Source organism: Acomys minous (assembly GCF_964271855.1).
Source record: "Acomys minous genome assembly, chromosome: 7".
Taxonomy (NCBI): Eukaryota; Metazoa; Chordata; class Mammalia; order Rodentia; family Muridae; genus Acomys; species Acomys minous.
This window is the reverse complement of record NC_140488.1, coordinates 94,684,420-94,819,547: the sequence shown is the minus strand read 5'-3', so window position 1 is coordinate 94,819,547 and position 135,128 is coordinate 94,684,420. Positions and strand designations below refer to the sequence as shown.

At 42.9% G+C, this 135,128-nt stretch overlaps 2 protein-coding genes across 5 annotated transcripts; one reads left to right on the top strand and one right to left on the bottom strand.

Moving 5' to 3' along the window:
* The first annotated feature begins 15,733 nt into the window (after positions 1-15,733).
* On the top strand, positions 15,734-68,322 carry TXLNG (taxilin gamma). 4 transcript variants are annotated; one of them, XM_084790183.1, is made up of 10 exons: positions 15,734-15,897; positions 40,427-40,718; positions 43,340-43,431; positions 50,664-50,834; positions 54,230-54,424; positions 56,937-57,056; positions 58,170-58,244; positions 62,407-62,499; positions 64,367-64,462; positions 65,571-68,322. In XM_084790183.1, the coding sequence occupies exons 1-10, from the start codon at positions 15,796-15,798 to the stop codon at positions 65,907-65,909; spliced, it is 1,575 nt and encodes a 524-aa protein (XP_084646309.1). In that variant the 5' UTR covers positions 15,734-15,795; the 3' UTR covers positions 65,910-68,322. The 4 variants fall into 4 exon arrangements, with proteins under 4 accessions (XP_084646309.1, XP_084646311.1, XP_084646312.1 ...); XM_084790184.1 differs by lacking the exon at positions 15,734-15,897 and adding an exon at positions 36,306-36,952; XM_084790185.1 differs by lacking the exons at positions 62,407-62,499; positions 64,367-64,462; positions 65,571-68,322 and adding an exon at positions 59,651-60,426.
* A 151-nt stretch (positions 68,323-68,473) lies between these two features.
* On the bottom strand, positions 68,474-87,449 carry RBBP7 (RB binding protein 7, chromatin remodeling factor). Its single transcript, XM_084790187.1, has 12 exons — positions 87,140-87,449; positions 86,152-86,296; positions 78,895-79,040; positions 77,982-78,155; positions 76,434-76,549; positions 75,494-75,654; positions 74,197-74,323; positions 73,995-74,072; positions 73,031-73,107; positions 71,661-71,718; positions 69,540-69,650; positions 68,474-68,933 (listed from the first exon to the last, which is right to left on the bottom strand). Exons 1-12 carry the CDS (start codon positions 87,153-87,155, stop codon positions 68,865-68,867), a joined length of 1,278 nt encoding a protein of 425 aa, XP_084646313.1. The 5' UTR covers positions 87,156-87,449; the 3' UTR covers positions 68,474-68,864.
* Between the last annotated feature and the right edge of the window lie 47,679 nt (positions 87,450-135,128).

Sequence of the window (135,128 nt, the reverse complement as noted above, 5' to 3'; positions counted from 1 at the left end):
AGACCCAGGTTCTGTTCCCAGCACCCACATGGCAGCTCACAACTGTCTGTAAGTCCAGCTCCAGGAGATCCAATGTCTTATCTGACCTCTATGGGTTCCTGCATGTTCATGGTGTACCTGCATACTACACTCAAGAACATACACAGAAAATTATTATTAAAACCATGTGTATAGCTGGGCATGGTGGTGCACACCTGTAATCCCAGTACTCGGGAGGCAGAGGCAGACGGATGGCTGTGAGTTCGAGGCCAGCCTGGTCTACAAAGCGAGTCAAAGACAGCCAAGGCTACACAGAGAAACCCTGTCTCAAAAAACCAAAAAATAAACTGAAATAAAATAAAACCACTTGTACGCATGGAGTGAACAAGTATCTCTGCGTGTACGGCGGTCAGAGGATATCTTGTATACACATAAAATAAAATAAACACTCACTTCCCCAGCATGATACAAACAAAACCTCAAAATCAAAAAACCAAGCCTTGGACAGCTTGACCAAGGTGTTAACAGCTTTATGCCTTTTACAGAAAAAAAAAAAACTTCATTTGTATCTGTATTTTCAGAAATGTCTGCACTTGCTAGGGATGTAGCTCAGTGGTAGAGTCCTTGCCTCCCCAGAATAAGCAAGGCCCTGTATTTAATTCCTAGCACAAGGAAAAAGGAAGAAAAATGTTCCATTTTAGCTGAGTGTTAATGACTCAGGCCTGTAATCCCAGCACCCTAAAACAGACACAGAAGGATTGCTACAAATTCAAGGGTAGCCTTGTCCACATAGGGAGTGCCAGGGCTTCAGGATGAGACCGCATCAAAATACAAATGAGCTGGGCAGTGGTGGCACACACCTTTAATCCCAGCACTCCGGAGGGAGAGGCAGGTGGATTGCTGTGAGTTCGAGGCCAGCCTGGTCTACAAAGTGAGTCCAGAACAGTCAAGGCTACACAGAGAGACCCTGTCTCGAAAAACAAAACAAACAAAAAACAAAAGGACATCCATGGCTAATAAAGAGAGACCCTGTCTCGAAAAAACAAAAAAAAAAAAAAATCCCAACAAATGAGAGAGATGAAGAAGAGCCAAAAGCCTGATATGGTACACACACCTTTGTGTTGTTTGGTTTGGTTTTTTGAGAGGGTTTCTCTGTGTGTAGCTCTGGCTGTACTGAACTTGCTTTTTAGACCAGGCTGGCCTCGAACTCACAATGATCCATCTGCCTCTGCCTCCCAAGTGCTGGGATTAAAGGTGTGCGCTACCATGCCTGGCTTGGTACATACACCTTTAATCCTAGCATTCAGGAGGCAGAGGCAGGCAGATCCCTAAGAATTTGAGACAAGTCTGGTCTACATAGCAAGCTCCAGGTATAAGGAGACCTTGCCTCAAAAAAAAAAAAAAACAGATGGGGAGTGACAAGATGGTTTAATGGGTAAAGATGTTTGTTGGCAAGCCTGAAGAATTGAATTCAATCCCTGGGACCTATGTGGTGGAAGAAAAGAATTGACTGTCATAAGCTGTCCTCTGACTTCTACATGTGTGTTCTGGTACACACATGTCCTCATATATACACATGCACAAGTAAGTGTAATAAGATATGTTTATGCTGATCTTTGTGCATGTCCATAATCCCTCAAGCAGGAGTTGAGACAGGATCAGTGCAACTTCCAGACCACACCCCCCCCCACACACACACACATTTGGGGCTGGAGATAGAGCTTGATGCTCTTGCAGAGTTCAGTCCCCAGAACCCACCCACTTGTAACTCTAGCTTTGTGTGATCAGACATCCTCTTCTAGCTCCACAAACACTGTGTTCACATGCTCACACATGGAGGTCAGTCCTTGGGACCCATTGGTGGAAGAAGAGAACCAACTCCAGCAAATTGGCCTCTGACCTTCACATGTACACCAGAGCACAAATATATCTACACCTATGTATGTACACATACACTCCAATGCAATAAGAATGTAAATAAGGGGGCTGGAGAGTTGGCTCAGAGGTTAAGAGCATTGTCAGTTCTTTCAAAGGTCCTGAGTTTAACTCTCAGCAACCACATGGTGGCTTACAACCATCTACAATGACATCTGGTGCCCTTGTCTGGTGTGTAGGCACGCATTCAGGCAGAATACTGAATTTAAAAAAAGAATGTAAATAAATATTGATCCTTTGTTTTGGAGGCTTAAAAGCCAAGGTATGGGAATAAGATGATGCAATTAGACCAGGGAAGCGCAAGATGCCACGTTTCCCAGCTGGCCACTGCCTCTTGAGTAGCCTTCAAGAGAGAAACAATGCCACGTACTACTTCCTGAGAGGGAGAGAAGGCAGAATTTCTTAGCCTAGCTCTCGAACTCCCACTGCCATTGATCAACGTTTACCCCATGAGTATAGCTCCCCCACAAGGCTTGGTTGCTGTGGCTACATGGAATGCAGGTCTTTCGCCCTGTGGTGGGGCATTCTATGCAAGTCTGGTGGGAAGAGACAGAAACTCTGGACATATAGTCACTGCCAGGGACATTCTGATGGCTATATGGCATTGTCCTTAACAGGCCAGCATTGTTTTTCTTATTTATCCAGAAGAAGAAATAAAGTAGTCAACATCCTTTTCCAAGATCATATTGGTAGTAAGTTATACTTTTCTGATCTTGCCCATAACCTAGCTCCATAAAATGTGGAAGGCCAGGTCAAGAATATGAATTTATGGGCTGGAGAGATGGCTTAGAGGTTAAGGGCACTGATTGCTCCTCCAAAGGTCCTGAGTTCATTTCCCAGCAACCACATGGTGGCTCACAACCATCTACAATCCACTATGATGCCCTCTTCTCTCCTGCAGGTGTACATGCAGGCAGAGCACTGTATACACAAAAAATAAATACATCTTTTTAAAAAAAAAAAGTCAGATGGGGAAAAGACTCCCTACAGGCTTGCCAAAAGCATCTGTTGCACTTCTCACCTGTAGATTAGATTGGAGGTGGTGTCTCAGAAGGTTGGAATGCTTAGTATCAACATCTCTACAGTTGTTATACCGGCACAAGTGTTCCTTTGTCACTGTGGGTGCCCCTCCTTGGACCCTGGAGTTCTCTTTATTCTGTGGAGCAGTTATGGGCTGCTTAGGCAAGAAGATGACTTTCTGGTATTCTGATTGGTTGACAAGTGAATCTTGAGATTTGAATGTCTGACATACTCAAGGGGCTGTATGTAAAAGTCACAAAGATTGCTGAGGTCCAACATTTGGTCCACATAGGGGGACGTAACCTGAGCCTCAGAGGAAGGCATGCCTAGTACAGGTAGCATTCCATGTGTACTGCAACTAGGCACTGTTGTTGCAATTGTGGAAGACATCAGTGAGACTCCACTATAAGCCGGGACTGGCAGGATTCTGCCCCTGAAAGATGATGGGGTATCAAAGCTTGGCATTGACCTCTCATTATCCAGGGGGTGCTGGTGTGCAGCCTGCTGCTGGCTCAGGTCCTCAGCCTCCTCCTGCTTCATGTTGATTGTGGGTCAGCTGAGGATGGGGACTGTGAAGTTCCACAGCCCCTTCAGACCAGACAAGAGGCTGTCAATGCTGGTACAGACATGTGTTGCAATACCACTACCAAAGAAAAGTTTGTTTTTTTGTTTGTTTGGTTGTTTGGTTTGTTGGCTTTTCTAGACATGGTTTCTCTGTTTAGTCCTGGCTGTCCTGGAACTCTCTATAAACCAGGCTGGCCTCAAACTCACAGAGATCCACCTGCCTCTGTCTCTGCCTCCCAAGTGCCAAATAACATTTTTTTGTTTTGTTTTGTTTTTTCAAGACAGTTTCTCTGTGTAGCCTTGGCTGTCCTGGACTCACTTTGTAGACCAGGCTGACCTTGAACTCACAGCGATCCGCCTGTCTCTGCCTCCCAAGGGCTGGGATTAAAGACATGCGCCACCACCACCCGGCTCCAAATAACATTTTTTTCTTTTTCTTTTTTTAAATGTATTTATTAAGCCGGGCATGGTGGCGCACACATTTAATCCCAGCACTCGGGAGGCAGAGGTGGGCAGATCGCTGTCAGTTTGAGGCCAGCCTGGTCTACAAAGTGAGTCCAGGACAGCTAAGGCTAACACAGAGAGACCCTGTCTCGAAAAACAAAAAAAAAAATGTATTTATTATTATGTATATAGTGCTCTGCCTGCATGTACACCTGCAGGCCAGAAAAAGGCATCAGATCACATTATAGATGGTTGTGAGCCACCATGTGGTTGTTGGGAACTGAACTCAGGACCTGTGGAGGAGCAGTCAGTGCCCTTAACTGCTGAGCCATCTCTCTAGCCCCAAATAACATTTTTAAAAGGATCATTGGTGCTCTCTTGCTCTCCCTCCACTCTTCCTCTCTTCCTCTGTCCCTGTCTCTCTCTGGGGACCCCCTTTTCCTTCTCTCCCCATGCTCATTTAATAAACCTCTCCATATAAAAAAAATAAAAAATAAAAAAATAAAAGGATCATTGGTATAGTAGCACTCAGAATCCTGAAGCAAGAAGATATGGATTCTAAGCATAGTCCGGGCTACATACCAAGACCCTGTCAAAACAAACAAAAGCTGTGTATATAGTTTAGTTTTGTGGTAGAGTGCTTATCTAGAATGCACAAAGCCCAGAGTTCAGTTCACAGAGCAAAATAGGAAGGGTGCAAGAGAGGAAAGAAACAATGTAGATCAGGATGTTTTGCTAGGCATGGCGGTAAAACACTTGTAATCCCAGCACTGGAGGCAGAGGCAGGAAAAGTAAATGTTTATGGTCATCCTTCACCACGTAGTTGAGTTTGAGGCATAGACTATATAAAATCCTATCTTTAAAAAAATCCATAAGGGCCAGGCGTGGTGGCACATGCCTTTAATCCCAGCACTCGGGAGGCAGAGGCAGGTGGATCACTATGAGTTTGAGGCCAGCCTGGTCTACAAAGCAAGTCCAAGACAGCCAGTTCATCAAAAGCAATAAGGGCAAGAACTCACAAAGGGCAGGAGCAGACACAGAGGCCACAGAGGGGTGCTGCTTACTGGTTTGCTCCCCATGATCTGCTTTCCTATAGAGCCCAAGGCTACCATCCTGGGGGGGGGGTGTACCTATAATGGTCTGGGCCCTCCCACATCAATCACTAATTAAGAAAATGCCCTATAGCCAGATCTTATGGAGGCATTTTCTCAACTGAGGCTCCCTCTTCTCTGATGATCCTAGATTGTGCCAACTTGACATAATCCTAGACAGTATACAGCTGGCCCCTTGTCAACAGCCCTGGCTGTTGTGGAATTCTGTAGACCAGGCTGGCCTTGAACTTTTTTTTGGTTTTTTGAGACAGGGTTTCTCTGTGTAGCCTTGGCTGTCCTGCACTCACTTTGTAGACCAGACTGGCCTCGAACTCACAGCGATCTGCCTGCCTCTGCCTCCTGAGTGCTGGGATTAAAGGCGTGTGCCACCATACCTGGCTATAATTTCAATTTTTTAAAGTTATGTTTTACAAAAAGAAAATGAAAACAAGCTAGCTAAGGTGGCTCAGCGAGTAAAGGTGCTTGTTGCCAAGCCTGGTGACCTGAGTCTAGTCCCTAGCACCCACATGGTGAGGGAGAGAACCAACTCCTGAGGCTGTTTATCTGACCTCCACACATGTGCTCCCCACCCACAAATGAATAAATAAAAGTAATTTTAAAAACCTATAAACAGTATATTTGCATTCAAGTATGTTATGCATTTTTACCATATTTGTCCTTCTTTGTCATTATTTCTCTAACTTTTCCCAGATAGCCCTGATTTTACCTTTATGTTACAAATATAAAAAGGATTATACCCACGCACAATACATACAAGCATATATGTGTGTGATATGCTGAGCATGGTGGCTCATACCTGTAATCTCACACTCAGGAGGCTAAGTGGACCTCTGCAAGTGTGTGGCCAGCCTGGGCTACAAAGTGAGGTAAATATACAAAATATAGCACCCACGTATAGGAGAAAACATGAGAGATATCTGTTTGGGTCTGGTTTATTTCCAGTTCTATACATTTTCCTGCGAGTAGCATATTTTCCTTCTTTTTTAAATGGCTGAGTGATTCTCCAATGTGTGCACATGATTGCTGGAACCCAAACACAGGTGGTGGCTGTTCCTCATCAGGAGACAGAAACTGCTTGCAGCTTTCCCACCCACAGGAACCAGGGGTCTTTTGATGCTCAAATTTGTTCATTTATTGGAGGGAGGGGTCCATTGTGATTTCCTGTTTCTAAATGGCAAAATCTGCAATAAAAAATATACATGTTCATGCGTGTGTGCTATTTGCTGGTATGTCTAAAGGACAAAATGGAAGGACACAAAGTGTTAGTAATGGCTGTCTTTTGATAACCTTAGAGGTGATTACTGCTTACTGTATCTGCAATTCTTTTACTTATTATAGTTTCACAATAGGTAACAGCAATACATCAGCTTCATGACAGAGCAAAAAGGAGAAAAGAGAAAATAGAAATGATGGCAAAATGCATTAATGAATCTAAGCCAAAATTAGGCTCAATGAATGAGGGATGGAAAGCCTTATCAGGAAAGCAAAGAGAGATGGAGAGGGCTGGCTTTAATAATATTAGAGATTATAAAATGTCACAGTTGCTGCTGGCTGCCTTTCCAGTATCAACAGTGTTATATCTGTATATCTGAAAAACATTATGCTAAGTGAAAGAAACCAGACACAAAAGGTCACATATTGCATGATTCCATTTCTATGAAATATTCAGACTCTGTAAATCCATAGAGACAGAATGCAGATTGGTGGTTGCCAGGGACTGCGGGGGAGGGGGAGGGGGAGGGGGGGCAGCGGGGAGCTGGAGAAACTGGTTAATGGATTTTTATTTTAAAATGATGGAAATGTTTTGAGACTAGACAGAGGTGGTAGTGACATAAATTCTGAATATACTAAAGGCACTGAATTGTTCCCTAAAATAGTTAATTTTATATTATGTAAATTTTACCTCAATAAATTAAAAATGGTTATGAGTCTTGATTTGGAAGTACATAAAGTACACACACACACACACACACACACACACACACACACAAAACATTCTAGATATTCTAGAGACAATACGTTTGAAAATGGACTGGTTAGTCAGGATTACCGAGGAGTTATTGTAACAGCATCGATGATGACACTGTAAGTATGCCCCTCTCTCATTTGGGCCACTCAGACCCCTTCTCTGAGATGCATGCCCAGCTTACCACATGATCCAGCCACTAAACCTTGAGCTGAAGGCTTCTAGGACACCCTAGAAAGTAACCCTGAATGGTGGTCCTGGTCCCTAAGGGTTTTGTTGTTGTTTTTGTTTGGTCGTTTTGTTTTAAAATCCTAGATAGGGTTTTACTTTGCAGCTGAATCTGGCCTGGCCAGGAACTCACTCCACAGCCCAAGCTGGCCTGGAACTTTCAATCCTCTTGCCTTAGCCTCTCAGGAACTGGGGTTATGGGTATATGTCACCATATCAGGATCCCAACAGCCTCAAAAGCCAGCAGCTTCCATGTGCTACTCTGGAAGGGCAGGGTTGAGATGAAGATCTAACTCTGTCTTCTTTGGTGACTTTTCCTAAGGAAGCAGTGACATCCAGTGATCAAACTCAGGTCATCAGTCTTGGTGACAAGCTCCTTTATTCTGAGCTATAGTTTTAAAATGTTCTTTGTGATAAAGCTGGTACTCTTATTTTTGTGTTTTGATTTTGGCTTTGGTTTTTCTTTTCTTTCTTTCTTTTTTTTTGGGGGGGGGGGAGGGGAAGGAAATTTTTATTTTATTTTTTTTGTCTTTTTTAAATTTAATTAATTTATTCCTGTTACAACTCAATTGTTATTCTATCCCTTGTATCCTCCCGTTCCTCCCTCCCTCCCACTTTCACCCTGTTCCCCTCTTGGTTTTGGTTTTTAGAGACAGGATTTCTCTGTGTAGCCTTGGCTGTCCTGGACTCCCTTTGTATAATAGGCTGGCTTTGAACTCACAATGATCTGCCTGCCTCTGCTTCCCAAGTGCTGGGACTTAGAAGTTCAGTCCTTCCATCATAGGTTCCAGGGACAGAATTTAGGTCACCAAGCTGGCATGGCAAGCCCTTTTACCTACTGGGCTATCTCATTGTCCTTTTTGTTTTCTGTTTTGTTTTTTGGAGACAGGATTTCTCTGAGTAGCCCTTGCTGTCCTGCACTCACTCTGTAGACCAGGCTGGCCTCGAGCAAACTCACAGTGCCCAGCCTGCCTCTGCCTCCCTGAGTGCTGGGATTAAAGGCGTACGCCACAACTCACATAGGTCAGGCTGGTTTTGAACTTGAGATAGAGAAGTGGATAAACTTGAACTCCTGATTCTCCTGTCTCCACCTTCCCCGCAACTCCTAGTGCTGGGATTATAGGTAGGCACCACCATGCTTGGTTTGGGAACTCTTTCGTGCCCAGTATTCACTAAATCACTCAGAGGTGCCCGGTGATTGTTCAATTGATGAATGCAGATGCAGTGCTGCTACCAACATTATCCTGTGGTGATTTTGGTCCTATTGCTGCCAGAGGTCCTCACAGTGATACAGACTCACATCACTACCAGAAAGAATCCAAGAAGTCACAGTTCTGATGTTCTGGCACTCATCTGAACAAATTTAGAAAATATATTACCACCGGGCATGGTAGCACATGCCTTTGGTCCCGGCACTCCGGAGGCAGAGGCAGGCAGATCGCTGTGAGTTCGAGGCCAGCCTGGTCTACAAAGCGAGTGCAGGATAGCCAAGGCTAATGCAGAGAGATCCTGTCTCAAAAAACCAAAAACAAACAAAAAAGAAAATGTATTACCAATATATTTTACTGACTTGGGGGATCGCTCTCTCCCTCTCTTATATGTGTGAGGAGTGTGTACAAGTGCACATACATCTATGTGTTTGTAGAGCAAAGGGCAACCTTGGGGTGCCATTCTTTCTCAGGCACCATCATCTTGTTGTTTGAGTGAGGCTCTCTCACTCGAACTTGGGAGTCACTGATGAGACTAGGCCAGGCTGCTTGGCCAGCAAGCTCTAGGGATTCACCAGTCCCTTCCTCCTATCACTGGGTTTACAGACATGTGCTGTAAAGCCTGCCTTGCTTTCTTTAGCTTTAGTCTCTACATATAAGTGTTTTGCCTGTGTGTGTGTATGTGGGCCACATGAGTGCCTGATGCCCTTGAAGGTTAGCAGAGGGCATCAGATCCCCTGGAACTGGAGTTATGGGTGATTGTGAGCTACAAACCCAAGCCAAGTCCTCTGCAACAGCAGCAACTGTTTAAAAGATAGGACAGCTCTCCAGTCCAAGCCTGGCTATTCATGTGGATGCTGGGGCTCAAACTCAGGTCCTTGTGTTTGTGTGTCTGCACAGCAAGCACCTTACCAACTGAGCTATCCTCAGTTCCTCCTTCCTTCCCTCCCTCCCTCTCTTCTTTTTTTTTTTCTTTCTTTCTGCCTCCCAGGTGCTGGGATTAAAGGCATGTGCCACCATGCCCAACCCCCCCCCACCGTCTCTTCTTTGTTTGTTGAAATTAAGGGTTTCTCCTAACCCCATTCTAGCTTCCAAATATGACACAGAGACCTGTTACATTTATAATAAGCTTTAAGCAGCATTATCTAGGCAGACGTCGATCTATTCTAACCAGACTATATAATGCTGGCCGACTTCTCAGCATTACCTGTCCTCTAGTTTCTGGGCTGCCTCTGCCTGCTCCATCCTTGTCCCCAGGGTGACTCCTTCCTCCCTTTCCCCCTTCTCCCCATGAGACAACCCTGTCACCCCACACCCTACCTATTGTCTCCTCTCCCCAGTCATAAACTCTTCAGTGATAATTGGGGAGTTATTTTTACACAACACTGAGGCAGGAAATTCCTCAATAGCAATGACAATAGCAGAATCCGTTAGCATTTAGCTCATTGCAATACAGAGACACACCTTAATACCACGTGAATGAAAGTCACCTCTATCTCCTGTCTTCCTCCTCCCCCTCCTCCAAGACAGGGTCTTACTTTGTGTGTTTTGGTTTGGTTTATTCTTTCCTTCTTTCTTTTTTATTTTATTTTATTATTTGTTTTGTTTTGTTTTGTTTTTTTTGTTTTCAAGACAGAGTTTCTCTGTGTAGCCTTGGCTGTCCTGGACTCTCATTGTAGACCAGGCTGGCTTTGAACTCACAGCAATCCACCTGTCTCTGCCTCGAGTGCTGGGATTAAAGGTGTACGCCACCACCGCCCGGCCAGGATCTTACTCTGAAGACCAGATTGCCCTCAAACTTTGGGCAATGTTTGCTTCTGCCTTCGGAGCACTACTATTAAAGGCATAAATCACCATGTCTGAGTACAGGGGCTCTTTTCCCTCCCTTTTTCCTCAGTATGGATGTGTCTCAGAGAGCTGTCTCTGTACTAGCATTTGGTAGGCCTTCAGGAGACATGCATCACATGACCCATCCTTGCCGTTACTACCACAAGAAGTTCAGAATTCATGGCAGTGTCATAACTTACAACATTCTTCCTGGGGCGGAAGTTTCCTATAAGGAAAGCCAAGCTACCCTTTTTTTTTTTTTTTCTGGGCAGATATCAATTACCCAAGCTCTCAGGCCAGACATATAAACAAAAACAAAACAAATGTGCTTCCTTCCTTATTAGCAATGCGCCTCACAGACTAGAAATATTATCTCTTTCTGTAGTCAAACCCTCACAGCTAGCCTGATGCCATTTGACGAGAAGTTTCTAGCTGGGTATGAAGGTACATAACCTTAAAACCAATGCTTGGGAGGCAGAGGCAAGTTGATCTCTGAATTTGAGGCCAGCATGGTCTACATATGAATTCCAGGCTAGCCAGTAAGTGAGGTGTGTCTCTGTATAGTCCATTGTTAATTGCTGAACCAGCAGTGAGCTAAATGCTAACCTGGTGTTGTCACTGCTATTGAGAAATCTCGAGCCGGGCGTGGTGGCGCATGCCTGTAATCCCAGCACTCGGGAGGCAGAGGCAGGCGGATCGCTGTGAGTTCGAGGCCAGCCTGGTCTACAAAGTGAGTCCAGGACAGCCAAGGCTAACACAGAGAGACCTAGTCTCGAAAAACCAAAAAAAAAGAGAAATCTCCAGTCTCAATGTTGTGCAGAGTAAGATCCTGTTTGTTTCATTGTTTTTGTTTTGTTTTGTTTTTTGAGACAGGGTTTCTCTGTGTTAGCCTTGACTATCCTGGACTGGCTTTGTAGACCAGGCTGGCCTCGAACTCACAGCAATCCACCTGCCTCTGCCTCTCGAGTGCTGCGATTAAAGGTGTGTGCCACCACATCCGGTTAAAGAAAAAAAAAAGAAAATTTAAAACTTATGATGAAAACGTTTTTATGTGTGCTTAAGTGTGTTTGTATGTGCCTGTATGTCAGTATGTGCACATGCATGCAGAAGCCCTTGGAGGCCAAAAGAAGGCCTGCATGATATGGGTGCTGGGAACCTAACTCTAGTCCTCTACAAGAGCAGCAAGCACCCTCTACTGCTGAGCCACCTCTCCCGCCCTTTCCCAGAAGAAAAACAATACAAATAATAAGCAAGGCCCACTTACAGAGGTCAGAGTTGCAGTCCTCAGTGAGCCTATTGTCAAGCAAATTTACAGGCACAAGGCTTAAGAGATGGTACTTCCTGGAGTGAAAATGAAAACAATCGGGTAGACAACATGGAGTGCCCCTTAAAGATTTAGAAACAAAGACCCAAGCCGGGCGGTGGTGGCGCATGCCTTTAATCCCAGCACTCGGGAGGCAGAGGCAGGCGGATCGCTGTGAGTTCGAGGCCAGCCTGGTCTACAAAGTGAGTCCAGGACAGTCAAGGCTACACAGAGAAACCCTGTCTCAAAAAAAAAACCAAAAAAAAAAAAAAAAAAAAGAAAGAAACAAAGACCCAAAGCAATATTTGAGGCCTGTAATCTGAGCTCTCAGTAGACTAGATTAGCAGTCCAAGGCCAGCCTCAGCTACATAAGTAAAAAGAGAGGCCATGAATTTGAAGGAGAGTAGCTAGGGTGTATGGGAGGGTTTGGATGGAAGAAAGAGAAGGGAGAAGTTCTGTAATCAAATTATAAGCTAAAAACATAAAAAAGGAGCAGAGCGACACACACCTTTGGTCCCAGCACTTATGAGGCGGAGGAAGGCAGATCTTTGTGAGTTCGAGGCCAGGGCTACACACAGAAACCCTGTCTCAAACAAACAAACAAACAAAAACCCAAACAAGTTGGTTTGATTCAGGAAGCCTGTGCATGTGTGAGAACTTGGCAGAAGCTATCTTTATAACTTTAGAAATTACACTACTGGGGGCTGGAGAGATGGCTCAGAGGTTAAGGGCACTGTCTGCTCTTCCAGAGGTCCTGAGTTCAATTCCCAGCAACCACATGGTGCCTCACAACCATCTATGATGTGATCTGGTACCCTCTTCTGGTGTGCAGGCACACATGTGGGCAGAATATTGTATAAATAATAAATAAAATAAAATAAATTTAAATTAAATTAAAAAAGAAATTATGTTATTTCTACTACAGTGTATTCTTTTTTGGTGTGTGTGTGTGTGTGTGTGTGTGTGTGTGTGTGTGTGTGTGTGTGTGTGTTGAGAAAGGTTCACTATTATAGCTCTGGTTGGCCTGGAACTTGCTATGTAGATGTTAGACCAGCCTAGTCTTCAATGCACCATCAGATCTGGCCTGGGAGCACCTACGTAGTCAAGGATGAACCTCAGTCTATGATCTCCTTGGTAGTTGTTTTCACCTCCCAAAGGCTGCAATTACAGCTATTTGTCACCGTGCCCAGTTGGCATACTCAACATTTAAAATCAGAAGTGAATTCTCGAATATCACCACTCAGGAAAAAAATTAACATATCGAGGAGTAAGTTTATTTTATTTCTTGTTTGTTCTATTTTATTTATTTTAATTTCATATGCATTGGTGTTTTGCCTCCATCCATGTCTGTGTGCCAGGGTGTCAGATCTGGGAGTTACAGACAGTTGTAAGTTGCTGTGTGGGTACTGGTACTGGGAATTGAACCCAAGTCCTCTGGAAGAGCAGACAGTGCTCCTAACTGCTGAACCATCTCTCCAAGTCCCTATTATTGCTTTTTTTTTTTTGAGACAGGGTCTCTCTACGTACTTCTGGCTGTTCTGTAGCTGCTTGTTATGCAGATCTGGTTGGCCTCAAACTCATGGAGATCTGCCTGCCTCTGCTTCTCTGATGCTGGGATTAAAAGCATGCACCTTGAGCCAGGCATGGTGGCGCATGCCTTTAATCCTGGCACTTGGGAAGCAGAGGCAGGTGGATTGCTGTGAGTTCGAGGCCAACCTGGTCTACAAAGCAAGTCCAGGATGGCCAAGACTAGCACAGAGAGGCCCTGTCTCAAAAAACCAAAACAAACAAACAAAAAAAGCCAGACTTCTTATTTTCTTTCTTTCCTTTTTTCCTTTGTTTTTGTTTTTGTTTTTTGAGACAGGGTTTCTCTGTGTAGCCTTGGCTGTCCTGGACTCACTTTTTAGACCAGGCTGGCCTGGAACTCACAGCAATCTGCCTGCCTCTCCCTCCCACGTGCTGGGATTAAAGGCATGGGCCACTATACCTGGCTTTTGTTTTTTTTTTTTTTTGTTTTTCTTTTTTTTTTTTTAGAGACTGTCTTTCTATGCAATGCTGGCTGGCCTGGCACTCACTGTATAGGCCAGACTAGCCTCAAACTCACAGAGATGCCCCTGCCTCAGTCTCCTGAGTGCTGCTAAAGTTTCTTAATGGTTTGCACCACCACACTGGGCTGAAGAGTAATTTTCTGACATGTTATAAACATATTATCATATTGTTCTGTATAAATGAGATCTTTTTCCTAAGTAAAAAAATGTTTGAAATGTTTATAGATAACTGTTATTCTATTATACTATAATTTGACTATGATGCACTTTGTCACTCAAAGCCATGGAAAATTGCATTGCTAATATATTTATTCTAAGTCTTGCTGGGGCAGTTTTACTTTTAGAAGATGAGAGATGGAACGATGATGGTGTATAGAGTTTGGCTGTAGGTTCGTTGTCATCTACTATCTGTGTCTTGAACTCAATATTTTTGTTTTGAAATCTCAAACCTGAGTTGAGGTGTTTGAATAATGGTACGTTCCCCAACTTTTCTAAAAAAATTAAAATTAAGAATTTCAACAGTTGAATTGAGCTGGAGTGCAGTTCAGTGGTTGAGTGCTGGTGTTGTATACATTAGATTCTTGGTTTAATCACAAGCACCACACCAAAAAAAAAAAAAAAAAAAAAAAAGAAAGAAAAAGAAAAAGAAAAAAGAAAAGAAAAATAATAAAACTCCCAAACAAACAACATCAATAACAAAAGCAACCCTGTTTTGTCTTAAGAATTTGCTCAATTGAAAATTTCTGGCTGGGGCTGGTGGTACACGCCTTTAATCCCAGCACTTAGGAGGCAGAGGCAGGCGTATCACTTTGAGTTTGAGGCCAGCCTGGTCTACAAAGAGAATCTAGGACAGCCAAGGCTACACAGAGAAACCCTGTCTCCAACACACACATACCCCGCCTCCCTCTCAAAATAAATTTTCTATCAGTCACATTATTTAAGTTTTGGTTCCTGCTATCATTGTTTTGTGTTCAAGTGTAGAAAAAGTATATTTGAAAAAAAAGTATATTTGCATAGACTTTAATAATGAATTATTTCAAGCCAGGCATGGTGGCGCAGGCCTTTAATCCTAGCATTCGGAAGCAGAGGCAGGCGGATCGCTGTGAGTTCGAGGTCAGCCTGGTCTACAAAGTGAGTCCAGGACAGCCAAGGCTCCACAAAAAACAAAACAAAACAAAACCAAAAAAAAAAAAAAAAAAAAAGATTTCAAATCATGTCTGGATTTTGTGATGGTCTGTGACTTCTAGACACTGCACCACTGAAGATCTGGTTCCATTAGATAGAAACGGGGTATTTCTGTGGGGGCCCTTCTCCAACATATCAAGAAAAATAACTGTTTCAGTAAACTGAAGCCATTGACATTTTTAACTAGAGAAACATATGGTGGAGGAAACAAGAAACATTTAACACGAATTAAACTCGGTCTAAGCATGAAGAAGTGTGCTGGAAGCCGGAGCAGTTCGGCCACGGTGGTGAACAGACCTCCAGCCCAAAGAAACTCTGGACAGTTAAATCTTGGTGAGAACTCTGGTAGAGAGGCTATACTCTGGGCAAGTGTCCAATGTTTCAAATTCTGAGGTTACACCTCCCACCTCGAAAACAGCGAAGTTAGAGTGCCTTATTCCCAAATCAATTCCCGCTCAATTCTGAAGAACAGCAACGAAAGCAGAAACACACAAAAAAAAGTGTCTCTGGTTCTGTTCCTTTTCAAACTCTGGAATATTTTAAAACTTTTCTTGCAGGTTAATAATGACTACCTTCCGGTAGCACGACATTGCCCCTCAGAGACTACAAGCCCCAGTAGGCTGCACACTAGGCACAGCGGGTACTCTAACCCCTAGGACGCGCGGGACGCTCCTATCCGGATCCCTGGCTGGACGCCTTGGCCGCACATTCTTCTGGGACTTGTAGTCTACTCCGTTTTCCTGTCCGCGCAGACTCCAGCGGCCTCTGTCTGCCCTTCGGTCCTTGCAAAAGCCCAGCCCAAAATTCGGCGCTCCCCACCCCCATCAAGTGGCCTTCCCTCCGGAGCCAACCTCCTCCGGTCACGTGGAAGACTCTCACGATACGATTGGCTGAAGTGTGAAGGGGGCGGGGCCCAATCCCCTGCGAGGTTCCGTGCCCCTGGTCCAGCCGCTTGTTTGGTTGCTGCCGTCACCTCATGGCGACTCGGCTTGAGGAGGCAACGCGGGGAAGAGGTGGCGGTTCCGAGGAGACTGTTGAGGGCGGACAGGGCGGACGGCGACGCAGCCCCCAGCAGAAGGTCAGTGGAGGGGACGCCTTCGTTGTACTTGGGTCGCGGGGATGATTGGGTTACCTTTTTCGGGGTTCACCTCTTCACTTACCCCCTTTACCTTTAGCCACGGGACGAACATCCGGCCCATTCCCCCTTTTCCTTCAGAGTGATGGTAGTTGGAGCAGGTGGGGGGTGTGGGACTGAAATGGATAAGGTGAGAAGGGACAATGTTTGGGACTTGGGGGCACTCGGCGGTAAGGGTTTCAGGGCGGGCAGGGTGGACCCCTGGCTGTGAGGGCAAAGGGGTGCTAGGCAGGGGCGCTCCAGGTGTGACAGCCACGTGCGGCCGGTGCTGCCCCGGAGTGTCGGTTGTTCTGTCTCAGCCGGTGTGGTCACTGTGCTCTGGGACTCCGCTGCCGGTGGAGGCGGCAGTGTGGGGGTGGGGGCTCACCGGGGTACAGGATCGCCCTCGCAGCATTGGGCAGGTGCGTAGGGCGCGCTGCGGGGTGCTCCCCGGCCTCGGAGCTGAGGCTGTTGCGCAGTAAGATAACAACGCGGGAGCCTGAGCTGCGTTTCGCCCCTTCCCCCGCTTCCCTTCGCCCCCCTCCCCGCGCCACTGCGCGGGCGGCTACGCGGGGGACGCCTTGGGGCTCCCGGGGCTTGGTCTCTGGGCATCACCAACCTGCCATGAGCGTGAGGCTGGGCATGAGGTGGTAATGCTGGAGAACCAGCATCTTCTGATAGCAGTTTCCCCATTCTTGCTACTAGCCTCTTTCTTTTCTTTCTTTTTAATTTGATAAGTGGAAACTTGAGTGCCTCCTGGGCTTGGGTTTTTGGTCTTTCTTAATCTAGCAGAGGAGCTTGACCGTTTGTTTCCCCTAGCCTTACTTGACTCATGTCAAGGAGTTTTCAGTGTCTCCCTGGATACAAGAAAATTGAGATCTCTTTCAGAATGGGAGAAATCCACTTGTTCTGGAGCTCAGTGGGTGGAGTTTTGACAATGATTGCACAACGAATAGGGTACAGGGTTTTCTGGCCCTGGAACCAAGAACTGGGGTGTATGGTATTGAAAAGGTGGAAATTCCATCCTTTTTCCTTGCAGGAGAACATATTGAAACCGCTCGACTCGTTGGACACCCTGCTTGACCACTGAGGGCTATTTAGTATTACTTAATTATGTATTTGACTAATCTTAAAAGCCACTCCTGTATGAAGTTACGAAATAATATTTTTCTAATGCCATTCATGAACTTCAAAAAGGAGAACAAAGGTCTGGTTTACATTTGAGCAGTGTCAAGAATTGGCTTTTTAGGGCCTGCTCCTTTTCTCCCTCACTTTTTTCCTTTTTTTGAAATGGGTTCTTACTCTTTAGCAGCCTGGCCTTATCTGACTATGTACCCGAGGCTTGCCTTGAATGTACCATGATCCTCTTGCCTTAGCTTCCCGAGTGCCGGGAGCCACCACTCTGGCCTTTTGGTGCTTTTTTTCCCCCTAAGGTCATGCATTTTCATGTTATTTTGTCTCATAAAAGAAGGATCTACCGCTTGTAGGACTTGAAGGGAAGCTGTGGCCCAACAGTTCTTTAGGGATTCAACACTGTCACTTTGGACATTTATTTATTCCCTGAAGGTGGGGAGCCAATCTCAGTGTTTGATTTCATAGGTTCCCCAAGGGAGAACTCTGATAAAAAGCCACTGCAATTGAGGACATAAGTTCCCTTTTATGCCACTGGAATAAGGACAAAAAGTCATTGAATTAGTAAGTAAGGTTTAATCAACTAGTATTTTAAACTAAGAGAAGAGGTAATGACTTGGAGTTCAGAGCTCTCGTTAATAGCTGGATATGAATGTCTATTGTCTTATTTTTATTTTTATTTGTTTGCCCATGCTTTCCTGGAAATCTTTCTTCTGGTTTCTACCTGACTATAAAATAGAATAGAAATTAACATTACTTCTTGAATCTTCAGTTCAAAATTGAGTGAATATCTTGTGTCTGTAAAACTTAATTTTTAGTTGCTCATTCGTGATCTTCAATTTATTCATTCTAGATTAGGAACCTGAGAAAATACTCCTTTTTCTAACTTAACCTCTGTATTTTTGTTTTTCAGGAAATGATGTTAAACTCAGTTGCTTTTTAAATATTGGAGGACTTGAGAAACACAATTTTATTATTTATTTATATTATAGGACTTAAAGTGAAGAAAACTGGAGATGGGCTCTGTTGGTTCCTGGTTCAAATCATCTGCGTAGTTACTTTTATTCTTTGAGGCAGTGTCTGGTCAGGCCTCCCAAGTGCTGTGCAAGTGGGATTACTATGCCCACTTGTTAAAAAAGAGACAGAATCTTGCTGTGTTCATTTGGCTAGCCTTGAACTCCTAGGTGGAGGTGCCTAGTCTCTCTTGACCTGCTCAGTTGATTAATTATAGCATGGTTTCATAACTATATTCATTTCAACAGGCTCTTGAGGTGACTTTTCTAAAAGTAATATTGCAGTATATTTCTAGGTGTCATTTGAGGAATTGTCTGTCTTTTTGATTTTTTTCGAGACAGGGTTCTCTGTGTAGTTGGCTGTCCTGGACTCACTTTGTAGACTAAGCTGGCCTCAAACCACCTGCCTCTCTCCTGGATGGTGGGGTTAAAGGCATGCGCCACCACCATGCCTGGCAAGGAATTGTCTTAAAACTGCTGGTGTTATAGGCACTGGCCACATTTAGTTAGCTAATTTTTTTTTTTTTTTTTTTTTTTTTTTACTACTAGGGACTGAGTAGTGGGGATTATAGTTCTGTACTTACTGGGCCCAGCTTCAATTTGTTAGGGTTAAATAAAGTTTTAAGCTTTTCTTTTTCAATTATACTAACCAAATTTCAAGTATTTCAGTAGCATTAATATAGCTGTGCATATTCCAGCAGATCTAGGACAGTTTCTGGGATTTTTGTTTGTTTTGTTTCTGTTTTTTGAAAGCCAGCGTCTCATTGTCATGCTGACGTGGAACTCAGTATGTAGCCCATACCAACTTCAAATCAGCAGTCATCCTTTTGCCTCAGCTCTCCAAGTGCTAGAATTACAGGTGTGACCTACTACACCTGGCTTGAAGGTATTGTCATCATTGAATAAAACTCTATCGGGCAGCACTGATCTAAGAAATGAGGTATATGCTGAGTGTGATGGTACACTACACACCTTTAATCCTAATACTTGGGAAGTAGTGGCAGGTGGGTCTCTGTGAGTTCCAGGACAGCCAGGGCTGTTACACAAGAGAAACCCTGCCTTGAAAAACAAAATAAACAAAAAAGAAACTTAAGTATACATTATTAAATATTGCAGGCATTTTCAAAATCAAAGAACTATTAAGTTCACTAATATTACTTCCTATTTCATAAAGTTGAACTTAAGAAAGGTAAGACACTTGAACAATTTGTCAATTTACAGAAATTTGAGTAGAAAGTACAGAGTTCTCATATTCCTGTTCACGCATACCTTTTCCCCTTGTTGACATGTTGTAGTAATGTCACAATTTGTTAACAATTGTTCAGGTACCACAGATACAGATTACTGGGTTCAGTGATGTTATACATTTATGGATTTTGACAAGTATATAATAACATGTGTCTAGAGTAGCCTGGGCTCCACCTAGTCATCCTTCCCAACTGCTGGCACCAACTGATACCACCACCACTGGTAGTTACCACCAACTGGTATTTACTTATGTATCCATGTCTGTGTGTGTGTGTGTGTTATACTACATGTGTGGTGGTCAGAAGACATTTACCACATGGGTCCCTACAGATCAAACTCAGGTTAGCAGCAAGTGCTTTTACCCACTGAGCTATTTTGGCAGTCTCAAGTCTGTTGTTTTTTTGAGATAGTATTTCACTGTGTAGCCCAAGCTGGCCTCACAATCCTTCTACCTTAGTCCTCTGTATGTTGTGATTTTAGGCATGTGCCACATATCATGTCAAGTTGCCACTGTATGTGTGTGTTTATTACCGGACAGGCCCTCAGTATGTAGTCTACAATGTCCTATCAAATTGGTCATTTAACTCTTTTTGTTTTTTCTAAAACATCCCAATGTTTTTGTTTTTAACTAACTTTTCGCTTGGGAATATTAAAAGATGATTTGACTAGGGGCAAGAGAGATGTCTCAGCCATTAAGAGCACAATAGAGGACCAGAGTTCAATTCCTAGTGGCCTGTAACTCCAGCTTCAGGGAACTGTAATGTCTCTGTCCTCCATGGGCACCTGTATATACTCACATGCATACACATAATTAGGAATGAAAACCTTGTAAAAATTTAACTATTACTAAACATGCTTTTAGGTCTACAAACCATTTTGAAAGCTAAAATATGATACTTGGATCCACCTTAAGAAAGCCTTGCATTTACATCGTGTCCTATCATTTTTATAACATATTTGCAAATGCATTAACTCTATTATCATCACTCAGATGCTGTAGAGAAGGTTGGGCAGCTGACATTGCCCTCATTTCCTGATGATACACTGCTAGGTAAGGTCAAGTGACTTGCCCAAGGGATGAAGCTAAGTCTGGAACCCAGTGCCCTTTCATCTCTACTATGGTAATGAGTAGTGTAGTAGTGGGTAAATAGTATAGTTTTTAGAGTCAAGACTCTTGGCTCTCTGCCACTTAATAATTCTGTAACCTTGGGCATATTTCTCAAGCTACAAGCCTTAATCGAGTTGTCTAGAAAGTAGGGTTGCTGCTATGTGCACCATATTAGGATTATTGTGAAGAACGAATTGATAGGACACTTGGCATAGTATGAGGTATATAAAATTTTGTGTAGTTTGTGTGAATGTTATTTGTTTAATTATTCTATGTGCATTAGTATGAAGGTGTCAGAATCCCTAGAACTAGAGTTACAGACAATTTTGAACCACCATGTTGTGCAGGGAATTGAACCTAGGTCCTTTGGAAGAGCAGGCAGTGTTCTTAACCACTGAGCCATCTCTCCAGCCCCAAAGAATTCATTTTTTGATTGTTTTTCGAGACAGGGTCTCTCTGTGTAGCCTTGGCTGTCCTGGACTCCCTTTGTAGACCAGCCTGGCTTTGAACACACAGTGATCTGCCTGCCTCTTCCTCCCAAGTGCTGAGATTAAAGGCGTGCGCCATCATCACGTCTAAATTTTATGTAGTTTGGAAGGGATAATATATGGTAGATGAGATTCTGTTGCTTTTACTTATGGTGCGATTAATTTTGTAATCCATCTTCCAGACTTTGTATTTTCTCCCCTTCTCAGAATCTCTGATAAGACAATCAGGGCTGGACAAGAGTTCAGGAAGGAACCATTTCTGTTATTTTTTTCTCTATTTGCCAACTTGATGAGCTTTCCCTTTTCTGGCATAGATATTAATAAATAAAGCAATCTAGCTACATTGTTTTAGCTATTGCCAAGGTTTTATTGAAAAAAATATTTTTAATTACATCTATGTGCTGGGGTATGTGCGTGTGAGTGTGGGTACTTGTGGGGGCCAAAAGAGGGCCTTGAATTCCCAGGAGCTGGAGTTACAGGCAGTTGTGAGTCTCCTGACATGCTTCTGGGATCTGAACACTAGAGCAGCAAGTGCTCATAACTGTTGAACCATCTCTCTGGCCCCCAAGCTTACAATTTAAAAAAAAAAAAAGAGTCATGCAGGGCCAGGAATGGTGGCTCACACCTTTAATCCCAGCACTAGGGAAGCAGAGGCAAATGGGTTGCTGTAGACTGGGCCAGCCTGGTCTATAAAGTGAGTCCAGGACAGCTAAGGCTACACAGAGAAACCCTGTCCGGGGGGCAGGGGAATCATGCAGAAGAAGCTGCAATGAGAACATCTATATACAGGCAGTACTTTCTTTTAGTAATCTTCACATTTTCACATTATAATGTAATATTCATTTGTCTTTCTTTTTCTTTTCTTTTCTGAGACAAGGTCCCGCTACGAATCCCAGCCCAGGCCTGTCTCAAACTTGTGATTCCCTGACCTCAGCTGCCAGGATGCTAGGATTACAGTTGTATGCTACCATACCCAACTGGAAGGTATATTTGGATGTCGTTTTCTGTGTCATTTGTTGGCCTTGATTGGAGAAGTTGTATGTAGGAAAGATTAAATTCACATAAAATAGAGTCTAGCTGGGCGTGGTGGCGCATGCCTTTAATCCCAGCACTCTGGAGACAGAGGTAGGCGGATCTCTGTGAGTTCAAGGCCAGCCTGGTCTACAAAGGGAGTCCAGGACAGCCAAGGCTACACAGAGAACCCTGTCTAGAAAAATCCAAAAAAAAAAAAATAGAGTCTATATTCAATCACCCTTTTCCACCATTTCTAGGGATAGAACACAGGGTTTTTGCATACTAGTTAAATGCTATACCATTGGACCTATATCTCTCAGCACTTTGGAGGGGTTTGTTCATTTTTTTTTGTAGTTTTTTTTTATTAATTTATTCATATTACATCTCAGTTGTTAGCCCATCCCATGTATCCTCCCATTCCTCCCTTCCTCCCACTTCCCCCCTACTCCCCTCCCCTCCCCTAAGTCTGTGTCTGAGGGGGACCTCCTCCCCCTGAATATGCTCATACGGTATCAAGTCTCTCCTTGGTGACCTATTATCTTTCCTCTGAGTGCCACCAGGCATCTCCATCCAAGGGACATGTTCAAATATGGGGCACCAGAGTTTGTGTGAAAGTTAGATCTCCTTCTCCACTCAACAGTGGAGAATGTCCATCGGCTAGTCCGGGTAGGGGTTCAAGGTTTACTGCCTATTTTTTCCTTGGCTGTTGCCACAGTTTGCGGAGGACCCCAGGGCCCAGACTCGCCTGTAGTTTTCCAGGACCCGCTGGATCCTTCTATTTCCTCTTTCTCCCAGGCTTTTCACACCTAAAGTCTCAACAGGATGTCCTCCCCTCTTACCCACTAACCTGGTAGGTACAGTTTTTCATGGGGACGTACACCTTGGACTAGTGTCTCGATATAAGTGAGTATATACCATTTAGCTCTTTTTGCTTCTGTGTGAACTCACTCATTATGACAATTTCTAGTTCAATCCATTTGTCCACAAATTTTGGAAATTCCTTGTTTTTAATAGCTGAGTAGTATTCCATAGTGTAAATGTACCACAGTTTCTTTACCTATGTGTCCCTCAATAGAAGAATGGGGGGGTTTGTTCTTTACAAGACTCATTATAATAGATTTCTTGCCAATAGGTTCCGTTTAGATTTTATATTTTTTAGGGAGTTAAATTTCAAAGGAAAGAAATGTGATGCTTTTTTTTCTTGTTTCATGTAGTGTTAGGTACTTTCAATGTTCATGTATTTTAATATCTGAGATCTACAAAGTAGTTGGTATTACTTTTTTAAAACATTCTCACCAGGTGGTGGTGGCACATGCCTTTAATGGATAATGTATTAAAAAATGGAATGCTACCGAGCTCTAATGAAAAATTAAGTTAAAAAAAATTACAGGAGGGCTGGAGAGATGGCTCAGAGGTTAAGAGCACTGACTGCTCTTCCAGAGGTCCTGAGTTCAATTCCCAGCAACCACATGGTGGCTCACAACCATCTATAATGAGATCTGATGCCCTCTTCTGCCCTTCAGGTGTACACGCATACAAAAGAAATAAATAATAAATAAATACTTTTAAAAAATTTACAGGAGGCCATGTGTGGTGGCACATGGATCTCTGTGAGTTCGATGTCAGCCTGAGGTCTGGTTCAAGTATACATAGTGAGTCCCAAGCCAGCCAGAACGACATTGTGAAGTCCTATTGTGAAAAACAAACAAACATGAAAATGGATGGACTTAAAAAGTACATTAAGTAAGGCCACACAATTACAGAAAGAACAAACCTTATATTTTTTCTCATGCAGAGTGTAGCCAATTATATGTTAACAAATGTACATGAAGTAAAAACAAGAAAGGCTAAATATAAGGGCATAAGGCATGACTGACTATAGATAACGAACGTGAGTTATGAAAGAGGACATAAAGCTAATTGTTGGGCTTTTTGGTTTGGTGGTGAATAAGTCCATAAAATATTTAGCCGGGTGTGTGGTGCACAACTTTAATCCCAGTAGAGGCAGGTGGATCGCTGTGAGTTTGAGGCCAGCCTGGTTTACAAAGCAACTCTAGGACAGCCAAGACTACACAGAGAAACCCTTTCTCAAAAAACAAAAAAAATCGATACTGTAAGTGCAAAATATAATATGAAGCTCTGTTCTGACTGTGTAGAGATTCAATTGGGTTTGGTTAATTTTGGTATATGTTTTTATTTATTTGCAAGAATTTTTTTTGCAAGAATTTTTATAATAAAATATATAAAAATGTAAAAAAGAAAAATATTTGAACAAAGTTCAGCTAAGACAAACTGTAAATGAGAAGGAATTAATGGATAATTTTCATTATCGGTTCATTTGCTGTCTGACAACTAACTTGATTCTAAGTCTTTGCTATAGTGAATAAAGCACCAATAAACACAGAGGGTGCAAATAATATTTAAAAATTTCCACAGTGGCTGTATTAATTTTTACCCCACAACATTTAAGATCCATTCACAATTGATCTGTGTGTAGTGGCACACACCTTTAATCACAGTACTTGGGAGGCAGAGGCAGGCATATTTTTGAGTTGGAGGCCAGCCTGGGTTACACAGTGAGTTTCAGGACAGCCAGAGCTGTATGAGACCCTGTCTCAAAACCACAAAACAAAACAAAAATCTACTCATACTTGGACCATGTTTTTTTTGTTTGTTTGTTTGCTTTTTTACAATTCAGTTTATTTCCTTTGTTGAAATTCTGTTTCCACTTGTGACTAATTAAATTTTATTACTTGTGAAAAGGGCACATAAAATAGTCAATGTGTCCTATGATGTCAAATTAATTTTTATTAGAATTTATTGTTTCGAGTGTTGATTTCTGTTTTGTTTTTCCAAAGTGTCTACATTACGACCTTTTTTTTTTTTTTTTTTTTTTTTTTTTTTTTTTTTTTTTTTTTTGGTTTTTCGAGACAGGGTTTCTCTGTGTAGCCTTGGCTGTCCTGGACTCACTTTGTAGACCAGGCTGGCCTCGAACTCACAGCGATCCGCCTGCCTCTGCCTCCCGAGTGCTGGGATTAAAGGCGTGCGCCACCACCGCCCGGCTTACATTACGACCTTTACTATGCCTTCTGAGAATAAGAACTGCTTGTAACTCTCACACATTTTCATTTTCTTCTTTCTTTTTTCTTTTCCTTTTTTTTTGTTGTTTGTTTGTTTTTGTTTGTTTGTTTGTTTTTTTGTTTCAAGACAGCCTTGGCTGTCCTGGCTGGATTCACTTTGTAGACCAGGCTGGCCTTGAACTCACAGAGGTCCATCTGCCTCTGCCTCCTGAGTGCTGGGATTATAGGCGTGTGGCACCACGCCTGACCATCTATCTTCTTTCTTTATAGAAAAGTCAAGGTAAGGGCTGGAGAGATGGCTCAGCAGTTAAGAGTACTAATTGCTCTTCCAAAGGACTCAGGTTCGGTTCCCAGCACCCACATGGCATCTCACAGTTGTCTGTAACTCCAAGATCTGGCACCTTCACACAGACATAAATGCAGGCAGGGCACCAGTGCACATAAAATAAAAACAAATTATTAAAAAAAAAAAAAAAGGAAAATCAACATAGAGTGGTGATAAGGATAGGCCAGTAGCCTAGAAACACCTTTTCTTTTTCTGGCCCATACCATGCCACCCTCTTCCTTTTTGTTGAGACAGGGGCCGTCCCACACTAGCCCAGGCTGTCTGTAAACTTGGTATGTATGTAACCTTGGTTGGCCTTTCTTTTGTGGCAGCCCTACTTCAGCTTCCCAAGTGCTGAGATCATAGGGATGACTGACGACACTCCATAACAAGCACATTTCTCTAAGGATTGTTTGCATTGAAGTGTAGGCCATGTACAAAATGAGAATATATGGTTAAAAAATACCCTTATTGTGTGTGTATTATGTACATGAATGTGTACAAGTAATTTTGCCATGACATGAGCATGGCTGTCATAGGACAGCTTGAGGTGTTGGTTCTCTGTTTTTTATAAGGTTCCAGGGAGCAAACTCAGATTGTTAGGCCTTGAGGGAAATGCCTATACCCACTGGGCCATCCCACAAGCCCCAGGTATGCTTTTTATAAAATAACTTTTATTCAAATATTCTATTATTTTGTTTGTCTGTTTGAGACAAGGTCTCTCTGTGTAGCCTTGGCTGTTCTGGACTCACTTTGTAGACCAGGCTGGCCTTGAGCTCACAGTCATCCACCTGCCTCTGCCTCCTGAGTGCTGGGATTTAATGTCAAGTGCCACCACACCCAGCTCAAATATTCTATTTTTTAAAGTTGTTTATTATTTTGGGGGGAGTGGGTTTGAGACAAGGTCTTAGTATGTAGGCTGGTCTCAAATTCACAGGGATCTACCTGTGAGTGGAGGCAGAGGCAAGTGGATCTCTAATTTTGAGGCCAACTTGATCTACAAAGACAATTCTAGTATAGCCTGTGCTACACAGAGAAACTCTGTCTTGAAAAAACAAAAGATGGATGGATGGATGGATAGATAGATAGATAGATAGATAGATAGATAAGATAGATAAAATTAAAAATGTTGCCTAGAGGCACAAGCAAATAAAGTATAATAAGATGACGAGAATGAAAGATTTTCTTAGTTTGGAAAAGCAGCTCCTTTTTATTTTAAAGGAGGATCATTTGAGCCCAGCAATTTGGCAATTTGAGACCAGCCTTTATAACATAGCAAGACTCTGTCAAGAGAAAGCAGAGTGGGAAACTGAAGGAGTACCATTTATATGACTACAAGACCACCTTCCTTCTCTCTCATGCTAAGGAAGCTGGCTATCATATTTTTAAAAGGCTGATGGAAAGACCTATATGGCAAACAACCAAGGAAGGTCTTGGGCCTACAGCTCATGAAGAATTGAGGCCTCAGGCCCATATGGAATTGAACCCTAGCAACAACCATAAGAGTAAGCTAGGAGGGCTGGAGAGATGGCTCGGAGGTTAAGACCACTGACTGCTCATCCAGAGGCCCTGAGTTCAATTCCCAGCAACCACATGCTGGCTCATGACCATCTACAATAAGATCTGGTGCCCTCTTCTGGAGTGCAGTTGTATATGCAGGCAGAACACTATACGTAATAAATAGTTAAAAAAAAAAAAAAGGGTAAGCTAGGAAATGGATCTTCCCAGTCAAGGCTTCAGATTATTTCAGCCTATGGGACCCTGTCAAGGACCCAGTCAGGCCACATCCAGATTGCTGAACCATGGAAATTGAGATCATAAATATTTCAAGCTACTAAAGTTTTTGGTGGTCTGTACACAATAGTAGGCAACTGGCACAACAATCAGTTTAATCTTTAAATAAATTAGCTTTAATTTTAATTTTTTGGCATAATTTATAATCTACAATATGGTAACAAAAGTTTCTTGGAATTATCAATCACCTACTGCTTCCTCCCCACTGTTGGGAATACAGATATGCTGCACAATGCCAGACTTGGGTTTTGTTTGCTTGTTTTTTCAAGATAAGGTTTCTTTGTTTAGCCTTGGCTGACCAGGAACCCACTATGTAGACCAAGCTAGCCTCGAAGTCCACAGAGATCCACCTGCCTCTGCTTTCTGAATCCTGGAACTAAAGACATGAGCCGCCGCCACCTGCCTGGCTCTTTGTTTTTAATTTACACTGATGTAGGATGTTTGCCTTATTTATTTTTTCCTATTTGATTAGCCTTGGAGAGCTGGCATGGGATCTACCTAATTCTTTTGGCAAGTGTGTTCAAATTATTTCAGAAACTTACTGTTTGTTTTTTGTTTTGTTTTTAAGATTCATTTCTACATGCATGTGTGCCTGCATGCTAGAAGAGGGCACCAGATCTCATTATAGATGGTTATGAGCCACCATGTGGTTGCTAGGAATTGAACACAAGACCTTTGGAAGAACAGGCAGTGTTCTTAACCTATGAGCCATCTCTACAGCCCTGTTTGTTTGTTTTTAAAAGAGAAGTGAAAGTTCTGTGTGTGTGTGTGTCTGTCTGTGTGTGTGTGTGTGTCTGTCTGTCTGTCTGTCTGTCTGTGCCACAATACACATATGGAAGTCAAAGGACTGCTTAGAAGAATTGGATCTCGTCCACCTTGTGTGTTCCAGGGATTATCAAACTCAATTTAATAGGCTTGGCAACAAGTGCCCTTACCTCCTGAACTATCTTGCTGGCCATCAAATCTTGTTTTGAATAGTGACATTCTTTTACCTTGTATGGATTGTCATTTTTTTTAAAGCCAGTTTTTAGCTTGTTTCCAGATTTTGCATGGTACAAAGTAGTGGTTTGGTGAATAACCTTTTTTATTCAAATGAGAATGTCTTCTATTCAGATGTTAATAGAGATTGTTTACCTCTGCAAACCTCAGAACTACTAAGTTAGATCTTTTGTTGTCTTTGTTTTGTTTTTCGAGACAGGGTTTCTCTGTGTAGCCTTAGCTGTCCTGGAACTCACTCTGTAGATGAGGCTGGCCTTGAACTCATTAATCTGCCTGCCTCTGCCTCCCTGTTTTATTTTTTTAATCTTTAAATTTTGGTAGGTAACAGCTGGATACAGCGAGGCAGGCCAACTTCTACGTTTGCTTAAGGCCAGCCTGGTCTACAGAATGAGTTCTGAGATAGCCAGGACTACATAGAGAAAAACTGTCTTGGGAAACAAATATTGGTAGGTAAAAGACAATGCCTTACTTTGATTAGAATTTAAATTAAATAAGTTTATTGTTGTTAGTGCATGTGTGAATATGGGTACATATGTGAGGATCAGAGAAGATTTGCAGGGAATTGGCTTTTTCTGTTTCTGTTTTTTGTTTTTTGTTTTTTTTGAGATAGGGTTTCTCTGTATAGTCTTGGCTGTCCTGGAACTTGCTTTGTAGACCAGGCTGGTCTTGAACTCAGAGATCCACCTGCCTCTGCCTCCCAAGTGCTGGGACTAAAGGTGTGTGCCACCACTACCCAGATGCAGCAGGTACTTTTATCCACTGATAGACCTTGCAAGCCCATTGATAAGCATTTAAAAAAATATTTATTATTCTTATGTGTATGTGTGAGTTTGGGTATGTGTGTCGGGGGTGTTGTGTGTCTTGTGCTTATAGTTCTTAGAGTCCAGTAGAAGACATTAGTTCTGCTGGAGTTACAGGCAGTTGGGAGCTGCCATGTGGGTGCTGGAAACCTCACCCAGTTCTTCTATAAGAACAGCAAGTGGTCCTAACCATTGAGCCATCTCTCCAGCCCAATTGACATTTTTATCATATTTCTTTTTGTTTTGTTTTGTTTTGGTTTTTTGAGACAGGGTTTCTCTGTGTAGCCTTGGCTGTCCTGGACTCACTTTGTAGACCAGGCTGGCCTCGAACTCACAGTCATCCACCTGCCTCTGCCTCCCGAGTGCTGGGACTAAAGGCGTGCACCACCACGCCCGGCTCATATTTCTTTTATTATGATCAAGGTTGAAATGTCTTTCTCTATTGGGCAGTTTTAGTTCTTTGTGATATACCTACTCACAAACCCTTGAAAACTAGGGCTTCCTGTGGCTTTTAGGTTAGTCTGAATTTTTCAGTTACCATCTAGTGACTTGATTCTACTCACCCCACCACACCCATACCAGGTCGTTTGTGGTTTTCACTTTTCATGTTTCAGTTTTGGTTTACCTACAGGTGTGAGAATATCACTTTGTCTCCCTTCCTCCCTCCCCCTCCTTCCCCTCCTTCCCAGTATGGTTTAGGATATATCCTTCACATGAGATACTGTCTGTGATTACTCTCTGAACTCTTTTCTATCAATCGATCTATCTATCAACAGGGACAGGTTTTCTCTATGTAGCCCTGCCTAAACTGGAACACACTTATGTAGACCAGTCTGGCCTACTCCCAAGTGCTGGGATTAAAGGTATGTTCTATTATGCCTGGCCCAGGCTTTTTGAGGGTCTCACATGGAATCTGGAGCTCATCAATCCAACTAAGCCATTTTTATATGGATGCTAGATACCTGAACAAAGGTCCTCATGCAGCAGGCATTTTGCTGACTGAACCACCTCCCTACTTCCTACCTTGTTGTCTTTTGAATATAGGCATAAACTGGGTGTGGTGGTGATGTGTGATCATAATCCCAACACTTTGAAACCTGAGGCAAGGGGGTTGCAACAAGTTTAAGGCCAGCCTGGGATATATAATGTAACCTTGTTTCAAAAGACAAAAACTAACGAACAAAAAATTCACATAAAAATTGTACAGCTAGCTGGATGTGGTGGCGCACACCTTTAATCCTAGCACTCAGGAGGCAGAGGCAGGTGGATCTCTGTGAGTTTGAGGCCAGCTTGGCCTACAAGGGAGTCCAGGACAGCCAAGGCTAACAGAGAGATCCTATCTCAAAAAAACAAACAAAAAAAATATTTTAGAGCTATACACCAAAATATAATATATACTAGTACATAACAATTATCATTTGATCTGTTAAAGAATAAAACCTTTTAATTTCATTTCATTCTTCTGTTCTAACAGGAAAACATACTACTGTTTAAGGAAGCATTGAGGCTGGGTGTGTTGGCGCACACCTGTAATCCCAGTACTCAGAAAGCCGAGGCAGGTTGATCTTTGTTAGTTCAAGGCCAGACAGGGCTATATAGTGAAACTCTGACTCACAAAAGGAGATAGTTGAGTTATACACTTATTTTATTTTGTTTTGTTTTTTCGAAACAGGGTTTCTCTTGTAGTCCTGGCTGTCTTGTCCTGGACTCCTTTGTAGACCAGGCTGGCCTCGAACTCACAGAGTTCTGCCTCTGCTTCCCAAGTGCTGGGATTAAAAGCGTACGCCACCACACCCAGCTTGAACAGCCAGTATTCTTAACTGCTAAGCCACCTTTGCAGCCCCCTAATTTTTTTTTGAGACAAGTATCTTGGTATACAGTTCTATGTAGCCTGGAATTAATTAACTGTGTATGTAGTTCAGTCTGGGCTACTCAGACTCAGAGTGATCTTGTTTCTTCAGCCTCTTGAGTGCTGGGATTTATAGGCATAGACTAGCATGCCTAGGTGGTTTGTTTGTTTTACACATTTATTTCTCATGTGTTGATGTATGTGGATGTGCATATGTTGTGGCATACAAGTGGAGGTCAGAGAATAACTTGGGAGAATTGGTTCTTTCTTCCACCTTGTGGATTCTGGAGATTGATCTGAGGTCGTCTTCCCCCCTGGCCCCCCCCCCCCCACAAGGTTTCTCTGTGTAGCCTTGGCTGTCCTGGACTCACTTTGTAGACCAGGCTGGCCTCGAACTCACAGTCATCCACCTGCCTCTGCCTCCCGAGTGCTGGGATTACAGGCGTGCGCCACCACGCCCGGTAATCTGAGGTTGTCACTTGGTGGCAAACAGCTTTACCTGATCTTACCCTAGTACTTTGAGATAGAGTCTTGCTATATAATGCATAGTCCTGATTGGTCTCAAACTTGTTATAATTGACCTGCCTAAGCTTCCCACGTTGGTTACAGATGTCCACTATAATGCTCTGCAAAAATTATAACCATTTAAGAATATTTTTCTTTCAACATTTTATTGTGCATATATATAATCATACATAAACATACACATATAGTGTGTATATAAAATGTAAGGCATGCATGAATGGTTTTTGTGGTTTTATTTTCTTTCTTTTGGTTTTCAGGGTTTCTCTGTGTAGCCTTGGCTGTCCTGGACTTGCTTTGTAGGCTAGGCTGGCCTTGAACTCAGAGCAGTCTGCCTGCCTCTGCCTCCCGGAGTGCTTTTTTGTTTTTTAAAATCTTGGTAGGATTTGAACCCAGAGCCTGACACATGCTAAGCATTGTACTTTACCACCAAGCTATACCATGCTTGTTTGTTTATTTTTTTGTTGTTATTGTTTCGAGACAGGATTTCTCTGTTTTAGCCCTGGCTGTCCTTGAACTCACTCTGTAGACCAGGCTGGCCTTGAACTCACAGAGATCCACCTGCCTCTGCCTCCTGAGTGCTGGGATTAAAAGTGAATATCACCACCGCCCAGCTTGTCGTTTGTTTTTTTTAAGTATTATTTTTCAGAGCATCTTTCTATTATTGTTGCTTTTTGTTCTTTATTTTGAGTCAGGGTCTCTTTGTATAGCTCATGCTAGACTAGATCTTTTAATTCTCCTGCCTTGGCCTTTCAAGTACTGAGATTACAGCCGTATGCACCATGTTCAGTTGCTCCTTATTACTAAGTAGACCATGGTAAGATAGCTAGGACACAGTACAATGACGTTTGTATAGAAGTAGATAAGGGATAATATAATTACAAAACAGCCAGTAGTTGAAGTTACCAGCCTGGACTGAGAAACTTATATTGCTAAGGTTCAAGTCTTTGCCCTGCAATATACAGTAACCTTTGACTGTACACTTTGCCATGTCACAATTTGTTTATCTGTTCAAGAAAGTGATAAAACTTCCATCATGACCTTGTGTGGATGAAGTTAGTTAATAATAATAGAAAGTGCTTACCGAGGTCCCTGGTTTTAGTATTTACTGTGTTAGCTGCTACAGCTATTGTTCGTGGAAAAGATCGTGTGAAAGAAAATACACCTCAGCTGGGTGTGTAGAGAACTCTGTCTCAAAAAACAAAAAATAAAAAAAGGAAAAAAGAAAGAAAGAAAAAGAAAATACCCCTCAAATGCTTATGAAACAGTAAAGAAGCAAGTTTTCTTGTTTTATTTTAAAGATGGATCTGATGTAGCCAAAGTTGACCTTCAACTTCTAATCGTCCTCCCTTCAACTTCCAAATGTTGAGTTGCAAGTATATACTGCACCATCACGCCAGGTTTAAAACAGTGCTGGGAACCAAACCCCGGCCATCTGCAAAGTTAGCTACACTCCCAGCTTCTACAGTAAGAAATTCATTGACTACATGATACAGAATACTCTTGACAAAACAAGGAGGACTGGGAAATAATTCACATGTTGGCCTAAATTTTTGCTTTGTATTTAACAGTCCACTATAGAACTTGAAAACCATAGGTTAAAAATGGATAGTAGGCTGGGTGTGGTGGCTCACACCTTTAATCCCAGCCCTTGGGAGGCAGAGGCCAACCTGGTGTACAAAGCAAGTTCAGGATAGCCAAGATAATACAGAGAAACCCTCTCTCAAAAAAACAAACAACAACAAAAGAGTAGAAAAATGGGCTTGCTTCAATAACATTTGCTGGCAACCTTAGCTAGAACTAGGCTTATTCAAAACTAGAAAGTCTTTCATTAGTAAATATGAAAAAAGCCACAATAGTAATGCATCAAAATTAGTTCCTGTAGCACTCCTGTAATCCCAGCACTCTGGAGGCAGAGGCAGGTGGATTGATATGAATTTGAGGCCAGTCTGGTCTACAAAGTGAGTTCCAAGACAGCCCCAGGCCCACACAAAGAAACCCTGTCTTGAGGGAAAAAAGATTGACAAGTTGCAAGTCTGAAGTACGTAGAGAATGAGAGCATGAAGTTAGAAGGGAAACATGAGGTGTGACGGTACGCTGTAGACCTTCAGCATGCCGAATGCCACTGGCCATTCTGAGTTAGTGGATTGTTGTTAGCATTTTTAAAAAGTATTTTTATTATTGTGTATGTGTAGAGACACATTTTATTTTTGTCTCCACACTGTTTTAAACCTGGCATGAATGGTGCAGTGCATACTTTTTGGGCAGTAAAGGCAAGATGATCAAAAGTTCAAGGTCAGCTTTAAAAGAAAACAAGAGACAATTTTGTGGTGGTGATCTTTGTGTTTTGTTTTGGTTTTTGGTTTTTTTCCGAGACAGGGTTTCTCTGGATAACTCTGACTATCCTGGAACTCCCTTTGTAGACCGGACTGACCTTGAACTCATAGAAATCCACCCGCCCCTGCCTCCTGAGCGTTGGGATTAAAGGCGTGGGCCACCACATCTGGGCGATCCTTGTATTTTTATGTGAGAGTAAACTGGGGTTGTGAGGCTTGTACAACAAGCATTCTAAAAAAAAATCTTCTGAGATATTTTTGCTGGATCTGTTTTTGGCCCTTCTTGAATCTTTTATTTATTTATTTTGACATATAGTCTTGACTGGCCTGGGTCTTGTTAGTGTAGGCTGTTTTGGCCTCAAATGAGATCTGTCTGCCTCTGCCTCCTGAGTGCTAGGATTACAGGTATATCACTCAGCACTTTTCTTAAGCTGCTTTTTTTGTTTTTTCTTGTTTTTTTCTTTTTCTTGTTTTTTTTTCCCAAGACAATGTTTCTCTGTGTAACATCCCTGGCTGTCCTGGACTCTCTTTATAGACCAGGCTGGCCTCGAACTCACAGAGATCCATCAGCCTTTGCCTACGAAGTACTGGGATTACAGGGTGCACAACCACATCTAGCCCTTCTCATGTCTTTAAATTGTGTTTCTATATATATGATAAGAGTAGCTATAAACTGTTAATCTGAAAACAATAATAGCTTTGTATGTGGTATATATGTGTACATGTTTATGATTTGAGTGATTGGAGTAGACATCCGACATCGTTGTTTTTAGTTTTTTTGAGATGGGGTATTTCTGTATAGCCTTAGCTGTCCTTGAATGGACTCTGTTGACTGACCTTGCTGGAACTCACAGAGATCCATCTGCCTCTGCCTCTGCCTCTGCCTCCCAAGTGCTGGGATTAAAAGCGTGTGCCACCATCACCTGGCTTAAATTTTTGAGACAGGGCCTTGCTCTGTATACCACACTTACCTGGACCTTGCTTTGTAGACCAAATTGGCCTAGCATTTATAGCAATCCTCCTCCTCTGCCTTCTGAGTACTGGGATTACAGATGTGTACTACTACATCTGATAAGAACAATTTAGATTTTTTTAAAAGTTAGATTTATTTATTTAGTGTTTTTATATGGGAACATAAAATGTGTGCAGGTCAGAGGATAGTTCTCAGGACTCTGTCCTTCCTTTCCATGTGAGAGCTGGAGATTGAACTTGTGTTGGCAGGCTTGTGATTAAGTCCCTTTACTTGCTGAGCCTTCTCCTTGGCCCACAAATAACTTCCTTTTTCCAAGATAAGATTTCTCTGTGTAGCCTTGGCTGTCATGGACTCACTTTCTAGAGCAGACTGGCCTCGAACTCACAGAGATCTGCTTGCCTCCAGAGTGCTGGGATTACAGGTATGAGCCTCCACTGCCTGACACCCACGAATAACTTTTGAATTCAGTCTTCTTTGGCATTTTGAAATAGCCAAAATTGTGTCTTTTGTCCAAATTGGGACAATGAAAAAAATCAGAATTGGGTAAAAATATTTGCCAATCATATATCTCATAGTGAACTTATATCTAGTTATATAATGTATAAGAAAGCAACAAGTAACTAGATGAAAAAATGAGTAAAGGATCTGAGTAAACTCTTCCAGAGAAGGTATCCAAATGCCTAATAAATAGAAGGTAGATACCAAACATTTTCAGTCCTCAGAGAAATGCAAACCCAAATCAGTTGGTTACTTTGGAAACACTTTTTCTTTTTTCTTTTTTGGTTTTTGAGACAGGGTTTCTCTGTGTAGCCTTGCCTTCCTGGTCCTGGACTCACTTTGTAGACCAGGCTGGCCTCCAACTCACAGAGATCCACCTGTCTCTGCCTCCCGAGTGCTGGGATTAAAGGCATGCATCACCACTGCCCTGCAGGAACTGATTTTTTTTAAAGATTTATTTATTTATTATGTTTACAGTGTTCTGCCTGCATGTACACCTGCATGCCAGAAGAAGGCATCAGACCTCATTATAGACGGTTGTGAACCACCATGTGGTTGCTGGGAATTGAACTCAAGACCTTTGGAAGAATAGCCAGTGCTGAGCCATCTCCCTAGCCTCCAGGAACTGAGTTTTAATCTATTTAGGGAAAAGATTTGTTTTGTTCCTTATAACTCTTTAAATTGGTCATGGTGACATATATCTTTAATCCCAGCACTCAGGTGACAGTCGGGTGGCTCTCGATGAGTTCAAGGTCAACCCTATATATATAGTGAGTTCCAGGACAGCCAGGCCACATAGTGACACCCTGACTCCATAAGAAACAAGTAGTGTCTAAATTGCAATTGTGTGTGTGTGTGTGTGTGTGTGTGTGTGTGTGTGTGTGTGTGTGTTGTGTTTGTGTTCATACCAGCGTTTGAACCCTTGGCTTCGGTATCCTACCATTGAGTTATATTTCTAGCTCCTAAATTGCAACTTGAAAAAAAGAATTTTTTTTTGAAACAGGGGTTCTCTGTGTAGTTTTGGCCGTCCTGGACTCACTTTGTAGACCAGGCTGACCTCAAACTCACAGATATCTGTCTGCCTCTGCCTCCCCAAGTGCTGGGATTGCAAATGTGCACTGTTGGGCCTGTCTTTGATTTTTGTTTTGTTTTGTTTTTACTTTTTAAAATTAAATATGAGGCATTAGATTTTTTTTTTCAAGACAGGGTTTCTCTACGTAGCCTTGGCTGTCCTGGACTTGCATTGCATACCAGACTGGCCTCGAACTCACAGAGATCCACCTGCCTCTGCCTCCTGAGTTCTGGGATTAAAGGCATGCACCACCATGCCCAGCTAGATACCATTTTTTATTTCTAATTTACTTCATTTATTTTTTTGAGACTAGGTCTCATTGTAACTCTGGCTGCCCAGAACTCTCTGTGTAGACCATGGTGGCCTTGAACTCACAGATCCATCTGCCTCGGCCTCCTAAGCACTGAGATTAAAGGTGTGCACCACCACCACCACCACCACCACCAGACCTGGCTAAAATTTTGTGTGTGTGTGTGTGTGTGCGTGTGTGTGTGTGTGTTTTATATGTACATACCCATAGATGCCAGAAAAGGGTGTTAGATCCCCTGTAGGTGGAATAACGGGTATTTGTGAACTGTCTGACATGGGTTCTGGAAGCAAAACTTGGGTCATTTGAAAGAGCAGCACATACTCTTAACTGCTGAGCCATATTTCCAGCTCCCCATTGTGAAACTCCCGTCCCTTACCCCTAAACAGGGTCTCATCTCACTATGTAACCTTGGCTGGCCTTGAATTTACAGCTTCTATCTCTAGAGTGCTGGGATTAAAGGTGAGTACCACAACTACATCCAGCATCCTTGTGTAACTTTTATAAATTTTGAAGTTCAGAAAAGTACACAAATTATAAATGTTTGGGCTTAATAAATTTTTAGGAAGTGAACATCTGTGTGATTCCATCTACATTAAGAACTATTGCCAAGCACTCTAGAAAGCCCATCCAGTGCCTCATTTCTAGTTCCATCCATTCACCTAGAATCCTTTTGTATCTAAATTGGTCCTTCCGTAAGTATTCTGTGATGAAAGTCATGCTGCTGTGTGTGTAGGAGTTCATTCTCATTGCACAGTGGTCTGATCATGTTGTAATTGATCAATTCTTCTGTTGAGTTGATTTCGTTTTTGGACTGTTCCAAGTAGTGCTGCTTTAAACATTTTTGGCCTTTCAGTGCACCTATGTACAAACTTGGGTGAAATCCTAGAAGTGGAATTAAGTGGGTTAGAAGCTATCCAGATTTGCCAAAGAATTGTAGAGCCAATTTGTTCTCCAGAAAGCAGTGTAGCTGGCCTATAATTCCAGCATTCATAGTCAGTTTTGGAGATACAGTCAATGTTAGGCTAGCTTGCACTACACATTGCCCTGCCTTAAAAAGATAAAAACAGCCCCCTAAAAGCACAGTAATTAGTTTCTGTCAACCCTAGATTATAAAAGATAAGTATTAGTTGCCATAATATCTTCGTTTCCTTCTAATTGATCCTTCAGTTATTTTTAGTTCTTCAGATGGATATGCTACAGTTTGAAATATTTTAATTGTGTGTCTACATGTGAGGGCAGATCCTTTCTCCCCCCTGCTGCCCCCGCCTCTGGTTTTCTGAAGACAGGGTTTCTTTTGTGTAGCAAGAGGCTGTCCTGGACTCACTTTGTAGACCAGGCTGGCCTCAAACTCAGAGATCCACCTGCCTCTGCCTCCCGAGTGCTGGGATTAAAGGCGTATGCTACCATGCCTGGCTAAATTATCCCCTAATAATTTGTCACATGTATTGTGGCATGCTTATACACATACACACCCAGTGTACACACAGTAAATAAATAAGTATAATAAAAGACATTTCAAAACCAGATTCCCGCTGCATCATTAATTATTGTTGTTTCTGTCATTTCTGCTCAGGCTGGCCTCAAACTTAAAATTCCCCTACCTTAGTTGTCTAAGTGTCTGGCTCCTACTAGTTTTGTTTTGTTTTGTTTTGAGCCATGGTTTCAACTCTGTAGCTCAGTCTAACCTGGAACTCACTATACAGTTAAGGCTGGTCTTAAATTTGCCTCAGTCTTCCTGCTTTAATCTTTTTGTTTGTTTTTTGGTTTTTTTGTTTTTGTTTTTCAAGACAGGGTTTCTCTTGTGTAGCCTTGGCTGTCCTGGACTTACTTTGTAGACCAGGCTGGCCTCAAACTCAGAGATCCACCTGCCTCTGCCTCCCGAGTGCTGGGATTAAGGGCCTTAATCTTATTTATTTAACTTTTTCTGAATTGAAAACAATTTTAATATACAATATATTTTGACCAAGTTTTTCCCCTTCCTTGATTCCTCCCAGATCTACTATAACCTTTTGGTTTTTGTTTATTGTTGTTTTTGTTTTCCTTGACAGGGTTTCTTTGTGTAACACAGCCCTTGGCTGTCCTGGACTCACTTTGTAGAACAGGCTGGCCTCAAACTCAGATCCACCTGCTTCTGCCTCCTAATTGCTAGGATTAAAGGCATGCGCCACTCCCCACCCCCCCACCCCCTGGCTTGGAAACCCTGTTTTCAACCAGAGAGGAATTGTAGAGTGTACAGTTCTGGCATGGCATATCATATGACCAAATAATATGAAAAAAAATACGACGTGGAGAAGACAAAAAATAGGGTTGGCCAATTGCAGTGTGGTGCTTACCTGTAATCTCAAAATTCAGGAGTCCCAGGCAGAAGAATATTAAGTTTTAGGCCAACCTGAGCTATGTGTTAACAAGACCCTGTCTTGAGCAAAAATATGAGAAAAGAGAATAAGGTAAAAATAACGATTCAGGCTGGGCGTGGTGGCGCACGCCTTTAATCCCAGCACTCGGGAGGTAGAGGCAGGTGGATCGCTGTGAGTTCGAGGCCAGCCTGGTCTACAAAGCGAGTCCAGGACAGCCATGGCTAACACAGAGAGACCCTGTCTTGAAACAACCCCCCAAAATAATGATTCAAAGGAGAATTAGAATAAGTGGTATTTTTGTTTGTTTTTGTATGTATGACTTCTGTATTAGTGATAGGGAGAGCTGTTTAACATACCAGTCTCAATTTCTATGATATAATATGAGAGAAGTTTATTACTTATTCACCTAGTGTTTCCAGTATGTGTTTTCTTTGCAGGTAGTGTGTCTTTCCTGTATGCATATGGAATTTGAACCAGGCTGCTTTTGTCACGTGGCCCTGCCATCTTACAGCACCTTGATGACCTCTGCATTTAACCAGAGTGGGGAAGAGATGGAGGACAAAGAACTTGTCCTTCTGAGGATAAAAATCTGGTTGCTGGGGCTGGAGAGATGACTCAGAGGTTAAGAGCACTGACTGCTCTTCCTCAGTTCAATTCCCAGCAACCACATGGTGGTTCACAAGCATCTATAATGTGATCTAGTGCCTGTCATGCAGGTGTATACATAATAAATCTTTTAAAAATTGGTTGCTGGCCAGGTGTGGTGGTGCACGCCTTTAATCCCAGCACTCGAGAGGCAGAGGCAGGCGGATCTCTGTGAGTTCGGAGACAGCCTGGCCTACAAAGCGAGTCCAGGACAGCCAAGGGTACAAGGAGAAACCCTGTCTCAAAAAACCGAAAAAAGAAAAAAATTGGTTGCTGAAATGAGAGTCATGGCCTCAGCTGCAATAAAACTGGTTGCTAAAGTGACGCTCATAGCCTGAACTAACATGGGAGTCTTACTTAGCTGTTAAGGGGCTGGGAAATGTAGTGTGCTACCACTGGGTGCTGGCACTTGTCCCTCAGTGCCTACTCCCCTGGATAATTCAGGAGCTGGGTTTTTTGTGGATTGCCACCTAGTTAGTTAGCTGAGCTGTCCTATTATCTTTTTTTTTTTGTCCTATCATCTTTAAGAGAACAGCAGGATAGTTTATTGACTTGGGACAGTTTACTGTTTAAAAGATAGTAATTATCTTTAAATGATGAATTTTTATAAAGAAATAAGTTTAGATTTATTACTAACTGGCATTTTAGTCTCCTATGGTAGCATATACTTGTGTTTTATTTTACCTATCTCTGCTATAGACGAGTCCCTGAGGCTCTTGAAAGAAAGGACTACTACCTCAGAGCTATACCCCAGCTGTTTTAACTTTAATAGCCTTATAGTTAACAGTTTAGATGATGTCCCAGTGAAACTTAAAAGCTACTTTATTTACATCGAATGCACAACCCACTAAGTAAAAAAGCTATGGCATGCCATTGGTTATATATATTGATTACCTTCAATTTAACTCTATCTTTCTCCCCTTCCCTCTAGTTTGAAATTGGTACAATGGATGAAGCTGGAATTTGTGGGTTAGGAGTGAAAGCAGACATGTTATGTAACTCTCAAACAAATGCTATTCTTCAACATCAAGATTCCACAACTAAGAAGCATTCACTGGAAGGGGAAGAAGGCAGTGACTTTATAACAAAGAACAGAAACTTGGTGAGCTCAGCATTCTGTACACAGGAGTCAAGAGAAGAAATTCCTGGACGGGAAGCTCGCACAGGTCCCCCTGATGGCCAGCAGGATCCAGAGTGCAGCAGGAACAAAGAGAAGACCTTAGGTAAGCAGCTCTGGTCACCAGCTGAATGGTGTTCTCATGTCTTGCTCATTTTGTTCCCATTGTGTTCAACACAGGTGACCGTGAACATTGCCAGGTTGGGGGTGCTTAGCCAGAACATGTACCATGGGCCTGTACGATGGCGCGCTGAGTAAAGGTGCTAGCTGCTAAGCCTGAGGAGCTAGCTGACTCTGATCCCTGGGACCCATAATTGCCAAAGGAGAGCACAACTGTTACATGTTGTCTTCTAACCTCCACACATGTACTGTGGCATGCACATAGTCAGACAGATAGACACACATACACACTAAATCAGTATAAAATAAATAACCTGTTGTCTCGACTTAGTCAACTTGTCTGTTGCAGTTGTGTACAGAAGGTGGAGAGAAGAGTAGGAAAGAACAGTTATTTCTCTCTAATCAAGCAGTAAGTCAAAAATTATTGAGGATAGAGTGGCATTTGACTTGCTTTATTTGCAGCTTTACTAGGCTGATCAAAAAGTATGTGGAAACTGTGTATTTAGTCAGTTTAAGACTGAACATTCCAGCACTTGGAAAGGCAGAGGCAGGCAGATCTCTGTAGTTCCATGCCAGCCTGGTCTACAGAGTGAGTCCAGGATAGTCAAGGCAGACAGAAAAATCCTGTCTCAACAAAACAAACCAGAACAACAACAAAACCCTAACAACCAAACAAAAACCAACAACACATTTTAAGTCATTTTGTTATTTTCTTTCCATTGTAATCTGTATACCAGAGGCATTAAGGTAAATACATTGCTGAGATAGCTCATATGTAAGAGTGAACATTTTTTAAAATGAAAATGGTATTTTGGGGGCTGGGCATAATGGAGCACGCTTTTAATCCCAGCACTCGGGAGGAAGAGGCAGGTGGATGGCTGTGAGCTCAAGGCCAGCCTGGTCTACAAAGTGAGTCTAGGACAGTTTAGGCTACACAAGAAACCCTGTCTTGGAAAAAAGAAAGGAAGGAAGAGAAAGAAAGAAAAGAAAAGAAAAGAGTATCTTGGGGCTGGAGAACTGGCTCTGCAGTTAAGAACACTTGCTGCTAATGCATCGGACCCAGGTTTGGTTCCCAGCACACACATGGTCACTCACAACCATCTGTAACTCCAGTTCCAGGGAATCAGACACCCTTTTCTGGTCTCTCTGCGCACTAGGCACACATGTGGTACACAGACATGCAGGCAAGACACTGACACACACACAAAAGTAAACCTCAAAAAAGAAAGAAAAAAGATATCTGTCATCCAGCTTAAGAGATAAATTTAACAAGTAAGAGAATAACAATTGAGATGTAATCTGAATAAATTAGTTAAAAAAAGAAATAAAATTAAAACATCACCAATTTTAAGCCAGGTATAGTGGCACACACCTTTAATATCAGCACTCAGGAAGCAGAAGCAGGTAACTTCAAGGCCAACCTGGTTTATTACATAGTGAGTTTCAGGACAGCCAGGGCTGCTGAGAAACCATTTCCAAAAAAATCATCTATTGTGAAACACTATCTCTACCTGATTGTCCCTCTCAAAGTCCTTAAAATACTATTAAAGCCTCCCACACCCCCACCCCAGGGAAAACTTATGTTGCTGTTCTTGTACTTGTTTAACATTGGCCAACACAGGAATAACAGAGTAAATCACTAGAAAATAAGTTACTTAAACTACACATAGGAGAGGTATGTGCATTTGAGATAGGCAAAGCATGTCAACTGAAACCAACTGAAAGTCTGTTTATATTTGGTCAGACTGAAGCTTTTAAACATAGTCTTTGCTGTTTTTAATTTGCCATTTGTCTTAACATAAACATCTTATGGTTAGACAAGGGAATATTTACCTCCTTTTTTTGTTTGTTTGTTTTTTGAGACAGGGTTTCTGTGTGTAGCCTTAGCTGTCCTGGATACACTTTGTAGACCAGGCTGGCCTCGAACTCACAGCGATCCACCTGCCTCTTTCTCCCGAGTGCTGGGATTAAAGGCGCCACTACAGCCCAGCCTGGAATTCTTAAACCAGGCATGGTGGCGCACACCTGTAATCCCAGCACTTGGGAGGCAAAGGCAGGCAGATCTCTGTAGTTCGAGGCCAGCCTGGTCTACAAAGCAAGTCCAGGATACAGCTAAGGCTACACAGAAAACCTGTCTCAAAACCAAAAAAACAAAACAAAAACAAAAAGAATTCTTACCATTATTAATGAGTTTAGAAATTTAAGATGGGGTAGATGAGGAACAGAGGAGGGTCTGTTAATCCTGAATGTAAGAGTCACTCCTCACCTTGCTGAGAATCAAAGCCAGGACATAGTGACCAAGTGTTCTTCCACTTAGCCCTCTTCCTAAATAATTTGTTTGATTTGGATTTGGTTTTCTGATACAGGCTATCACTCTGTGGCTCAGGATGGTCTTGAACTTAAGAATCCTCTTGCATATTGCAGTTAGTGATTTGAGCCAACATATGTAGCTCAAAATAGCTTTCAGATTGAACTGGCAAATATATTTCTCGTTATAGGTAGAAATTATTTTATCTTGAGATTAGAACATGGGAAGTGCTGGTAGAATTCACCAGTCATGTTTGATCTTATTATTCAGGACTTATTTCTTATCTTGTTAATCATCAGGAAAAGAAGTTTTATTACTGATGCAAGCACTAAACACCCTTTCAACCCCAGAGGAGAAGCTGGCAGCTCTCTGTAAGAAATATGCTGATCTCGTAAGTATTCAGTCACAACTTGTGAGGGCCATGAAAATATAGCAGAACATGTGTGTATGTTTGATAAGCTTTTTAAAAATATAATTTTATTTATATAAAAATATAGCTTAAAATTGAAAGAGAATCTGATTTCTTGGGGTCTTTTGCAGCTTTTAGGATTTTATTGTTTTTATTTATTTATTTATTTTTGGTTTTGTGGAACTTGCTATGTAGGTTGCTATGTAGGCCTCTGCCCCTGCCTTTTCAGCCCTGGGATTAAGGTATGTGCCAGCACACCCAGCTGATTTTTCTAGCACATAGAGAACACCATAATGCTAAGCTGTGGTATAGACCTTTTCCTGTGCTTCACATCTGAGCCAGAGTCTTCATGCATGCAGTCTTCAGCTTCTGGGCTCAAGTGATCCTTCTGCCTCAGTTTTCTGAATAGTTGAAACTACAAGCATGTACCCTCATACCTGGCTGGTGTAGATTTTCTAAAACTTGATGTTAGCGTTATATAGTGTGTGTGTGTGTGTGTGTGTGTGAGATTGCAAGTGCATGTGTGTATGATGCACCTACATGCGTAAAGCTCTGGGTTCTATTCCCAGCACGGCATGCAGCAATGTTGTTGTGCATACCTGTAATCCCAGGCCTTGAGGGGTAGAGGCAGGAAGAGTCAATGGCATAGGGAGTTTGAGACCAGCTTGGGCTATAAGACCTTGTCTTAAGATAATTTTTTGAGATGCTATTTAGATTTGTTAATAGTTAAATCTTTTTCCAACTTTGGAAGAAAGGATCTCTTTTTGGTTTTGTTTTGTTTTTTTTTAAAGATTTATGTATGTACACAGTATTCTGCCTGCATTAACGTCTGGAGGCCAGAAGAGGGCACAAGATCTCATTGTCGATGGCTGTGAGCCATCATGTGGTTGCTGGGAGTTGAACTCGGGACCTTTGGAAGAGCAGATAGTCTCTTAACCTCTGAGCCACCTCTCCAGCCCTGGTTTTGTTGTTGTATGAGTTTGAGTCTTAGTTATGTAGCCTTGGATGATCTGGAACTTGATATATGAACTAAGTTGGCCTTGGATGACTACCTCTATTACCCAGATGTTGTTGAGATAGATGATAAGTGGTAAGGCTCTTGTCCCCTTCCTGTGTGTGTGTGTGTGTGTGTGTGTGTGTGTGTGTGTCACTATCAGAGAGACAGACAGACAGACAGACAAACAGACCGAAGAGGGGAGGGAATTGGGCCAGCAAGATGACTCAATTGGTGAAGCTTGAGGACCTGACTTGGGTCCCTAGGACTCCTATGGTAGAAGTAGTGAACTGACTCCTAGAAGTTATCTCCTAATGTCCACTGACATGTTGTAGCACACATATATATACACACAATAAATAGGTAAATAAGTAAAAATTGTAGAAATTGGTCTTCCTAAAATCAGTAAATACCTTAAAGACTGGGACCTATAATTCCAGCTCTTCATGGGGCGAGGCAAGATCATCAAAAGTTCAAGACCTATATGGGCAATTTAGCGAGACTCTACTGAAAATAAAAGGTAAAAAGGGCTGGAGATACAGCTCAGTGGTAGTGTGTTTGCCTAGCATGTGCCAGCCCCAGGTTTGATGTATAGAAGGTACCAGGGGAAAAGGATTGGAATTACCTTGAAAGATGACATTACAAACCTGGGACATTTCCAACCAAGTTAGACTTAGTACCAAAAATATCTGAAGGGGGCTGGAGATGGCTTAGTGGTTAAGAGCACCTAGCTGTTTGTCCAAAAGACTTGTGGTTAGAGTCCTAGCACTTACATAGCAGCTAACAACCTGCTATAATTTCAATTCCAGGGGATCTGATGCCTTCTTTGGCCTTTGTAGGGTCTATGTAAATGTGGTATACATGCAAGCAAAATGCCCACTCATGTAACATTTTTTTAACTGTACACCTAGAACTAGAGGTGTACAGCTCAGTGTTAAATCATTTATGTGCCTTACATGTACAAGGTCTTGGGTTCAATCCCTAGCACAGTACAATAAGAATAACCATGAAAGAATAAAACAATACCTGTAAATATGAAAGAAAGAAACAAAAAACTAGTGGAGGGGCTGGAGAGATGGCTCAATGGTTAAGAGCACTGTCTGCTCTTCAACCATCTATAATGTGATCTGATGCTCTCTTCTGAAATGCAGGTGTACATGCAAATAGAGCACTCATATACCTAAAACAAACAATTCTTTTTTAAAAAAAGAATAAAAAACAGTGAAAGCTGGGTAAAAAATAAGAAAAAGTCATTTCATAGGAGTAGAGAACCACAGTACAAAGATAACCTAGCCATAAGGACATGTGGAAGTATTAACTTCATGTAGTGGTCAGAGAGGAGGAGCACAGTGAGATGCCATTCCATCCCGACCCCCCTTTAAAAACAGGGTCTCACTACGTTGCCCTGGCTGGCCGGGAAATTAGCAAAGATCACCAGCATTTGCTACTGCCTCCTGAGTGCTGGGATTTTATAGGAATGTGCCATCATGCCTAGCCCATTTTATGTCTATTATGTGACAAAAATTAAAGAATATAATCTTCATATATTTAAAGAGGATAGATTTGCATGGTATTTTAAGAGATTACTATTAAAAAAAGAAATTACTATTAATTACGTGTGTGTGTGTGTGTGTGTGTGTCTGTGTCTGTGTCTGTGTGTCTTTGTCTTTGCACATTCACGCATGGAAGCATAAAGTTTCAGATCCTCTGGGGCTAGGATTATAGGCAGTTTTGAGCTTCCCAACATGGGTGTTGGGAACAGAACATAGGTCTTCTACAAGAGCAGTATGCACTCTTAACCACTGAACCACCTCACGAGCCCCTGCATGATCTTTTTTCTTTTTTAAAGATTTATTTGTTTATTCAGTATACAGTGCTCTGCCTGCATGTACACCAGAAGAGGGCACCAGTTTTCAATATAGATGGTTGTGAGCCACCATGTGGTTGCTGGGAAGTAAACTCAGGACCTTTGGAAGATCAAACAGTGCTCTTAACCACTAAGCCCTCTCTTTTCTTTCTTTCTTTCTTTTTGGGTGTTTTTGGTTTTTCTGAGACAGGGCTTCTCTGTGTAGCCCCGGCTGTCATAGACTTGCTTTGTAGACCAGGCTGACCTTAAACTCAGAAATCTGCCTGCCTCTGTCTCCCGAGTGTTGCGACTAAAGGTTTGTGCCATCACACCTGCCTAAGAATAGGTTTGTTGTTGTTGTTTTTTGTTTTGTTTTGTTTTGCGATAGGATTTTTCTGTGTTATCTTGGCTGTCCTGGACTTGCTTTGTAGACCAGGCTGGTCTTGAACTCACAGCAACATCATGCCTGGCTAAGAATGGGTTTTTAATGTGTTTTTAAAAATGCATGATGTGAGCCGGGCGTGGTGGCCACCCTGATCTACAAGCAAGTTCAGGTCAGTCAAGGCTAACACAGAGAAACCCTGTCTCAAAAAAGAAAAACAAACAAAAATGCATGATACCAGGTGTGGTAATACATGCCTTTAATCTCAGCAGTCAGGGAGGCAGATGCAGGCAGATCTCTGAGTTTGATGCCAGCCTGGTCTACAGAGTGAATTCCAGGAAAGCCAGAGCTGTTACACAGAGAAACTTCTCAAAAAACAAACAACAACAACAAAAAACCCTAAAAAACAAAAACCCTTCAGCTGGGTGTCCTGGTGCAGGCAGAGACAGGGGAACCACTGAGTTCGAGGCCAGCCTGGTCTACAAAGCGAGTCCAGGACAACCAAGGCTACACAAAGAAACCCTGTCTCAAAAAGAAAGAAAGGAAGGAAGGAAGAAAGGAAGAAACCCTGTCTTGGAAAGAAAGAAAGGAAGGAAGGAAGGAAGGAAGGAAGGAAGAAAAAGTTCAAGGCCTGGCTGGAGAGATTAAGAGCACTGCCTTGAAAAAAAAAAAAAAGAGCACCGCCTGCTCTTCCTAAGGTCCTGAGTTAAGAAACACATGGTGGCTTACAACCATCTGTAATGAGATCTGGTGTCCACTTCTGGCATGCAGCCAGAATACTGTAGGTATAATAAAGAAAATAAATCTTAAAAAAAATACAAGATCGCATAAAGGTGTTGTGGCATACACCTTTAATTCCAGCACTTGGCAGGCAGGTGGATTTCTGTAAGTTTGAGGCCAGCCTGGGCTACAAAGTGAGGCACTGCTTTAAAAAAAAAGAATATATGCTAAGCTTTGGAAATGGGGAGTAGCTTTCTATTGGCAGTCGGCAATTCTGACGACCACCTGTTTGACCAGAATGGATCGTGTCTGCGCTATGGGGAGCACAAGAAGCAATCAGGGATCTCCACAGAGAAGGAGTACAAGCTTATATGTGGACTGTGCTTCTCTATTGACTCATTTGTCACTCAGATGTCCTCCTAGACATGAAGCGTGGCCTTCTGGATTTCCAAACTAGCTGTTAGACTCTCCATTACTATGATGTTGTCATGAACACTGCTGACTTGGATGTGGCCTCCATCTGAGATGCACCACATCTGCAGTGCAGTATCCTGAAGAATCCTCTATGCTGCTGGGACTAAGTGCAAAGTGGGCTCCTTTATTCCTGGCTAGGAATTTCTATAAAAGTGTCTGTAAGCAGATAGTTTGGAAGAAGTTTTTGTCTGGCTGATTTGGCCTTTTACAGACATAGCCTTATTTGTCCCAGTGTAGTCTGGAACTCATTATGTTGTCAAGTATGCCCTTGAACTCCTTATCTTGCCTGCATTACCTTCCCAAGGTTACAAACAGGCGCATCCTGCTGCAAGGATGCTTTTGGTACATTTTGATGGGCCACAAGATGGCACTGTTACTCTTTGTAATTTGGCATCAGTTTCTACAGTAAAAGGTTTTTAGAAAGGTTGATAAAGCTGCTGTCTTATCTGTTAATGGAGATGTCACCTTGAAGGGCATTCATTTGCTTCTAACCTAAAATTGCAGGAATTCTGAGTCCTAGTTAGTTAAAAAGTTCTAAATTTAGTTCAGTAATCTGGATATTTTAGAAAAGTACAGTTGAGTATTAATTCCTAAAACACCAGCTTTTGTGTGTATGTGTGTTTGTATGTGAGAAAGAGTGCTAGCATTTGAGTACCACAGTGTTTATGTGGCGGTCAGGGGACAACTTTTTTCTTTTTAAGATTTATTTATTTATTATTATGTATACAATGCTCTGCCTGCATATATAATGGCAGGCCAGAAAAGGGCATCAGATCTCATTATAGATGGTTGTGAACCACCATGTGGTTGCTGGGAATTGAACTCAGGACCTCTAGAAGAGCAGTCAGTACTCTGAGCCATCTCTCCAGCCCCAGAGGACAGCTTTTCAGAGTGAGTTCTAGGGATCAAACTCAGGCTGTAAGGTTTGCATGGCAAGCCTCCCTCCAAGGCCAGCCATCTTATCTTGATGAGAAGATCAAGATAAGAACATCAACTTCTTTCATAATAAAAATAAAGACAAAACCATAATAATCCTTTTATTTGTAATTTTTCATTTTATGTATATGGGTATTTTGTCTGCATGTATATCTGTGCATCATGTGTGTGTCTGGTGCTCTTGGAGATCAGAAGAGTATATCAGATCCCCTGGGACTGGAGTTAAAGACAGTTGTAAGCTGCTTATACATGCTAGAAATATACCCAGAGAGTTACAGATGCTTGTCAGAATCATGTGGGTGCTAGTGCTCTTAACTACCAAGCCATCTCGCCAGTCCCAATAATTCTGTATTTTATATTTGGAGTTCAGCACATCTTAATAGGTAGGAAATAGCCTATAGACGGCTATCCAACAGACAAAAATTGAAGAGATGCTGGCCTTACCAACTGAGTCAGTTCTGGCCAGCACAGGGGTTAGTTCATTTTACAAAGGGTTAAACCCAGAATATGAAATTCTGGGATGAGAAATTAAGGGCATATCATCAATTCAAACACAGGATTATAGCTGGAAATTGAGGAGCCTAAATTGCCCGTGAATCACTGACTTGAAACCAGCAAGAGCTATAATTAGTCTCTGAAGTCAGGCAAAGGTGACAAATCAAGGTCCTCAGTTCAGTGTGGAAGGTTTCAAGATTCCAGTCTCCACCTCATTCTTTACTCTTGGGCTGATATATTTGAACAAAATTTGGGTAATAAAATGGAACTTGAATAATTAAAAGTGTTCTAAAGGGCTGACAAAAGATTAATGTAACAGGGTTTCTCTGTGTGGCCTTGGCTGTCCTAGACTCACTTTGTAGACCAGGCTGGCATTGAATTCACAGGGACCTGCCTGCCTCTGCCTCCCACAGTGCTGAGATTAAAGGCATGTGCCACGTCCACCAAGTTAATTTCTTCCATCCACATTAAATTACTTACTCTCCTTACAACTTGAACAGGGAGGAGGTTGGTAGTTTCACATAGCGTTAAACAGCTTGAATAAAATTATATGATGCAGTAATGGACTTTTCCTTCCCTTCTTTAGTGGTGCTATGGACGGAGTCTCACCTCAAGTGTTACTTGTGGGAGGCAAGTGCTCTATCATTGGAGTGCGGGTGTGGGCGCATGCATGTGGAATGCATTATCTGATGCCAGAAGGGGGTATCAGTTTTCCTGGAGCTGGAATCAGACTGTACTGGGAACTGAGTGGACTAACTCTTTGGGTCCTCTGCAGGAGAAGCAGTCAGCACTTCTTAACTGTTAAGCCCAATAGTTGGCCTGTTTTGTTTTGTATTTAAAGACGGGGCTCATATTGTAATCCTGACAGCTAGGATTATAGTCGGGCCATGACATCTGAATATTCATCTTGATTGAATGAAATGTTCCTGATGCTCAAATTTTTTCATCTGAGTGATGAAGATTTGATTTTTTTAAAAGAAGTGTGAGAGAGAGAGAGAGACAGACAGACAGACAGACAGACAGACAGACAGACAGGCAGAGACATAAGTGTGCAGGTGCCCATGGAAGCCAGAAAAGGGTATTTGGTCCTTTGAATTTAAGCTACCTAATGTGGGTTCTAGGACCCAAAGGTGTCCCCTGGAAGATTAATAAGTGCTCCTAAATGCCTAGCCATCCCTCCAGCCACAGCTCTCAGCTGGCTTTCGTGACACTTGCCTACAATCCCAGATCCCTGGATGAGGCAGGAGGATTGAGGGTTTAGGCCAACCTGGACTGCATAGTGAGACTCTTGTCTGAAAAAGCAAAATCAGTGAGGCCTTGAGGACTTTTGATGTGTTTTCTGAATATAAAGTGCTTGCTAATTTTAGCTGGAGGAGAGCAGAAATGTTCAGAAACAAATGAAGATTCTGCAGAAGAAGCAAGCCCAGATCGTGAAAGAGAAAGTTCACCTACAGAGTGAGCACAGCAAGGCCATCTTGGCAAGAAGCAAACTGGAGTCTCTTTGCAGGGAACTTCAGCGTCATAATAAAACCTTAAAGGTTAGTTGATTTACTGTTTTTATGTTTTATAGATATTAAAAAAGGTCACCTTGTGTCTATTTGAAATCTGTGCCTATTTAGAGATAAGATGTGACCCCCCCCTTTTTTTTAGATTTATTTATTTATTGATATGAGTGCTTTACAGAAGAGGGCAGCAGATCTCATTATAGATGGTTGTGAGCCACCATGTGGTTCCTGGGAATTGAACTCAGGACCTCTTGAAGAGCAGGTGGTACTCTTAACCACTCAGCCATCTCTCCAGCCCCGCGACCCTGGTTTTGTGAGAACACTGTTAATCTTGGGGTTTCCTGTTCAAAAAAGGAATTCCATCATATTTGATCGTAGGTCACATATTTATACAACTCCCACCTAACTTTCTTTTTTGTTTTTTGTTTGTTTTTTGAGACAGGGTTTCTCTGTGTAGCCTTGGCTATCCAATATTTGCTTTGTAGATGATACTGGCCTCGAACTCAGAGATGTACATACTCATCCTCCTGGAGTGTGTGCACCACTGGGCCCGGCCTTACAACTCTTAAAAAGATTTTATTTGTGTATACAGTATTTTGCCGAAATGTATATTTTTGTGCACCATGTACATGTCTAGTGCCCAAGGAGGCCAGAAGAGGGTGTTGAAGCTCTGGGAACTGAAGTTACTGACAGTTATGAGCCACAATCTGCTGGGTCCTAGAAACTAAGCATGGGTTCTCTGCAAGTGCAGCGGTGTTCTTTTTTTTGTTTGTTTGTTTGTTTGGTATTTCAAGACAGTTTCTCTGTGTAGCCCTGGCTATCCTGGACTAACTGTAGACCAAGCTGGCTCAAACTCACAGTGATCTGTCTGCCTCTGCCTCCTGAGTGCTGGGATTACAGGCATGCACCACCAAGCCCATCCACTTCTGTTTTTTTTAAGGTTTTTATTCATGATGTATGTGCACATGCATGCTCTTGGTGAGAATTAGAATCCCCTGGAGTTACAGATGTTGTGAGCTACCTAATATAGATGCTGGGGACTGAATTTGGGTCTTGTGGAAAAGCAGTAAATGCTCTTAACCCCTAAGGCATCTTTTCAGTCCTTTCCTTATTTTTGATCCTTCATATTTGTTAATTTATTGAAAATATGTATTTATTTTATATGTATGAATGTTTTGCTTGCATGTATACCTGTGTACCAGTACATAGCTGGTAGCTGTAGAGGTCAGAAGCAGGCATTAGAAACTGAAATTACCAGCTGAGTGTGGTGGCATGCGCCTTTAATCCCAGTATTCAGGGAGACAGGCAGGCGGATCTCTGTGAGTTTAAGGCCAGCCTGGTCTACAAAGTGAGTCCAGGGCAGCCAAGGCTACACAGAGAGACGCTGTCTCAAAAAACAAAACAAAACAAACAAAAAAAACCAAAACCCACAAAAACAAAAAAACACCAAGAAATTGGAATTGCCCTGAACTGGGAGTTAATGGATGGCTGTGAGCCACCATGTGGGTGTTGGGAGTCAAACCTAGGTCCTCTGCAAGAACAAGTATTCTTAAACATTGAGCTGTCTTTCCAGCTATGAACCTTTCTAATTAGATCTTAAAGTAGATAGTACCTGGGTTAGTGGTATGGGCCTATAACCACAGCTACTTAGAAGACTGAGGCAGGAGTCTTGCAAGTTCAAGACCTGCCTACACTATAGAATAAGTTCAGTGCCAGACTGGGGAACTTAATGAGATCTTGTCTAAAAATGAAGATTGGAGCTCTGAGCAAATACCCCTCTCCCAATTACATCCTAACGATTTAGGAACAACAGCATTTAACTTAGGGTGGTGGTAGAGCATTTGCCCAGTGTGCTCAAGGCCCTTGTTTCAGTCCAATTTAATTTATTCACACTCTACCACCAAATAAAAAGTTAGGTGGACTAATAGAATATACTTGAAGGTAAGCTTTTTTAAAATAAGGATGCTAAGTTGGGCACAGTGTCATACACCTGTAATCTTGGCATTCTGAGAGGCAGAGGCAGTCAGATCTCAGAGTTGGAGGCCAGCTTGGTCAACAAAGCAATTCCAGGACAGCCAAGGCTACACAAAGAAACCCTGTCTCAAAAAACCAAAGCAAACCAAACCAAAGGATGCTACTGCGCTCTTGACCTCTCAGGAGTGAGATGTGTGCCCTAGAAAGTAAACTGAAAGAAGGGCTGTTTGCTAGGCTGATCTAAGCTGATTCCTTGGGTAGTTATCAAGAAACCTATTCCTGTAGACAGTCATGTATAATCACCCTCAATTGATATAACTGGAACTCTGTCTTGGTGCTCTGTATTGGCAAAGTAAAAAGAAGTGTGCTTCTTTTTTTTTTTTTTTTTTTTTTTTTGGTTTTTCGAGACAGGGTTTCTCTGTGTAGCCTCAAACTCACAGCGATCCGCCTGCCTCTGCCTCCCAAGTGCTGGGATTAAAGGCGTGCGCCACCACGCCCGGCTAAGAAGTGTGCTTTTAAATCAGCTTTCTGGTCCTAGTAAGATGGATAAAAATCATATTTCTAGGCAGTGGTGCTTATAAACTAAACATACATCACAGCATTTTTCTTTTCTTTTCTTTTTTTTTTTTTTGTTTGGTTTTTTTTTTTTTTTTGGTTTTTTTGAGACATGGTTTCTCTGTGTAGCCTTGGCTGTCCTGGACTCGCTTTGTAGACCAGGCTGGCCTCGAACTCACAGCGATCCGCCTGCCTCTGCCTCCCGAGTGCTGGGATTAAAGGCGTGCACCACCACACCCGGCCATCACAGCATTTTTCTTTCTTTTATCTCCACATGCTAGGCAAGCACTTTTTTTAAAACTGAGCTGCATCCTCAACCTGTGTGTGTGTGTGTAGGTCCATGTGTGTGTTGGGGGTGGTAGTGTGGGTATGCATGTGGAATCCACACAAAGCAGAGCTTACAGGCACAGGCTGCCGTGCCTGACTTTTTACCCTGGTGCTGTTGATTTGAACTTAGGTCTTTGGGCTTGGGCAGCAAACACTTTACCAATTGAACCATTTCCCCCGCCCTTTTTGATTGAGACATGGTCTCACTAAGTTGGCCAAACTGTTTTTGTTTTGTTTGTTTGGTTGGTTTTGCATTTTTTGCTTTTGTTCTTCAAAACAGGGTTTCTCTTATAGTCCTGGCTGTCCTGGAACTCATTCTGTAGACCAGGCTGGCCTTGAACTCACAGAGATCCACCTGTCTTTGCCTCCCTGAGTGGTGGGATTAAAGGTGTGTGCCATCACTCCTGGCTAGCCATACTGTTCTTTAACTCACTCTGTAAGCCTAGGCCGGCCTTGAATTTGGGATCTCCTCAGCCACCTGAGTAGCTGGTATCACAGGCCTGGCCGTAGCAGCTTTTTTGAGCACTTTGTCCTTAGGTCTGTTATTAACAGAAATTCTTTTGGGTACTAAGGAAGAAAATATGCAGCAAGCACGAGAGGAAGAAGAACGCCGTAAAGAAGCAACAGCACATTTCCAGATTACTCTAAATGAAATTCAAGCTCAGCTGGAACAACATGACATACACAATGCCAAACTTCGACAGGAGAACATTGAACTGGGAGAGAAGCTGAAGAAACTCATTGAGCAGTATGCACTGAGGGAAGAGGTAACAGCGTTCGATTGCTTTACACAGCTTCTCACTGTTAGTGACAACTTCTCTGTTTACTACTATAGTAAAGTACTGCTGTAGGATATTTAGAACTGTTACTGTGTAGAAGTGGGCTTAGTGACTGGGGAAGGATCAAACCATTCCATAACCAGAAGAGCCCATCTGCATGAATAGGTAAGATAATTTCCAGGAATCTTATTAAATATAAGTTCCATGTAATACTAGATGACAATTCTCACAACATAGATTACTTTCTTATCTGGACTATTAATAAATATTTGGTCCCAGAATACATTGCATCCCTGACCACTTGTGATACAGTATCTATAGCCATTATATTACAACTATGTTTCAGGTTTGGTGGATTTTTGGTCATTGGGATTGGGTTTTACTTATTGCCCTGGGTGGCTTCCAACTCCTGGGCTTTAACAGATCCCCATGTTTGAACCTCCCGTTTATCTTTTAGTGTAGGAATCAATCCCAGGAACCTTGTGTGTGCTAAGTATGTTTTATCATTTAACTTATACCTCAGGCCTCTGTCTTTTGTGGGTTTTTTTTTGGGGGGGGCATACAGGAGTATGCCATCACACCCAGCCTTTTGTGAGTTTCTGTGGCCCAGGCTGAGTTTGGGTATGGGTTTGTGCACAAACACAGTAGCCACAGTGGCCAAAAGAACTGAAATTACAGGTGATGGTGAGCTGCCCAAGGTGGATGCTGGTAACCAAACTTGCACTTAATTGCTGAGCCATGTCCACAGCTCCTATGGCTCAAACTCATTAAAATTTTTTATAACTTTCATCTGCATTTATTTTATGCAGAATTTATTCCCGTGCCATCAGTTTTTGTTTCTTCAGGGATATCTTCTTCTGTGCCACCTCATCCTCTGGCTTTGGAACAATCTGCTAAAATTATTTTATGTAAATGGGTCTTCTGTTTGTATGTGTCAGTACACATGTGCCCAGTGTCCAAAGTGTCAGATCCCATGGAACTGGAGTTAACAGATGGTTGTGAACCACCATGAGTGTAGGAACTCAAATCCAGATTCTCTGGAAGAGCAGCTAGTGGTCTCAACCACTGAGTCATCTCTCCAGACCCATTCATTGGCAATTAATGAATAAATCCAAAAAGTTAGTTTTTTGGCCATATCATTTTTACATCTAAAAAGTGAAGTTACTTAGTGCTAAATCTAATCAGTGCTAAAATACATCAGCTTTTTTGGTTTTTAATTTATGTATGTGGGTCCTCCAAGAAGTCAGAAGAGGGTGTTAGGTTCCCTACGGCTGGAGTCACAGGCAGTTGTGAGCTGCACATTGTTGGGTCCTCTGCAAGAAGAGCAGCAAGAGCTCTTAACCACTCCTACTTTTTTGTCATTAAAAACAAAAGTCTGAATTAAGATCCAAATAAAGCCTATTTCTTTCACTAGTTTGTCTCATTTCCAAAATATAAATTTCCTTGTCCTGTTTTATTATGAAAGAGCTTAATTAAATAAAGTTTTGCTGCTTTGTTGTTGTGCAGGTTAAGATTTATTATTAAATTATTAAAACCCTCATTTTGGTTTTCTCTGTAATCCTAGTTATCCCTGGAGCTTGCTATGCAGAATAGGCTGGCCTTAAATTCACAAATCCTCCTTCTGGGATTAAAGGCATGCACTACCAGGCTGGGCCTCACCCTGATTTTCTTAAGCTTTTTTTTTTAAGGTTTTTTGTTTTGTTTTGTTTAATGGGCTGTTTACTTTTTCATAGATGTAGCAAATTAGAAAATCATGTTTGAATCCTGCTAATTGTGATTAATATTATAGCATGTTCAAATTCATAAAGAGGACATCTACCATGTTCATAATACCTAAACTACCTTATCACCCACTAATATTTCCCATGTCATATATCATACTATACCTGGAAGAATCTTAAATTCTGTATCCAGCTCCAAGAAAGCCTGCATGTTTTCATGGCTTCTGCTATATACCTAGCCACATAACAGTTTTATTTGGAATACAAGCTTTTGCTAAATGTCTGGTATGGCACTAGGCGCTTTAGGTGGCTCAACTTTTCACAGCTCAGCAAACCTGGTTTTTATTGAGATTTAGCAAGACAGAAATTTGCCTAGTGTCACACATTAGATTGACTTTGACTAATATCATTCAATTTGTCATATGTTTAGCAAAATTTAATTGTTAGAAAAAAGCTCTCTGTGTGTGTATGTCTATATATGTATGTGTGTATGTGGATCTATTAGTTAGATCTCTTGATTGACTTTCTTAGTGCAGAGCAGAAACAAGGATTCCAAAGCTTGTGGTAATGCCTAGCTCCAACAGTGCTGACCACAGGGCAGTGCTCTTGCAAGTTATATCAAGCACTACTTACTATAGGTGCAGGGACAGAAAGACCTAGTGTTCTTAGCTGTGTGTTAATAATAGGAAAGCAGGGCAAGCAGAGTGTTGTAACATCTTGTATTTCCTCCCCATTGTTTCTGTCTTCATCAAGTGATAGAAGGAATTCTTTTTCCATAGCATATTGATAAAGTATTCAAACACAAGGAATTGCAACAACAGCTTGTGGATGCCAAACTTCAGCAAACAACACAGCTGATAAAAGAAGCTGACGAAAAACATCAGAGAGAGAGAGAGTTTGTAAGTTCTGTTCATTAAGAAAAAAAGGAAAAGGTATTGCCGGTATTTTAACTAAAATACCCCTGCTCGCCCCTGCAGTATGATAGTTAATTATTAGCTCTAGAAGGCTACTTACTTCTGCTCAGAAAACCTCATGCCTCTGTGGAATTTAGGCATACCTTTTTCTGGTTTTGTTTTTGAGCATGTTTTCTCTAGGAAAATAGTTTATTTTCATTGGTGTAATTTTATTTTGTGAGTTTGTTGAGTCAGGGTCTTACATTGAACTTCTTGAACCACCAAACCCAATTTATGAGGGGCTGAGGATTCAACCCCCAGGGCTTTGTGCCTATAAAGCAGGTACTGTATCAACTGAAGCCCATCTCCAGTCCTCCACCTGTTTTTTGGTTTTTTGTTTTGGTTTGTTTTGAATGGTCAGAAACCTATGCTCTAATTTCACTGCTTTTTTTCCATACCCTTTTATCCTGTCTTACTTGCTCCGCAGGTAGCAGAGCTTTCTTAGCCATGTTTCTACTAATATTAGACATGTAATTATTTTCGCCTTAAACACCACCCTTTTGTTTGTGTTTTTGTTTTCTTTCGAGACAGGGTTTCTCTGAAGCTTTGGCTGTCCTGGACTCAATTTGTAGACCAGGCATGCCCCACTGTGTCTGGCTGGATTAAAACACCAACCTTAGCCAGGCAATGGTGGTGCACGCCTTTAGTCCCAGCACTCGGGAGGCAAAGGCAGGCGGATCACTGTGAGTTCAAGGCCAGCCTGGTCTACAAAGTGAGTCCAGGACAGTCAAGGCTACACAGAGAAGACCTGTCTCGAAAAAACAAAACAAACAAACAAAAAAAACCATACCACCCTTAAACCCTGAGTTTTGTAAATTGTTTTAGGCCTCCATAGTACCTTTTTCTACTTAAGAAATAAAAGATGTCTTTCTACTTCTCTAAGCCTTGTAAGAAATATACTGATGGGAATTATGTGTGAATGGCAACTGGTAGAAAAAAGGCATTCCATTTGTAGAATAGTTATTCTTGCTAAAATAAGTGAGCAGAAGGATGTGGAGTTATTTAAAATTGTATTCACATTGCTTTTAGTACTTTTGCAAGAATGTTTCTGTTTTCTAGTTATTAAAAGAAGCAACAGAATCCAGGCACAAATATGAACAAATGAAGCAGCAAGAAGTACAACTAAAGCAGCAGGTAACTTGATAGTTGGGGGATAGCAGAATTTGTAAGAAAACGGATTCATTTATTATATACTTTGAAACTCCTCTAAGATGGTTTGCTTGTTTCCAGCATAGAGCTGACCAAAACTGATGAGGCAGCCTCATGCATCTCTGATGTCTCTTTTCATTTAGGGTGACAATTCAAACTTGAGGGTGTCCCCGGTTTTAGTAGTAGTAAGATCTTACTCTCAAATCTCAGCCAAATTGGGATGGTTAATTATTCATCTTCAACGATTCTCATTTTCAAGGTTCCAGACACTTCTTACCTGACTAGCCTTCAGACTAGTGGTGGCCCACGCCTTTAATCCCAGCACTTGTGAGGCAGAGGCAGGCGGATTGCTGTGAGTTCAAGGCCAGCCAGGACTACACAGAGAAACCCTGTCTCAAAAAACCAAAGAAAAAAAATGTAGCCAGGTAAAACACACCTATAATACCAACACTCAGGGAGGTAGAGGCAGGCAGATCTCTGAGTTCAAGGCCAGCCTGCTCTACTAAGTGTAGCCAAGGCTACACAGAGAGACCCTGTCTCAAAAAAAAAAACCCTAGCTTTAAATAACTTCACACTTTAACCTATTTATACATCTGTGCTCACACCTAAACTGTTTTTTTTTACACCTAAACTGTTTTAATACTGCTTATGACCATAGTTCCACTTGTAGTTTTGTGAAATGCTTTTATCCAAGATTTCCACCCCCTTTTTCTTTTTTTTTAAAGATTTATGTATAAAATGTTCTTGTACTCCAGAAGAGGGCATCAGATCTCATTACAGATGGTTGTGAGCCACCATATGGTTGCTGAGAATTGAACTCAGGACCTCTGGAAGAATGTTTCCCCTGAAACATCATAATCTTGTTTTAGTCTATTTTTTAAAATTAATTTGAAACCCTGTCTCAAAAAATAAAAAAAAAAAAATTTACCCTGTTCCTACCCTTCCTCTTTCACCCTATTCCTCTCCCCTAGACCTCTGACTAGGGGTCCTCCCACCACTGTCTTACCCAGTGCTCTTAACCTCTGAGCCATCTCTCCAGCCCCTTTTTTCTAATTTTTTTAAAGATAAATTCTTATTATGTTGCTCTGTCCTGGAACTCACTATGTAGACTAGACTGGCCTCAACTCAGCTGAAATTGCAAGTGTGCACCACAACACCTGGCCATTAGTTTGGAAAACTAAATGAGATGATCCTCATGGACTACTGCTCTGAAACATAACAATAGCTAACAGATCTGGAGACTCCTATTGGTGATGGGGGCCCTGTTTAGAGTGAGCTGAGGAGACACTGGGATGGCTAGGGAAACCTGAGACTCAAGAGGTTGCTAATCCCAATGTTAATTCCCACTGCCACAATAGCTCTTAGATCCAGACATCTAACCTTTTGCCCAGGGATCACCTAGCCCTGTCTGGGAACCGATAACGCCTGCAGCAGGGCAATTGAGGAGCCCTGTAGCTACTTATCCTTCACTCTTCCAGGCCTCTGGAAGCACCACCACTTAACAATTGCTCCAGACTGTCCCCATGAAAACAGCACTCTACCAAAACTGGTTCTGACCCATATCCTCTCAGAGAACCTTAGGTTCCCTAATCCTTGGGCACAGCAACTCCAGGAAGGCTTGGGATGCTTCAAGGACAAGGCTAGACTCCTTGGGACATGAACACAAAAAATACCTTTAAAATTTATGTGCATTGGTGGTTTGCCTGCATGTATTTGTGTGAAGATTGGAGCAGTTGTGAGCTGCCATGTGGGTATGGGATTTGAACTCGGGTCCAATGGAAACAGACTGTGTTCTCTACCACCCCCTTTCCATTCCAGATTCTGTAAGTGTTCTGGTACAATCTGTTTGGAATACAAGTAGTGTGTAGTCTTGTTAGGTCAAATTAAATGCCTGTACCCTTTTTTAGCTACCCTGGTTCTATTTATTGGAAAAAAAAAATAAAGTTTGTCTCTTTAAAAAATAAAAAGACCCTAAGTACACTTGTCATGAATCACATGATTTGGGGTGGGATAGGGTGGTCATGTGGGACATTTTCAGTGTTGATATTAAATTCCTGGCTGTCCTGGACCTCTTTGTAGACTAGGTCCGTAAGTGATTTTTCTGTATAGCCTTGGCTATACATTTCCAAGTGGCGACAAGAATAAATGTGGACATAGTGTTCATGTGCTGGGATCTGTCATCTTGTTTCCTTTTTTAAATTTTATTAATTTATTCATATTAAATCTCAATGGCTATCCCTCCCTTGTATCTTCCCATTCCTCCCCTATGACTGAGGGGGATTTCCTCCCCCTTTATATGTTCGTAGGGCATCAAGTCTCTTCTTGGTAGCCTGCTATCCTTCCTGAGTGCCACCAGGTCTCCCCATTCAGGGGACGTGGTCAAATAAGAGGCACCAGAGTAAGTGTCATACCCAACTCTCCACTCTACTGTGGAGAATGTCCTGTCCATTGGCTAGATCTGGGTAGGGGTTTGAAGTTTACGGCCTGTATTGTCCTTGGCTGGTGCCAGTTTGAGCAGGACCCCTGGGCCCAAATCTGCCCATCATAAATGTTCTTGTAGGCTTCTAGTTTCTCTTCAGATTGTTTCCTTTGCTGCCATTCTTTTCTATTACCATCGTCTTTGCTACTGTTTTATTGGTGTGCCAAGTTTTATAATTAGCCAAGTGGATAGTTGGCATCTATTACCTACTGTGGACCATCACTTAACTCTTTCAGTTGAACAAACCTCACTGAACCTGCTGGAATGTAGGTTATAATTAAAGTGTGGAAAATGCTCCACTGTTCAGGCCATCAGACTCCAATGTGTTGTTTATAGTGGAACACCTCCACTGGCTTTGGCTCAATCCTCTGCATTCTATTGCAGTTCCTGTTTGTACACTTTTCTTCAGGTGCTTTTTGCCTTTCCCAGTAATCATTCTAGCCTGATGAACTTTGCTGCTGCTTCACTGACAGTAGTGCCTACTCTAAGTGTTTCCCATGTGGCACATCTTCCCAGGACCTGTGTGGGTGGGCTGCCTTCCTCAGCCTCCCACCTTTTGTTACATGTTTTATTTGTATTACACACACACACACACACACATATATATATATTCCTATATAATCCCTCTTGATTCATTACTGGCAACTGAACTTATAAGTTTACCCCAGGGGCCCCATATCTCACAAGATTAAATTTTTATGTGTAAATTTTATATGCCTTGCCTGCAGATACGTATGTGCCTGGTTCAAGGGTCAGAAGAGGGCTGATAGTTGTGAGTTCCCAGGCCAGAACAGCAAGCACTCTTTCCAGCTTGCCCCTTAAATTTTCGTGATTCCTCTGCATTTTTTCCTTGTGATGAGTGACATAAGACCATCTCCAAAGGGTTCCTCCTGGAACTCTTAAAGCTTTAGTTTCTTCTGTCAGTCTTTGCAACACAATACCCCACCCCGGACACAAGGTTTCTGTGTAGCCCTGGCTGTCCTGAAACTCACAGCTATCTGCCTGCCTCTGAGTGCTGGGATTAAAGGTGTGCCTGGCTGTCAATCTTTTAACTGGATACTTTTTCTGACATAAATTCATCATCCTGCACTCCAGAAGAGGGCACCAGATCTCATTATAGATGGCTGTGAGCCACCATGTGGTTGCTGGGAATTGAACTCAGGACCTTTGGAAGAACAGCCAATGCTGTCACTCTTTTAACTGGATGCTTTTTCTGAAGAAAAATGAAGGTGGAAGTGTTTTATAGTTTTTGTTCTTATCTTGAATACAAATTCCTTGAAACTAAAAGTTGGTGTTTTTTACTTTAACTGTTCCTAACTACGTAAGTTAAGAGCTTATGCAAAAGAATGGTCTTTTAGTTTGTTTTGGGTTTTGTTTTTCTGTGTAGCCCTGGACTTACTCTATAGACTAGGCTGGCCTTGAAATCAGAGATCTGCCTGTCTCTGCCTCCCCAAGTGCTGGGGTTAAAGGCGTGCACCACACACCTGGCCTAAATATGTGAATTTCTAACTACCATGACCATTAGGCTTCATTTTAAATGTTAACAGCAATAAGATTCCCAAGTGAGTTTTGCCATCTGTTCTTCTCTCATAACCTCATCATGTAGAATATAAGTTTGAGTTGTTTGCCTGGAACTCAGAATAACTGACTTTCTGTTTTGTTCTGTAGCTTTCTCTTTATATGGATAAGTTTGAAGAATTCCAGACTACTATGGCAAAAAGCAATGAACTTTTTACCACCTTCAGGCAGGAAATGGAAAAGGTATGTGTGTGTGTGTGTGTGTGTGTGTGTTGTTGTTGTTTTGCGAGACAGGGTTTCTCTTTGTAGCCCTGGCTGTCCTGGACTCACTTTGGAAACCAGGCTGGCCTCACACTCAGAGATCCACCTGCCTCTGCCTCCCCAAGAGCTGGGATTACAGGCGTGCGCCACCACTGCCCGGCTATTTGTTTATTTTTAGTAGTTTGAATATAAAAGGTATAGTGTGAGCTGTTTATTACTACTTACGTAATAAGTAATAAGTAATAAGTGTGCCCCCCAAATACTTTAAAGCTTATTATTTAGAAGTATGATTTTTCAATTTACAGGCTTACTTCCATTCCTTCCACAAAATTCCTTTTCTTGCCTGTGTAAAAAAAAAAAGAGCTCCTTAGTCCTGACTGACCTGGTTTGAGATGACTTTGATATCTGATGCTTGTACCACCACACCCAGTTTCCCCTCTACTGTGATGCCAACAGCATATCTGTTCTAGAGGCACCATCTAACTCCAGGTGATCGGATCTATTGGGCATAATGCCCTCCAGGAAATGGCTCAGTGGTAAATAGTGCCTGCTAATTTTCCTGAGCCCTAATTTCAGTTTCATTAAATACCTGTAATTCCAGCTCCAGGAAATCCAATGCCCTCTTCTGGTCTGCATGGGCATCCATGACCAAGTGCACATAGACTAAACTTAAATAAAACATATATCTTAAAAATGTATGATTATAATCATGGTTGTTCTAACTTTGTGTTCCCCCGTTCCTCACCATTTTATCATGTGGTATACAAATGTACAGTGGTCACATGCATGAAGGACTACTTCTGTGAATAGGTTCTCCCCTTACACCATGTAGGTCAGGGATGAAACTCAGGCCCCTCAGGCTTGGTGGCAAACACTTCTCACTGGCCTTCTTCCCCCCACCCCACTTTATTATTATTATTATTTATTTTAAGAAACCATAAATTTCAGATAGTGTTTGGCATATTAAACATGTGCTCAATTACCGTGAGCTAAATGGTGCTCAAGTTACTCTCTTGCAGTATTTTTAGACCTAGTAATCTGAGCAGATTTGTTCTGTCTACCCTACCAGTTTTGAGTTGAACTGTAACACAGTTCAAGACAGGGAATCTCCAAATTTGCTATCCTTGTGGAGGATCTATCTGATGGAAAAATACAGATCACTTTGTTCACCTGACTCAGATCTCTGAATTCTAAGTCAGCCTGGTCCAGCAAGTTCCAGACTACCAAGTTAAGACTTTGTCTTTTAAGGCACATGCCTTTAATTCCAACACTTGAGAGGCAGAGGCAAGTGTATCTCTGTGAGTTCAAGGCCAGCCTGGTCTAACAAAGTGAGTCCAGGGCATCCAAGGCTACACAGAGAAACTGTCTCCAAAAAAAAAAAAAAAAAAACCAAGACCCTCTCTCCCCCACCCCTGCTCATACACAAAACAAAAAAATAATTGGCAGACAGGACAGCCCATAGAAATAGGATGGAATTTAGGGGCTGAAGAGATGGTTCACTAGTTAAGCTTACTTGTTCTTGGACATGACTGGAGTTTAGTTCCCAGCACCCACGCAGACACTCTCAGTTCCAGAGGATCTAATGGCCTCACCTCCTGAGGGCACCAGACATATGTTGTGCATATACATACGTGCGGTCAAACATAAAACATTTTAACTGTTGGGGCTGTAGAGATGGCTCAGCAGTTGGAAGCACTGACTGTTCTTTGGGATGGCCCAGCTTCTCTCTGTAACTCCAAAACCTGATACCCACAGACATGCAATGCACATAAAATAAAAATAATAAATAACTGTTTTTAAATTGGCTGTTAACTTGGTATTTTAAAGTTGTAATTATATTAATTCACAGATGACAAAGAAAATTAAAAAACTGGAAAAAGAAACAATAATATGGCGCACCAAATGGGAAAACAATAATAAAGCACTTCTGCAGATGGCTGAAGAGGTAAGATGGTTTCCTGAGATTAGGGTGTGTCATTAGTTATGCATATAGAGTGTGAAAGTTACTGAATAGAATAATGCCTTTCCTGGTAGCTGGATATAAATAAAGGGTCTTAAACAAAGGATCAAACATCTTCTGATACAGTATTTTCTCAAACTTGAATCTGTAACAGATTCTCCCCAGGATTGCTAGGTCCCAGCCAGATCAAGTGCCTGTAAGGCTTAGAGGCACAGACAGGATTTGAGTTCAAGGCCAGTCTCGTCTACATGGTTCCAGGCCAGCCAAGAATACATGTTCAGAACTTATCTTTAAATAAAACCAACTAAGGCATGCTGAAGTCAAGGAAGTAAGGCCTAGGGAAGCTCATCTGTTGGACTTCCTAGTGTGACTGCCAGTGAACACCTCCAGTGCCTTTTTACCTGATAGAAGCAAAAAATTAAATAGTTTTGTTATGTTACAAAGGAAAATATATTATTGCAGTCACCACACATCTTCATTAATAACCCTGAGTTCTGCCAAAGGGGTGGGTGGCATATATCTGTAATCTGGGGAGGCAGAGAAAGGAGGATGATCTCTGTGAGTTCAAGGCCAGGTACAGTGAGTTCCAGGAAGCCAGGGCTACACAGAAAAACCCTGTGTCAAAAAACCAAAGAGAAAAGGAAAAAAAACCTGTAACAACTAACTAACCTCCAATTTCTTTAAGTTAGCATAAGGGGATCTGTTTTTGGTTTGTTTGTTTTTGTTTTTCTGTGTTCTCTGTTGGTTTCTCTGTGTAGCCTGGACTAACTTTGTAGAATAGGGTGGCCTCAAACTCACAGAAATCTGCCTGCCTCTGCTTCCAAATGCTGGGATTAAAGGTGTTCACCACCAACCACCGCCCAGCCCATTAAGGGGATTTCATTTGTTTTAAGAAACATGTTAAATAGCAGTTCTATATTTAAGATACACATGCAAATCAAGCTAGCTTGAGTATTAGGTTTCTGAAGAAACATTCCCAATGTGGTTCAGATCAGTTAATTTTTGCTTACAAACAATACCCAATTTGTATCTAATGAGGTTATGGAACTCTCGACTGGTTTTGTTTTTCATTTTTAAAAAAAAAACACAACAGAAAACTGTCCGTGATAAAGAGTACAAGGCCTTTCAAATAAAACTGGAACGGTTAGAGAAGCTGTGCAGGGCTCTTCAGACAGAGAGAAATGAGCTCAACGAGAAGGTCGAAGTCCTGAAAGAGCAGGTCTCTATCAAAGCAGCAGATGGGGACTTGGTGTCACCTGCGATGCAGCCCTGTGCTGCCCTGGATTCCTTCAAAGAGATGAACACTTCAAGAAGAGCCCTAGGAATGCACTTGGAAGCTAGGGCCAAGGCCAAGTCAGTGAGTGAGAGAAGAAGTGCTGCCCAAAAGTCGTCATCTTCAGGTTCTGCTCAAGGCATTGAGTCAGTTGACTAGGGTGAAGTATAATCACTGTATTGAGAGATATATTTTGTGTATAACTTCCTCTGTTAGTAGTAACTGTTGGTTTTGTGGTGAAAATTTTCTTACTTTTTCTACCATATCTGTATTTTCTTAGAACTACTGGACTTAAGTGGTACAGGAGGCTGCTTAGCAGTTTGGAATAAGTTTCCCTCAACTATGTTGTATATCTGCCTAGTTTTCCCCCTTTGTTGGAGTGCATGTCTTCCTGGCTTTGCCCTCTCTTCCTGCTCCTTGCACTTTTCCTAATTAAAACATCATTTAAGTCAAGGCCATTTGAGGGATTGTATTCTCATGCTTCCCTGAAAGCAACCTGGCCCATTTTACTTAGTAGCCCATTTAATTACAGGGGGGCACAGGTCAGAAACAAGCTTAGGATTAAAACTAGCTCTTCTTTACTCACTTGACTAATTGAAATGACCACAACCCAAAACCTTAATGATCTGTCAACAAAATAGGCAAAATATTAGATGAGCATGTTTCTGTGACTATGCTCATTTAGGGGATAGAATGTGGATGTTGGTGGTTTTCCCAGAGAAAACTGATCAAAAATTGTTATTATGAGTTTAGGATAAAAATAAGCTTATACCAGGTAAAAGACCCCCGCCTCCTCTACCCCCACCCCCCAAAATATATTTTGGCTATGGAAAGTTGGCTGTTCGTTTGCTTTAAGCCATGGGGTTAGAGATATAGAGATGCAAGTAAGCACTTGCCCTGGGTTTACAAGTTCCATAAGCAAAGAACACCAGTTATTTTGTTTCCTAAAAAGAGAATTTAAATGATCAATCAGCACTAACTGAAACATTTAACTTCCAAAGTAAAAACACTGGAGCCAGCATTTTTTTTTAATCTTGGGAAAACTCGGCAGATTGTTTACATAGTCAAAAAGACCTCTAACTTATGCTTTCTGGTCTGTTTTTCCTTTCTTTTATGCTGTCACTTAAAACAACAAAAACATAAACCAGTATTGATGTTTCTACACTTTGAATTGGGGGATTTCAAAATCTTTTTGTTTTCTTAGGTGTTCAATGTGACTTAGCCATGCAAATTACTAGGTCTTTATTGTCCCTGGTACAATTTGCATGGGAATGCCTTTAATAAAGTAATTTTTTTAAATGTTCAAGTAAAAACAAAAACCCACAAACTTATCAGACTAACACTTGTTGAACTGGTTCCTGGACTCCTTTCTCTTTTGTAAACTCCTGTCACATTTCATGGTCTAAACTGGGTTCAAAGAATTAAAAATTGTTCAAAAGACAGAAAACAATTCCTGGAGTAGAGGAATCTAAATCTTTCTAAAATCAAAGGTCAGAGGAAAAGAAATTCATAAAGTACGTTGTACTCTTATTACTGTCAAAGTGAATAGGAAACATGATACCTTCCAATAGCCTCTTATAAATACCCTCCCGCCTTCAGCTACTAAATGAAATACTGGACTCATTTCTCACGAAGGTGTATCAGAAATATAATCTACTTTGAAATTATTACTAATGATCACATTTCATAAGTCTGCTGGATACACAGCTCTTAACATTTTATTAAGCCATGTGTGTAGCCTGCCACATTTTTTGTGGTGCTTGTCCTTGTGTGGAAGACTGTAAATCTTGGACCTGTTGCATATTTTCAAGGGCTTTATAAAGCAATGTGATTAACAGTCTTGGCCTGCTGCTTTTGGCTCACATGCATTTTAGCTAGATGTCTGGAGGATAGGGGTTCTGTGTGGGTTGCACTCAGAATCTCCCCTCCCATCATTACCCTGTGAATAAAAACAAACGGGACCTCAAATAAGGTTACCCTCCCCTAAAGTGATCACCTCACCAGCCCAGTGTTGTGGCTTTGTAGCACGCCCTATATCTACCATATTCTAGAACACTGTAATGCTACTAGGCTGGCCTAAAAAAGGTTTAAATGTTGAATTCACTTACTGCATTTGGTGCACTACCATGCAATCTTGATGTATATTTATAGTGACAGTAGACCCCAAAATGTAGCGAAAACTTGGGTCTTGGTTATCAGGCCATTTCATCCTCAGACTTGTAGAAGTACTTTTTCTGGTCTTGAGACCAGTATTTTTTAGTTATGTATGCAACTGCCTTTATTACACACCTGGTTATCACAATTCAATTCTCAGGTGTTGCGGGAAAAAAAATCTACCTCTTTCAGACTGTAGATGGAAATAACTGTGAAAAAATGATGCAGATATCTTCTAGTTTGTGCTAAACACACTGCTTTATTTTTACAGCCCACGTCTTTCATGAGGATAAGAATTGTTAAGAGGCAGTCTTGTTTTGCTTTTCAAAGACATTTTGTAGAGATTTTTCACTAACGTGAATCTGATTTTATCTACTCGATTCTGTATAGATTAAGTAAATATGTATGATGAATTTAACAGCTTCCGTGTAATTTTTTGGGTTCCCAATTTGGTCTTAAATGTGTACAAATCCAAAGGAACAACTTACCTATTTTCTACCCAAGAAAGGAGCTACAGGAGCATGCACACACATTCGCCCCTCCCCATCTTCTAAAAGAACAAAACAAACTTTATTTTAAAACTTTATTTCTGCAAAGCCAATCAAGAAGTTTGGGAAGGAAAAAGTGTAAAAGTTATCCCTTGCATATTTGGGAACTTCAGCAAGCACTTAAAAGTTGGAGAAAATGAGGACTTAAAACAGTTGAATCAAAGGCAATACCCAGCAATGTGTGTTTTAAAACAATAATGATGTCCTTTCTTAAGCAACATTCCTTTTTTCCCCTAATAGCTACAATATGATACAGTACGCAACAGCTCACTTGAAAGTGCTAGAATCAGAGAGTAAAGAACGCCATAAGCCATCCACTTACATTTTCCTACTATACAATGCCTTTTTTGGTGCTTGATAAATCAAGCATTCATGTAGCAATACATTCAATAAAACGCCTCATACTTTGGGTTTAAGATCCTTGTCCCTCCAGTTCCGATGTCGTGACATCTGACTCTTCATCATTGTAAATATTTTCAGCCTAGAGATAACAACCAAATAAATTCACAGGTAAAAATAGAATTTAAATTATTTGCCATGCACTAGTCACTGATCAAAAAAGGCATTTTAAGCATCGTGTAGATGCTTAAACCTTAGAAATGTCAAATATTTAGTGTTCCTCATATGAACACCTTGATATTTCCCACTCATATTCTTAATGTGATGTGTTTGACAGACAGATCCCAGCAATGACAATGACAATGATACTGTCCCTGACTGTTTGAACAACTCACTAGGTTGTTAAAGGTTTAAGAAGAAAACTTTCTCTGTGATCCACTTTTACATGGGTTCTTAGGTCATATGGTTTGTGAAGAAAGCCATTTTACAGGCTCAAAAAAAGATTTCTTTAAACTGTTCCACTCACCTAAATGACACATTTTTTGATTTTCCGAGACAGGGTTTTTTCTCTGTGTAGCCTTGACTGTCCTAGACTCATTTTGCAGACCAGGCCTGGCCTTGAACTCAGCGATCTGGTCTGCCTCCTCCTCCCAAATGCTGGAGTTAAAGGCATGCACCACCACCGCCCGACTGAGATATATCAGTGAAATGGTTTTATAGGAGTTAAAGAAAAAATATTTCAACTCACCATCTGCCATATCTGCATGATGTTATCTTCAGACACTGAGCAAATGACCCAAGGTTCATTGGGGTTCCAACTGAAGTCTGAAATCTTGGCAGTATGTCCTCCATGAATAAACTTAATAAAAAAACAAAGTGTTGGTTTCATATCCTTTCCTTTCTAAGACTTCTAAGACTATAAAATTGTGGGACAGTTTTTTAAGTCCTTTTAGGCTGTCCCACCCCCAATATCCTAAAATCTTCTGAACTTTCAGAAAAATACAATAAACGAACATCTGTAAACTCTGCCTAGACCTACCAAATTACTGTTTTGCAAATGTCTCAGCAAGTTATTCATATCAGGTTCTCTATATAAGGAATATTTTCTTGTAACTATGCCACAACTTGCAAACTATCTGGTCATGTACTCCTTCCTGAGGAATCTCCTTGATTCTTCTTCTCTAGCCCTCTTTCAGAGAAGCCTCTTCTTCTCTACCAAGAAATGGTAAAGGGATCTTATTTTCTACAAGAGACTATCTCACAAGAAGGCAGTGTAACTAATATTAACAGAGTTTGACTTTAGTTTAAGAGTCACTTCTCTGCCAATTAGGTTATAGTCAATCTAAATAAAATTCCCCTAATTCTTTTATCAGTTAAAAAACATGAGATGACAGACTAAGATGGGAATCAGATCTATAATATAAGCACTTGAAGGCCTGGGATACAGAGACTATCTCAAAAAAGAGAAAAGTTAAACAATTTCCACATAAGTGGGGAGGAGTGTCAAGCTCTGTAAACCACCTCTCTATTTTATCTTAAATGTTCTAATAGATTTTAAAAAGAGATTTAATTATATGGGTGTGTGTGACTATGTACAGTACCCATGGAAGATCCCCCTAGAGTTAAGAGGCCATTGTGAGCCTATTGGCATGAGCACTAAGAACTGAACTCTGCCAAGAGTATTTTTAACTGCTGAGCTATCTATCTCACAACCCCCCTAATGGTTTTCCATAAGGACTATAACATTACTACTGCAAATACATAACATATAAAGAGTACATTAGCCGTAGACAAAGGCCTTCCTAAAAAGCTATGAAGGACCTGGTTTGCAAATAAGACTTCAGAGTAAAGTAAGTTGCCCACACTAACCATCTGGTTATTCTAGTTCATTGTGAAATGATTTTGCCACCACCGCCCCAATCAGGGTAAATTATATACACACCTTCCCAACCCTATCCCCACCCAGCCCATGGCCTTATGGTCTTCCTGCTTTAGCCTCCTTGGTTGTAGGATTTATTCTTTAAGCAGCAATGATATGAATGGCTAACATGCTGGTCTATCTAAGCTCCTTACCCTGTTGATTTCTGCCTGGAAGTACTAGGAATATAAGTAAAAGGGAGCTTACACTTCTACTTACTCTCAAAGTTTTCTTTAAACTTTAAAATTCCTGTACCATATCCTGGGTTCAACTCCCCACAACCACATGGTGGCTCACAGCTACTGGGATCTGATGCCATCTTCTGGCATGCAGGTGTACATGCAGATTATATATATAAAATAAATAAACCTTTTTAAAAAATTATGCACCATAAAGGAACTCAAATAGCTTAAGCATGTTAGAGATAATGACCAAATGATTTGAGGAGATATGTTGAAAACTCAGCAGAGACAACCACTATTAAGCCTGGCAGTGCTTTATAGAAAAGTAGTTACAACTTTTCCATACAATTAGAGAAAAACACGAAGTGCAGCTAAACAAATAGCAGTGGCACTGTCTTCTCCTCAAAAAACAAACACAACCTTATCAGATACTATTTTCTAGGAGCTCAAATTACCTAAAAACATTTACTAATTTTGGTAAATGCCAGAGCCCAATCACAAAAACCTCCTGGACTTCCTTTTGGAACTCATTGAGAAGCTAAAATCTGAAACTGCCTTTTTTTAAAGACAGGGTTTCTCTGTGTAGCCTTGGCTGACCTGGACTCAATCTGTACACCAGGCTGGCCTCGAACTCACAGAGATCCACCTGCCTCTGCTTCCCAAGTGCTGGGATTATAATAGGCATGTACCACCATGCCCAGCTCTTGACCTCTTCTTGAGATAAACTAATGAGAAATAATCCAATTTGCATATTTAATCTAATGCATACCAGGAGTTCTGGAGGCCCATCTTCTGCGTCTTCTGCTGATTGTTCTTCTCCAATTTTACTGTAAGACAACATAAAACTCATGACCAAAGTCTTACATACAGCATGATGTTTTATCAAGCCATAAAGTAAGTATTTCTCTATGAGAAGCACTAAAGTGGTTCTTAAACAGTGGGTTGTGAGCCTTTGTGGGTTGAACAACTCTTTCACCTAAGACTATCTAAAAACACAGATATACATTACCGTTCATAACAGTAGCAAAACTACAGTTATGAAATAGCAACATTTACTATTGTTTACTTCCTGGAAACAGTCTGGAACCACTCAAAGCTGCAGAATGAGGAAATATTGCTCATAATAAACATTAGCTCAAAATTTCTTCAACATTTTAACTGTGGCTTTAATGCATTAGAATTAAAAGGGAAATACACACACAAAATGTGCAACCTCTACATACTTTTAAGCCTTTCGTTTTCCAGGAGTAAAATACACATCAGTTATATGGATCTGTCTAAAGATACAGCAGCTTTTAGCTATACAATGTATAAGCCAAGGAAAGGTATATTATTAATTTTTCTTGGGTGGAGGAAGGAGGGCAAGCTTAAACCCAGGGCCCCCACATGGTAGGCAAAGTCTTTTATTGAGTTAGCCCTTCCTTGCTTGACCCCCAAAAATTACTTTGAGACATGGTCAGATTATGAAGCCCCAAAATAGCTTTGAACTTGTCTGCTGCAGCCACTGGCCTGAGCATGGTAGTACAGGTCTGTGATACTAGTTAGCACTTAGAAGAGGAAGGCTCTGTCACCAAAAACAACAACAACAACAACAAAAAAACCACACACCCAAATCCAACAATTCTGCTTATATACTATATGATATTCCAGTGAGATATAACCGTTAATATTTTAATTTTTGTGGTGCTGGAGAATTGAACCCACAACTGTGTGTATGCTAGTTCTACCACTGAGTTACATTCCTAATCATAAGAGTTTCACACTTGAGCAACAACCAAACTGAGCTGGTGAGATGGCTCAGCAGTTAAGAGCATTTGCTGCTCCTGCAGAATAGAGATTTACTTCCCAGCAGCTACATAGTGCTATCCATATACAACTGTCCATAATTCCAGTTCTGGGTATCTGATGTCCTCTTCTGCTGTAAGCACCTGACATACATGTGCTGCACACGCATACAGGTAAAATACTCATATAAAATGCATGATCAATTCTGTTATTTGCTGATTTAACTCTTAGGTAGTTAAAAGTGTATCAAAGTAGGAGTAACAAATAAATTGCTTTCCTGGTTTATGAGTTCTACTAATTAATCTGTCAGAGGAGCATATTTATGCAGTACTTTGTCACCAGATCCTATATTACCTTAAATCCCACACATTCAGGCGGCGATCAGTACCACTTGAAGCCAGAATAGTTTCATTATGTGGAGACCAGTGAACCTAGCAATAGATATTTTGAAAACTTTAAAAGTGCTGTTCCTTGGTTTGTAGCTATTCTAATTCATATTTCCTTACCTCACATTATGTATCCACTTCTCGGCCTAGAGATCTCACTGTCCAAAGCTTTCCGGTGACCCCTACACCAAGCCACTTTGATAGTGTTGAACTCAGCACATTGTGCTTTGTTCCACCACTGAACTACGTCCACCAAGTCCTTAAGTACTATCCTTAAAGGGCCCGGCTTCACAAGCCTGCACCCAGGATGTCAAATTCGCCAGTACTTTTTTTCCCCCTAGACAGGGTTTTGGCCTTGGCTGTCCGGAACTCATTTTGCAGACCAGGCTGGCCTCAAACTCACAGATCCCCCTGCCTCTGGGATTAAAAGGTGTGTGCCATGTCGCCCGGCTCTAGTACTTAAGAACTCCGGGTGTCCTAACACTTGGGAGGCAGAGTCTACAGAGTGAGTTCCAGGACAGCCAGGGCTACACAGAGAAACCCCATCTTAAAAAAGAAAAGAGGGCCAGACATGGTGGTGCATGCCTTTAATCCCAGCACTCACACTCGGGAGGCATAGGCAGTACAATCACTGACCTGCATCATCTACAAAATGAGCCTAGGACAGCCAGAGTTACACACAGAGAACCTGTCTCGAAGGGGAAAAAAATTAAGTCACTGACATAAAGGCACCTGAAAACTGGATGGGCAAGACAGCTTAAACAAAATAGCTTGTCACAAAACAACCTGACAATTTGAGTGCAGCCACCAGTTTCCAAGGAAGTAGGATAAAACTTACTCCCAGAAAGTATCTTCTAACCTCCCTCCACATAACCTGCCTCAGCATGCATACACCTATACATATACAAAGACACTCAAAAACTGTCACATACCTGGAAAATTTCATCCTTGTGCGATTCGAAGGTATGGAGTTTTAGTTTTAGATTACGAAGGTCCCATAAAGCTACAGTCTATATAGAGAAGAAACCAAACAAAAATGACTTCTAGACTTCGTGTATCTTTAAAATGCCTATTAAAATACACAACAGGACTTGGTAAACACAAAAAAATAAGAAAACAACAAAACTATGAAACCTTATCTGCAGAGCCAGTTGCTAGAATGAACTCGCTGTAGGGATTGAATGAGAGGCAGTTGACCTCAGCAGTGTGTGCATCCACCAAATGGCTTGGCTTAGAAGTGGTATTGGATCTGGTGTCCCATCTGAAAAAAAGGACAAGGCATATACAGCACCTACAGCTCCCAAACTTTGCTGAGGTTATTTCTTTCTGTGCAAAGTTCTAATGTGCTCATCTGTTCACAAATACACAAACTCCACACAGCACAATTTGTGCCTTTGCTTACTAAATGACACATTTTAAACCTCCAAATAATTAGTACTAGTATTTCTAGTTTCCTTTTATTAGATTTATATCTCTTTTTGGGGAGAGGGTTCTAGACAGGGTTTCTCTGTGTAGCCTGGCTGTCCTGGACTCACTTTGTAGACCAGGCTGGCCTTGAACTCACAGAGATCCGCCTGCCTCTGCCTCCTGAGTGCTGGGATTAAAGGTGTGCGCCGCCAAAATACAGACAACAGGATATAATTTTAAAAAATTGTTTTACCTGTGTTGCCAAATTTCAGTTTATTGTTCTCCTTGTCTCAGTCATTAGTAGTTACTTATGAAACGTGAGGTATTCAGTAATTCTAATGTAGCTCTGTGCCCGCACCCTGAAACACTGCCCTCTTCCCTGATCTCGTCAGTTAACTTTGGATCACAAATTTAGAAATATCACTATTTAAGCTTTTTCCTTCACATTTATGTAACCATTCTTCTTCTTCTGTTTGTTTGAGACCAGGTTTCTCTGTGTAACCTTGGCTGTCCTGGACTAACTTTGTATATCAGCCTAGCTTCAAACTAACAGAAATCCACCAGCCTCAGCCTCCCCAAATACTGGGATTAAAGGCATGTGCCACAACTGCCTGGCCTTTTATCAAAAAAACAAAACAAAAAAACAAATATACAAACATATCCCAGTGTAAAACGTTTACTACAAACACGCAGAACTAATTGTATATTAAGTGTACCTCACCAGAAGCTATTTCTCTTTTTTTCCAAGACATGATTTCTTTTTGTTGTTGTTGTTTTTGCTTTTGTTTTTGGTGAGTTTCTCTGTGTAGCCTTGGCTGTCCTGGACTCGATTTGTAGACCAGGTTGGCCTCAAGCTCACAGTGATCCACCTGCCTCTGCCTCCCGAGTGCTGGGATTAAAGGCGTGCGCCACCATTTCTCATTTTAAACTTATAACTTTCAAGAAATAGAATTTAATTAGACTACCAATCACTAATGGGTCATGCAGACAACACATCAAGGTTCTTCTGAACCTTCCATCTTACATCATAAGTTTCTGATCATCAGCAACAGATCCAAACAGGGACTCATGCAGCAGATGCCAGGCCACATCCTCTACAACAGCTGAGTGGCCAGTGAAGATTGCTTTAGCATCCACAATTTTGCCTTCCTTTGGTCCTGCATTTATATCCCATAGGCAGACAGTCTAAGGGAGAAGGAAAAAAGAACAAAAGCTATGAAAATGCCAGATTTAAAAGCTAACACCCTATTTAGGAACATGTTCATCTCTCCAAACCAAAATAGACAATTGCTACTGTGATTGTCAACACATCCTATGGTTGCAGGACAGAGAAATCAAGCTACAACTGAGACAGAAGCCCTTACCTACTTGCTGGCTAGCCCTCCTGGTTATAGAAGGTGTTAGGTTGGTAGCTTTGAATTCTATATACGAAGGCAAGATGTGCACACTGGTGTAACACTGGCAAGAGAAAAGACTGACCACTTTCTTGTTTAGATTTGAGATGCCAACTCCACAGGCGGGAATCTAGTACTGTAAACATGTCAAAGCCAATGGTTTAAGAGGCCATAGACCATAGTGGGTTAGCTACAGCTGTTGTTAGCAGAAGGGAAGCAAGAAGTAACCACAAAACTTAACACTATGGAATTTCATTCTGGGACACCTAATGAAAATAATCTTTAAAAAAAAAAAGCCTGTCCAATTTTACACAAATAAATGAAAAGGTTAATCTGGTAGTCTTCTTTTAAACAGCGGTAAACCTCCAATCTTCAAAAAAAGCTTTGTGAAATCCTAAGGCTCTAACAAGAGTAGTCTGCAACCATTGTCTTAAAGCCCAACAAAGTGTTAACAATCTATGGCACTGTATTAGAAAACTTTCTATCTATATAGAGATCCTTTAGCGTAGATCTAAGACACCTTCACTCTCAATATAAGACACAGCAGATTAAGAAAAACACAGTTCTTACATGGTCATCCGATGCACTCAGGAGATGTCCACTCAAATTAGAATTCCAGGAAAGACCATAGCCTTCCTTTTGGTGACCTCTTAATCTAAGATCAGGATTACACTCTCCACTTGGATCTAAGAGAAAAATGAAACACAATAACCACTAAGTTAGCCGGGCGTGGTGGCGCACACCTTTAATCCCAGCACTCGGGAGGCAGAGGCAGGCGGATCGCTGTGAGTTCGAGGCCAGCCTGGTCTACAAAGTGAGTCCAGGACAGCCAAGGCTACACAGAGAAACCCTGTCTCCAAAAAAAAAAAAAACCACTAAGTTATCTGCTTCTTACCAGAACTGGTAAGAAAAGCCAAGTCACTGAATGAGCCATAACAGCAATTCTACAAGAACAAGGGCTAAATTTAACCCACAAGTGCTTTGACTCGTTTTTTTGAAACCTTAGTACTATCACCAATATAGCAATTTTTAAAACCACAACTGTATCTAACATAGCAGATCTGGTCACTCATTCAGTCCTTGCATGTCCCAGGGGTAGCCTGAAAACATGAATGATTTCATGGGCCAACCTTTGAGTCTGAAAACAATAAAGGTATGCTATAGCAACTTGTAGGGCCTTTTATCAATGATGCATCCAAGTTCGTTGTTGAAGCTGTTGGTTTTCATTACCATGAGTGTACACAGCCTGTGACCAGATTTCTATTAGAAACTCCAGACCCTAGACCTCAAACAGATTTCTCTGGGACAGTCACTTAGCACATGCTCCTGTCTTTCTGAATATATATGTATTTATTTATTTATATTTTAAAAAGGATGTCCTGTTTGACCCCAGAAAGGAGGTATGGAGAAATCTGTTTATACCCCTCTGGAGACCTATCTACCTGATTATTTCTTTTTACTTTTCCTTTTGTTCTGGATTCTTTGTTGTAAAACTACACTGCAAGTATAGCTTGCTATTAGGTTCCAGTGAATTACCAAACTTGAACGTGGTGATGGTGGCACACACCTTTAATACCAGCACTTGGGAGACAGAGGCAGGTGGATCTCTGTACGTTTGAAGTCAGCCTGGTCTACGAGGCAAGTCTAGGACAGGCAAGGCTAAACACAGAAAAACTCAGTAACAAAGAAACAAAATAAAATAAAAGTTATAATATACTAGTTTAATTTTTTAAACCTGGCATGTAAGCCAGGCATGGTGGTACACGCCTTTAATCTCAGCACTCAGGAGGCAGAGGCAGGTGGATTGCTGTGAGTTCAAGGCCAGCCAAGACTATACAGAGAGACCCTGTCTCGAAAAACAAAACAAAAAGAAAGAAAGAAATCAATCAGGCTGCAGAGATGGCTCTGTGATTGAGAGCACTGCCTGATCTTCCAGAGGTCCTGAGTTCAATTCTCAGCAACACATGGTAGCTCATAACCATCTATGTGATCTGATGCCCTGTTCTGGCCTGCAGGTATACATGCAGGCAGAGCATTGTACATAACAAATTTTTAAAATAATAATATCTCAAATCAATGAAGTAATTTAAGTAATAGCCTAGCTTTATTATTACATACCTGGTTTAGCAGGGTGTTTTGTATAGTCAAAAACCAATACATCAGAAGATGGTGTTTTTGTGGCAATGATATGAGGATTCTGTGGCATGTAACGAGCACGGTTTACTTCTCCTTCATGATTAATCTTAATTTCACATTCAATTTTTCCTGTTACAGAACCAAAGCCACCAAATTCTAGTGTACGGAAAAAACAAAACATACATACTCAGAGTTAAAACTCAAGTAATTTAGTTTCAATTAACCCAACAGATGTTACTCTGGCCTGGTGGTGGCGGTGCACGCCTTTAATCCCAGCACTCGGGAGGCAGAAGCAGGCGGATCTCTGTGAGTTCAAGGTCAACCTGGTCTACAAAGTGAGTCCAGGACAGCCAGGGCTACACAAAGAAACCCTGTCTCGAAAAACAGAAATAAACAAAAACAAAAACAGGTGTTACTCTGACAGAATAGAATACAAATTGAGAAAAAGAAAACCTCAAAAATACAGGCTACCTGCTATGTGTAATTTCTCAAAGCCAATTTGCACTATAGCATGAGGATAGCTACCTCATGTTAATAAAGTTCTACCTTAGATACTTAAAAAAATTAAAGCTAGTCTTTTTAGTTAGGATGTGCTTATTCATAAAATTCTTACCTTCCACATCAGTGATTAGTTTTTCTTCCTTTTCTTAATTGCTAAGTAATATTTTAAACATACCATAGTGTGCTTAATCAATTTCCTATGAACAGCCTGTTTTGCTACACTAATCTTAGTTTTTCAGTCCCATGTTATTGTGAAAACCTTACCTGTATGCTAGGTGAATAGTTCTTTAACAGTTATACTGCTAAGCCAAAAGCTAACAGTATAAATTTTAATATACATGCTAAGAGGAATACTCCCTTTGACATCACAATTAAAATTATGTAGTATACCCACCTCCCTTGTCACTGTCACAATGGGAAGCATCAAACTGTGCATCATCATTGGGGATATGAACCCGAGCAACCACCAGATGATTCTGCTCATCGGATGTATGAGTGCCCAGTACAAGCCAATGGAGGGCATAATCCTTTCCTTCAGGCCTGTTGAGGAAAAAAAGTCACACTAATCCTATAGGAATTTTCAGTTGCTAACAAATTCAATCTGATTCCATCAAAATACATTAAAATGTTTTTAGCAGATATGTAAACAACACCAACTACAAACCTGTTTCCCTCTAGTTACCAACTTTATTATCCCCATACATTCAAATATAAGAAAACATTCTATAAAGAGGGTTTGGTTTTCTTCCCCTTTGAAGAGTCCATCTTCCTTGGCCTCAATTATTATTGTAAATGCTACCTTTCCTAGAGCAGCACTAAGGACAGTAGATCTGATTCACTAAATACGTCATCAATCTAGGTACCTAGCAGTCTTATCACCAACCCCATACTCAGGTATCTCTCAACTTCCCGCTCCAATTTTTACCTTCAGCCTAAAGACTCATTTTAATATAACTGACTTTGTTTGAGACAGGGTTTCTCTGTATAGCCTCTGCTGTCGTAGACTGGCTTTGTAAACCAGGCTTACAGACCTCAAACTCAGATATCAACTTACCTCTGCCTCCTAGTGCAAGGATTAAAGGAATGCACCACCACACCCAGCTAGCTGATGGTTTAATATTTCTGGTTTTCCATTAACAGACAATGAGGTAAAATGGAATGAGTAAAGCATTAAATAACGAAAAGTGGGTTATATGTCCTGGTTCAAATTAATACTAGCTATATACAACAGTTTAAAGCATAGTATCTCTCCAGTCTCATTTTCTTCACCTAAAAAATGTATTGTGATGCCTATACAATGAGTATTTTCTTTTTCTTTCTTTCTTTTTTTTTTTCAAGACAGGGTTTCTCTGTGTAGCCTTGACTGTCCTGGACTCACTTTGTAGACCAGGCTGGCCTCAAACTCAGAAAGATCTTTCTGCCTCTGCCTCCCAAGTATTGGGATTAAAGGTGTGTACTCCCACTGCATCTTTAAAGAGAAGAGGGGGCTGGAAAGATGGCTCAGCGGTCTGCACCGCTGCCCTTCCAGGTCCTGAGTTCAATTCCCAGCAACCACACGGTAGCTCACAATCATCTATAATGAGATCTGCTGCCCTCTTATGGCCTGCACATATATATGCAGGCAGAGCACTGTATACATAATAAATTTTTTTAAAAAGAGAGGAGGGCACCTGTAATCCCAGCACTTATCTCAACTCTTCAGGCTTCTAAGGCAAGAATAACACAAATTAAGGCCTGCCAGAACCATGAATAAGTTAAAGACCAGTGTGCACAACTAAGCAGAGACCATGACTCAAAACAGAAAGTAAATAGTTTTGGGAATATACCTTAGTAGCATTTGACTCTCATGCACAAAACCCTGGGCTCAATTTCTAGTTTTGAGTAGGGGTAAAGGCCATAAAATAATGTACTTTAGAACTTGGACAAATTAAAATCTTTACAATGGCTTAAAAATGAAAGGAACCATTTGTTTGTTTCAGTTGGTCACAAAAACAAACAAAAAAGCCCATAGCCAGATCTGGTAATGCAGTCTTGTAACCCTAGCTACTCAGAAGCTGAGATAGGATTCTGTATTCAGGGCTACCCCCAGCAACTGAGACTTTTATTTCAAATGAAGTGTGTGGGCTTTTTTTTTTCTTCTTTTGGGTTTTTCAAGACAAAGTTTCCCTCTGAATAGCCCTGGCTGTCCTGGAACTCTTTATCAGGCTGGCCTTGAACTCAAAAGATCTGCCTGTTTCTGCCTCCTGATTGCTAAAATTAAAGGTGTGCACCACCATGCCTTGATTAAGTGTTGGGTGAGACAGGGTTTCTCTGTGTAGGCTTGGTTGTCCTCGAACACACAGTGACTCACCTGCCTCTACCTCCCGTGTGCCGGGATTAAGGGCATGCGCCACCACACATAGCTGTGTTTTTTAAAGTCTGGGAATAATGTTTGACTAGCAATCATGAACCCTGGATTCAATCTTCAAGACAAATAAAAAAAATTAGGTAAATGTATTTCAACATTCTGTGAAGATGGACAAAAAATTGAAAACTGCCTCTGCTAATGCAGGGGGAATTAGGAGTTACCATCTTGGAACGAAGCTTATTCTCCACATTATATACTTTTGTACTGATTGTTACTTAAGAAAATTATTTATAGGCAGGCGTGGTGGCGCATGCCTTTAATCCCAGCACTCGGGAGGCAGAGAATTCGAGGCCAGCCTGATCTACAAAGTGAGTCCAGGACAGCAAAGATAACAGAGAAACCCTGTCTCAAAAACAAAAAACCCAAGAAATTGTTTATGCCTGGCGTGGTGGTGCAAGCCTTTAATCCCAGCACTAAGGAGGCAGAGGCAGGTAGATCCCTGTGAATTCGAGGCCAGGCTGGTCTGTCTACACCTGAGTCTAGGACAGCTAAGGCTACACAGAGAAATCCCGTCTCGAAAAACCAAAAAAAGAAAAAAAGAAGTATTTATTATAAAAACATCTTAAAGAGCTAAGTCAATTATTTGGACAAGTCCCAGTAATGTTAAATATAGACAGAAGGATATGAGGCAGAGTGGGATCTTGTTACTCAAAAAGACAGGCATTGTAAAAAAATCACGCAACTTTTCTACCACTCAATATGGTACATAAAATAGAAGTCACTTCATACCCTCAAAATCAAAGCCCACGAAGCACTACACAGCAGTTCTCAATATTCAATAATAATTCATGTGAAACATCACAAAATTTTTTGGTTCTTTTCAAGACAGGGTTTATCTATGTAGCCTTGGCTGTCCTAGACTCCTCTGTAGACCAAGCTGGCCTCCAACTCACAGCCATCAATCTGCCTGCCTCTGCCTCAGGAGTGCTGTGCTTAAAGGCGTACACCACCCATACTCAGCTTTGAACACAATTTTATCTCAATGTAAACAAGTAACACTTTAAGGCAGAGCATGGTGGTATATACCTTTAATCACAGCCCTTGGGAGGCTACAACAGGAAGAGTTCTAAAATAAGGCCAGCCAGAACTACATACTGAAGCCCTATTTCTAACAAAATTAAATATAAAAAAGAAATTAAATATATATAATGTATATACTTATCTTTGGCTTAGTTCTTAGAACTCGCATGGTAGACTAAATCCTGAAAGTTGCGCTCTAACCTATATAATATCTTATGATGCATCCATTTCCATGTAAATAAATGTAAATTTTTTAAAAGGGTAGGACTTGGTGGCACACGCCTTTAAGCTCAGCACTCAGGAGGCAGAGGCAGGCAGATGGATCACTGTGAGTTCAAGGAGAGCCTGGTCTACAAAGACAATCTAGGGCAGCCAAGGCTACACAAAGAAAACTTGTCTGGAAAAAAATAAATAAATAAATAAATAAATAATTAATAAATAAATAAAGGGTTGCCTGTCTGTGCTGTGGGTAACATACAAAACTACAGGCTAAGCATCTCTAAACCAAAATGCTCCAATATCTGGTATTTGTTGAATTCTGGCACAAAACCTGACCTCATGTGATTGCTCAAGGCAAGCACAGGTGCAATTGAAAATACAGTGTAGGCCGGACGTGATGGCACACGCCTTGGGAGGCAGAGGCAGGCAGACTGCTGTGAGTTTGAGGCCAGCCTGGTCTACAAAGCAAGTCCAGGACAGCCAGGGCTAACACAGAGACCTTGCCTCAAAAAATCAAAAGACGGAGAGATGACTCAGCGGTTAAGAGCACTGACTCTGCTCTGCCAGAAGTCCTGAGTTCAATTCCCAGCAACCACATGGTGGCTCACAGCCATCTTTGAGATCTGGTGCCCTCTTCTGGCCTGCAGGTGTATGTGCAGGCAGAGCACTATATATAATAATTAAATCTTTTTTAAAAAAGAAAGAAAATAAGAGTATAAACTGGGTGTGGTGGCACACCACTTTAATCCCAGAACTCAGGAGGCAGAGACTGGCAGATCTTATGAGTTTTAGGTTGGTCAGGACTACAAAAGACAATTTCTTAAAAAAAAAAAAAGCATTAATTCAAGTCCAAATAAAGCTGTATTTTGCCACTGAAGAGATGGCTCAATGATTAAGAGCCCTGCCTGCTCTTCCAGAGGTCCTGAATTCAATTCCCAGCAACTACATGGTGGCTCACAACCACCAATGAGATCTGGTGCCCTCTTCTGGCATGCAGGTATACATGCAGATAGAGCATTCATATACATTTAAGCAAATCTCTTTCGGACAGGGTTTCTCTGTGTAACAGCTCTGGCTGTCCTGAAACCGGCTCTACAGTCTAGGCTGGCCTCGAACTCATGGAGATCCATCTGCCTCTGCCTCCCAAGTGCTGGGATTAAAGGAAGGCATGCGCCACCACCACCCAGCTAAGTAAAAGAATTTTAAAGGCAGTATTTGAACCCTTAAAATTATTTCTGTACAGGGCAGGTATGGTGGCATACATTCTTAATTCCAACTTTTTGGAAGAAGTGGCAGGAGCATAACAGTGCTAGGCTAGCCTTATGTACACAATGACTTCCAGGCCAGCCAGGGCTAAACAGTGAGACCCTGTCCTTAAAATAAATAAAAAACAGGGAGAGGTAGGAAAATCAACATTATCACTTAAATGTGGTAAGTATAGTGAAACTATCGTACAGGACCTTATTTAATTCCACCAAATGTATGTAAACTGGTACTATTAACCCAAGTCAAACAAACTGCCCTAGCACACAAAGCTAATAAAGGCTACATTCAAACTCAGAGCCTGTCCCAGTGGCACACGCCTGGAATCCCAGCACTTGGGAGGCCAAGGCAGGCGGGTCACTTTGAGTTTGAAGCCAGCCTGGTCTACAAAGCGAGTCCAGGACAGCCAAGGCTACACAGAGAAACTGTGTCTCAAGAAAATAAATAAATAAAATAAAAATAAAAAAAATTTAAACCCATTCCCCAGTGTTTTCTATTATGTTGCAGTTAAGTAAAACAAAAAAACATTTAAGCTCAGCACTCAGGAGGCAGAGGCAAGAGGATCTCTGTGAATTCGAGGCTAGCCTGGTCTACAAGGTTTCAGGACAGCCAAGGCTACAGAGAAACCCTGTCTTGTGGGGGGGGTCCAGGACAGCCAGGGCTGTTACAGAGAAACCTTGTCTGGAAACACACACACACAGTAATTTTTTTAACAGGAACAGAAAGACAAATGTAACAAAATCCCAAAGAAACTAAATGGTATATAGGTTCTTGTTGTTGTTGTTCTTTAATTTTTTTCAAGATTTATTTTAAGCATATGAACGATCTCCCTGCATGCCTATCTGGTCACCCCATGCCTGCAAAAGAAAAGAGCATCAGATCCCCTAGAACCTCAATTACAGAAGGTTGTGAGACACCAGGTGGGCGATTGAAATCAAACCCAGGTACTCTGTAAGAGCAGCCAGTGCCCTTAACCACTGAACTTTCTCTCTAGCCCTTTAGTTTTGGTTCTTTTTGTTTTTCCCTTTCTGAGTCTTGCCACGTGGTGGCGGCCTTTAATCCCCAAACTGGGAAGAGGCAGGCAGTTCTCTCTGAGTTTGAGACCAGTCTGGTCTACAAATCCAGTCCACAGCAGGCAAGGCATTGTTACACCCGGGAAACCCTGTCTCGAGAAACAAAAAGAATGAATGAATGAATGTTAGGCCTATAACTGGGAATTATAGTGACATGCCACCATACCCAGCTCAATCTATTTTTTGTACTATTCACTTATTTATTCATTGTGTGGTGTATGTCTGCAACAGAGTACATGTGGAGATCAGAAGACAACTTCCAGGAATCGATTCTACCATGTGAGTTCTGGAGACAGCTTGGAGGCAAGTGTCTTTACCATTTTGGGCCACCTTGCCAGCCTTCAGTCTATTTTAGAATCTGTTCACAGTCCGGCCATAGGGTGCATGCCTACCATGCTGAGGCCCTGGGTTTGACCCACCTCCAGAGCTGAAAAAAAATTAATCAATGCCTGCTAAGTCCCTATTACTTAGCCATTCAAGACTCTTCTCACATCTGTACATTTAGGTTTTTAAAATAAACTCTTCATATTTTTTTTTTAAAAAGCAAGCCGGGCGTGGTAGCACACACCTTTAATCCCAGCACTTGCGAGGCAGAGGCAGGCGGATGGCTGTGAGTTCAAGGCCAGCCTGGTCTACAAAAGGAGTCCAGGACAGCCAAGGCTACACAGAGAAACCCTGTCTTGAAAAACCAAAAAATTAAAAAAAAATTTTTAAGTCTCAGATTTTATGACAGTTAAGTCCTTGACTATTAAGTCTAAGCTCATGTATGGAATCTAGCCATTTCAGGAGAGTTTACTTAAAACTGGCTTGTTTACAATTGGTCACAAAAATATCTTCCTTGTATATTAGTTTTATTTAATCTTAAATTATAGGCTCTTAATGCAAAAATTCAATATACTTTTAAGGTATGTAACCATATTCCTATTAGAAAAGGTGCGTGGCTAGATAAAGGTCCTCTAATACAGGCAGCGCCTTGATTCTGGAGCCAACCGGTTTGGGTTGGTCGAGTCCTGGTTTGTAAGCCATGCAAGCACCAGGAGTGTGCGCTTGAGCATAGTACTTTACTTCTCATACCTTTTCCTCATTTATAAATCTTGGCTGAAATATACTACAATCGTAGTTTTGTTATGAGGCTTAAACTCCTCAGATGTGTCAGGTCCTATTCTAAGTGCTCAGTAAATATCAGCAATTATGCCAGAAAATTTTTACAATTAACAAGAATCTCAACCTAAATTCTATAAAGCCAGATGACTTTTTCTTTGGTGAACTATTGCCAAATTAATTTCCCCTTGCTAACAAATGAATATATATATTAATACATATTTTAAAGTATCATACACATGTGTTCAGTTACCAAAAATGCATCAAGCAATACTAGTTTTTCTTATGTATATTTTTTCTATCAAGTTTGAAAATAATGTATTGGTCTGGAGTCCAGAAACAGCCCATGGAATGCCAAAATATGCAGCATTTCCTATAAATCATTAGTATTAGGGTAGAGTCTTCTCTCCCCTCAACACAGTTCTATTGAACATCAATACCACTTGACACCTCACCCACGACCTAACCGGTTACAAATTTATGTTCTGTGTATAAAATAACAAAAGAAACCTAGAAAATTTTAAACTACTTAAATTTACACAAAATAAAAGTTGCCAGAAACCCTTACTTAGTCACTTCAGGAAGCCACTGAACGGTAAGACTGGGCCACTGAAGAGCATGGGTCATAACCAGGTCATACAGAAACGGTGTATTCTTCTTCCATATTTTATATTCTTCGTTGATGACACGCTCCTCCACAGTATCTTCAAACACTGAAATTTGGAGAAAGCCCGCAATTAAGTGGCTAAGAAGGATCGAAGTCAAAAGATGGATACGGACACCGGAGGTCACCTCGATGGCCACACCTTATCTAGTCTTCCCTTTTACCAATTATGTGCACGCCAACGGCTTGCTCTTCCAGAGAGTGAAGAGAATACTAACACCAGGAAGCTCTTTCCCCTCCACTTTCAAGATCAGCATCTCCTGCGTTTACCGAATCGGGTTATTACTTGCACTAACATCGGGATTTTCAGCCTTTTAGAGCCGTTCGCACCTGTTCTAAGACGACCTGTATTATAAAGGGGCGCCACGACCCACTCGAAAAGACAAATCCACGTGTAGCACAACCCCCACAGGCCTGCTTCCTCCATCCCCACTTCAGGAGGCCCCAGCTCCCACCCATGCCAGCATCGGCAGCCATAGTCCCGCGGGCTCCAAAACCTCCTCCCCACCCCCACCCCCACCCCGGACAAGGGCCGCGACCCCGAGGCCCGACGACGAACACGCGCACGGAAGGATCCGCCGCGCTTACTTCTCCACCGCGACCGCCTGAGCCCCGAGCCAAGGGCGCGGGGAGGGAGCTAGGCCGCTGAGAGGGGAGGGTGGGGGAGGGGGCCTACCCCCTCGGCCCCGCGCCTGGCTCCGGAAGTGCTCCCAGCCTTCACCGAGCAGGCCCCGTCCCGCGCAGGCCCCCTCCAAGCGCGCGCCTAGCCGAGAGCCCAGCCCCGCCCCCTGCTCCTCACGCCAATTCGCGCCTTTCGTCGGCGCGTGCCGAGGCCTCGCGCGCCCGCCGCCCCCCGCAGCCCCGGCGCGCGCCGCCCCGCAGGCCTCCTTACTCTCTTTACTCGCCATCTTGCGTCGGGTCGTTCGGGCACCCCCTCTTTGCCGCCTCGGACTTCTCTCGTTAGCCAAGAGCTGCCTGACCGCAGGCGCTCCTGCCTTTTCCAGGCACGTCACGCACTCCTAGCTCGGAAAGGCTGAGCTCGGTCGGGCTGTCTGGGTGCTGCCCAGACGCCGCGTCCTTCTCTCCGGCCTCCTCCCCGCTGGCGGGTAACGAGGTCTGAGACGCTCTCCTCTCTCCAAACTTGGAACGAGACTTTTCAACCCGCGCCTCTCAGCCCGCCCAGGCAGCTGAGCGCATGCGCACCCGCCCTGGGAAACCGGAGAGGCGGGGGAAGAGGCGGGTCTGGAACCCAATGGCTCGGCTGTGTGACCAATCGCGCGCGGTGGGCGGGCCTCTCGTGCTCTCCGGAGGCGGGCTTCTCACAAGTGGGTGGGGCGGTCCGCGGCAGGAAGTTAGCAAGGCGCAGGCGCCAAGGCGTCGCTCGGCGCTTCCCCCTCCCCGCCCTCCCTCCCCCTCCCCCCCCCCCGCTGGCCGCGGGGGTGGATGGGGCTGTGCGGGGGTGGGGCGGATGAGAGCGCGGTGTGCAGCCTTGCGCGGGGGCTGCAAGCCCCAGGGCCGAGAAGCCTGGGGCCCGCGGGGCGTGGCTGCTTGAAGCAGCAGCAGCAGCTACGGGGCGAGAGGGGGGCAGGGAGGCCTCAGCTGCCTTAGCAAAGCAAAATCTCAGAGCCAGTGAGGAAAATGGTTTCCTGTTCTCGAGAGATTACAGTGCCCTCAGAGTCTTCCAGATAATCACGGACGTGCAGTTTTCTGCACCCCCTCAAAGGCGCCCATCCAACCGTTTTCGAGGGCCCAGTCGAACCGTGGTGATGTTTGTCCTAAGTGAAAGGCCTGAAGCGGGACAGGCCTTTTAGTCTAAATATAAGGCCCGCGGATGGCACAGCCCTCCAGTCCGCACATGGCCAAAAGCTAACTGAAATGACTTTTTGTTTGCCCTTTTTTTTGCGTCCTTAACATACTGGTTTGTTGGCTTCTTGCGGCAGGGGATTTTGTGCCTGCCCAGGCTTCCCTATCTCAGTTCCCGCCTAGGCCTCTGCTGAGTCATTCTTGTCACCTGGAGGGGGTCCCTTCTTGACCCCGCCCGGGCCGGCCTCATCCAGGCCTGCATACCTGAGCCCTTTTTTTCTTTGAAGCTTTTTAAAGTCCGGAGAGTGTGTGTGGGGGTTGGGGGTCGTTTGAAGAGAAAGAAAGCCACAGGATCCAAAGGGGGTTGGAGAGGAGAAAACCACGGCCAGAGCAGAGGGGCCCAGGCGCCTCCGCTTAAAGGGAACCGCGGTCTACAGCTGGACTCAGAGGCTCTCCTTGCAAAAAAACAAAAAACAACAACAACAAAAAAAACCCACCCCCGGAACATTTGTTCCCTTGACAGCTTTCCAAGTGCCTTCCTGCTTAAACGCAACCCTGCAGATGCCGCGGTGATGCCCTCTTTTCTGATCAGGGAAATAAACTCAGACGTTACTCTCTAGTATGTGACAGAAACAGTCAAATTCCCTTATATAGAAATATACTGCCTTGGGTCCCTGTTTTCCCGTGAGGTACAATTCATTATTATAACGCCCCCCCGCCTCCGTGTCAACTCCAAGAATTTCGTTGGTGACTAACGCTGAGGGGGTTGCTGGAGTGGAGGAGGGGCCTTAAAAGGGTGTTGTAGCATGGGTCCTCGGTGTTCCAGAGCACTGGTGGGCAAACACTTTCTTTAAAGGGGGTCAGGCAATCTTCCGTGTTGTAGCACAACAGCCATAGAAAATATGGATCAACCTGGCCATGTTCCAGTAAAACTATAGGCACTGAAATGTGAACTTCCTGTACTTTTCACAGGTCATGAAATATTCTCATTTTTTTTTCAACCACTTAGAAATGGAAAAATCATTCTCCGCTTCAGGGCCATACAAAAGCTGGCGGTGGGTGAGATTTAGTTAAAAGACTGTTGTTTGTCCACCTTGTTCTAGAATAATTATGTCCTACAGCTCTGCTTCAATGGGAACTTGGTGTACTCAGAGAAGACTTGAGAGGTGATTTCCTGTCTCTCTTTAATCAATTTGCTTATTTTGACGGGTAGTTATGATTTCCAAAATAAATGTTTAAATGCATGAGCGAGCCTGGTGAGGTGGTACACGCTTGTAATCCCAGCACATGTTCAAAAGCCAGCCTAGGGACCTTTTCTCAAAAAACAAGAAAATCCTACCAAATAAAATAAATTTGGATTAAAATGAGTGTACAGAGAGAGGAGGGAGAGAGACACACAGAAAGAGACAAGGAGAGGTGCACCCGCGAAAATCTAACCCACGGCCTTTCACATGGCAGGCTAGGGTCCCTCACCTGAGCTTCCCGGCTAAGTAAATTCTTTTGTTTGTTTGTCTGGGTTTTTTTTTTTTCGAGACAGGGTTTCTCTGTGTAGCCTTGGCTGTCCTGGACTCACTTTGTAGACGAGGCTGGCCTTGCACTCACAGCAATCTGCCTGCCTCTGCCTCCCAAGTGCTGGGATTAAAGGCGTGCGCCACCGCACCAGGCTTTGTTCAGTTCTCTTTTGCCTGTCCCTCCAAACTCTTGCCTGTGGTCTCAGTCGTCTTTGGCAATTTTGTTCCTATGGTTATTTCCTTGTTTCTCCAGTGTATGGTTAAGCCCCACTAAAAAAATAAAGCACAAATAGTTTCGTCCATGAGGCACGGGTTTTCTTAACGAAGAAAGGTCTTGTTTAGGGAGCTTAGGAGATGGCTCAGTGGATAAGAGTGCTTGTTGTGCAAGAGAAGGATCTTCAGTTAGAGTCCCCCAGACAAGACTTCACTTGCTCTGTCACGCAAATGTGGGGTGGGGGACTTCAGTGACAGATAGATCCCTGGAGCTCCCTAGCTAGCCAGCCAGCCAGCAAGCCCAGATGAGACAGCAAGCTTCACTACAGGGAGTGTCCCTCTCTCAAAAAACAAAATGGACAGCAATAAGAGAAAGACACCAACGGTGCCCCTGTGGTCTCTGTGCACATTTGTGCATGAGTGCATGCGTGTGTTTAGATACCAGTCCTCAGTACTCCAAGTTGCCATAGCATCCACCCCTATTTTCTTCAAGCTTGACTGAGAGTACATTTTGTAGACTGATACATGTGTATATAAAACTGAACCAAGTGACTCGAAACAAGTGCTGAGCTTTGCTATTGGGATGCACTCTGGGCCTTTTTTTTTTTTTTTTTTTTTTTTTTTGGTCTTTGGAGACAGGGTTTCTCTGTGTAACAGCCCTAGCCCCTGGCTGTCCTGGACTCATGACTCTCTTTGTATACCTGGCTGGCCTCAAACTCATAGCGATCCGCCAGCCTCTGCACCACCACACCCAGCTTTTATTTCATTTTTCTTTTTTTTTTCTTTTCTTTCTTTTTTTTATGGGGGGGGGGGGTTCGAGACAACGTTTCTCTGTGTAGCCTTGGCTGTCCTGGACCCGCTCTGTAGACCAGGCCAGCCTCGAACTCACAGTGATCCCCCTGCCTCTGCCTCCCGAGTGCTGGGATTAAAGGTGTGCGCCACCACGCCCGGCTTTATTTCATTTTTCAAAAAGGCAGATCACCTTCTAAATTGACCCTATCACTGCATTGAGTCATGGAGTCAGAACGTGAAGACTGAAAGACATTCCTGTAGGTTTTGAACCTTTAGCTGTCCCTGATAAGCCTTTAGAAAATAGCAACATATCCTAATGTCTCCTCATAGAGAGTTGTTTCCTATCCACTTTAGTCTTTTGTTTTTTATTTCTCACTGCCTGACAAATATTGGTTCATGTTTTCGCTATACATTGGACCATAAATTTGAGAAATTGGCTCTGTTACACCCCTAGCACCTGGATGCGAGTTTACCAGATGAAGAAGGTGAGGCAGGGAGAGCAAAGGGTTGGTTTGTTATTTGGGGGCTTGTTTTTGTTTGTTTGTCTTTGTTTCACCACAGTTACAATAATAGTCGCTCTTGAGGGTAGGACCTGCAAGTTGAATTGAAGCAGTCTTACATCAAAACAAACTGTGTATTAGAATGGCGTGCTTATTGAAAGCATACCAGAACATAGCTTCAGAGTGATTTTATCAACACCACGGTGTCACTAGCTAAGGGCATAATTATTCCCCATTCAGAAATTACTTTGGGATCCCTACTGTTTGCCAAACAGTGCCGAAGGCATTTGAGACACCAGGATGAAAAGGAACTACTGAGCTCTCACTCTTTGTTCTCTTCCTCACTGTTTGTTTTCCTGGGTCTGTAACTCTGCAGAAGAGCAATTCTTTAGCATGTGAAAGGCTCTGCGGGCCATCCCCAGCACTGCAAAACAATAGCAACAACAAACAAGCTAACCTCCTTTTCGGAAAAGTCTACAAATTATGCAAACAAAAGAAAAACATAGCCAAGGCATGGTGGTGCACACCTTTAATCCCCCGCACTCAGGAGGCAGAGGCAAGTGGATATCTGTGAGTTCGAGGCCAGCCCGGTCTATAAAGTGAGTCCAGGACAGTCAAGGCTACACAGAGAAACCCTGTCTCAAAAAACCGAAAAAGGAACTGAGGCTGTTTTACCAGCGGATTCAGGTTTGATTCTCAGCACCAATATGGAGTAGGTCACAACTGTCTGTAACTCCAGCTTCCCGGAGTCTGGATTCCAAAGTCTCCGTGTGTGCTCATGCTGCACATACAAATACATGTAGGAGCGAGTCCAGGACAGCCCAGGCTACACAGAGAAACCCTGTCTCAAAAAAAAAAAAAAAAAAAAAAAAAGACAAGCCGGGCGTGGTGGCGCACGCCTTTAATCCCAGCACTCGGGAGGCAGAGGCAGGCGGATCGCTGTGAGTTCGAGGCCAGCCTGGACTACAAAGTGAGTCTAGGACAGCCAAGACTACACAGAGAAACCCTGTCTCGAAAAACAAAAAACAAAACAAAACAAAAGACAAAGAAAGAAAGAAAGAAAGACAAATACATGTAGGCAAAACACCCATGCACGTTTACAAAATTAAACTTTAAAACCAGGCGTGGTGGTGCATGCCTTTAATTCCAGCACTCAGGAGGCAGAGGCAGACAGATCACTGTGAGTTCAAGGCCAGCCTGGTCTGCAAAGTGAGTCCAGGACAACCAGGGCTACACAGAGAAACCCTGTCTTGAAAAACAGCAACAAAACAAAACAACAAAAGTTCTCAAGCTGGGCATAGTTATGCACACCTTTACTCCCAGCACTTAGGAGATAGACACAGGCAGATCTCTGCGAATTCTAGGACAGCCAGAGCTACATAGTGAAACCCTAACTTGGAACAAACAAAAGAATCCCCCAAATTCAGTTTTCATCCAAGTCTCCAAATCCATAGGAGCAAATAAAAAATACTAATGTATCCACTGCCACTGTCTCTTCATTCTGAGATAACGGTTATTTGTTTTGTTTTTTGTTTTTTTGAGACAGGGTTTCTCTATAGCCTTAGATGTCCTGGAAGTAGATTCATAGACCAGGCTAGCCTCAAATTCAGAGATCCACCTGCCTCTGCCTCCCAGAGTGCTAGGATTACAGGCGTGTGCCACCACTCCTGGTCCCAGGGTTTGTTTGTTTTTTGTTTTGTTTTGTTTTTTGAAACAGGGTCTCTCTCTCTCTCTCTCTCTCTCTCTCTCTCTCTCTCTCTCTCTCTCTCTCTCTCTCTCTCCCGTTGGCTGTCCTGGACTCACTTTGTAGACCAGGCTGGCCTCAAACTCACAGCAATCCACCTGCCTCTGCCTCCCAAGTGCTGGGATTAACAGCATGTACTACCATGCCCATCCCTCCAGGGTTCTGTGTTTTGTTTTGTTTTAATGAATTCATTCAGTTTTTTTTTTCAGTACTGGGAATTGAACTCAGGGTTTCTCACACATGCTAGGCAAGCACTCTACCACTGAGTTACATTTGTAGCCAAGATGATGAATATTTTACTCTTCATATATTGCACTATTTAAAATTTTTCTCCAATGGACACATCATGCTTTTGAAATCAGAAAAAAATACCATGCCTTTTCAAAGAACTATAGAAGGCAATGGCAGAGGAGTAATACAAATGAGAAGTTTGTCTTTGTGTGACAGAATTCCAAGTAATTATCTTAAATACTGTTTAATTATGCAAGAGAGTTGGAGAAAAATTATTGTGATTGAAAATACACTGTGCTTGCTTGAACTTTACACTCTTTCATTTACTGTTATATTAGTTAAAGTAATTGTTTTCTATGCATACGTGCATTAATATTTAACTTTTGTGGGGCTTCCCTGTGGGTTTTAAAAGCCCAGCTTATCCTTTCGTTAAGCAACACAGAGCTTCACATTGGTTCATTGGTGACAGCAAATAAAGGAAATTGACCTAGACTGGAGTTGCTGGGATTTAGAATCACTGGGGCGTAGTAAATAAATATTTGTCAAAGGAAAAAATAATGAATAAGAAACTCCTCCTGAGTTTGTCCCATCCAGTAAGCAGTGACAGCAGGGTAGCATATGAGAAATGGTATTTGGTTTTTGTTTTATTTTATTTTTGAGATAGGGCTGGCTATGTAGCCCTGGCTAGCCTGGAACTTACGTAGACCAGGGCTAGCTTCAAAGTTTTGGCACTCTTCCAGCCTCACCTCTCAATGTGTGACTATAGCCATGTGCCACCATGCTCAGCCCCAACTGTATGTATGTATGTATGTATTTATTCAGACAAAGTCTCAAAATAGTCTAGGCTGCTCTTTGAGTCTGTGATTTGCCTGCCTCAACCTGAGTGCTGCTGGGATTACAGACCTGAACCTCCACTCCCAGATAAAAGTTTATTTTCTTTTTAATTTTAATTGACAGATAATTGTGTATATCTATTGGTTATAATGCTATGTTTTGATATTTATATTGTAGAGTGATTAAATCAAACCAATCAGTCATGGTGGTGCACACCTTTACTCCCAATATTTAGGGAGGCAGAGGCAGGCAGATCGCTGTGAGTTCCAGGCCAGCCTGGTCTACAAAGTGAGTCCAGGACAGCCAAGGCTACACAGAGAAACCTTGTCTCAACCTCCCCCTCCAACCCCCCCCAAACCAAACAAATTTGTTGCATCAGATACCATTTTGTGTGAAGAAAACTTTAAACATCTTATTTATTTATTTATTTATTTATTTGGTTTTGGTTTTTTGAGACAAGGTTTCTTTGTGTAGCCTTGGCTATCCTAGACTCACTTTTTTATTTTTTATATTTTGGTTTTTTTCAAGACAGGGTTTCTCTATGCTATTTTTGCTGTCCTGGCCTCTAACTCAGAGATCTGCCTGCCTCTGCCTACCCAAGTGCTGGGATTAAAGGTGTGCAACACCATGGCTGGCAAAAATCTATTCCTTTGGCAATTTTGAAATATACAATGAACTGTTGTTTAGTCAATTTTCTGTGCCATTCATTACTGCAGTTTATTTCTCCTGCTTAACTGTAGAAAGTATTAAAACATGACTCTGTTTTCTTAGGGGGGTTATTTGTTTGTTTTTTGTTTTGTTTTTTGGGTTTTTCGAGACGGAGTTTCTCTGTGTAGCCTTGGCTGTCCTGAACTCGCTTTGTAGACCAGGCTGTCCTCGCACTCACAGCAATCCACCTGCCTCTGCCTCCCAAGTGCTGGGATTGAAGGCGAGTGCCACCACGCCAGCCGACTCTGAACTTTCTTTTTTTTTTTTTTTTAATATTTTTAATTTAAGTTTAATTTATGTGCATTAGTGTCAGATCTTGGAGTTGCAGACAGTTGTGATCTGCCATGTGGGTGCTGGGAATTGAACCCAGGTCCTTTGGAAGAACAGGCAGTGCTCTTAACCACTGAGCCATCTCTCCAGGCCCCTGAACTTTCTAACATAAGTAAATTATATACAACACATTCTAATTTTTCTCCAGTGCTGGGAATTGAACCCAAAACCTTACACATAGCAGGCAGTGTTCTATTACTGAGCACTATCGACAACAAAAAGATATTCTTATTTACAAGTGAAAGCTTCTTCTAAAGTCCACTGAAGAGAATTTGTACTGTTATTGCCGCCATCATCCAGGTCTTCTTCCATGGTCTATTTTGTCTAGGTGAATTGCTCTTCTTGAACCAGATACTGTGTAGGAGGGCTGCCTAGCAGTGCGTCTAGCTCTCCACCAGACATGGTGTAGGCAGCTGAGCCCAGTAGGCTCCAGTCTCCTGGAATGTGGATTCCGTGGATGTGAGCAGAAGAAGGGCCCTTCAGGAGTAAGACCCTCTTTCGAGATCTCTGGAATGGCACTGTTTCCCACCCTTTCCAGATCAACCCTTTCGCTTTTGTGGGCTGCCCACCTCCTTTGAGAGATTTCCCCCTTTTGTTTTGTTTTTTTTTGGGGGGGGTTTCTTTGTTTGTTTTGGTTTTTGGTTTTTGGAGACAGGGTTTCTCTGTGTAGCCTTGGCTGTCCTGAACTCTCTTTGTAGACCAGACTGGCCTCGAACTCACATCCACCTGCTTCTGCCTCCCGAGTGCTGGGATTTAAGGTTTTTTGTTTTGTTTTGTTTGTTTGTTTGTTTGTTTTTCGAGACAGGGTCTCTCTGTGTAGCCTTGGCTGTCCTGGACTCACTTTGTACACCAGGCTGGCCTCAAACTCACAGCGATCTGCCTGACTCTGCCTCCACAGGAACCTAGAGGCAGGAACTGATGCAGAAGCCATGGAGGGGTGCTGCTTCCATGAGGCTTGCTCCTCACAGCTTGCCCAGCCTGCTTTCTTTTCTTTTTTCTTTCTTTCTTTTCTTTTCTTTTTCTTTTTTTTTTCTGAGACAGAGTTTCTCTGGGTAATGACCTTGGCTGTCCTGGACTCACTTTATAGACCAGGCTGGCCTCAAACTCACAGTGGTCCGCTTGCCTCTGCCTCTGCCTCTGCCTCCTGAGTGCTGGGATTAAAGGCTTGCCACCACACCCAGCTCCCAGCCTGCTTTCTTACAAAATCCAGAACCACCTGCCCAGGGGTGGTGGCATCACCCACAATGAACCGGGTCCTCTCCCATGAATCACTAATTAAGAAAATACTCTAAAGCCAGGCAATGGTGGCGTACACCTTTAACCCTAGCACTCCAGAGGCAGAGGCAGGCGGATCGTTGTGATTTCGAGGCTAGAGTAGTCTACAAAGCAAGTCTAGGATAGCCAAGGCTACACAGAGAAAGCCTGTTTTGAGAACCCTGCCCCCCCCCAAAAAAAAAGAAAATGAAAAAAAGAAAAAAGAAAAGAAAGCAGGCTGGGCAAGCTATGAGGAACAAGCCTCATGGAAGCAGCACCCCTCCATGGTTTCTGCATCAGTTCCTGCCTCTAGGTTCCTGCTCTGTTTCAGTTCCTGTCCTGACTTCCTTTAGTAATGAACAGTGATGTGAAAGTGGAAACCAAATAAGCCTTTTCCTCCCCAACTTGCTTTTGATCATGGTGTTTCATCAGAGCGATAGTAATCCTAAAACAGTGGTGGCAAGCTTGTTATCCTGGGAGGTGGCGGCAGGAAGATCAGGAGTTTAAGCTACATACTAAGTTTGAAGCCAGCCTGGGCTACCTGGGTCAAAAAGTCATTTTTAACCAGAAATTTGCAAGTTTTCTTTGTTATTGTGTAAAACAGTTAACATTCTGGAAAACCAACAGCCATGTTGAATATTTCAACTAGTGCTGATTCTGTACACACAGCACATAGCCTTCTAATGAAGGCTCAACAGAAAGGTAATCCAGAGTTATTCGCCACCACTCCACATTACCCCTAGGACTGATATTAAATTCAGGAAGCAACTAGCTTGCCTGGCTGGCTGCTGCAAGGCCTCACTGGAGGCACTCCCACAGTCATACACCTTAGACATCTGCAGCTGCTGCTCCTCAGGTCAGGCTCAGAGCACAAAATGCTGGTAGGTGCTGCCAGCTAAATGGTGCCATGGCATGGAGAAAACTGGAAAAGGAAAGAGGCTTTAGCCATGGTGGGTGGGGACCTGATAACTAGAAACTCCTTTTCCTTCCCTTCAGTATCCCAACAAAACCTTGTGTTGATGGCATCCAATGAGAGGACGATCTGCATGGGAGTTTGGAGAAAGCAATCCATAGCTCCAACATCCCTGACTGAATGGGATAAAAATGGTTATGTGGCCGGGCGTGGTGGCACACGCCTTTAATCCCAGCACTCGGGAGGCAGAGGCAGGCGGATCGCTGTGACTTTGAGCCCAGCCTGGTCTAAAGTGAGTCCAGGACAGCCAAGGCTACACAGAGAAACCCTGTCTCAAAAACCAAAACAAGCAAACAAACAACAACAACAAAACACACACACCACAAAAGCTCACCACATTTTCAGGCAGATCAGTAATAGTTTTTGAAAATAGAATTCTTGGCCGGGCATGGTGGTGTATGTTTTTAATCCCAGCACTTCAGAGGCAGAGGCAGGTGGGTTTCTGTGAGTTTGAGGCCAGCCTGGTCTACAAAGCAAGTCCAGGACAGCCAAGGCTACACAGAGAAACCCTGTCTCGAAAACCCAACAACAAACAAAGGTGGAACAGCAGCTCGGGAGGCAGAGGCAGACAGATCTCTGTGAGCTCCAGGCCAGCCTGGTCTACAAAGTGAGTCCAAGACAGCCAAGGCTAACACAGAGAGACCCTGCTGCGAAAAATCAAACCAAACCAAAAACCTGATCTCAGGTTGGCCGTGAACTCCTGCCTCAGTTCTCTGAGTGCTAGAATTAGGAGCAAGAGCCTCTATGCCTGGATGAATAGTGTGTGTGTGTGTGTGTGTGTGTGTGTGTGTGTGTGTGTGTGTATGCTGCGCTGGGCTCTTGAGCATAGTAGGCAAGCACTTTATCACTGGGCTTCATTCTCAACTGAGATCTATTATTTTTCAATCTCTGTGCTCTGTGTTTCTGAAAGTTTCTTTCTTTGTTATGTTTCTCCTTGCCTTGTGGCTTTGGATCGTTGCATTGTAGATCAACTGAGCAGTTATCACTTGGCTATGGCTGTTCTGGTGATGACAGGCTCACAGAAAAGATTAATAAACATTTCCTTCAGCACTCGTGAGGCAGGGGCAGGCGGATCGCTATGAGTTTGAGGCCAGCCTGGACTACAAAGCGAGTCCAGGACAGCCAAGGCTACACAGAGAAACCCTGTCTCGAAAAACAAAAAACAAAAAACAAAAAACAAAAAACAAAAAAAAAAGGAAAGAAATAAAGAAAGAAACATTTCCTTGCCGGGTGGTGGTGGCACACAACTTTAATCCCAGCACTCGGGAGGCAGAGGCAGGTGGTTCGCTGTGAGTTTGAGGCCGGCCTGGTCTACAAAGGAAGTCTGGGACAGCCAAGACTACACAGAGAGCTGGGCGTGGTGGCACAAGCCTTTAATCCTAGCACTTGGGAGGCAAAGGCAGGAGGATCGATGTGAGTTCGAGGCTAGCCTGGTCTACAAAGTGAGTCCAGGACAGCCAAGGGAAACCCTGTCTTGAAAAATAAAAAAAACAAAACAACAACAACAACAACAACAAAACAACAACCAAGGGGGGGGGGAAGACTACACAGAGAGACCCTGTTTCAAAAAAAGAAAAAGAAAAACAAACAAAGAGAAACATTTCCTTTATGGAGGCTTTATTTTATTTGGTTTTTCGAGACAGGGTTTATTTGGCTGTCCATGGAACTCTCTTTGTAGACCAGGCTGGCCTCGAACTCACACAGATCTGCCTGCCTCTGCCTCCCATGTGCTGGGATTACAGGCATGCATCACCACACCCAGCCCCTTATTTTTATTATTGTTTTAAGAGAGAACGGGCTTATTACAGTTGATAGTTTGGTACAGTGTATCACAGTGGAACAGTGTAGCAGAGGCGTGGCTCTCAGCTATGGTAGGTAGAGCATGAGGCTACTTGCTCACATCTAGACAGGTCAGGGGAATGCGGGTACTAAGTGATCCTCACGTGGCTACCATGCTATTACGCACACTGAGGGTGCATCTTCCGACCTCAGTGAAACCTCTCTGGGAGTATCCTTTATGATGCCAGTCCTGGAACCAGCTCTGTAGACCAGGCTGGCCTCAAACTCACCAAACTCCTCCTCTGTTTGCCTCCCAAGTCCTGAGATTAAAGGCGCCACCACTCCTGGCTTCTGCTAACTCTCCTTTGAATTTTCAAATCTAAGAAGACAGTGACTTAACCTCCTGAACAGCTGCCTTTTATCTTATCACCCATCTGGAAGCGGGCGGGGAGCAGAGACAGGCAATCAATCATTCCCAAGCTCAGTTTTGCCCCTCTGGTTAGGTGGCCGAGCACGTAGCAGAACCTCGTGAGGTCTGTGCTGCTTTTGTTATCAACCCTTGCACTCTTCCCCCAGGCTCTTGAAAAGTCAGTTTCTGCTGGTATCGCCGTTGCTGAGCTGAGGGAGGCTCAGAACAAACACACTGTTAACAGTGTGTACTGCTAAGCTAAGTAAAAACACGTACGGGCTGATTCCTTTCTACAATATGGAGTACAACTATGTTTTTATAATAAAGAATATAACAATGTTCCCCTTCATACTGTCCCCTATCAAAGGGAAAAGAGACATTGGTGCTCAGAGGGCGGCTGCGTTCTGAGAAGTCTCCTCTGTGATTTTCAGGGGCCTGATGTACTCACCGACAGACAGGCTCCCTGGAATGGAGATAGCAAAAACCAGGTCATGGAGGCAAGAAAGGGAAGCGAGGCCCTCATCTGAACTGTGGCGTCCCAGTATTGGCTCACTGGAGAGTGTTGAAGAAACTGTGGGTCTTGGGTAGCCAGGGAATGGCCTGACAGATGATGCTGCCAGTGATGTGTGAAAATGAAGATGTGCTGCTGGGAGAGAAATCTAACAGTTCGTTCACCAAAGATGGAACAGAACATGGTAAAAAAAAAAAAGCCATTTTTTTTAATTTGTTTGCTTTCGAGACAGAGTCTCTCTGTGTGGCCTTGACTGTCCTGGACTTACTTTGTGGATCAGGCTGTCCTTGAACTCACAGAGATCCACCTTGCCTTTGCCTTGAAAAGTGCTGGGATTACAGGCGTGTGCCGCCGTGCCCAGCTGCCACTTTTCTTTTCTTTTTTTGGGGGGGGGTGGATAGGGGGAGGTTGGTTTTTATTTTTCTGAGACCAGGTTTCTCTTGTAGTCTCTGCCTGTCCTGGACTCGCTTTGTGGACCAGGCTGGCCTGGAACTCACAGAGATATGCATACCTCTGCTTCCCTCACTTTTAGTTTTTTGTTTTTGTTTTTGTTTTTTTGTTTGTTTGTTTGTTTTTTGTGGGGTTTTTTTTCGACGCAGGGTTTCTCTGTTATACAGAGCTATGGCTGTCCTGGACTCTTTGTAGACCAGACTGGCCTCGAAATCACAGAGATCCGCCTGCCTCTACCTCCCAAATGCTGGGATTAAAGGCGTGCGCCACCACACCTGGCATCGCCTTGACTTCTGAATCCTCCTGGTTCAGCCACCCAAGCACTGATATTACAAATGTGGAACAGCAAGCCTAGTGTGGTGACGCACACCTTTAATCCCAACATTTGGGAGGCAGAGGAAGGCAGATCGCTGTGAGTTTGAGGCCAGCCTGCTCTCCAAAGTGAGTCCAGGACAGCCAAGGCTACATAGAGAAACCCTGTCTCGAAAAAACAAAAACAACAACAAACAAAGGTGGAACAGCAGCTCGGGAGGCAAAGGCAGGCGGATCTCTGTGAGCTCTATGCCAACCTGGTCCACAAAGAGAGTTCCAGGACAGCCAAGGTTACACAGAGAAACCCTGTCTCAAAAAAACAAAAAACCAAACCAAACCAACCAACCAAACAAAACAAATGTGGAATGGCACACCCAGCTGATAGGCCTTTATTGTACCAGGAATACATACATGATTCATCTTGGTATCCCAGCAATCTGAGTGTCTTGTGTCCTGCAGTTGTTGATAAATCTTTCTTGAATTACTTTACATAAGAGAAATGGTAAACTTTGTGGCTATTGGAACAGAAAGCTGAGTGCACACCTGTAATCCCAGAACTCGGGAGGCAGAGGCAGGCAATTGATGTGAGTTAGAGGCCAGCCTGGTCTACAAAGTGAGTCCAGGACAGCCAAGGCTATACAAAGAAACTCTGTCTCGAAGAAGAAACCAAAAGAAAAAGCCAGTTATGAAATAATTTGAATAACCAGGTGTGCTGGCAAGAACAGTAATGCTAGTGTTCACGAAACTGAGGCAGGAGTATTAGTTTTAGGCCAACCTGGGCTACCTCAAAAAACAGACAAAACTAGGCCAACCTGGGCTACCTCAAAAAAACAGAAAGAACAAGAGGCCGGAGAGATGGCTCATCATTAACATAATGCACTTCTCTGGCCTTTCACAGAGTTTGTCAACCTCTGTCCTCAAACGTGGAGCCCTGTTATTTCCTTATCCCTACAGGCACTTTATGAGTCATCTGCTTGGGGCTGCAGAAAGGTAGTAATTAAGAGACAATTGAGTTAATCTTCTCCGGACTGAAGTGATAGTGGGAAACTTGAGATAATATCTGAAGAGAGTGGTGAAAGACTCTGTCCTGGAAGGGGAGGGACTTGTGAGGCCCCCCTACTCCCTGAGACATAGTTAAGGGGGGACATTGTCCTGAGCAGTATACGCTCCTGTAAATAAGTCCTCACCTATGCCCCTGTAAGCAGCTCCACTGGATCTCATCAGCACAAACACACAAAAAAAGAAAAAGAAAAAGAAAAAAGAAAGAAAGAAAGAAAGAAAAGAAAAAAAAGACAGGCTAGGCAGGGGGGGGATGGGCCTAGCTGGGGAAAGGAAGTGTATCAGTGGGAGCTGGAGAGGGCCAGGAGAAGGCAATGAGAGTGAATATGATCAAAATCATTATGTACACATGTGAAAATGTCATAATGAGGCCCATTATAGGGCTGGATTGCTCAGTGGTAGTCCTCTTTTTTTTCCTTCCGATGATAGAGATTTTCTGTGTAGCCTTGGCTGTTCTGGACTTGGTTCATAGACCAGGCTGACCTTAAACTCGAAGAGATCCTCCTTCCTCTGCCTCCTGAGTGCTGGGATTACAGGCATGGGCCACCCTTGCCAGGCAGCTCTTGCAGAGGATCGGAGTTCGGATCTCAGCACCCATGCTGGATGGCTCCCAACTGTCTGTAACTCCAGCTCCAGGAGAGCTAATACCTTTTTTGTTGTTGTTTTTTGCTTTTTGTTTTTCGAGACAGAGTTTCTCTGTGTAGCCTTGGCTGTCCTAGACTCACTTTGTAGACCAGGCTGGCCTGGAACTCACAGCGATCTGCCTGCCTCTGCCTCCGGAGTGCTGGGATTAAAGGTGGGTGCCACCACGCCCTGCCCCAGAGCTGATACCTTTTTTCTGGAGTCTGAAGGCACTGCACTCCACTCACATGAGCATAACTCCACATGTACAGTTAACTACAAGTAAAAATGAAATATTTAAAAAGTAATAAGCAAGCAAGCAAAACCAAAGCAAACCCCACACCCTAAACACAGTGTCTTTGATTTACATGTTTCATCAAATCCCTGTCATAACCTGAACCACGTTCTTTGTGGAAGTGACTAGGCATTCCTCAAATTCATATGGAAAGCCTAAAGATGTTGAAAAGCTAAAATAATCTTGAACAAAACTGGAGGACTTGCTCCCCCTATATAAAAACCGACTATAAAGTCATGGTTCAGCCAAGAGTGGTGGCACACACCTTTACTCCTAGCACTTGGGAGGCAGAGGAAGGCAGGATCGCTGTGAGTTCAAGGCCAGCTTGGTGTACAAAGCGAGTCCTGGACAGCCAAGGCTACACAGAGAAACCCTGTCTTGAGAAACCAAAAAAAATAAGTAAAAAAGAAAAAAATAAAAATCAAAACCAACCAACCAAAAAACAAAACTCATGGCTCTCAAGTAGTGCAGTGCTAGCATACAGATACTCTCATGTCTTTTTTTTTTTTTTTTTTTTTTTTTTAGTTTTTCGAGACAGGGTTTCTCTATGTAGCCTTGGCTGTCCTGGACTCACTTTGTAGACCAGACTGGCCTCAAACTCACAGTAATCTACCTGCCTCTGCCTCTCAAGTGCTGGGATTAAAGGCGTGAGCCACCATGCCTGGCCTCACATGTTTTTTCTTGTATGTTTTGTTTTTTCGAGACATGGTTTCTGTATGTATAGCCTTGGCTGTCCTGGAACTTAGTCTGTAGACCAGGCTGGCCTCGAACTCACAGTGATCCACCTGCCTCTGCCTCCCGAGTGCTGGGATTAAAGGCGTGTGCCACCACGGCCCAGCGATACTCACATGCCTTAAAGTGAATGAATCTATAGTTTGGAAATAAAACATTGTATTTATATGGTCAGTTGATTTTTGACAGGACTGCTGAGATAATTTAATGTGAGAGAGAAGACTCTTTTCAACAAACAGAACCATAGAATTGTCTCCACAACACCACATTAAAAAAAAACAACTAACTCAAAATAGACCACAGGTCTACATGTAAGAGCTCAAAGTCTGAAACTCTCAGGGAAAACTTTAGGAGGCACTGGACATGGTGGTAAGCCAGAGGAGGCAGAGGTAGGGGGATCACAGCACAGCAGGGTCAGCCTGTTCTACTTAGTAGTCAGGTCAGCCTAGTAAACCCAGGCGTTGCCTCAAAAACAGGAAAAAAAAAGTTTTAAGGAAAAACTTCATGACCTTGAGTTTCTTAAATACAATACCAAAAGCACAAGAGAAAAAAAAACCCCATAAATGTAATTCATCAAAATTAAGTGAAAATATGGGATGGGGATGTAGCCCATTTGGTAGAGTTTGCCTAGTATGCCTGAAGGCCTTGGTTTGACCATTATCACTGCATACAAATCAGGTATGGCGCCAGCACAGGCATGGTGGAGCACACATTTAATCCTGGCACTCCTGAGGCAGAGGCAGGTGGAGTTGGAGGTCAGCCTGGTCTACAGATCAAGTTACAGGACAGCCAGGGCTACACAGAGAAACCCTGTCTGGAGAATGCTAAAAAATGTATAAAATGTTAAAAACTAATTATTTTATTTTTATCTGTGCCCTGAGTGTGGAGGCAAGAGGCTGACACTGTCTTCCTCTGTTAGTTTCATCTTATTTATTGAGACAGGGTGTCTCACTGAATCTGTAGTGTACTGATTTTTAGCTAGATTAGCTGACCTGAAAGCCCCAAGGATCTGCCGGTCTCTGCTCCCCAGAACAGGAAATAAGTTACCCTGTGTGGGACCAAGTTTGGTGTTTGTTTGTTTTGAGACAGGGTCTCTCTATGTAGTCCTGGCTGTCCTGGAACTTGCTATTTAAACAAGCTGGCCTTAAACTCACAGGGATCAGCCTGCCTTTGCCTCTCAAGTGCTGGGATTAAAGGAGTGCACCACCATGCCTGGTTACAGGTTTGCTTGTTTTAATGTGTATATGTGCTTTGTCTGCATGTATGTCTGTACCTGGTACTCAAGAGGCCACAAGTTGGCAAAGGATACTCTGGAACTGAAGTTACAGATGAGCTCCAATGTAGGTGTTATAAAAACCCCATGTCCTCTGAAAGAGCAGCCAGAGCTTTAAACCACCGAGCCATCTCTCTATCTCTTCAGTCCTCTGTATTGTTTTCCTTTTTTTTTTTTTTTTTTTTTTTGAGAGACAAGGTTTCGATATCCTGGACTCCCTTTGTAGACCAAGTTGGCCTCGAACTCACAGCCTTCCTGCCTGCCTCTGCCTTCCGAGTGCTGGGATTAAAGGCATGTGTCACCATGCCCAGCCTCTCTGTATTGTTTTTCGAGACAGGGTTTCTCTGTATAGCCCTGGTTGTCCTGGAGTCACTTTTTAGACCAGGCTGGCCTTGAACTCAGGGATCCAACTACCTCTGTATTGTTTCATTTTGTTGTTTTGTTTTTTTTGGTTTTTCAAGACAGGGTTTCTCTGTGTAGCCTTGACTATCCTGCACTTGCTTTGTAGACCAGGCTGGCCTCGAACCCTCAGGGATCTGCTTGCCTCTGCCTCCTGAGTGCTGGGATTAAAGGCATGTGCCTCCACCACCCAGCGTTATTGTATTTTTAAGACATGGTCTTGCTGTCACAACTGAGACTGACATGGATCTCCCTATGTAGCCCAGGATGGATTTGAATTCCTAGTCTTGTGCCTCTGCCTCCAGAATACTGTGATTATAGGCATGTGTCACCACACCAGGTTTGCCTGGTCTCTTTTAGATGAATGAATTTGTTTTGTTTTGTTAGATTGTAAATACTAAAAGCTAGTCACTTGTATATGTTTTGTTTTTATAAGCTTTAAAACTGACATTTATTTATTTGTTTATTTTTGGCTCTTTGAGACAGGGTTTCTCTGCATAGCCTTGGCTGTCCAGGACTCCCATTGTAGACCAGGCTTGCCTCAAGATCACAAAGATCTGCTTGTCTCTGCCTCCCTGAGTGCTAGGATTACAGGCCTGTGTCACAGTGCTATCCTGATCTCTATTTTTAAACTTACTGTTTTCATTACAGGAAACAAAACACAAGAAGAGCCTCTTTTTAAAGTCAATATGAGCATTATAAGAAATAAACATGCCGGGCGGTGGTGGCGCAAGCCTTTAATCCCAGCACTCGGGAGTCAGAGGCAGGTGGATCACTGTGAGTTCGAGGCCAGCCTGGTCTACAGAATGAGTCCAGGACAGTCAAGGATACACAGAGAAACCCCCTGTCTCAAAAAAAAAACAACGACAACAACAAAAAAAACCAAACCAAACCAAACCAAACCAAACAAACAAAAAAAAGAAATACACATAAGAAATGAAAAACCATCAATTTATACATTTTAAGTGGGTGAATTGTGTAGTCTGTGAATTATATAGCTCATCAAGCTTTAAATAAAAAAAAGAGAGAAAGAAAAAGAAGGAAAAACAAAAAGAACAGTAACATTATCTGTTCCCTGGAATGTAGTGAAGTCAGATAAATCTGGAATGTTAGCAGTTCAGCTTGTACCTGGTTTACAAAAACATCCATTGTGACCTCCCTGTCCCCAATGGATGGATTGCAGCTGCTATAGGAGGAATATGACTTGGCACTTTCTCCGAGGCAGAGACAATGTACTGAGCACGGCACACACGTGCTCCACGGAGGAGAAGGCTTTGTGTCTGGTTTAACCCAGCTGTTGTACTGAGCATGCTCTGCATGGGGGACAGGCTTGGAAAGGCCTGGAAGCTGCACCTGGCCAAGGGTCCAGCCCCCAGGGGGTGGCTGCTTTTCAGCTAAGTACACTGATTTCGTTATGTCTTTTAAATGCTGAGTAAACTAGCTCTGGGAGGTGGAGGTACAGATCAGTAATATGTAATGCAATTTTGTTTTGTTTTCTCAGTGTAACCTTGGCTGTCCTGGACTTGCTTTGTAGACCAGGCTGGCCTCGAACTCACAGCAATACGCCTGCTTCTGACTCCCGAGTGCTGGGATTAAAGGCGTTCGCCACCACGCCCGGCGTAATGCAGTATTTTTTTCCTTTCTTTGAGACAGGGTCTCACTGTATAGAATATGCTCGCTTTGAACTCTCACTGCGATCTGCCTGCCTCTGCGCCCTAATGCTGGGACTAAAGGCTTGTGTCACCATGTCCTGCTGTAATGCAGTCTTATATTTGGTTATATTAGTTATGTGATTCTCTTTGGCTGATGGGATTACGGGTGATCTTTATTTGTATTTCTGTGTTTTCAGATTTGTGTGTGTATTTATATTGTATTCAGGGGAAAAAAAAAACCTTTACAAAGAGGGCTGTCACCTCCTACCCTCACCAGCGCCTGAGGATCCTTGGCGAAGTTGTCACCTTTGGCAGAGTAGCCAGCGCCCCACCAGACACCCTGCCTTCCCCCTCCCAGCTTGCTGTGGAGCGGGCCCATGGCTACAGCAGCTTCCAGGCGCGGACTGTTCCAGGGAAAGCCCCGCCCAGCGCCACTGGCCTCCATGTTTTATTGCGCAAGCATGAGAACAGCCTTGCACAGGGAGTCAGGAAGTAGGACATAAATTTTTGGGCTCATATATCTAGAGAGCTGAGCTTAGATGCCAGCTGTGAAAGGAAGTGATGGGACCGGCCAGGTGGCCGGCACCCCAGAATCAGGCGTCTCCTTTATCCAGAGGGAGGTGGAGTTTCAGTTTAACCTTCCTATTGGCAGACAGAATGAGCCGCCTGCGTGTTTGTTGCTAGGCTCCACTGAGAGAGGCCCTGCCATGTTATTCCAGTAATCTCGCTCCACAGTTTTAAGTTTCATGTTCCAGTGACTGAGCTAGCGGGACGCTGGTATTCTACACTTTAAACAGCCACGTGGCACCATCCTTTGTTTGAACAAAGAGTGTTATTCTCACCAAATGTAGGTAGTTCAGAAAATACTAAGATTTAGGGATAGTGTTATTTCGTTGTCAACCAGATTTTCCGTAGTAGTCACCAGAGCGTTCCAATCGGCATCCACGCTATTGTTACCATTCTTTCTCATGGTTTAGATTTGAAAATGTCCGAGCTATCGCGTTTATAAGTGTCTTGTTTCACAGAGCTTAGAATGGGCAGGCCAGTTCCCAATTCCAGCCACAGGAGGGCGCAGAGATACATTAACAAATGAGGGTTGACATTACATGTTGGGGTGTCTTGAGCTAAGAAAAAGACCTTGGGCACTATTGTACTATTATTACTGTGGCGTAGCATTATCCAGTGGACCTTTCTATGGCGGTAGAAGCTTTGCATCTGTATTGGCCATCACATCAGCCATTAGTGACATGTGACTACCAAACCCTCGAAATGAGGTTCATACAACTGAGGAAATGAGTTGTTTTTTGTTTTTGTTTTTTTTTCCGTTTGAGACACAGTCTCACTTCATCCAGCCTGGCTTTGAATTCCATATGTAGCTGAGGATGACTTTGAACTTCTGATCTTCTTGCTTCTATCTCTCTAGTGCTAGGAGGTGCTATCATGCCCAGCCTGGAAATGAATGTGTGTGTGTGTGTGTGTGTGTGTGTGTGTGTGTGTGTGGTGTGTGTGTGTGTGTGTGTGTGTGTGTGTGTGTGTGTGTGTGGTGTGTGTGTGGTGTGTGTGTGTGTGTGGTGTGTGTGTGTGGTGTGTGTGTGTGGTGTGTGTGTGTGTGTGTGGTGTGTGTGTGTGGTGTGTGTGTGGTGTGTGTGTGTGGTGTGTGTGTGTGTGTGGTGTGTGTGTGTGGTGTGTGTGTGTGTGTGTGTGTGTGGTGTGTGTGTGGTGTGTGTGTGTGGTGTGTGTGTGTGTGTGTGGTGTGTGGGTGTGTGTGTGGTGTGTGTGTGGTGTGTGTGTGTGTGGTGTGTGTGTGTGTGTGTGTGTGTGTGTGTGTGTGGTGTGTGTGCAGGTGGGAGCACTTGTGCACGGTTGTGTGGAGGCCAGACGTGGACACAGTGTATCTTCCTTTATTCCGTATGTCTGAGACAGGGTCTTTCCCCGATGGACTAGGCAATCTGGCTTCCAGGATCTTCCTGACTGCCTCCCAGATCTGGCATGCCACCCATTCTACCATGCCCTGCTTTGTATGTGGGGGTGCTGGAGATCCAAACTTGGGTTCCCATGCTTGTGTAGTCAGCACTTTAAGATCCACCGAGCCATCTTCCTAGCCCTAGGAAGGAATTTTAAATTTTAGTTAGTGGAAATTATAACTTTAGCCCCAAGAACTGGTGACCACATTGGTTGGGATGGATTAATCTAGAGCCTTAGACTATAAGAAGACTGACTTTTCTGAGCGGGGTGTGGTGGTGCACGCCTTTAATCCCAGCACTCAAGAGGCAGAGGCAGGTGAATCTCTGTGAATTTGTGGCCAGCCTGGTCTACAAAGCATGTCCAGGATAGCCATGGCTACACAGAGAAACCTTGTCTCGAAAAACCAAAAGTCAGAGAGATGAAGCCACTGGCCTCAAATCATTGAGATAGTCATTGATTTGATAGTGCACACCTAAGATTTATTACAAATAAACAGCACTGGTTAGAGCTATGAGAGAGGCACTGGGAATCCATAATAGAAACCACCACTTGGGGGCTGGACCGTGTCTCAGCAGTTAAGAACACTTGTTGCTCTTCCAGAAGACACAGGTTTGGTTCCCAGCACCTATGTGGTGGTTCATGACCATGCATACTCAAGATTTAGGGGATCTTCTGGTCTCTGTGGGCACCAGACACATATGTTATGTACATATATACATGCAGGCAAAGCAATAGTACACATAAAATAAAGTAAATGTAAAAAAGGAAACCAATGCTTGATATGAAGACTTTTTAAAAAAGCAGTTGCCATTCTAGCCTATGTAGCATATTTTAAATTTATTTATTTATTTGTATTTATTTTTTATTTTTCAGTTTTTGAGACAAGGTTTCTCTGTGTAGCCTTGGCTGTACAGGACTCACTTTGTAGACCAGGCTGGCCTCGAACTCACAGTGATCTGCTTGCCTCTGCCTTCCGAATGCTGAGTGCTGGGATTACTGGCATGCACCACCACGCCCTGCTCCTTTTTTTATTTTTTATTTTTGAAGTTATAATTACATCATATCCACCCTTCCCTTTCTGCCCACCAACCACTCCCATGTACCCCACCTTGCTGTCTTTCAAATTCACGACCTCCTTTTCTTTAATTGTTGTGAGAATATATATTATATATATTCTATCTCTAATAATAAACACAACATTCTCAGTTCGTACAGTGTTGCTTTATGTGTATGATTTTTGGCACTGGTAATTTGGTATTGGATTATCAGTTGAGGGCTCTTTCCCTGGGGAAGACTATTTCCCTCTCTTCGAGCATTCCCGAAGTTGCTTATAGTTCTTTGTCTGGGCTTAAGCCTTGTGGGCTTTCCTCCTTCCTTGTTAGTTAGCATGGCATGTTGTGATCCATGCAAGAGGAACAGCAAAACAGCTCTAGAACTCATGGAATGTGCCCACCTATTAGCAAACCCACCAATAGTGTGTCTCAGCGAGGCATAACCACAAGAACCTTGTATCCTGAGGACTTCAGGCTGTTACGGAGCATAGCGCTGCCTGTTACCTTTGTGGTCCTTATAATCCCCTTAATACGTGAATTGTGTGAGTACTATACACGGGGCTCCCAGCCTCTCACTGGGCAGTATCCTTGACATGTGCAACAATGATGCTTGATCTCTTTCAGGTATTGCTGTTGGAACAGATGAATGATTCAACCACCATCTCTGAAAACAACCTGCAGATGTAGATTGCTAACAATGATCACTACCCTTAGGAAGGATTTGGGAAAGTAGAGAGTTGAACAAGGTTAGGTAAAGATGTTTTTGCTAGTGGCTCTAACATAGAAAGTCTTAGGGAAAAATAGAATGTTTAGCAAAGTAAGGTAAAGATGGTTTTGCTATTGGCCCTGATGCAGGAAATCTTAGGGGACAATCGACATCAAGAGAAAGTACACTCTTATTAGTAAAGCTAGAGACTTTACGAGGCTCAAAAAGCAAGAACAATAGCCATAGCACCATTGGCGGAGTGCCTGGATTAAAGTCGAGCACCACCACACCCTACCTCCCCCCCCCCAAACAGGGTTTCTCTGTGTTAGCCTTGTCTGTCCTGGACTCACTTTGTAGATCAGGCTGGCCTCAAACTCACAGCGATCCTCCTGCCTCTGCCTCCCGAGTAAGATTATTTCTTAAGATAATTGATTCCTTCTTTGTAACCGCAAATTGCAGCTGAGAAATTCCCTTGCTTGCTTATACTCTGTTAATATGTAACAAGTTGCTTATGTATAAATGTATGTGGGTTTTCAGAAATAACTTGTTGTTCATGTTTGTTCCTCACCCATAATACGTAAAACACTTGATCATGTGAAGGTACTGGGGAACATGGTTTTCTTATGTCTATCCATTGTAGAATGTAAACACAGTGGGGTTTTTGTACTGCTTGAAAGATTTTGTTGGGGTATATAAACTGTGAGAAGGAGAAGAGAATGGAACAGGATAAGGATAAGAAAAAGGATAAGAAAATGGATAAAAATAAGGATAAGGATGAAAATAAGAAGGTAATACTAATAAAAAGAAGAAGCAACGTGTTGAAACCTACTTGCTGGAGTCTGTCTTACTTTGTCTAGTATAAGTGTGTGTGTGTGTGTGTGTGTGTGTGTGTGTGTGTGCTCTCCTTCTTTCCCTTTCTTTTTCAGACACTTGCCGCCATCAGTGGAAGCCCCCGCTAGGAGCCATCAGCCCTAGCCCCAGCTTGCCACCATCAGGGGAAGCTATTGCTGGTAACTATCAGTTCCGGCCTGGAAGGTTGCCCTCAGAGAATGTCTACAGGGTCACCAGGCAGCCAGCCACAGGATTCACGCCCCCACCTCAGTTTTTCCCCAGTTGATGTCGAAGCTGGACTTTGATAATGGCCATTGTTATTGTCTTCATCCAGATGTTCTGTAGGCAGCCATGTTGGTAAGACTTCATGAGTGTACCTTCTCTGATGTTTCTAGGAGACATTATCTCACAGCAAACTCCTTGTTCCTCTCTTTGGCTCTTACAATTTTTCCGCCCCGTCTTCTGCAATGCTCCCTTAGCCTTAGGTGTAGGGGCTGTGCTGTAGGTGGATCACCATGCAGAGTGATCAGTTGTGGTTTTCTGTAATGGTCTGTTGCAAAGAGAAGCATTTATCTGTGGGTGTGAGGATAAATTTAGAATGTAGTTAGGGCTTAGGCTGGTCTATTAAAGTGGTGGCTGCAGGTTCTCCTCTAAGATCCACGCCTTTACTAGCCCTCAGTAGTTGGCTACATTTCCAGCACTAGCCATCTTTCCCCTCTTATTAAGTGGATCTTAAATTCAGTTAGAGAGCTATTGGTTACCTCCAAGGTATTTCTGCCAGTACTGTACTGTTAGGGCTATTGTGCCATGCCGGTCGCTGTGGTTCATAGGCATCAGAGCTGGGTGGGATTGTTGGTTGGTTGCTTCCGCCTTTGGAAGCGCTCATGGTCCCTTCTGGTATCACGGAAGCTAGTTCTCAGGGAGGAAGTTTTCTGGTCAGATCCAGCTCATGACCTCTGGGCCCTGTGTCCAAAGGGCATGGTGTCTTCAGCAATAGGAATTTACCTTTCACCTCTGGGGCAAAAGCAGCAGCGTCTTGGACATCCCTGACCATAAGGGGGCTTCTCATGCCTGGTGCTGGGGTTTTTGTTGGCCAGTATATGGCTTTTGGGCGGCCATGTCACATTTTTTGGATCTGAGGAACACTGAAAGACTCATCTACTTCTCTAACAGACTTGAACTCTGACCTATGCTAGAATCCTTGGGCTCTGTGTCCACATAGGTCACTAATTAGGCCTTAGCCTTAAATGGATGGTTTGTCTTTTCAGGGCTGTACTTCCTCACTTTGCATAAAGTGCTCTAAGGCCCAGGTGTTCCAGGCCTTAGTTCATGCCTCACAGATCACCTTTGCCATTTACCCGTGTGTCACATCTGCGCACTCAGGTTTCATCTGATAAGAAGCAGCACACAGTACAGTTGGCGACAGTGTTCTTAGTTTTTTTTCCTTTAAATTAATTTTGTTATATTTTTGGGGGAGATTTTTTTTTTTTTTTTTGGTTTTACAAGACAGGTTTTCTCTGTGCAGCCTTGGCTGTCTTGGACTCGCTTTGCAGACCAGGCTGGCCTCGAACTCACAGAGATCAGCCTGGCTCTGCCTCCTGAGTGCTGGGATTATAGGCATGCGCCACTGAGCCTGGCTTATTTTGTTATTTTATATGAAATGAGTATAGGTTACTGCCCATAGAGGCCAGAAAAGGGTATTGGATCCTCTGCAACTGGGGTTAAAGATAGTTGTGAAGATGGACATGGTGGCGCACGCCTTTGATCCCAGCACTCGGGAGACAGAGGCTGGTGGATCACTGTGAGTTCAAGGCCAACCTGGTCTACAAAGTGAGTCTAGCACAGCCAAGGCTGCACAGAGAGACCCTGTCTCAAAAAAAAAAAAAAGATAGCTGTGAGTCACCATGAAGGTGCTGGGAAAGAAACCTGTGTCCTCTGGGAAAGCAGCCAGTGGTTTTATCTGCAGAGCCATCTCTCCGGCTCCCTTTTAGGGTTTTTTTGTTTGTTTGTTTGTTTTTCGAGACAGGGTTTCTCTGTGTAGCCTTGGTTGTCCTGGACTCACTTTGTAGACCAGGCTGGCCTCGAACTCACAGCGATCTGCCTGCTTCTGCCTCCTGAGTGCTGGGATTAAAGGTGTGCGCCACCACGCCCGGCTCCTTTTAGGGTTTTTGTTTTGTTTTGTACACAGGGTTTCTCTGTGTAGCCTAGGCTGTCCTGGACTTGCTTTGTAGAACAGGCTGGCCTCGAATTTACAAAGATCTGCCTGCCTGTGCCTCTGCCTCCCAAGTGCTGGGATTACAAGTGTGCACCACCACTGCCTGCTTTTTCTTTTCTTTTTTTTTTTTTAAGACAGTGTTTCATCATGTAGTCCTGACTAACTGAGAGCTCGCTATGAAAATTAGGCTGGTCTCAAACTTACAGCGAGTTCAAACCTCCAGAACCCAAGTAAAAACTGAACATGGAGGCAGATGTGTTGGTTCTGGAGGTTTGACCTCAAGCCCACTTACCTGCTAAGCCCCAACCTCTGTCTTAGTATTTGCTTTGCAATTTCCCCTAAGGCAAGGACTCAGAAAGCAGACTCAAGCTGGGCGGTGGTGGCGCCTGTGGCGCCTGTGATCCTAGCTCAGGGAGACCGAGGCAGGCAGATGAAACTTTTGAATCTACAAAGCAAGTCCAGGACAGCCAGGGCTGTTATACAGAGAAACCCTGTCTCAGAAAACCAAAAACCAAACAACCAAGCAACCAAACAAAAAACACCCCCCCCCCCCCCCGCAAAACACACACACACACACACAAAGAAAAGAAAAGCAAGCAAAAAATTAAAGCAGAATCAGAAACAGGCTACATAGTGAGCTCCTTTCTCAAAAACATGGTAGGCAAAACTGAGAGTTGGAGTAGTTTTTTGCTTGATTCTGGTCGATTCCTCTCCCCCTTTCTTTCTTTCTTTCTTTCTTTTTTTTTTTTTTTTGGCGAGACAGGGTTTCTTTGTGTTAGCCTTGGCTGTCCTGGAGTCACTTTGTAGACCAGGCTGTCCTCGAACTCACAGCGATCTGCCTGCCTCTGCCTCCCGAGTGCTGGGACTAAAGGCGTGAGCCACCACGGCCGGCTTCTTTCTTTTTCTTTTGCAATGCCTCAGGTTGGACTCGGAACCTCATGCAAGTGCGCTACCACTAAACCTCAGCACTTCAACCTTAACGTCACTGTGAATGATGAGGGTAAGGAGTGTGAGACTCTGTGTGGGCTGTTCCGAAAGGTAGGGACTGCGGGCCTGAGTGTGGCCCAGGGCCACATAAATGAACGATAGGTGACACTGACTGTGACAGCTGCCACAGTGCCTGGAATTAACCTTCAAAGTTTAAAAAAAAAAAAAATATATATATATATATATATATATATATATATATATACTCATTGGGGTAGATTTTCCTTCTGATTTGCCTACAGAATGCTTCCAGAGCCCAGAACCACACAGGGCGGGGAATTCTGGGAAACAGCATTCAGCGTACTAAAATGGACGCAGCACAAATCAACTCCAGCATGTGCGGCAAAGGTTGAATTGGAATGGAAGGAGACAGTGCTTGTAGCTGATCACGGCTTGAGTGGGGGTTTTTTTTTTTCCACTTTGGCAATTCCAGCTGGTTGCTAGGGCGCTTCCTGAAGCCTCATTAACTTAATGGCAAATCCTTGTCACAGAGTCAACAGAATCTAGTTCCAACCTGTCTCTCCACTTTACCTGACCTCCCCTTCCCCTTCCCTCCCTGTCCTGTCCTCTCCTTCCGGCTTCTGTTTGTTTCTGACTCTTTCCCCTCTCCACCTCTCTGTCTCTGTCTCTCTTTCTGTATCTCTATCTCTGTCTGTCTCTCTTCTTGTGTCTCTGTCTCTGCATCTCTGTCTTCTGCCTCTCTGTCTCTTTCTGTATCTGTCTGTCTGCCTGCCTGTCTCTGTCTTTCTGTGTCTCTGTCTCTGTCCAGCTCTGCCTGTCTGTCTGCCTGTTCTTTCTGTCTCTGTCTCTCCGTCTCTCTCCCCCTTTCCCTCTCCCTTTCCTGAGCCTTGCATACATTCTGGTTCTGAGGATTCTAGTGACAGGAATGCCCACCTGCGGTGAGGACATAGCTCAGTGTTAAACACTTGCATAACATGTGCAAGGCTCTGGGTTCCATCCCCAGCACCACACACAAAGCTACCTTAAGAAATGCCTACCCTGTAGGGCTTTACATTCTAATAGGGCGGAGCAGACAAAGCAAAGAAGCTTGTTCTAGCTGGGCTGTGGTGGTGCACGCCTTTAATCCCAGCCCTTGGGAGGAAGAGGCAGGTGGATCGCTATGAGTTAGAAGGACAGCCTGGTCTACAAAGTGAGTCCAGGACAGCCAAGGCTACACAGAGAAACCCTGTCTTGAAAAACCAAAACCAAAAAAAAAAAAAAGGTTGTTCTATGATAGACTCTTGTAAGGATCCTGGAGAAAAAGTAAAATGCAAAAGTGAGGTTACAGGACAGGAAGGTGGGCTGTCCTAGAGGTGAATTCCTGTAGCTCGGGCCCAAAGAAGATCAAGGCCAGCCTCCGATACAAGAGATGGAGTTATTTAAAAAAATAAGAAGACAAGAACAGGGCGTGGTAGTGCACTCCTTTGATCCCAGCATTTGGGAGATAGAGGCAGGCAGATCACTGTGAGTTTGAGGCCAGCCTAGTCTACAAAGCAAGTCCAGGACTGTCAGGGCTGTTACACAGAGAAATCCTGTCTCCAAAAACCAAAAAAAAAAAAAAAAAAAAAAAAAAAAAAAAAAGGAAACAAAGGAAAAAAAATGGGCTGGGAAGATGAGGGTGAGTGAACAGAGTGGGTTTTGTGGGTGATCTGACAAGGCCATACCGGGAAGGTCAAGCAGACCTCTGAAGAAGGGCCGCGAGGGGCCCCTTGATTGTGTGGAACACAGTGTCCTCGGCCCTAAGTAGCTAAAAGCCACCTAAGCATGCGGGCAAGGTGGGGGCGAAGAGCTTGCTTTGTTCTTGCGGGGGTGGAACACACAGAGCAGAGCGGCCTGGTGAGCTCAGTGAGCTATGGCCAGCGGTGGATAAGAGGTCAGAAAGGTGGGCGGGGAGCAGCGCCAGGGCTCCATTTAAGCCTTTCTCCTTTTGCTCGGAGGGTAAGGAAGCATGATTGCCCAATGGCGTTTTTTTGTCGACAGGAGTTTCTCCGTTGAGAGACTGAAGGAGGGCAAGCTGAAACTAAAAGAGACCAGTGCAGCTTCCATAGTATCTTAGTCGGCACCCTCTGCTCCAAGCCCCAGGCAGCTTTTGCCAACCCCCTTCTGCTGGTTCCCGCTTGTGGTGTTTGCTTTTGTTCCTGATCTGCAGCCACTTGCATGATCTCTCCCTGCTCCATGTTTCTTTTCTCTTCTCAGACTAAAATTGACACCATAATTTCCTTTTGTATTAAAAAAGTTTGATGGCATAATTTTACATGCTAAAAATATAGTTAATTTTCCAACACTCAAGACAATAGCAAAAGAGGAAAGGATGGGGGGAAAAAAAACCTGGCCGGGCATGGTGGCCCACACCTTTAATCCCAGCACTTGGGAGGCAGAGGCAGGTGGATCGCTGTGAGTTCGAGGCCAGCCTGGTCTACAAAGTGAGTCCAGTACAGTCAAGGCTACACAGAGAAACTCTGTCTCAAAAAAAAAAAAAGATTAATTTATTTTTATGTGTAGTGCTCTGCCCGCATGTACACCAGGCCAGAAGAGCGCATCAGATCACATTACAGATGGTTGTGAGCCACCATGTGGTTGCTGGGAATTGAACTCAGGACCTTTGGAAGAGCTGACAGCTCACTGAGCCATCTCTCCAGCCCCTCTTTGTTTTGAGACAAGGTTCCTTTGTGTAATAGCCCTGGCTATCCTTGAACTCTCCTTGTAGACCAGGCTGGCCTCGAACTCACAGAGATCTATCTGCCTCTGCCTCCCAAGTGCTGGGATTAAAAATGTGTGCCACTATGCCCAGCCCAGGCCTTGAAATTTTGATGAAAATTTAAAGGTACTTGAAATCTTTTTAAATTTTTTTCTAGACAGAGTTTCTCTGTGTAGCCTTGGCTGCTCTGGACTCACTTTGTAGACCAGGTTGGCCTCGAACTCACAGCGATCCACCTGCCTCTACCTCCCGAGTGCTGGGACTAAAGACATGGGCCATCACACCTGGCCAGGTACTTGAATTCTATTTGTTTTTGTTTTTTATGTTTTTTGAGGGTTTCTCTGTGTGTAGCCTGGCTGTCTTGGACTTGCTTTGTAGACCAGGCTGGTCTGAAACTCACAGCAATCTGTCTGCCTCTGCCTCTGGAGTGCTGGGATTAAAGGCATGTACTGCCACTGCCCGGCTATAATTATATTGTTTGGAAAGCTTTCCTCCCAAATCTGGTAAGAGAAGGCAGACGAATTGCTTCTGAGGTTTTGCTTGTTTGTTTTGAAGTGCTAGGAATTGGAAGCAAGGCCTTCAGTTTGTGCTGCCACTACAGTGCCAGCATAGCCTTACCCTTTCAGTTTTGAGAAAGTCTGACTATGTGATTGAGGATTGCTTTGAATTTACAATCCTCCTGCCTCAGCCTCCTAAATAGCTGAGAATATAGGCCTGTGCTACTGGGCTAGGCTTGCTTCTCTGCGCCCCCGCCTCTGTCCCCTTCTCGATGCCAGAGGTTAATATCACTGCTCTCCACATTCACACTATTATTGTTGTTGTTGTTGTTAAGACAGGCTGGCACTGAGCTGGGAGCTCACTGATTGGGCTACACTGCTTGACCACTGGGCTCCAGGGATTCACTGTTTCTGCCTCCTCAGTGCTGCCCCACTCCTGGCTTGAGAATCCAGATTCAGATGCTCATGTTTGTGCAGCAACCACTTTAACAACTGAGCCATCTCCCCAGCCAACACACACACTGGTTTTTCCACCCAAGGTCTCTCTGTGTAACAGCCCTGGCTGTCCTGGAGCTTGCTCTGTATACCAGGCTGTCCTGGAACTCACAGTGATCCACCTGCCTCTGCCTCCCAAGTGCTGGGATTAAAGGTGTGAGCCATCACTGCCTGGCTCTGATATGTTATTTGTTTGTTGTTTATTTCTGAGACAGGGTTTCTCTATTTTAGCCCTGGCTGTCCTAGAACTCACTCTGTAGACCAGGATGGACTTGAACTCACAGAAGTCCACCTGCTTCTGCCTCCCAGGTGCTGGGATTAAAGGCATGCACCACCATGCCTGGCAACAGATATCTTACTCAAATGCTCCAAAGCTGAGCATAGTGATGCATACCTGTCAACCCAGCACTAGGGAGGCTGAAGCAGGCCGGTCGCTTAAGAGTTCGAGGCTAGCCTGGACTTCATAATAAGACCTTATCTCCAAAGAAACAAAAACAACTCCCAAAGTGATAAAATAATAGGACAAACTAGCTTCATAAGACATTGGATATTATATCACAAGAACAACACACTATTTTGTGTGTCTTCCCATGAAATTGTCATATGTACTCTTGTACTGGGTCCTGGAATGGAGAAGATTCTAGGAAAGATTTTGTTGGTCCGGTTGGAAAACTTTGAATATGTGAGAGATGGCTCAGAGGTTAAGAGCACTGGCTGTTCTTCCAAAGGTCCTGAGTTCAATTCCCAGCTACCCTATGGTGGCTCACAACCATTTATAATGAGACCTGGTGTCCTTTTCTGGAATGCATGTGTACATGCAGGCAGAACATTGTATACTAAATAAATAAATAAATAAGTAAATAAATCTTTTAAAAATTTGAATATGGAATCTGGTAGAGGTTTGTCTATCCTATACAAAGCCTCAGGTTTTACCCCAGAAGCACACACACATAGACACACACCCCACAACACACACAAACATACCAAGCCTGATTAGCAAATATTGATTGGGTCGCAGCTTTACATCAGCATCGCATTTCTTGATTCTTGTGCTTGCATCGTGGCTTTGTGAGTAATTGCTCTTATTCTTGAGCAGTATTGTAGACCTATTGGGAGGCTAATGGAACAAAGTGGACTTACTCTCTTATGAACCAACACTGCCTCCATGTCTCTCTATCATTTATGGATCTATATACTATTCATGCATCATCTATCCATCTAGCTAGCTATCACATACCTGTCTATAAAGCAGATGTGGCAAATAGTAATTGGGATTGGGTGAAGGGGTAAGGGATATATGGGGATTCTTTTTTTCTCTTCTCTCTCTCTCTCTCTCTCTCTCTCTTTTTTTCTTTGTTTTCTGAGACAGGGTTTCTCTGTGTAGCCTTGGCTGTCCTGGACTCTCTTTGTAGGCCAGGCTGACCTCGAACTCGCAGCGATCCGCCTGCCTCTGCCTCCCTGAGTGCTGGGATTAAAGGCATGCGCCCCCACCACTGACTATGGGAAATTGTTATGCTGTTCTTACAACCTTGTTTTTAGGCTTGGCAAATAGTTCAGTGGAAGAATGTTTGCCTAGCAGTTTTGAGGTCCCGGGTTTGACACACACACACACACACACACACACACACTCACACATACACACACTCACACTCAGACATAGTGGCACACAGCTGTAATCCCAGAATTTGCGAAGCTAAAGGCAGAAAAACTCCTCAGGACCAGGCTGAACTACACAGAGGGACTTTGTCTCTACCCCGCCCAAAGAAAAACCTTTAAAAATGTGGCTCCCATTTTAGATTTCTACATGAAAGAATGGAGTTTGGAAGCACTGTTTATAACAGATAGGTATCTCCTGTGCTTTCAAAACAAGGGAGCAGGGTTATCAAAGTCATCGTTCTATGACAACGGAAGAAGCCAAATCATTAACTTTCTGAGTGCTTTGAACTCACAGTTTCCATTTGCATCTTAAGGCCACGAGCTCTATTGGAGTGGGCAATAATAAGTTACAGACAGATAGTTCAAATGGCTAATCAACCTGTTTGTCTTTAGTTGCTTGAGCAGACAGAAAGGTTCAAGGAAAAATAACCTCGTGTAGCTTGTAAAGAGCATGTGATTACTAAGTAAAGCCCAGCTACGCACTCGGTGTGTTTTGACAGCTTAAGACTGACACAAGGGTCTTCCTTTGACTTTAGACTTTGGAGTCCCCTAGGGGGTCTTTTCAAATGCTGATGCTTAGGTCAGTCTTCCCAGATTTTGACTTAAGTAGTCCCCATCCATCCCAGGCTCAGACCTTAAAAAAAAGCAATCTAGATATGTTTAATATGTGGTCAAGGAGGCCTGTCCTAGAGACTTTTCTTTGTTTTTATTTTGGCTAACTGCAGTGACACCAACTCCTTCTTCCTCCCCCTTCGTGTGTGTGTGTGTGTGTGTGTGTGTGTGTGTCTGTGTGTGTGTGTGTCTGTGTGTGTGTGTCTGTGTGTCTGTGTGTGTGTGTGTGTGTGTGTGTCTGTGTGTGTCTGTGTGTGTCTGTGTGTCTGTGTGTGTCTGTGTGTGTGTGTGTCTGTGTGTGTGTGTGTGTGTGTGTCTGTGTTTTGATATAGTCTTAAACTCACCATGCAGCCTATCGAGCCTCCTAATTTCTAGAATTACAGGCCTGAGTCACCGTATGTTGAGACTAAAGAAATGGCTCAGTGGGTGAGAGCACAGGCTGCTTGCTCTTCTAGAGGACCCAGATTCAACTCCCACACGCCACATTGCAACTCACAACCCCCTGTCGTTCGGGTTCCAGGGACCGCAGTCCTCTTCCGGCCTCCTCAGGCATGCCCATGGCACGATTCCATATGTGTAGGCAAAACAAACATACATCCTTTTTTTGAGACAGGGTCTGACTGTGCAGCCTTGGCTGGCCTGGACTCGCTGTGTAGTCAGGCTAGTCTTGAGCTCATGGAGATTCACCTGCCTGTGACTCCAAAGTGCTGGGATTAAAGGCACATGCCAATATATGCATTTTAAAAAAATGTGTATCTCAGGCTGGAGAGATGGCTCAGAGGTTAAGAGCACTGATTGCTCTTCCAAACGTCCCGAGTTCAGCTCCTGGAAATCACATGATGGCTCATAATCATCTATAATGAGATCTGGTGCCCTCTTCTGGCATGAGAGTGTACATGGAGGTAGATCACTGTATACGTAATAAATAAATACATTTAAAAAATTAAAAAAAAATAAATGTGTATCTCAAGCAGGGCATGGTGGCGCATACCTTTAATCCCAGCACTCAGGAGGCAGAGGCAGGTGGATTAGTGTGAGTTTGAGGCCAGCCTGGTCTACAAAGCGAGTCCAGGACAGCCAAGGCTAACACAGAGAGACCCTGTTTTGAAAAAAAAAAAAAACCAAACCAAAACAAGAATGTATATCTTAGCCGGGCGTGGTGGCACACGCCTTTAATCCCAGCACTCGGGAGGCAGAGGCAGGTGGATCGCTGTGAGTTCGAGGCCAGCCTGGTCTACAAAGCGAGTCCAGGACAGCCAAGGCTAACACAGAGAGACCCTGTCTCGAAAAACCAAAAAAAAAAAAAAAAGAATGTGTATCTTGGGAGACCTGGTGGCACTCAGAGGAAGGACAGCAGGTTACCAAGAAGAGACTTGATACCCTATGAGCATATACAGGGGGAGGAAATCCCCTTCAGGAACAGTCATAGGGGAGGGGAATAAGGGGAAAATGGGAGGGAGGGAAGAATGGGAGGATACAAGGGATGGGATAACCATTGAGATGTAACAAGAATAAATTAATAAAAAAAGAAAAAAAAGAATTTGTATCTCCTTGTGTGTCTGCTTGTGCAGGTGAGTTCAGATGCCTGCAGTAACCACAGGCATACATGGAGGCTCCAGGCACCACACAGGCGAGAGGCTAAAGGCTGGCAGTGCTCAATGCCCCTGAGCCCAGAGTTGGTTGTGAGCTGTCTAATGTGGTTTTGCTGGACACTGAACTCGGGTCTCAGGCAAGGGCAGTATGCACTCTTAGCCACTGAGCCGTCTGCGGCCTCCTGACAGTAGGATTTTAAGAGATGTTACGGGCTGGAGAGATGACTCAGTACTTATGAGCACTATCTTCTCTTCCAAAGGACCTGGGTTAAAGCCCTAGCACCCACATGGCAGATTACAACTGTCTGTAACTTTAGTTCCGTGGGATCTGACACCTACATGCCAATGCACATAAAATAAAACTAAGAAAGAAAAAAAAGAGAGAGATGGCTCAGCCTGGGAAGACAGAAGCTTGGAAAGGTGACACGAGTCATAAACATGAGCTTTTCTACTATTACAGTAATTTCCTTTCTGGCATTTTTAAAAAATCTTCATTAAATTTGTTTTTGTGTATATGTTCATATCACCTTCCCTAATCAACTACGGGCTCCCAGAACACAGGATGCATAGCAAAATGATTGTATGCTCTTTGTAAAGTGAAATAACGGGGCCCCAGGTCTGAGTGAGGCCTCTGAGCTCGCTCTTCAGTGCATCTCTTAGATTGTTCTTCTGTCTGTGGTAATTGTTAACATATTCAGTGAAGAAATAATAAACTGTTCAGGATCCAGTAAGTTTTCACCCAATAAAGCCATATGCATAGATAAAAGCTGGGAATAACCCAAAGTGTCAACACTGGCTATCTCTGTTGTGTAGGACTACTGGGAGGTGGAGTTTTTCTTTGTAGTGTGCTACATAAATAGGTATTAAGCGATAGTAAGAGCTGGGGGCTGGAGAGATAGCTCAGAGGTTAGGAGCACTGGCTATTCTTCCAAAGGTCCTGAGTTCAATTCCCAGAAACCACATGGTAGCTCACAACCATCTACAATGGGATCTGATGCCCTCTTCTGGAGTGCAGGTGTACATGCAGGTTGAACACTGTATATGTAATAAATAAATAAATTTTAAAAAGAGAGATAGTAAGAGCTGGACACTGTGATGCATGCCTACGATCCCAGCACTCAGGGAGCCAGAGGCAGGCTGTGAGTTCGAGGCCAGCCAAAGCTACACAGAGAAACCCTGTCTCAAAAGGCTGAGGGAGAGAGAGATTAAAAATAGAAGAAAAAAAAAGAATAGAAGCCAGAGCACTTGGGAGGCAGAGGCAGGTGGATTCCTGTGAGTTCAAAGCCTGGTCTACAAAGTGCGTCAAGTACAGCCAGGGCTGTTACACAAAGAAACCCTGTCTTGAAAAAAACCAACTAACCAACCAAACAAACAAACAAAAAGAATAGAAGCCAGGAGATGAAGAGCACTGTCTGCTCTTCCAAAGGACCTGGGTTCAATTCCCAGCACCCACATAGCAGCTCACAACTGTCTGTAATTTCAGTTCCAAGGGTTCTGATACCATCACACCAACATACATAAAATAAAAATTAAATAAGTTATAAGAAAAGAATAGAAGCTAAACACGCTTAAACATACTTTAGTCAATGAAGTCATTATTATTACTCAGAAAGAACACGAAAAATGTTGGTCTTTTTGATGAATGTTGGGAAACCGAATGGTTCTTTTCAAAGCTGATAGTCAGGATGTGGGAGCCTGCACCTACAATCCCAGCATTTCGAAGGTAGATGCAAGAGGATTAAGATCATACCTCACTACTTAGTGAGTTGGAGGCCAGTCCAGACTGCATGAGACTGTCTCAGAAAAACAAAACCTAGGGGCTGGAGAGATAGATGGCTCAGCAGTTGGGAACCAGGTTCAGTTCCCAGCACTCACATCAGGTGGCTTACAACCACCAAACAATTCTAGTTCTAGAGATTATGATGCCGTCTTCTAGTTCTGTGAGCACCTGCACATATGTGCATGTATGCGCGCGCGCGCACACACACACACACACACACACACACACACACACACAAGAAAATAAAAGCTGGTAACTATAGAGAACCATTTATCAAGGTGGTCTTCTTCTTCTTCTTCTTTTTTTTTTTTTTTTTTTTTGGTTTTCCAAGACAGGGTCTCTCTGTGTATCTTGGCTGTCCTGGACTCGTTTTACAGACCAGGCTGGCCTTGAACTCACAGTGATCCGCCTGCCTCTGCCTCCCGAGTGCTGGGATTTTTTTTTTTTTTTTTTGGTTTTTTGAGACAGAGTTGGCAAGGTTTTCTTAATACCACATTTTATCTAACCAGTTCAGTGGTTGGCATGTATTTTAGTTTTTTCAGCATGGAGTGATCAGGATTAATGATGCTATGAATATTTTAATGTAAGTCCTCTGTGGCAAGGTTTTTTTCCTTTACCTAGAAGTGGAATTTACTAGGCCAAATAGAACATTTTTGTTTAAATTTTGGCACAGGGCTTCACTATGCAGCCCAGGCTATATTAGAATTCATGATTCATTCTTTTTCAAGTATGTATCTATCTGTCTCAGTACTTTGTTATAGAAGCTGTGCTTTCTCAATGGCACCTTTGTCAACAATTGACTGGCCATGGGCTAGAGAGATGGCTCAGCAGTTAAGAACACTCACTACTCTTCCAGAGGATGGGGATTTGAGTTCTGGCACCCACATGGCTTGCAAGCATTTGTTGGTTTGTTTTTGTTTTGTTTTTCGAGACAAGGTTTCTCTGTGTAGCCTTGGCTGTCCTGCACTCACTTTGTACATCAGGCTGGCCTCAAACTCATAGAATCCACTTGCCTCTGCCTCCCTAGTGCTGGGATTAAAGGCGCCCATTGCAAATTCATTTTTTAAAAATGTGTATTGGTGTTTTGCCTGTATGTATGTCTGTGTGTGGGTGTGAGCCGCAGTGTGGTTGCTGGGAATTGAACTCACGTACTTTGAAAGAGCAGTCAGTGCTCTTAACTGCTGAGTCATCTCTTCAGCTTCACCCCACCCCCTCTGCCCGCTTGCAAGCATTAGTAACTTCGTCCCTGGGGATTTGACCCCATCTTCTGGCCTCTGTGTGTACTGCACATACTGTTTCCTCTGACATACAAATAAATGAAAATCGAAGAAGAAAGAAGAGGAAGAAGAAGAAGAAGAAGAAGAAGAAGAAGAAGAAGAAGAAGAAGAAGAAGAAGAAAGAAGTTGGTCATAGGTAGATGGTTTCAATTTTGTTCCATTGTCTTCTACATCTGTTCTCACACCTGTACTCCTCTGTCTAGGTTTACTGTAGATTTAAGTGAAAGTATCATGCCTCACAGTATCCCTTGGTCTTCTATTTCTTCAGTCTTACTTTTCACCTTTGTTATAGAAGCTATGCTTTACTTCATCTTATCAAATGACTTTCCCCCTCACTTATGAAGATATATATGTATACTTACGTATTTATATGTATACACACACACACGTATGTCTGTCTGTATGTAGTCTGAGAGCTCTTTTTTTGTTTTGTTGTTTGTTTTTTGAGACAGGGTTTCTCTGTGTAACAGCCCTGGCTGTCCTTTGTAGACCAGGCTGGCTTTGAACTCAGAGATCTGCCTGCCTCTGCCTCCCAAGTGCTGGGATTACAGGTGTGCACCACCATGCTCGGCTAGTCTGAGAGTTCTTTAGGCAAGTTTTCCATGACCTTTCTTGCTATGCCACATTTTTGTTGTTGTTGTTTTTAGAGACAGCGTTTTTCTCTGTGTAGTCTTGGCTGTCCTGGATTCACACTGTAGACCAGGCTGGCTGACGAACTCAGAGATCTGCCTACCTCTGCATCCCGAGTGCTAGGATTAAAGGCATGTGTTACCACGCCCTGCCTAAGATTTTATTATTTTGATTTTTTAAAAGATTTATTTATTTATTATTATGTATATAGAGCTCTGCCTTGCATGTACACCTGAGGCCAGAGGAGGGTATCAGATCACATTATAGATGGTTGTGAGCCACCATGTGGTTACTGGGAACTGACCTCATGACCTCTGGAAGAGCAGTCAGTGCTCTTAACCACTGAGCCATCTCTCCAGCCTCATTTTTTTGTTTTTTCAAGACAAAGTTTCTCTATGTAGCCTTGGCTAACCTAGGCTCATGCCTTTAATCCCAGCAGTCAGGAAGCAGAAACAGGTGGATCGCTATGAGTTCAAGGCCAGCCTGGTCTTCAAAGTGAGTCCAGGACAGGTAAGGATACACAGAGTAGCTCTGCCTTGAAAAAAAAACAAACAAAAAATTTTTTGGTGGGTTTAGAATTTCACATTTATATTCATAAATTACATGTGCATGTACCGTAATGTATGTGTGGAGATCAGAGGGCAGCTTTGTGGATTATGTTCTTTCCTCCCCTCTTTTCTGTTTGTTTGTTTGTGAAATAGCATCTCTGTATGTAGCCTTACTATGTAGACCAGGCTGGCCTCTCCTGAGTGGTGGGATAAAAGATGTGCACCACCTCACCTGGCTCCTTTCATCTTTATACAGGACTCAGGGAACAAAATTAGGTTCTCAGGTTTGGCAGCAAGCGCCTTTACTTTTTGAGTCATTTTGTCAGTCTGGCACACATCGTTTTAATATAGAAGATTTTGTTGTTGTTGTTGTTGTTTTTTCGAGACAGCCTTAACTGTCCTAGACTCGCTTTGTAGACCAGGCTGGCCTCGAACTCACAGCAATCAACCTGCCTATGCCTCCCAAGTGCTGAGCTAGAAGATTTTTAAGTAGGGTAGGATAAAAATGAGAATTCTAAAGTGTCATTGTTGAGTGGATAGCAGGAAGATACTGGAATTCTTAAAGTTTAGAAACTTAAGACCAGAGAGTCTGGGACCCAGCCCAAGGGAGGAATGCTCTCCTGATAAGGAAGGAACTACCTAGGCCAAGGTAGAGAAAGCAGAAGGTCAGAAACAAGTTACTTTACAAGTGTCCAGGTTTATAGTCTCCCTCTAGCGCCCTCTCCTGGCAGAGCCTAGTGATGAGGACCTGACAAAAGGGAAACCTTTCCCAGAGGCCCTGCCTGGGCAGGCATCATCAGACAGAACACAGGCTCAGAGCTGGGAGAAAACGTCTTAGAAAAATACAGTAATTGTTTCCTACATTCATCACAAATTACTACAATTTATACGATCCTACGTCCTATCTTTATTACCTCTGTATTTTAGATGACTTTCTTCCCACGGTAGTGCTGAAGATCAAACTTGCATATTGAGCAAGTTCTCTACCTCTGGATTGTTTTTGTTGTTGTTGTTTTTCGAGACAAGGTCTCTCTGTGTTAGCCTTGGCTGTCCTCGACTCACTTTGTAGACCAGGCTGGCCTCGAACTCACAGCGATACATCTGCTTCTGCCTCCCGAGTGCTGGGATTACAGGCATGTGCCACCACGCCCGGCTTCTACCTCTGGATTGTATCTCCATCTCCGATTCTCCTTTTGGAGTCAAGGTCTTATGTAGCTGAGGCTGGCTTTGAACTCACTAGGTAGCCAATGAGGATTTGAATTCTTGACCCTCCTGCCTATGTTGTCTGAGTGTTGGCCTTATGCATGTGCCATTTATGCCAGTCGATTTTTTAAAGGTTGATTTTCTTTGAAAAATTAATTTACTGTCGGGCATGGTGGTGCACACCTTTAATCCCAGGACTCGGGAGGCAGAGGCAGGCAGATTGCTGTGAGTTCAAGGCCAGCCTGGTCTACAAAGAGTTCAGGACAGCCAAGGCTACACAGAGAAACCCTGTCTCAAAAAAACAAAAAAATTTTTTTTCTTAAAATTTTTTTTATTTTCTAAGATTTATTTTATGATATTTTTCTCCCAGAGACTGGGTTTCTCTGTGTAGCCCTGGATGTCCTGGACTATCTTTGTAGACCAGGCTGGCCTCGAACTCACAGAAATCCACCTGCCTCTGCCTCTCCAGTGCTGGGATCAAAGGTGTATGCTGCTATACCTGGCTTTAACCATGGTTTTGTTTTTTGAGACAGGGTTTCTCTGTGTAGCTTTGGCTGTCCTGGACTCACTTGGTAGACCACGCTGGCCTGGAACTCACAGCAATTTGCTTGCCTCTGCCTCCCCAGTGCTGAGATTGTAGGCATGTGCCCCCACTGCTCAGCTGAGTTTTTCTTTTTCCTTCCCTCATCTTCTGCCACCCAATCTAGAACTGACTGAGCCCTTAGTCATTACATAGAACCATCACCTTGCATCTTGCTCAGTGTCCTTATCACTGCAGGAGGCAGTACCAGTCAACTAATTGCTCAACTAAAGTACTAGAAACAACCTTGACTCTACTGCTTGCATTGTACCCATAAGCAATTTCTCTTTTAAACACTAGTTTTAGAGATTAGTCATCAGTCATCCAGTTATAGGTATCTGTTTCATCCAGTTCCTTCAGAGTAATTACTTTAAATTTAAATTACAATTGGCAATATAACATCCTTTCTTTCTAGAACACTCCTCATCTATTTTTTTTTTACCCTTTTCATATAGAGAAAATGATTTTTTTTTCAAGACAGGGTTTCTCTGTGTAGCCTTGGCTGTCCTAGACTCGCTTTGTAGACCAGGCTGGCCTCGAACTCACAGCTATCCACCTGCCTCTGCCTCCCGAGCGCTGGAGTGCTGGGATTAAAGGCGTGTGCCACCACGCCCGGCTGAAATAATGATTTTTTTCACTACTGAAAAAAAAAAAAAACAACAAATCTGAGTGTGGTGGCATATGCTTGTAATCCTTACACTTGGGAAGTGGAGGCAAGAGGATTAGAAGTTCAAGGTCATCCTTGGTTGCATAGCCAATTTGAGGCCAGCCTGGCATGCCTTGCTCCCTGAATCAAAAATAAAAGAATCAAAGAAAAAAAAAACCCCACTCAAACCAAACCAAACCAAACCAAACCAAACCAAAAACAAACAAGTGATCCAGGCTTGGTAACCCAAATCTGTAATCCCAGTACTTTGAAGGCAGAGGCAGGAGGATTGCCACAAGGCTAGCCTGATCTATATAGTTAGTCAAGGCCTGTCAGGGCTACACAGTAAGACCGTGTCTCAAAAAATACAAACAAACAAATAAATGAATCTATTAGTATGCAGTGAAAAGTGGATTTTAAAAGCTATTTCTTTTTGTTTTGTTTGTTTGTTTAGGCAGGGTCTCATGCAGCCCAGCCCAGACTGGCCTTGGACTCAGTGTGTGTCCAAGGCTGGCACTGACTTTCTTGCCTCCGCCTTCTAAGTGATGAGATTGCACAGATCACTTGCGTAGTCTCAATTACCATTTTTTTTTTGACTGAGCAGACTGTGTTCTTTCTACCAACATCCATGAACCTTCTAATCCACTTCCCATGAAGCATCAGGGCATGCTTGATGAGTTCTCTTCCCTTATCTCACTTTGATGCTTTCCCATTCCTTGCGTATAAAATGCAAACTCTGAGCAGAGTCTCTGGGGCAGCACGGGACTGGACACTTCCTTGTATCTCAGGTACATGGCATGCTCACTGAGTACCAAGAACATTCTGGCCTTTCAGTTCTCTGAACTTGCCAATTTTTTGTTCTACTTCAGGAACTTTGAATTGATTTTTTTTTTCCCGTTTTCAGTTTCGCCATAGTTTCAACCCTTCCGTTCTTTTCTTCAAGTATCAGCTTGAACATCATTTTCCCAGTAAGACCTTCCTCCACATCCAATCTAAATTGGCATTCCTTTCTAGGCCAATATAACCCTCTGCTTTCTTTCATCACACCGGGAAGAATTTCTCTTGGTTAGTTTCATTCTTTGACAGAGTGTGTTTAATACTAGGCAAATGTGTGCCTTCTTTACAATCTAGTACCCATGGTGCCTGCTCTATAGCAGACAGTAAAGACTTAGGGAATGGAAAGACAAATAAAGGAAGGTCCCCCCTCTATTTGGGAGTCTGGGCAATTGAAGTAGGAGGCATGGTTGAAGATGATGGAGATAACGAAGATAATGAGCAAGACTGACTTTCCCATCCAGGCAAGGGGAAGGTCCAAGTCCTGTGGTGAGAGAATGGACCAGGCTGGTCTTATGTGCATTTCCGCATCTCAAGATGAAGAGGTAAGTCAAATACCATGGGAGTAGGGACTGACGACAGTTACCTATGTCAGTTTCTTTTCCTGGTGAGCGAATAAATACAAACAGAAGATTGCTGAGCTCTTGAGTGTACAAGAAGCTGTAGAAAAGATCAGAATGAACTGCCAATCCTATTGACCGACAGTATGATAGTCCAGGCGAGTCCTAGTGTGGTGCTTTGGATGGGGTGTGTCGTAGGTGAGGTTTCATTGCTGTGAAGAGACAACATGACCACAGCTACTCTTACAAAAGAAAACTTTTACTTGGGGTTGGCTTATAGTTTCAGAGGTTTAGTCCATTATCACCGGGATGGGAAACATGGTATGCAGATCTTTTGAGCTGTGTAAATTGGCTCATGACAGTCATCAGAGCACTTGGGAGGCTGAGGCAGGAGGGTTGCCATGAGTTTGAGGCTAGTGTGGGTTATACAGTGAATTAGGGCAGCCTAAACTACAGTGGTACTGTCTCATATCCCCTCCCCACTCCCCCCCCAAAAGGAGCTGAAGAGACGACAGTGGTTAGGAACATGTATTGCTCTCACAGAGAGCTAGAGTTTGGTTCCCAGTTTGTCAGGCAGCTCACGACCACCATGGCTCTTGTTTCAGGAAATCTGATGCTCTCTCCTGGATTCCAAAGGCACCTACACTCATGAGTGTACACCCAAACCCACACCTACATATACACACACATAATTAAAAATAAAATAAATCTTTAACAAAGCAAATGGCTCTATAAAAAGTACTATTTATTAAGTGATAACAAATTTCTAATATTCACATAACTGATTAATATAAGCTATAAATTTAAATGATTTTTATTTTTTTTATTTTTTGAGGCAAGGTTTCTCTGTATAGCCTTGGCTGTCTAGACTCAGTTTGTAGACCAGGCTGGCCTCAAACTCACAGTGATCCTCCTGCCTCTGTCTGCCAAGTGCTGGGATTAAAGGTGTGTGTCACCACTGCCCAGCTTTAAATGATATTTAAAGAGACACAAACTGTATAGTCTTTCTTAAAGTAGCATATTCAAAATGATGGGCTTCATTCTGACATGTTCATACAAAGATGGATTTTTTTTGAGACAGGGTCTTGGTATATAGCCCTGGCTGTCCTGGAACTCACTCTGTAGACCAGGCTGTCCTTAAACTCACAGAGATATGCCTCCTTCTGCCTCCCAAATACTGGGATTACAGATGTGTGCCAGCACTGCCCAGAGGCATTTTATCTTTCTTGCCCTTTGTTATTTTGTTCTATGAATGGGGCCCCCATTCAGTCTATCTTTTTTTTTTTTTTTTTTTTTGGTTGAATCTGGTGTCACTTTATTTATTTTTTTATTTATTTTTTTTTAATACATTTTTATTAATTTATACATATTACATCTCAGTTGTTAGCCCATCCCATGTATCCTCCCATCCCTCCCTTCCTCCCACTTCCCCCCCCTACTCCCCTCCCCTATGTCCATTCAGTCTATCTTATACTCTATTTATGTCTATTTACATCCTCTGATATGAGACCTTATGCTGCTGAGCATAGAACCAAGGCCCCCCCTTTTTTTTGGTTTTTCCAGACAGGGTTTCTCTGTGTAGCCTTGGCTGTCCTGGACTTGCATTGTAGACCAGGCTGGCCTCGAATTCACAGCGATCCACCTGCCTCTGCCTCCGGAGTGCTGGAGTGCTGGGATTAAAGGCATGCGTCACCACCACCCGGGCAGAATCAAGGGCTTTCTGCATGCTTGGTAAATATTCTCCCACAGAGGTATGTGCTCAGGGCCCCATGTCTAAATTATATTTTTAGGCAAAGATCTCCAAGATTTAATATAATCATCTGTAAATTAGGACAATATTGTGATGTGAATTTCCTGGAGTAGTGGAGTCAGGAGTAATGGGGTTTAGGCCTCAACCAATAAACTTTGTGTAGACAGGTTCATTTTTAGAAATGGACAACACGGGGCTGGAGAGATGGCTCAGAGGTTAAGAGCACTGCCTGCTCTTCCAAAGGTCTTGAGTTCAATTCCCAGCAACCACGTGGTGGCTCACAACCATCTAGAATGTGATCTGATGTCCTCTTCTGGCGTGCCGGTGTACATGCAGATAGAGTACCATATACATAAAAATAAATAAATAAATCTTAAAAAAAAGAAATGGACAACTGGAGGTCAAGTGGTGGTGGCACACCCCTTTAATCCCAGCACTGGGAGGCAGAGGCAGGTGGATTTCTATGAGTTTGAGGCCAGCCTGGTCTACAAAAGTGAGTCCAGGACAGCTAGGACTACAAGAGAAACCCTGTCTCAAAAAACAAAACAAAACAAGACAAAAGAAATGAACACCTTGGGGCTGGAGAGATGGTTCAGCAGTTAAGAGCACTGTCTGCTCTTCCAGACGTCTTGAGTTTGATTCCCAGCAACCACATGGTGGCTCACAACCATTTATACGAGGATATGATGTCCTCTTCTGGCAGACAGGTGCACCTAAAGATAGACTACTCATATATGTAAAATAAAATAAAAATGTAAGAAACAGACAGCTGGCATCCTTTCAGTATTTGTACATAGCTGTACAAGGACAGATTTAAACAGATAGCTATTCTTAGACACTTCCTATATAGGAACAAGTTTGGAAGCAGCTATTGTGTGAATCATATGAAGAAAATTATTTTAAGAAATCAAGCTGGCCAGGCAGAGTTGGCACATGCCTATAATCCCAGCACTTGGGAGGGAGAGGCATATGGATCGCTGTGAGTTTGAGGCCAGCCTGGACTACAAAGTGAGTCCAGGACAGCCAAGCCTACACAGAAAAAACCCTGTTTCAAAACCCCCTCCCCCTAAAAAAGAAATTAAGCTGAAAAATAGGCCCATGAGTTTGGGAGAGAAAAAGGAGGGTTACATAGGAGGGGTCGGAGGTCGAAAACAATGAGCATCATATCGTATTATAGATGGTTGTGAGGCACCATGTGGTTGCTGGGAGTTGATCAGGCCCTGGGTAAGAGCACACAGTGTTCTTAATCGCTGAGTCATCTCTCCAGCCTCAAATAGCTGTCTTCTATCACAGGATCCTGTTGCCTTGATCCAAGCTGCTGTGTCAGAGCAGTTTCCTTCCTGCATTATTTCTGTCAGGCATTGTGGTCATAGGGACGCAAAAGTAACTAATACAATGTTCATGGTTTTTCACCCAATCGTTGGGCTTTCTTCTGAAGAAAGAATCCTAATTTTGGAAGGACCTTTGTATATATGAAAGTTTATTATATCATACACCTAATTGCCCAACAATTGTGAAGAAATTATAGTTTATTTTTCACGATATCAACTATTATCTATACATAAAATATGGAATATTTGAAGATTAGTTTATGAGAAACACGTTGATTAGTAAAATTATTATTATTATTATTATTTTGGTTTTTGAGACAGGGTTTCTCTGTGTAGCCTTGGTTGTCCTCAACTCACTTTGTAGACCAGGCTGGCCTTGAACTCACAGAGATCTGCCTGCCTCTGTCTCCCGAGTGCTGGGATTACAGGCGTGTGCCACCACTGCTCGGTGATTCGTAAAATTAAAAAGCAGGCTATACAATTATCTATACAGAATGACTATGGGCCAGAGTCATGACTCAGTGGATAAGGTACTGGCTGCCAAGCCTGACAACCTGAGTTTGATCCCTGAGATGCCGACATAAAGGCAGAAGAGAACTGACTCCCATGAGCTGTTTTCTCACCTCCACAGATGTGCAGCATGGTGCATACTTGCACACCCACTCACAAAATCAATAAAAATCAAGCCGGATGTGGTGGCTCATGCCTGTAATCCCAGCACTCAGGAGGCAGAAGCAGGCGGATTGCTGTGAGTTTGAGGCCAGCCTGGTCTACAAAATGAGTCCAGGACAGTCAAGGCTACACAGAGAAACTCTGTCTCAAAAAAAAAAAAAAACCAATAGAATGATTATAAGCATAAAGAAAATAATACATAAAAAGATTAGAAATCACGGGGCTGGAGAGATGGCTCAGAGGTTAAGAGCACTGACTGTTCTTACAGAGGTCCTGAGTTCAATTCCCAGAAACCACATGGTGGTTCATAACCATCTATAATGAGATCTGGTGCCCTCTACTGGTGGGCAGGTGTACATTCAGGCAGAGCATTGTATACATAATAATAAATAAATAAATAAATCTAAAAAAAAATAGAAATCAAGAAGCCAATAAAACTCCTACTGGCTATATTATGTTATTCTCAGGGTAATCTTTCCTTATTTCTGTTTTTCTGCTCTTTTCTAGTGAATATGCAGTCATAGAGCCTATTAGTCTCACCAGGCATGGTGGTGCACCCTTTAATGCCAGCACTCAAGGGTTAGAGGCATGTGGAGTTCTGTGAGTCTGAGGCTAGCCTGGTCTACATAGTGTTGTGGTTGTTTTTTCTCCCAAACCCATGTTCCTGGAAATATGATTCATGAGGAGCAATATAATTTTACAAATACCTAGGCCATATAGCTAGGCTCTTCTCTGACAAGCTCATAACTTAACCCATTTATTCTCTATCCTTCTCACATTTTCTGGGCTGAATCTCTCCACTTGGATCTATCCAAGAATCCTTTCTGCCTCTGGATGTCTCACCTCCTATTTCCTGTCTCAGCTATAGGCCATTGGCTTTTTACTGACGGCTGATTCGTCCATATAGACACAAGAGATTCCTTCCACACCATAGAGAGTTCCAGGCAAACCTGGGTTACATAAAGAGACTCTGTCTCAAAACAGCAACAAGTAGGGCATGGTGAGACATGCCTTTAATCCCAGCACTCAGGAGGCAGAGGCAGGCACATCTCTGTGAGTTCGAGGCCAGCCTGGTCTACAAAGCAAGTCTAGGGACAGCTAAGAGTGTTACACAGAGAAACTCTGTCTCAAAAAACCAAAAAAAAAAAAAAAAAAAAAAAAAAAAAAAAAGAAGAAGAAGAAGAAGAAGAGAAAACAATAACATGTATTGGTCTCATGTGCATCAGTTACACACCTGGGGAACATACTGGTTAGAGGGATGAGGGTGACTGAGTCACATGACTCTGACAGGCCATCCAGGCTTTCTTTATACAGTGATGGCTGCATGGGTTCCAGGAAAAAACCCTAATGTTCAAGCCCCTTTCACGTCTCATGTTTGT

Coding starts and splice junctions, on each gene's coding strand:
- TXLNG (XM_084790183.1), top strand. CDS start 15,796: ATGGCGACTCGGCTTGAGGAGGCAACGCGGGGAAGAGGTGGCGGTTCC. Junction 43,432..50,663: donor GTAAGAAATATGCTGATCTC/GTAAGTATTCAG, acceptor TGCTAATTTTAG/CTGGAGGAGAGCAGAAATGT. Junction 50,835..54,229: donor GTCATAATAAAACCTTAAAG/GTTAGTTGATTT, acceptor TTGGGTACTAAG/GAAGAAAATATGCAGCAAGC.
- RBBP7 (XM_084790187.1), bottom strand. Junction 78,156..78,894: donor TTGTGACAGTGACAAGGGAG/GTGGGTATACTA, acceptor TCCGTACACTAG/AATTTGGTGGCTTTGGTTCT. Junction 69,651..71,660: donor ATGGGCCTCCAGAACTCCTG/GTATGCATTAGA, acceptor TTTTTTATTAAG/TTTATTCATGGAGGACATAC.